This window comes from Emys orbicularis, chromosome 2, assembly GCF_028017835.1.
Source record: "Emys orbicularis isolate rEmyOrb1 chromosome 2, rEmyOrb1.hap1, whole genome shotgun sequence".
Lineage (NCBI taxonomy): Eukaryota > Metazoa > Chordata > Testudines > Emydidae > Emys > Emys orbicularis.
In genome coordinates, this window is record NC_088684.1 from 181,620,559 (window position 1) to 181,764,737 (window position 144,179).

At 41.6% G+C, this 144,179-nt stretch overlaps 1 protein-coding gene across 2 annotated transcripts; it reads right to left on the reverse strand.

Moving 5' to 3' along the window:
- Window positions 1–291: 291 nt before the first annotated feature.
- Window positions 292–73,217, reverse strand: LOC135873627 (poly(rC)-binding protein 3-like). 2 transcript variants are annotated; one of them, XM_065398266.1, is made up of 12 exons: window positions 73,158–73,217; window positions 55,815–55,838; window positions 55,679–55,711; window positions 50,470–50,586; window positions 38,667–38,798; window positions 34,823–34,951; window positions 32,105–32,179; window positions 26,292–26,333; window positions 25,745–25,820; window positions 23,805–23,857; window positions 9,606–9,775; window positions 292–328 (listed from the first exon to the last, which is right to left on the reverse strand). In XM_065398266.1, exons 1-12 carry the CDS (start codon window positions 73,167–73,169, stop codon window positions 292–294), a joined length of 900 nt encoding a protein of 299 aa, XP_065254338.1. In that variant the 5' UTR covers window positions 73,170–73,217. The 2 variants fall into 2 exon arrangements, with proteins under 2 accessions (XP_065254338.1, XP_065254337.1); XM_065398265.1 differs by having other exon boundaries at window positions 32,036–32,179.
- Window positions 73,218–144,179: the final 70,962 nt, after the last annotated feature.

Sequence of the window (144,179 nt, forward strand, 5' to 3'; positions counted from 1 at the left end):
TATACAGACTAGGCAAAGCATGAACATCAACAAAAATTAACTCTCCCAAAATTTGCTCTATGGTATGAGCCACAACAGTGTTAAAGTGGAACAGTAATGAAAGCAACACAAGAGTTAGGAAGCACAGTTGCTTAAAGAGTAAAAGAAGTATTTATTTTGATGTCTCAGAATAATAAGAAAGTTAGAAATGGCAGAAATTCCTCTGTAGATTAGTCCATAGAAATCATTGTCTCATGGGGCTTTGGAAAAGTCCTGTCTGGTGGCTAATGTACTAGGGCATGATGAGATACATTACAGAGCCCCCAGGCCAGTAACTTCTGAAGACAGCCTAAAATGTAGGAACAAAAATGAGGAGAAAAAAAAAAAAAGAAAAAAAAATCTTCTCACCATTAAAAAAATTACACTTGAGTACAACCAGCATAGAACAGCATTTCAATGCAGGCAAGTTTTCTCACATTTTTTTACTTCAGTTATTAAAACAGTTACAATAGTCCAGAACAATTTTACAGCAGTTTTCTAGAGCTGTTAAATATCTGAGGTACCATGACATTTGTTCCAGTTTTTCCTTCATTATATACAAACAGCCCCGCCTCCCCATTTTGATAAGTGAAAACTGTAACAACGACAGTTCTACAAATGGTTACAGTGACAAAACTTAGCGCAAAGGTACGAAGGTGGAGAAAAGCCTATAAAATACAGAAATGACAAAGAATACTGAAATAGTACTTAGCCCTATACAATAACAACACACTTTTAAATACCATGGTTTAAAAAGTATTGCATTTGCATTCTGTGTTTTTAGTTTATATTAAAATGCACTGAATACAGTTCAATTCGTTAAAGCTTTGTGTCCAAGGAGTGCAAAGTGGATGAACATGGCAGGCTAATGGGATTCTGAATTTTGAAGTTGTGAGGAAAACAATATTGCATTACTGAGCCAGTGCTATGCAACGTAAATTAAAAATAAGGTGAATGGACAAACAGAAAATGCAATTAAAAACTAGTTCCAACAGCTAGCAACCAGCTAATACATCTCCCAGCTACTTTCAGTTTGCTTGCAATTATTTTTCCTTTCATAGTAAACTTGTGTGTAATTATGTTTGCTGGCTGGCATCCAATCAACGTGACAACCTTCAAATAACATTTGATATGAAATAGCTTGTACGTGTAGTTAATATTTAAATGCCTGTTTTCTAACCATAACTTACACTGTGAAATGAGTTGCCAAGCTTTTAAACTGGAATGTATTTAGGATTTGTACAGTAACCTTAGTAAACCTTAGCCAATGGATGCTGGCCAAGAAGGCCATATGACCCTGCTCCCATGAAAAAGTCAATGGGTGTTTTATTATTGACTTCAGCGGGAGGATGATCTGGGCCCTAAATTACATGGGGTATATTTTCAGCCAGGCTGATGCCTGGCTGTGGGAGTGTATCTTTGGGCCTGCAAAACAAACTGTGGGCACAAATCTGAGTACTTGGCCCTCTGATTTGTACCCATAATTAGATACTTAGAGGTGCATGTATTTGGAGTTGCACCTCCAGGTCATAAGCAGGAGCAAAATATATGGGGGCAAATTGTGCATACAAAAGGGAGCCTGCCCTCCTGAAAATGTCCTCCTTAAAGTACGTTATCCTTCACTAGTATCCTAAATTAAGATGAACCATTGTGCCCTGTAAATATCCTATAGAAACAGATCGGTTAGGTGAGTACTGAGGCTTGGCTGATACATTAGTATGGCTATAAGGATGGCACATAGAAGATTTAAAAGCTTGTTAAAATTACCTCATGTTACCACTTAATATTTTTCTTCCTTTAATGTTTTTTCTCTATCTTTCCATTCTGTTACGAGTTTCTCAGTGCAGCAAGATTCATACACAAGGGTGATCCATGACTATATGCATGTATGTATTAGAAGAATATTTGGTATTCTTTTTAGCTTCATTATCTAGTAAGATGTAAGTGCTAAGCAGATTAATACAAGTCTCAATGCTTTGTGAAGTTTAGCAGAATGACCGCTGGAGGTCAGGCATGCAAGGGCATTTCCTTTCAGAGACGCATGGTGCTTTCTAGCTGTGGGCCTATCAAAAGGTTCATGAAGACAAATGTCAAATTTGAAGGATACATCAACTGAGAAGTAGTCTCACAGTTGAAGGGATCCCTTCAAACGGATATAAATACTGACGTGCTAGGCAGTAATTAATAACTATTTCTAATGCCAAAGACGTTTGTCGAACAAGCTTTAGTCTTTGGTCTCGTTTCCCCCCCCCCTTTTTGAAGGCCCCAATTCTGTCCTTGCTGACACCCATGCAACCCTACTGAAATGCATCAAGCGTAAATGAGGACAGAACGTAGCCCTGGGAAGGAGTCTTTTCCTATACGCTGGCTAGACTGGGCAGCATTTATTAGTGTCAACACTTAAGCCTACAGCTCTCTATTATTGTTGTCAGAGCAGTGACGCCTCAGAATGAAAATCTGTCTCCACTCTAAGCCTAGTGTTGGACCCTTTATTAATAACTGTGTTAGGCTAAACATTCTAGATTATGTGGGAACCACACCCGTTACATGACAAACTTTAGCTAAGTATGGTTACCAACTAGAGTTTAAAAGAATCAGGGAGGCTGTTGGAACTAGTTGCTATTTTTTGGGTGGGTGTGTGCATGCACACGTGTTAATAGTTATGGAAAGTGGAAGACAATTTGAGGTGGCAACAGTTAACACTAGCAATTTAACAGAAAATAAAAATATGCCATATTGTTTCCTTGATAGCTATTATCTACCACAGAATCTTGGTAGAGCTCGAAAAACCTTGCATTTGTTTCTCATCCCTTCAATATGGAGCAAACTTCTGGCGGTCAGATTTCTTAACCCCACTCGTCGATGGAATTTTGGCAGTGTAAGCGGACAAACTCCCCGTGGCCCCCGCAGCGGCCGCGGCATTTAGTGCCAGGAGTGGGACAGTTTTCATGCCAAGCAGACTGGAGACAGGAACGGCATAGTGGGTGGTTGGTAAAGTTGGTAAAGGGGGAGGGGTACTGACGTTAACCGCGGAGGCAGCTGCTGCTGCCGCCAACACAGCCATAGAGGTGGGGGTGGAGGTAGGGGTGGCAGACTGAGAGAGGTTCATGTTGAGGTCAACAGGGGTCGTGACGGAAGCAGTCTGGGTGCTGACTTTAGCCATCTCTAAGCTGCAAACGAAGAGAGGAACAGGAACAAACAGGTTGGGAGGGTCAAGCAAGGGTCAATGGGGCAGAAAGGAAGGAGGGGGAGAGCAAACACAAAAGGGCAGGGTTAGATTGGTTGACAAAAGGAACAGACAAGTAAGAGGAGGGGGGAGAGAGAGAGAAAAAAAGGGAAAAATGAGGGTCAAAGGAGGAACATGTTATGTGTTAAAGAAGAGAAATAACAAAAGGGTATTTCATGATTCGATGGTGAAAACATCACTGAGACTCGAAACGTTTGTTTTTTAAATAAATGGCTTTTTACATCAATGAAAAATAAATGCAGATAATGGCAAAAAGATGGAAAAGCAAAACTTAAAGCAAAACTTAAAATAATTATGAAGTTTACTCCCCAGCACTGATATGGTGGATTTTGCTTTTCAAAATCTAGGGTATTTTGTGGGAGGGGAGGGTGCGGGAGGTTTGGGTCAATTTTGCACTTGCTCAATTCCATGACACAAAGAGTATCCTTCATGATTGCTAGAATGAGGGGACATTGAGCAATGTTTTGTTGTTCTAATCTAAGGCATAAACTGGTTCTTGGTTTACACCCAAAGCTACAATTTTCAACGTCTGTTATATTCACTGCTAGAGGCAAACGTGCATTTTTCATATAAAACCAATCTGATTAGCCAGAGTGTTCACTTAGCTTTGTACTTTACCAGACTTTGTTTTCTTTTAACTACAAAAAGAGTAAATTTAAACTAAGCCATCTAATTGTACGGAAATTGTAATAATGGAAGACTGACATACACTGCTCTTCCATGACAATGGTATTGTTTCTGAACTTGTATCAGTTATTACAGTTAACATTTAAGAATTCATCAACTGACAGACAAGAAACTACATTGATACAACATGAACATTATCACAGAGACTAACAAAACACAAGGAATTTCAGAACAAAGGTTGAAACCCGAACTGCTGGTCCCAAGAAGAGAAGGGCTCTTCAGAGGATATAAATACTGAGCCAATATTGACCTCGGTGGATCAACACTAAGGATGAATTTGGCCTATATATTTAGGCCTTTAAGTACTTACTTACACAATAGGCTATGAATGATAGCTCCAAATAAATTTTGTTTTAGCAGGTAAATATGTATTAGCTGCTTTTTCAAATGAAGGTATTTACCTGGTTAAATCTATATTTTGATATGTGTTTGCTATTACCTGTGTATTATTGACTGGGTAGACCATCAACTGGGTAAACATGTATTTCAGTACACACTGCTAGCTTTGAAACACAACTGACTGGGCAATGAATACAGTCTGTCATGTAAATATAGATAAGGAGCCGAAAACCCCACTATTCTGGCTCTATTTACAAATGTATTATTAAATCCAGGCAAGTACATATTTCAGCAGGTTATTTATGTAACAGACTGCTGTGCTGTATTACACATTTTCTGAAGGTGGGCTCTAAACCAGAGAGATGGAGTCAGTATGGTCTTTCCTATGTCTCTCTTAGTTTGTGAATAAAAGTAGATTGTCCCCCAGCCCTCCTGGTTCACCTGTGGAGGGGAAGAACCACTTTCCTGCCCAATGCTTCTTTGGCCATGGGTAGAGAGCGGGGGAGAGGAATTCCTCCAGCCGCCTTCCTCTGTGACTCCAGAGGAAGATTTCCCTGCTCCCTTTCCCTATAAAGCTTTCTCCTCATAGTGGCTGGCACCACCCTATTCTTCTGGGCCGATCCATTGGCCAACCCTCCACGGCTTCCTCCCTATGGCCACTTCTGGGAGCAGCACTTTCCCTCTCCCACATATTCTATTTGGGAGTGGGAGCAGGAATGGCAGAGACCCCCAATGACCCTCAATCCACAAAGCAGGGAGAAGGGCCTGTGGCAGAGGCCCATCTATCATCAGCCAGCAGCAGACTGGGGAACACTTCTAGCTCTGCTGCCCTGTTCATTTAAGCACTAAAGGACAGAGACATCCACATTGCATAGAATTAAGGACAAATCATATCCAGGCCTCAGTCAAGAGGAGGGGGAACTTCACCTCTTGGCCAGCTTAACAAGAATGCAAGTAGGGTATTCCCTGAGCCCAGGGCTCCATGCAGCTTCAAGTGACTTGCAGGAATGGCTCCTGCTCACTGTTGTTGAATGGAGATGGGCAACCACCAGAAGCCCCTCCCTTTGGTCTACGTGCTGCCCCCGGACAGCAGATGAAACCATCCCTTGAAGATGACAGAGGTGATGGTGTTTGAGGATGGTACTCCCCAGAACGGCTGCTAAAGGTATGTGTGAGGGAGCTTGGGGCTTGTTTGGCTGTATGGTGGGAAGATATCAGGTTCTTCACTTCCCCTCACAAGGAAGTGGGCTCTTTGGATCTTAACCCCAATACTTTTATCAGGGAGCCAGAAGCCGTCTCAGCTACATTTGTAAAGGTTTGGAGTGCATGAAACAGAAAACTTTGGTTTTCTTAACCTCTGCCTCCACAAGTCTTACCCATTCCCACTGAACAACACTGCTTTCTCTAACCTGGTGTCAAAACTAGTCTTTGTAGAAAGACAATAATAGTGTCTTTATACCGCAAACAATGCCATCTGAAATATTAAACTATATAATTTACATTAAAAATGCCTGTTACCTGACCCTGAAATTTGGAGCCAACTACAGGACGCCTTCTCAGGTTGGTGAGCAGGAGCAGCATGTTTTGTAAAATTATCTGTATATAATTGGATTTTATATTTACAGCTCAGCTTTACTGAGAGGGGTCTGTAAAAATGACATTGTGGGGATTCATTGTGTATTATCGCACAGTGACTCCACATCAAACTGGCTCAGTTGGCAAGTAACGAGATGGGATTTTTCTAGCTGCTAATGCTGAAAGTTCAGCCGGGGTGGGGGTGGAGAGCTGAAAATACCTTCTCATGTATCATCACAGGTGGCAAATATTCTGCAGGCCAAAATCATGGCCTCAGTTACATCTGTGTAACCTCATTGTCTCCAAATGATGTACTGAGCTGCACAGGCATAACTAAGGGTATAATTTGGCCTGCCTTTACCAGATCTTTATTTCTAGTGGTGGTGATGATGATGATGCATAAAATAGAAGGAATCCAACTTGGCTTTCAGAGGCCTTGTTGAGTTTGCGGTTACCAAAATCAACTGTTTACATGTAAACAGACCAAATTTAATTTGGAAGCCAATGATGTGTGACACACCTGGAACTCCATGATGCTAGTTTTACAGAGTCACTTTTCAGAAAAGAGCTTCATTTTATGAATAAATACATTGAAGGCCACATCCTGTGTTCCGTGCAATCAGTGGATTTCTTGAGTAGGTAAGGAATATAGGGGTGGGCCCTTATTAATTATCCTTGAACTAATCAAATGGTTATCAAAATGGAAGTAAAAATATCTTCAAAAAGCTACTCTTCAACAAGAATAAGAAAGCTCCGTTGGCTAAAATTCATTTATAACCCAAAGAAGAAGTCATATATCATACAGTTTAAACTTAAATTGTGGTTCACTTCATTTTTAGTAAGAATTTTAAGATAATAATTTGATAACAAGGATCCAATTATTACAGTGGAACCTTATTTCCCAAGTCCTGTGGTTACATGGTTCAGGCTGAAGACCAATTAAGAGACAAGAGATATACAGGAAATAAAGCATTCCTAACGCACATAACTAAGATGGGGCATATTTCAGGGGTACAAATATCAACAGTTGGCTATATCCATACAGAAACAAAAATAAGGTTAAATCTCTGTCTCTACAGACCATGCTGCCCGTAAATCTAACCTAGTTTATATATTCTCATGCACATATTCAACAAGATACTGCAACAAAATAATCTTTATTTAAAATTGTCTGATAAATGATTTTAAAGAAGACAAAACTGGCTAGAAATAGTTCAGGTACTTCAAAGAACTGGTATTCTTTTAAAACTCAGGCTACTGTCAAACCTTGAATTATGTATTGTAATTCCTAGAAGTAATGCCCCTGGAAACCAAACCAATGGGAATGACATTACAGCACTAGTCAGAGCTGATTGGTCTGCAGGGTGATGTCAGTATCAGAAGTAACGCCCTGAACAGAAAGAAAAGGTAGATCCAGGAATGATGGGAAAACTTGGTGCCCCCTGGCCTCGGTGTACATTGACTATTTTTGCATACCAGTGGGTATCATGGTGAGTTTAGTACTTTGATATTGTACTCAACTCTCTCTGGTAACAATTTATTTCACATCTGCTTTTTATATTTAATAAAAATATTATAAATAAATAAAAAAAATTAAAAAAAAGAAAGAGCACGTAGGACTCATATAAAGTTTTGGATTTACAACCCTTGAAGCTGGCTCCATTTACCCACAGAATAGGTCCCGCACGGGCTGTGGCACTCTATATTTCCCTCCCATGGCCTTGCAAGCTGCGTAAGCCACAGGTTGGGGACGCCGCTTGCTGGACTGAAGTTATTCAATTTCCATGGCCCATTCAATCCTTGACTGCCAACTAGTTCTGCTGCTGTGTTGGCACCTAAGTTAACAGAATTCCTCTCTCCTCATTATATCTTTTAGCAAAAAATTAGTCATATAGCATAGCTTTTTAAAATAAAAAGGCCACCTTAATTACCTATGATACTTGAGAGCTTAATTTATTATACATTGTTTTAAGACTCTTCATTCACAAATGAAGTCATTTTACCTAAATACATTTTCAACATATAGTACATAATATATAATGGTTTATTGTATCTGATGGTAACAAATGCTTTCTAACTAGAAATTCAACAGGAAGAAAGTACTACTTTGTTTCTAGTTTCACAGGGTATATAGTATCCATGGAATATGATTGCTCAGCAGTTTTCTTCATTGCAAAAGTGTGTTAAAAGACCTCTTAAATGTCCCATTCCATGAAAAGAACCATTAGACAGCAATAAACAGAGCTGTGAGAGTTCACAGGCTTTTATAACTGAGTCAAAGAGAGGTTTGTTCACTAGAGTTTCTGTCTCTGGTGAGCAGCTCACTGCAACTCCATTAATAACTTGCATTATTTTATTTGCATGCTTTAGCTGTCTTGAAGATCTTAAATTGTTATCTTCTGCAATCCAGGTGCATGCCATATGGCGTTTGTGCAACTAAAAGTGAAGGGGTCTATTCTCGTCTCGATGTGTGGGGAATCCCTGAACACCAAGAGAAGAACATATCCTTAAGGGTTAAAGGAGGGAACACATTTTTACTTGATTACAGGGCTTAAGGAAGTGACTTATATTTGCTATAAAGAATGTAAAGCACACGAGCTGTATGTTGTCTTTGGATCCTTGGAATGGCTAGTGTTGAAGCTTTGTGGTGCCACAGAACAGTACATTTATCCTTGGCAAGCTAGTTTCAAGTAATGCAAAGGTAATATTTTGTTTGCCATAATGGAAGGCAAATCTCCTTTCCCTTCATTCATGGAATCTACATGCTTTTCTAGTGTTGGTCAAATTATATTGGTGGAGAGGTGATTTGGCTGGTTAGATTTGCTAGGACTGCAATCCACAACATACACAAGCTTATACTATTTTACACACTTTATATTACTTTAAAAGTATCTTTAAGAAAGTAGCTTCATTTGCGAGATGGCACAGTGTTTTTTAAAAATGGTGTAATGTATAGATACTAATCTTCCTCTCTAGTGCCTTGGTACAGCACATTCAAGTAGATTTATGACAGAGCGTTACATTCATTGCACTTTCTCAAAGGGCTAAGAGTGCTACTTGCATATCAACTTTAATCTTTTCCTAAATAATCAAATCCAAATAGTGAGAGGCATAAGCAGTCTCAAAGGGCTAACTAAACAACCAGTGTTTTCATTAACTCTGGAGTTGAAAAGTGGTGAAAAGGAGATTCTCACCCTGTCTGATGAGGGTGGGCTTTTTACAAATGTGTGGGGCTATCTATGAAAAAAATAAATTCCAGGTCTCTTTAGCAACCAAATGTCTGTTTAATATCCCATTAATAACCCTGAGAAGCAATTTCCAGCTAGCAAATTAAATCTGTTTTGCAATCTGTTTCACTATAGTTGCCATTTAAGACAGCAGAATGGGTCTGCATCGCTATCAGTTTGTCCTATGAAAAGTTTTATCTTCCAACGAATTTATGACAGTATCATCTTCTGTATCCAGCTCAGAGGCTAGATGGCTACAAATGTGAATGTTCAGATTTTGAGCTCTTATGCTTCAGTGTAACTGAAATTGCAGCAGATTAAGCCGCTTTCCATATAAACCACCAATAAACACAGGCTCTAACAGTACAGGATTTACAAATAAGTAGGAATAAAATAAGACTATGCAAAATGGACACTGCACAGCAACTTTCTGGCTTTATCCTAGGCAGACATTTGTTGGAAAACAGACAGAGCAATCTTGCAGAAGCATATCACTTACAAAGCTAACTTACCTTGCATTAATGAGGTACTGTGCTAAGCTGATGTTTGCCGGGGAGCCTGTGATTGTAACTTGTCGTTCTGCAGAGCCTTCTGTGGCATTAGCAATCTTGATCTGCGCTCCTGACATCTGCCTGATTTCATTTATCTTACTGCCTTGTCTGCCAATAATGCAGCCTATTAACTGGAGTGGGACAAAGACTGAAATTAGTGCCACAGACACAAGCAAAAACCATTTAACTGCAACTTGTCGTATTGATCGAAATGTGGTTACTAAGGTCTCTCGATATCAAAACAAAAGATTTTTGCTGTGCTGTTTGGAATGAATAGCTAGCAGCGTCTATGGGCTTAATGGTCAAGCTCCTATAGTTAAAGCATTGTCATTTTGTAGGTGGTTATGTATTAACTCAGTATCACAGGCAATTTAACCATCCAATACGTCAGAGAATACTGGCATATTGTAGTGCTACAGAATACAAAGTAGAGCCCAGTTTGAATTTCCAGTGAAAATATCAAGAGATGCAACATAACTGACAAATCAGACAGACTGAAAGCTCTATTATTGTGTCTGTGCCTCAGTCTGAAGAAGAGCTCTGTGTAGTTCGAAAGCTTGTCTCATTCACCAACAGATCCTCACTCACTAGGTCTTTCTAGCTTGCTTGACAGTCCTAAACTTTATTGACCAAATTCTGCCCTCCTTTACAGCGGTTTCTTTCCATTAAAGACAATGGGACATATAACCATGTAGCTGAATGCAGAACTGGGCCTAAGGTGAGATGACACTTTCGTCACAAATTGATCCTTGATTTTATTTGCAAAATGTAAGTCAGGATTCTGCATGTGTTCCTATGCCCCATTTTATCCTTCAGTAAAATTGTACTGGGTCTATTACAGGAGTGGGCAGGTGAGGGTCTGTGGCCTTCAACGTGCAGGAGGTCATACTAAATGCTCACAATGGTCCCTTCTTAGCCTTAAAGTCAACTGGCAAAATACATTGCATATTGTTTTAAAGACTGCTTGAAAGTTCTTGGTGAGCTACAAATATTAATACTAGTATTATTTATTTATATTATGGCAGTGTCTAGGAACCCCAATCCAGGGTTAGGGCCCCATAGTGCTAGGCATTGACCAGATAAATCACAAAGAATACAGTCCCTGCCCCAGAGAGTTCACAGGCTAGATGGCCAGTTAGGCCACAATAGAAGGACAAAACAGATAAATAGGGTTGGGAGGAGTGGGAGGATGAGGCAAATAAATGTAGGAGATTTCCCGTTCCATAGTCTGAGGGTCTGTTTCCACTTTGTGTGTTAATTTTAGGAATTTTTCCTTTTCTAAGGAAGGATCAGTGAGAAAGTTGTGGTGAGGCAACTTTGGCTGACCCTTGAGTCCTCAGATTTCCTTAACCCTGGTTAACCAAGTTGTAGGCCTGAGCATGGTACTGGCTGCTACAGCTGATCGTGTCCTAGCCACAAAGATAAAAAGATTTTTAAATCTGTTAGCGGTAGAGTAGTCAAAACACAATACAAATATGTGTAAAAACTCTGATTTCTGTTAACATTTTAAAAAAATGCAACCAGCTCTAGTCAGCAGGGTTTGTTAAAGTGTCTGTGCCCTGTCAAAGCAGTGGAGTTGTTCTGGAGTGTTCTCAGATGGTAGCTGCCCTGAGGGGGTTCATGCATGGTACCATGAGGTTTATTTGATCACCTCTCTTATTCAATGTGTTCATGAGGCCACTTGGAAGGGGACACCAAAGACACCCAACTATATGCTGTTATCATGCCTGACTCAGCTGGTAGAGTGGAACCAATAGCCTAATACCTAAATGAGTTTGGGGCTTGAATGATTGTGACTCAATCCAGATAAATTGGAGATAATGTTGGTGGAAGCATCCAGAAGCGCTGGTGGCACTTTAATCAAGACCATGACTGAGAAATTGTGACCACCATCTGTGACCCAGATGAACAACTTAAGAGCATTGCTAGACCTGGGCTGCTCCTGGATGCCCAAGAAGTGGTGGGGGCCAAGAACACTTTTTAATTTGTGCTTGGCACGGAGAGGGTCACCTTTCAATTCCTGTGTGGAGCTTTCCATACTTATCCTTTGTCACCTTAACCCTGCCTTGCTGTAATACACTCTGCATGGAGCCACGAGACAAATCAAACACTGAAGCTAGTTCAGAATATGGCTGTCCCCTGGAAGCACATTATGATGGGGCTATGGGATTAATCTAGCTTAGGTATTTATATGGTGCGCATTACCATAGCATTGGAATGTATGATCTGCATGGACTGCCAATACACTACCGGGAATTTTAGGGGTTGGTTTTAATCTATGCACTTTAAATGGTTTGGGATCAGGTGATCTGAGAGACTGCCTCTCCTCCTCAAGTCATTTTGATGGTGTAATACTGGTGTAAAACCAGCATGACGCAATGGTGAGCCAGGCCCTTTGCATTTTGGCTGCCTCACTCTTAGAGTGACCAGATGTCCCGATTTTATAGGGACAGTCCTTCTTTTTGGGTCTTTTTCTTATATAGGCTCCTATTACCCCCCACCCCCATCCCAATTTTTCACACTTGCTGTCTGGTCACCCTGCTCACTCTGAGAAGGAGTCGTATGAAATTATATCCAAACCGATGCTCTTTTTTCAAGACAAATCTTTCTAATACTACTGACTGGCCCACTCAGGAGAAGCCATCTCTCGTTTTGTAGATTGTTGCACAGCAGGATTTGGCAGATCCTATTGGGTCCCTTGTGACAGAGGTGGGTCCATTAAACACTGAAAGTGACAGCACTGTATGAAGTGTTGTATGTTCTACAGTTACAGCTTCTGAAAACTCTCGGCCAATACAATTAGAGGATGAGCAGTACAGGAGTCTAACATTTTTCTTTAGCAGGACCATTGGAACTGTTTTGACACTGACGTTCATGAGGTCTTCCAATGTATCATGGGCCTGATTCTCCTCTGATTTACAATAGTGTAACGCAGGTGTGACTCCACCAAAACCCATGTAGTTATACTGGTGTAAATCAGAGGAGAGTCATGCACCCACTCGTTCTTAATTGTCTGTCCAAGTCCATGGCAAAATTCCTATGACATCAATGGGAGCGGAATCAAGCCAGGACCATAAAATTCTAGCGGATGGGACCATGAGGACTGATTTTTAGCTCACATCAGTTTAACTCTATTGATGACAAGTGGAATTACTCCTGATTTACACCATGTGAGTTCAGATTCAGCCCTGTGGCTTTCTTCGTGTTTGTATAGTGCTGAGCACACAGGCAGTGCTTAATAACAAAGACAATCTATCACAGAGAAAGAGAGAGTATGCCAGTTAGACTTTAAACTATGGCCTTCTAGTGTGAGTTTTCTGCCTGTTTGGCTCTTTATGTCCCTCACTGCTGCATTCTCTCTCTATGGCACTGGGAATAGCCAGATGTTTAGTCTGTAGTTTATTACAAGGCCCCTACTGTAAAGCGTTGGCTCATCATGGTGGTGCGTGGCTTGCGGGTTGTTTGAATATTTCACTTCTAGATAAAACTGGATTCCATTTATAATAGTGCTAGCTAAAGGTACTGAGTAGGCAGCATCTGACACTGAAGTTTTCTGCTTATCCCCAGTACAGGTACTGCCAACTCAAGCTTCCCAATGCTGCCTCATCAGTTTACCTCCACTGGCCTGGTGGGAGTAGCTTCAAGGGTGAAAGAGGAGTGTGGGCTCAGCCCATTGAATCCTTGGCCTCTCTCCTGGGACTGCCAACAAGGCTGGACCCAAGACTGAGACTCATTTAATAATGACCACTGAACAACTGTCAGATGGGAACAACTGTCATCCAATACCAGTCTGAACCACTGACCAAAGGTGAAAAGACATCTCCCATTACCAATACACTGAGCCACTTATTCCCTTCCTTTACATTTAAAGGAAGTTTCAGTCCATGTAAGAATTGATTTATTGTGTATCCATGGAATTGTTTCTGTTACATGTTATATTGGATGTGTCTGACATTCCCAGGATATCACAGGTAGCTGTGGCTTAACATGTTACCCTGATGTAAATCCAGGTATAACTGAGCGTAGAACTTGGTCTATGATGTTCTCTTCAAAGGAGACTCTCTAATTGTTTTTCAGAAATATTTAGTTTATTTCCTTCTCATTATTTTCAATCTCTTTTATTTTTTCTTCTTCTTTCACTATTGCATAAGTACCTTGTTATATGCCTCAGAAGGGCTGCCACAGTGGGATTTATTTATGCATTTTTATTTAGAAAAGGGGCTGCATGAGGGACAGTGTAGTCTAGTGGAAGTCACGATCTCCTGATATCTGATCACAGCTCTCTCACAGACTTATTGTAGGACCTTGGACACGATGCTTGACTACTCTGTGCCTGTTAAAAAGCAGCAGTAATATTTAACATCTCTCCTCTCCCCTCCCAAGGGTAATGCACAATCTGGCTCATAGTGATTTCACAGACTACAGAAACAGACATAAAGAAAATTGGTAGGCCAAATTCTGAGACAACACCACTGTTATTGTCATTTCTGTGCAGATCTAAACTACCAATGAAAAATATAATGTGCACCAGCTTAATTGAAAGTACATAGCTTTATAGAGGGCCCAGTTCTGTCCCACCCTCTTACTAACTTTGAGATTAGCATCTTACTCTGGGGCACATTTTCATATCTTTTCTCATACTGTATAGTTACTTGCTTCACAAGTGGTCCCATTGATTATCCACAGGGAAATAAAAACTTCCCAGTGGCTTTTATGGAGATGGTGTTGAATTTTATTGTAAGACACCCTTATGGTGCTTATGTGATGAGCTTCCCAATTAGTTATTTGAAAGGAAGGAGTCATTATTCCTCTAGAATACAGAAGGCTGGCCCATCAAGTTGTCATTTCCAATTCAGCTGGATTTACAGGCCTATTTATATTTATAGAGAGCATTTATCAGATTTGCGGCATTTTATTTTCAAAGCATTCTGCTGTTTTGGGGGGGTTTGCTTTCTGTTCATTGTTCTCTCTTTTTTTTTTTTTAAAGGGGGGAAGGTGATTTTTATCTCGCTGACCAATGTTTTTTTTGCAGTGTCAGGTGTTTTAAGACTGTGATCCATGTGTGCCAGCTCCATTGTACCCCACTTCCACCACCTTCTCCATCCCCCCACCTAGCTATCACCACTCTACCATTATATGCCAAGATGTACATCACAAGTGGATGGAAGACAGCTGGCTGGCTGAAACTACATGCAAACCAGATGGAGGTAATACAGGTGGGATGAAGGAAATATTTTGAAGAATTACCCATCATCAGAGTATCTCCTGCTATTGGGGGTATCTGCCCTGAGATAATCAAGTCACACTGTAGCCTAGGAGTTCTTTTGGACTCCTTGGTATTTCTGGACACTAAAATAGCTATCACTGCCAAAACATGCTTTCTTTCATCTGTGACTGGAAGAAGGCTGGGTCCCTACTGTTGGACAATGACATGGTCAGAGTGCTCCATGCCTTTGTGACTTCCAGGTCGAATTAATGCAACTCTCCATATTTGGGAATGAGTGCAGCAACCTTAGAATAGGTCCAGATCATCTCAAATGTATCAACCTGCTTCCTGAGCAGCACTGACTGCTGACAGACCTATCACCTGGAGATCTGTTCCCCACACTGCCTCCACGCAAAAGAACTGGTTAGTTTTAAGACAACAGTGCTCATCTTTAATCCCTCCACAGGAGTACACCACGTTACCTAAAGAAGTGCCTCTTGGGCAGGGATCACAACTTTCCTTATGGACAATGACGCTGTCAACCTCAAGGGTCAACTTGTGAGTGCAGAGGACACAGTTTTCTTGACAATTGATTCAGGCTGATTGAATTCCCTTCTGGAGAAGGTGGGAATAACCAGATACCTCACCACCTTCAGAGTGAAATGCGTAACTACCTGAAATGGGGAAGAGGAGACACGCACATACACACATTTAAATGGCCTCCGAGGGAGATGGGAGAAATATAGTCCACTTTATTAGTTTTGTTTCAGAAATGCCCAGATACTACAATGGTGGGCCCCTACTAAAAATCTAGATGGATAGAACTTCCAAATTCACAGTCTGGATAGGGAGTTTGATTTTATGGCATGGTGCCATTTACTTTATTAATTAGTTTTAATTATCATTTGGAGATATGTAAAAAGCTGTGAGGTCTGAGCTATAGTCACCATTAATAACAGAGAAATTATTTTATAACTGCCTCAACTCAATTACTGAAGAAAGAATAAATAGGATTTACTATGACACAAACAAATATGAATTGTAAACAGGTATTAACTTATGCTTAAGCCTACAATTTTTTCACAGAGGTCACGGACGTCATGGAATCTGTGACTTCCAGCTACCTCTGTGAATTCAGCCCTGTCGGCTGGAAGCTGCAGGGTGGGTGGCGGGGGGACCCTGCAGCTCCACATGGCTGTGGGTGCTGGGGGCCCCGGAGCTCCCAGCCGCCACGGGTAGTGGGGTCACCCTGCAGCTCCAATCTGCTGTGGGAGGCGGGGACACAGCTCCCAGCCGCCGTGAGTTGTGGGGACCCCAGAGCTCCCGGCCGTGTGGAGAGCAGGGGACCTGGGAGCTCCCAGCTACTGCGAGTGGCGGGGGCTGCCCGCTCAGGCGGCGGGCCCCACCTCTGCAGCTCCCGGCTGATGCAGGCGGCGAGGCTGCAGCTCCTGGCCGCCTCGGGCAGCGGGGACTCCCCTGCAGCTCTGAGCTGCCATGGACGGCGGGGCCACAGTTCCTGGCCGCCGTGGGGGACAGGGGACCCAGGAGTGCCGAGTTGCCATGTGACTGGGAGTCCTTCAAAGCTCTAGGCCACCATGGTTGGCGGGGGTACCCCGGAACTCCCAGCTGGGGGACTCTGGAGCTCCGAGCCCCCACAGGTGGTGGGGGCCCCCCAGAGCTTGGAGCAGCCCCTGCAGCTTCCCAACCTCTGCTGGCAGTGGGGGGACCCTGCAGCTGGGCTCCCCATTTTGTCAGGAATATTTTTAGTAAAAGTCACGGACAGGTCACCAGCTTCCGTGAATTTTGCTTTATTGCCCATAACCTGTCCATGACTTTTACTAAAAACTATCCCGACAAAATCTTAGCCTTACTTATGCTTTCCTTGGGCCAAACCCTAAGGTCTTTACTTAGTTTGTATTTGGTGTTGGCTTAGGCAAATTCCTACTGTGTTTGAATCAGTGGGAATCTGTCTGATCAAGGACTGAGTAATAACTCAGACTTACCCTTCTGGGTTTATTTTTATTTAAATCATATACTGTTCGTCTTTGGTAATTCAAGAGCATGTGTAAGTACAGTGGTCTCGATTCTCTTCTCATTTCCACTGGTATCTTACATCCACTTTGCAAAGAGGTCAATGACTCCTCAAGGTGCAAAGCAGTAGAGAAAGAGGCCCATTAACATAAAAATAATTATTCCTAGTTTGTACCAGTGCAAGGGGAGAATAACGCCCAGAGTAGGCTGCCCTCACTGATGTACACTCTGCCCTTCCAAGAGCTAACAGTTTACACAGACCTATTTTGCAATACTAGACAAAATAAAGGCAGAGAAGGATAAAGGTGCAACACTGAAAGTGAAGCAGAAAGCCAACTGGATGCATTGCTTAGGAAACTGTTTCAGAACAACCCATGCTGCGGGTATGTAGGTTCTTACACCTTATAAAAAAATCAATTAATTTCCTTGGCTGCTTGTCAAGATGAAAAATATCAACCCTGATTTCCTGTTTGGAGCAATAATCAGTATTGCCAAGCAGCAGCAATAGCAGAAAGTATTGAAGCTGACACTTTATTTTTTTCTTACTGTTACTAGCGCAGCCTCTTGAGGGATATGCTGGTCACCAAATGTATAATGAACTCAGAATAAGTGACTTTTTGCGAGTAATTTAGACAATACCAACAAAAATCAATTTTGATGGATGAGCTAAAAGCAGACAGACTTTAATTACTGAAGGCCAGATCATCACTTCTACTGAGGGGACCTACTGTGGGTGCAATTCCCTCTAGCCACAAGGAAAGGGGGTGAGGAATCAACCCACCTTGGGCCCCTATAGTTGTCCCTCCGTGGGGACAGTGGGGTGTTGGGGCAGGGCCAAGAAGGTTGGAGCCATTTAGAATTTTCATCATCCCTCTTAGTGGGAGGGATTGTGCGGGCAATATTGTGGGGGAGGGGAGGAGCCTCTCGGTCGGGTAGATCCCCTGGATGTTCCAGATGCACACGGGCAGTAGTTGCTCTCCATGCACTGCCACTCCCCTCCCCTCCTCCCCCTACAGGAATTGTGCTGCCATTGGGCGACTCCCCCTCTGGCTGCTCAGCTGCAAACACAACTAGGACTTGGTGGGACTTAAGGCTGTTTTAAGCAGCATTCACTCCCTCCTGGATTATTGCATGCAACCCTAGGGTAGGTCTGTGCTACAGCGGCATGGCTAAGGGGTTGCAGCTACGCCACTGTAGGGTAGATGCATCCTTCCATTGATGTAGATAGTTCACCTCTCCAAAAGGCGGTAGCTAGGTTGACAGAAAAATTCTTCCTTTGACTCAGAGGCATCTACACTGGGGGTCAGGATGACCTAACTACTTCACACAGGGTGTAGACCAGGCCCTAGGATCTACCCAGGAAATGTTGCTGTCGAGAGTTATCCTCCCCTCCCCCCCACTCTATTGCCTTCCCACCCCAAGTAAATTCCCCAGCCACTAGAGAGGATGAAGTCCTCAAATCAACATGAGATGAGTCTCACCGGGTTCTCAGTGCCCTCTGGCAAGTTCCTCTCCAAGAGAGGGTTGTTTGACTATTTATTACATATTAAAAAAAAATCACCCAACCCCAACAGTTGACAAACCAAGCGTCAGAATCCAGCCTAACTCAGGTTTTTGGTCTGTCCGGTTTGTGAGCTCCCCCTGCTCACCCACAATGTGTGTGAGACAATAACAGGTTGAAAACTGAACCGTAACCATGTACAGAGTGTGCACAAACCACATGCAGGGCCTGGGCTCCCCAACTCCCATGCCCCATTGGCCAGAGCTCCCTGGCTCCCACCAACTTCCCCATTCGCTCACTGACCCCCACCAGGCTCCTGCAGCCTCCTCCCTTCCCCCTCCACTCAAAAAGGCTCCCCTGCTTCTCCTTAGTAGGGTCATGAAGGCCCCCCATTCCCATAAACTGCTCAGACAGCCCCTCCCTGTCTCCAGCCTGCAGGGGCGGGGCTTGGTGGTGAGGGAATGAAGCTTTGGCTAGTGAGCTCAGAATGGGTACAGCTCCAGGCCTATCGAGAAAAATTTGGGGCCCTGGTATATCGTGTTCACTGGGGCCCCTCCCAACTCGAGCTCAGCGGGGGCCCGAACAATTGTCCCTCCTTTCCATCAGCCCTAGGTTGCTCTGGTCAGTTGTGCCTGCTCCAGGATTCTGCCCGCTGAGAACATACACCCTTCTGTACTGCAGTCAGCTGCTCTGGCTGCCAGAAACACAAATAGCCCAAATTCCTGAGCTGCCTGTATTTTATCATGAGAATCCCCCCCAAAATTGTACCACTTCTCGGGCTGGCTGCACTACACACACACCTGCACATATGCAGCGTACCGAGTCCATTTAGCACTTCTATTAATATACAGTTGACTTTAATGCTAGGAACCAACCCAAAATATTATTCCATTTTCTTAGCTGTAGCATTCCTGCCGGCTATTTCTATGCCTAAACCCATTTCGTCCTCAGGGATCCCTTTTAAAAAGGTGGCGGTGAGACTGGGCTTGATTTAACTTACAATGGGCTTGATTTTAAACTGACATATGCTGGCTTGTTCTACTAGATCTTGAAAAATCTGCTATTGCAGGAGGATTTTTCAAATAATGCAGTGATGCACATTTGCATGTCAGAGGTTAGTGCTGAGTCAGTGTGTTTTACAGTTGTGAGGCTAGGAACAGATTCTCTCTGTTGCAAAAGGGACACAGGGCCAAAGTCTGCTCTCGCTTTCCTCAGCAGATCTCCAGAGAGACTCCTCTGAAGTAAATGGAGTTACTCTGGATTTACAGTGCTGTGAGCAAGAGTAGAATTTGGCAGTGAGCTTCCCCAAACCTGCACTGTAAGGACAAATATGGTGCTCTCATAAAATTCTGAACAAACAATAAACTAGATGATAAAACATATTAGCAGGGTGTCCTCCTATATGCAAAGCTTGCCAGATCTCAGGCACTTGGGAAAGGAGACGCCTTTTTCCTATTAACTCTGATTTGCTTTCTCCTCTTCTTTCTATAAATCACTGCCATTGAGATTAAGAGAGTTTATGTGATGTTATAAGTATCTGGTAAGTAATGTAATTGTTATTTGTGATCCCATTCATGCTTGAAAGCTTCTTTTACTGGAGGGGATATCTTCAATTTTCTGTGTCATTCATTTATAATGAAAGTTGATAAGACCTAGAGCTGACGGCAAATATTTGAAGGTTTTTTCTATGGCAGGCAAAGAATCAATTGGAAATGTTAAGGGGACGTCTAAAGTTCCAGCACCTTGTAGGGTAGGGGGAGGACTGTTGCAGGTGAGGGCTAGGTAGCCCAATCATATCCCATTTGGAGTTCCCAGAGTGTTGCTCCAGTTTTTAACCTCTCTTTTTAAAAGCAATGTTGTTTACATTGCACGTTTATATAGTTTAAGTACATTTTGTGCTCATGAAAGACACTGAATTGACAGCCTTGGAAACAAAGGTCCTCTGACTAGTCCAGAACGATATGGCACAAGCAAGTTACAGTGCAGTTTCCCCAAACTAGCTGGCCTATGTGTTCTCAGTCCTAACCTGGAGGAACTTCCCCATAGAATATGGAGGTTGTTCATTTTCCAAGTCCATTCAGTTCTTGGTGTTTTTACTGGGACTGTTAATCAGGGTGCCACCTATGATGCAAACACCTATTCCTTAGTTACTAACTCCACTTAGGGCGCCAACCATCCAGTGATTGATAATTAGGGCTCTCGATTAATCACAATTAAAAATTAATCGTGATTAATCGCACTGTTAAACAATAGAATACCAATTGAAATGTATTAAATATTTTGGATGTTTTTCTACATTTTCGAATATATTGATTTCAATTACAACACAGAATACAAAGTGTACAGTGCTCACTTTATATAATTTTTATTACAAATATTTGCACTGTAAAATGATAAAATAAATAGTATTTTTCAATTCACCTCATACAAGTACTGCAGTGCAATCTCTTTATCCTGAAAGTGCAACTTACAAATGTACATTTTTTTGTTACATAACTACACTCAAAAACAAAACAATGTAAAACTTTAAAGCCTACAAGTCCACTCAGTCCTACTTCTTGTCCAGCCAATCACTAAGAGAAACAAGAGCTAATGCTGCCTGCTTCTTATTTACGTCACCTGAAAGCAGGAGCGCCGCCAGCTTTTTTGCTGCCCTAGGCGGCGGAAGGTCCCGCCCCCAAAATACTGCCGATGACCAGGGCGCCCGAAGATCCGGCCGCCGCGGTCACCGCCCCCCAAATGTTAGCGCTAATGGGTTGCGCCGGCCCTGCCTGAAAGTGAGAACAGCTGTTCGCATGTCACTTTTGTAGCTGGCATTGCAAGGTATTTACGTGCCTGATATGCTAAACATTTGTATGCCCCTTCATGCTTTGGCCACCATTCCAGAGAACATGCTTCCATGCTGATGACGCTCATTAAAAAAATGTGTTAATTAAATTTGTGACTGAACTCCTTGGGAGAGAATTGTATGTCTCCCATATATTTAATGTTATAGCAGTCTTGGGTGATGACCCAGCATGTTGTTCATTTTAAGAACACTTTCAGTGCAGATTTAACAAAACACAGAGAAGGTACCAATGTGAGATTTCTAAAGATAGCTATAGCACTCAAGATTTAAGAATCTGAAGTGCCTTCCAAAATCTGATTGGGACGGGATGTGGAGCATGCTTTCAGAAGTCTTAAAAGAGCAATACTCTGATGCGGAAACTACAGAATCCAAACCACCAAAAAAGAAAATCAACCTTCTGCTGGTGGCATTGACTCAGATGATGAAAATGAACATGTGTTGGTCTGCACTGCTTTGGATTGTTATCGAGCAGAACCCGTCATCACCTTGGACGCATGTCCTCTGGAATGGTAGTTGAAGCATGAAGGGACATATGAATCTTTAGCGCATCTGGCACGTAAATATCTTGCAACGCCGGTGTGATGGTGCACTCCATATAATGTTATTAAAATATGCTAATGAGTGTGAATATAATGTAACTGGAATATGCTTCATGCAAAAGGTCTCTTGTAAGGTATCATTACAAAGCTTATAATCTACTGAATATGGTCACCCAATTTGTATAAATGTATCATTCTTGTATCTGAAACTAGAAATATGAAATATAACACTGAGGGCCTATTGTAATTATGCAAAGTGTGGGCCATTAATGGTGGGCAATGATGGCTCCCATTAACCAGGACAATTGGTTGTAAATGGCTCTGTTTACTTGTAAGTCTTCCTGTATACCTGTGTGCTGGCAAGTGGGTAATGAAGTCTTACAGTGACATGTGATCATGTCACCTGAACTGGAATCCATTTTTAACCTGGTGCTTTTCCATTTAGGAGGAGGGGTGGGAACCCAGAAAGGGACAAAGGATTCCCGCCTTGTGCAAAAGATATATAAGGGGGTGGAACAGAACAAAAGGGATTGCAGTCATGAGAAATCCCTTAGTTACCACCTGAGCTGGAACAAGGACTGTACCAGGGGAAAGGATTGGGCCCAGACTAGAAGGAGACCAGTCTGTCGAATAAGCTTATTGGAACATCTCTGAGGGTGAGATTTACCTGCATTGTTTCCTACTGTACTAGGCTTAGACGTGCATGTTTCTGTTTTATTTGGTTTGGTAATTTACTTTGTTCTGTCTGTTATTACTTGGAACCACTTAAATCCTACTTTTTGTGTTTAATAAAATCATTTTTTACTTATTAATTAACCCAGAGTAAGTATTAATACCTGGAGGGGGGGAACAGCTGTGCATAAGCTTTATACAGGGTAAAATGGATTTATTTGGGATTTGGACCCCATTGGGAGTTGGGTATCTGAGTGCTGGAGACAGGAGCACTTCTTAAGCTGTTTTCAGTTAAGCCTGCAGCTTGCGGGGGACATGGTTCAGATTTGGATCTGTGTTTGCAGCAGGCAAATGTGTCTGGCTCAAACAAGGCAAGGCACTGAAGTCCCAAGCTGGCAGGGAAAACAGGCTCAGAGGTAGTCTAGGCACATCAGGCGGCAGTTCCCAAAGGGGTTTCTGTGACCCAACCCATCACAGCCGGCTACAACAGTGCCATACAAATGCCTGTTCTCACTTTCAGGTGACATTGTAAACAAGAAGCGGGCAGCATTATCTCCTGCAAATGTAAACAAACTTGTTTGTCTGAGCGATTGGCTGAACAAGAAATAGGACTGAGTGGACCTGTAGGCTCTAAAGTTTTGCATTGTTTATTTTTGAATGCAGTTATTTTTTGTACCTAATTATACATTTGTAAGTTCAACTTTCATGATAATGAGATTGCACTACAGTACTTGTATATAAGTGAACTGAAAAATGCTATTTATTTTCACAGTGCAAATATTTATTATAAAAATAAAAATAAAGTGAGCACTGTGAACTTTGTATTTGGTGTTGTAATTGAAATCAATATATTTGAAAATGAGGAAAACATCAAAAATATTTATATTTAATATAATAATTATTGTTTAACAGTGCGATTAATCATGATTTTTTTTTAAAACGCATGATTAATCACGATTAATCGCTTGACAGCCCTATTGATAACACTTTCAGTAACAACCAACCTGGCCTTACTGGACCACGTGACCACAGGTGAAATGCTCTGTATCTCAGTCCTTGTCATTCAACAGAGCCATCCAGTCTCACTTTGTCTTCTTTTTTTATACCACTATTCTACTAACTTTCCCTAGATGTATTAATTCCTTAAGTATCCAAAACTCATTTGAGTACTGACACTAGCATAAACCGTAATTCCCCCCCCCCTTTTGCCCTGCACTCTGATACTCTGTAACACAGTTCTGATAACACAGTTTAAATTTATTTTGGTAACAAATTGATGAATTGACACAAAATGAAATATTCCACCTACAGTAGCACAAGTGAGAGAGAGAGAGAGAGAGAGACTGACTATTGGTCCACTTACATCATTTGGAATAGTAAGCTCATGGGAACTGGTTGGAGTAGTGGCATCCAATCCTATATTGAAGGGACAGAGGGGAACACGTTATGCCAATCGTTTTGAAAAAAAGGGAAGACACAACAAATGATATTTAAAAGAAGGAAAATATGAAAAAAAATAGATAAAAGAGAGTAGCAATGAAAAATACAGAACTGCTAGCAAAAGAGAAAAGAAAGCAAGAGATGCAAAAATTAAGAAGGTTGGACTGACTTTAATTTATTCTTATTTTAATTAACCTTTAACCCACCAAAATAACAAATGTCACGGCAGAGTCTACAATGCTATGAAAAGTTTATAGAAAGTGGATGGTTCCACCTATAAATAACTATGAAATGTGTTCCATATACATTAATTGCCAAAAATGAATGGATATCTGAATTTTGACCTGTCTACCAGGAGCGCTGAATTACACAAAATAAAAAGTGGAAATCTACAGTAAACAAAAAGTAAAATGTGAAAAGAAAACTGATAAAATAAAGAAAGATGGGGAAAATAAACTAGGTGAACTTAAATTGTACATGGGATTAGTGATGTTGCAGAAATGTTGGAAAGAACTTTTTTCTTTTTTTTTTTTAGGGAAATGTACAAAATACTGTAAGTTGCATACATTTGTTTTTAAATTGGGTGGACAAAAGGAAAATGCTTAGGAGAAATGCAATTAGTGCTCTAACACTCAGTATAGTTACGGAAACATACAAATCACAAATATAACAAGGAAAAGTTTAAGGAGCAGCATGTTAATGACAAGTAGAAAAACAAGGAAAATATAAAGCCAGGAAAGGTAATTTAATATTATTTGCTGATATTTTATCAGATACACCATGTAGAAGCAAATTATATTGTTTGTGTCATTTTTCTTTCTTCCCTTTCCAATTTTTCTGTGTATAAAGATATATTTTAAAATGTATTTTTCCCACACTAGCAAAGATGGAAAAGGAATTATTTTATTCAGAATACCTTATCTAAATGTTCATTATATTTACATTAATTTATTTACATATTGTGTATGTTTATTTTACACTGTGTATATTTGCTGAATATTGTAGTCCAAAAATCATATAAACAATTAAAATAATGAAATGATTCCGTCTCTCACAAAATTTGATGTATTTGATAAAAATGTTATTACTTGCCATACAAAATATGTACCAGTGTATAATTATTCATGTCTTGGGAAAAATCTTGAATTCCAAGCCCAATATTTACTGAAACAAAATAAAATGTACATTAAACTGATTTAATTGAAAGTTTATCTAATTTCAATCCTCTTTTCCAAACAAACAAATATACCTGACAGGCCTTAACAATTATGACCTTACTTGAGCAAAATTCCATTGCCTTCATTGGGAGTTTTGCACAATTAAGAACAGCAGAATTTGTTCCAAGGACAACAAGAATAATGGAAGCCAAAAGGAATTTTAGCATACAAGGGATGCCTGTTTAGGCCCTCAATTGTATGTTCTAAAAATTTTAATTAATCTGTAATTATACTGTAAATATATTTTCCATTCTTAGATTTTAATTTCTCTTTGGATTTTTTCAATGCACAATACAAAAACGGAGGTCCAACAAAATTAATTTTATCCAGTACTTTAGGTAATACTAACTGGTACGTACTATGTGGTGCATAATAACTTTGCATAGGACTAACTCAAAGAAACTCAGGCTCTTTGGCTGATGGCACAAATTAAGTGGATTGTATTAAAATAAATGGAACAAACAAAGCACAAGAATTTAGTAATGACAAAAACAAACAGAGCCACAGGGAAAAAGAACAAAGATTAAGGTGTGAAAACAAAAGGATCATCGGTCATTGCCCACATTTAGTATTAAAATGATGTAATGACCATGGGAAACAAAGCTGTTAAGAAGAAGGACATCCCCAGGGGGTCATGGGTACGTACCAGGGAAACCAGGGGTGGTCTGCCCAAGGGGAGTAAAGGGGGGATGCTGCATAGCCAACTGGTGAAGCTTGGTCAACTGCAGGGCAGGATGGGAAATTAGAACTAACCAATCAAATGGAATTATTTCAGAGTAGAGAAAACCATCTTACATGTTTTAAAACTGGATTAATTAAAATTAAAATAAAGGTTTAATCATTCATTCTATTCTACTGTATAGAAAAACTGGTTAAAATGACGTCTCTATTGTTATTACATGTAATGGCTATAGTTAATATTAACTACTTTTCTGTAGAATTACATATTAAAAACTCAAATACATAGCATGCATAAAAGACAAAAAACTGTCATTTGTATCTGGGTCATTGTACTTTCTAGCAATTATTACAGAAGTTATCCAGTAACGCTAACACTTGGCTATATGGTACACTGTTAAGTACAGGCATCTACAGGCATGTCTTAATGTTAACTCTAGAAAGTAAATGCTGCCCAGAACAAATAAGAGAAAGAGAGAAAGAAGAAGGGAGTAATTTACATGCGCTGGACTCACGTCTGGATGAGGGATGGCATACTGCCCCTGAATTGTAAACGCCTGAAAATGACAAGCAAAATTAAAGATACGTATCAGTCAGATTAGACAATAAGTACTCCACTCTCATCAGGCTAGAGAGAACCTTGTGCTGTTTTCCAAATCTAATGCAAATCACATTTCATTACATGCTAAGGAAAGCTTAATTTTCTTATGCTGCTTTGACAGCCGCACAGTACAGGAAGGGCTCTGTTGTGCCTTTCAGGTACAGCCCAATGGGGGAGGTGTTGCGAGGGGCACTGCAACAGTGGGTGCTCCTCCAGGTATGGCGCCCCAGGCAGGCACATTTGGCCACATTCCACCCTCAGTGTAAGAGAGGGCAGACTGTGGCCAAATGCCTCCAGGAACTTAGGGGCAGCAAACACTTTCCACCACAAGGGTCAAACTCCATGGGTCTGTGCGGAAGAGGATTTGGGCCAGAACTGGCTGCTGGACTTGCTTGGAGATGTCTTTGTGCTTAGCTTCAGGTGGCCCCACAAAACAATGGTTTTTTCGGCCTCCTCCATCCCTGAGGTAACTGATTCCTGTTTGTCTTTCTCACACAACTCTGCACAAGGCTGGATTAAGGATTTTGAAATGATTCGTGGGGATAGTAAAATTAATTTTCTTCTTTTACATAAAGAGCCAGATTCTCAAGTGAAACACAGCCCTTTGCCGGGCCCGCTCAAGCAGTGCAAAAAGGTTGGATTCTGTCCACAAATGGCCAGCATGGAATTCTGCTGGTACTGGATGGAGGAAGCTCCTGGGCCAACTATCCTTTGCCACTGGCATAAGGGGCATGTCAGGGAAGGGAGGAGCTACATGGTGCTGTGGCTATCCTCGCCTGCTGCCTCTATTAAATTCTACAGGATGGTTTAAAAAAAACCAACCTATACAAAAGGTTGTAATTGTCTATTACATTCTGCACGACTTTTCCAAAAGGGATAGCCCATCAAAACATTTTAATGTGTTTGTGTTTAGACAGGAGGGAAAACAGAAGGACAGATTATAATTTATAAATATTTGTACAGACAGAATCAGAAACAGGACGAGAGCTGATTAGCTTAGGTTGCAAAATGCTTATTTGACAAAAAGGTCTCTGAGAAAGAAATGACTGCTCTGAAAATTATAGAACAATTCATTTAACGGAGTTTAATTAAATGTTCCAGCTACTTATTAGAAATTTGTACACCAGCACTTCTCTCCTTGAGCGGAAACATTTCGTTTATTTTAAAGTTACTTATAAAGTCAGGCCCCAATCCTACAAATACTTATGCCTGTGAGTATCTTTATGCACACGAGTGCTATTGAATACAATGGGACTAGTCATGTGCATAGTCAGTTATGTGGAGATTTTGGCATAAAACCAGGCAGTAACGCTTTGATAAATTGTAAATTAAGGCCCTGAGCCAGAAAAACACAAAAGCACACGCTTAAGTTCCACCAAGAGCAGTGTCATTTAAGGACATGCTTAAAGCTCAGCATATGTTTAAATGCTTTGCTGAATAGGGATAGACATAAGCACATGCTTAAAGCTGAGCACATGCTTAACTGTTTTTCTGGGTCAGGACCTTATGCAGGTGTTTAACTTCAAGCATGAGAGTAGTCCCATTGATATCATGCTTAAATACTCTGCTGGATTGGGGTCTAATTCTGTGAGCAAACCATTTGGACTGAAAAGCACTACACTAAACCTTTGACCTTCTGGGCTACTTCAGCAGTGTTCAATCTGAGCTTAGCTCTATTTCAAATATAGTAGAAAGAGCACACTTCAGCAGAGGTAATGGAACCATTTGTATGGTGGGGGTGCTGAGAGCCATTGAACCAAACTGTAAACCCTGTATATGATGGAAACCATTTCAAGCCAGGGGATGTGGCAGCACCCCCAGCACCTCTAGTTCCAGCACCTTTGCACTTCAGACTGTAAAACGCTTCGGGGCAGGACCGTGTCCTCTCCATTGTTGGAACAAGCCAAGCACATTTTGGGAGTTACTGCAACAGAAATAATACATAAAAATAATTGACCAAATGCATGGAAAGAGGAAATAGTCACTTTAATTTACAAACCAGGTGTGGGATCCTGCTCCCAATAAAGTCAATGGAAATTTTGCCACTGACTTCAATGAAAGTGGGAATGGTTGGTCCCCTGGGTCTAAAATTTGTCCTGATTTACAGCCTGTGAAGTCATTGAGGTTGAATGAAGGGTAAGTCAGGGCAAAGTCTGTCCCTGAAGAGACAGTGTTGGAAGTGTGCATTTTTGGGATAGGGTAATGTACAAAAAATATGGGTAGACAAATGGGACGAAACCTTGTTTCTTTCAGACATGGTGGTGTTTTGGGATTATTTAAAAAACAACAACCCTGCATATGCTGGATTTTAGTACGGATCTGAGCTAAGAGAAAGGCAGCATTGTGTTCACCTTCCTTTCCGTTCTGCTACGTAATACGATACTGAGAAAAGCACAGAAAGGATTAAAAAAATGTTTAAAGCAGCAAAACCCCATCTCATCAAATAATAGTAGGAGTTTGATTTTTCCAGGGTAGCTTGATATGCAGAGTATAGTTAAAATAAGCAAACAAACCCCAAATCTTTCAGCTTACCCATGAAATAATTTGAAACTGAAACTGATCCTACAGGAAGGGAGAGTGACCCCATCCAGCATCTCTTCCCTGCTGATACCATTTTATTTTGTTTTCAATATTAATTTGTACTCAGGATTTCTTATTACACTATCAAAAACATAATGCATATACCGTATTTTGACACTAGAAATAAAATCCATGAGAAATCCTTTCCTTGCTAACTCCCAAGCACACCGCTACCATTTTCTAAGGTACTGAAGAATTTGCCTAATAAGGGAGAGACTACAGGTTCAAAGGTTCACACAAAATATTAGAATCAGCTATTTTTTCTTGATTGAACTAGGCCGTGTTAAGAAAAATATAGAACACCCAGCTGTTTTCTTTGTGATTTATAAAATTAAAGCTGACTAGAATTCAGCAATCTGTTACACTGTATGATAAGACAGAATTTCAATTACTTATTCCAACTGTTGAGAGCATTCTAGTGCCTACTTTTAATATTCTTTTATTTGAGTAATTTGTTATGCACTGAGACAATCTTTGATGGTAATATCATTTACAGCACTGCTACCGTGCATCATTGAATATATATACATCTGCTTTAAAGGAGAACACCACACTATAAACTTAAAATATATGTCTGGAGTAACTTACTCTGTGAACTTTCACAGTCAACTGAGATCAAATTCTGGAAAAGTAATTTCAATTTAAATTCTATCAATTAAGAAAGTAGGTATCTTACTCTGAAGAAAACCAGTCAAAGTAAGAGCAGCAGACCTGGATAGCAGGAATTAATATTTAGTTAGGTTTTTTTTTTTCAAAATGTACCATAAAATACTTCAGCCAACCATGACTGTAACTGGAGAGTCAATATAAAGGACATTAACATGTTTGTAAAGTGGCTAGTTAGTGTTATCGAATAATGACGTTGGGAAAACTTTTAATCCATAATGGCCTGACTTGCTCTTCGATGCACTTATGAGATGTAGCCATCAGCCTTCTTATGAACCAGCAGCTCTACAGAACCCTGAGATGCTCCAAATGGGTGCTTATGGCAGCTACAGATGCCATCTGTTCTCAGATAGTTCCAAGCAAGGGGGTGATTTGACACTCTAGGACATCACTCTGAAAACAGGAAGTGGAAGGCCTCTCATTTGGCCATAACATAAGCGATCGTGGAGAAATGGTGTTCTAGGTGAACTGTTGGCACAACAGCTCACACACCATATCAGTGGCGTGTCTAGATAGTCCACTGGCTGTGTGTATTGTTGGGAGGTCAGTTTATCAACAGCTGCCTTTCTCCACATTAGATGATGATAGGGCAAGCTGCAACGAAGCACCAGGTTAGTATGCCTATTTCAAGGCAATATCCAAAGGGAAGAACAAGACACATTGTATGGAAACACCATAGAAGGGCTAAAAGTGGGTGGGAACCATGGTCACATAGCTTGAAGAGGCAGCAAGATGTGGGGGGAACAGCCATACCTCCACCATGTAAAAAAGCAAACAACAACAAAGCTTTGGATATGGTATAAATCAGGATGTGCAGAACAGGTGGAAACTCTTCAGGACAGGGACTGTCTACTGCTCTGTTACTGTGCCTACCACAACGGGGCCCCATTCATGGTTGGGCCGTAGGCACCACTGTAAGAAATAATCGTAAAAATAAAACAGCATATAATACTTTGTGTGTTCATATTTTACCCAGGAACTCATGACTTGGCCCCATGGAATATTAAAATTATGAAAACTTGAAAAGTAGTAGAGCATTTCTTGAGCAGAAGCTTTGTACTCTGTGATCACATGATGAAAGCTGATCAATACTGTAACTTAGTTATATTGCTTTATAAAATTGATGAAACTGCAACTTAAAAAAATAATAAAAAGATTTGTTCCATTAAAGCATTTCTGATTTTGGATACCAGTTTCTTTACAACAGAACAAATTACCACCTTACTATGGAAGCTAATTTTAAATCTTGATAAACTACCAATTGTCTTATTTTTGTTCCTTTCTATTGTAGAAGATTACAGAGTTATACTCTAATTCAGAGGTTCTCAAACTGTGGTCCGTGGACCACCAGTGGTCCGCGAGCTCCATTCAGGTGCTCCGCAGATAGTTCCCTCTAAGGTGCGCGCCTCGGGGGCCGCACATGAGAGAATGAAGGGCCACTCACCTAATTAGTGGAGCTGTGCAGCTGTGGCTCCACTAATTAGGTGCCTGGACCCTGGAGAAAATGCACATGTAAGGTGAGGTGGTGGCCTTGGGGGGATAGGGAGTAGGTGGAAGGGGGCAGTGAGGTGAGAAGAAGCAGTGGGGGGAATTTGGGATGTGCAGGGCTGTGGCGGCCAGAAAAAGAGGTGACTTTCCCCAGCTCCAGGGCTGCGGCTGCCGAGGAGAGATGGTCCTCCTTCCCAGCCTCAACTCTGTGGCAGGGGAGAGACCCCCCTCCTTCCTAGCCCCAGGTCGGGGGCTGCTGCGGTGGGGGAGAGAGGGAGAGACCCCCCCTCCTTCCCAGCCCCAGCTCGGGGGCTGCCACAACGGGGGGAGAGGGCACATCCATCACATTAGAAAGGTAAGACTACTGATATTAAAATATGAGTTGTGTGCTTTTATGTGTAGAACAAAAAACGTTAATTATTATTAAGGGTTTTTTTATATAGTGCTTTTATCCAAAGTGCTTTACAATAGTTAGATAACGGTACAAACAACATTTGGAAAGATCATTAAGTGGTCCGCCGAGACCCTCAGCAAATTTCAAGTGGTCTGCGAAAAAAAAAAGTTTGAGAACCACTGCTCTAATGTGTTGTCAGCTAGCAAGCAGAATATTCCTGATGCAGCTACTCATGGTAGGTGACAAGTTCTTGGCAACATCAACTACGATGCTGCATTTATTGGAAAAGCCACAGAGAAAAAACAAAACAAAACCCAGTGCCAGGGACATAAACTGAAATGAATAGGGTACAAGTATCAGAGGTTTATTCAATAATGGTACAGAAGACGAGTTAAAAGAAGCCCTTGACTTGTTTTCATTTTAAGTTTATAACACAGTGTTCTCCTTTTCTGCAAGCAATAATGATCCACACTGGATAAAACACATTCATACTATACCAGGCAAAAAAAGTATAAAAGGTGAAAACTAACAGGCGCTGGCTGAGGTTGGGCCAAGACGGTGTGGTTTCCAGCTGAAGCCAAAATGGTGTCTGCTCTTACCTGGCCACCTGCAAAAATGATAGGTGCAGAGGCAGGTTTGGGACGGTAGGGAATGGTGGCACCTTTGGGTGGAGACTGAAAACAAAAACATATCAAGATGTGGAATTAAGTAGCTCACATAAAATCATGTTTTACTTTGTTCATCTCATACAGCAATTGCATGCCTCTGCTCCATTCACCAGCGTATTCTCCCAAGAGCAACAAAGAGTCCTGTGGCACCTTATAGACTAACAGACGTATTGGAGCATAAGCTTTCGTGGGTGAATACCCATGCATGCGTCTGACGAAGTGGGTATTCACCCACGAAAGCTTATGCTCCAATACGTCTGTTAGTCTATAAGGTGCCACAGGACTCTTTGTTGCTTTTTACAGAACCAGACTAACATGGCTACCCCTCTGATACTTGCTCCCAAGAGCCTGGATCCTGCTCCCACTGAATTCAGTGGCAAAATTCACACTCACTTCAGGGCTACGGTCCTTATTACATAGGCAAAAGGAAAATGCAGACAGGTTTGTTTTTGTTTCCACAATAATTTGGTAAAGATTCAAGGGGCCTGGGAATGAATTTAGCTTTTCATGAGATCTAAGGAAGTTAGGTGCCAATTTTGAAACTTGTCAATCTTTTGGGAGACTCTCCCCAGCGTTCTCTCTTTGCACAAACCTGTTAAAAGAGAACAATACATTCAGCTGTGCGCTGTCACACAGCCAAGTGTCCCAGTATAAAAGTGAAATAAGAATTTTCAGTCTGCGCTATAGTCACCACGCTCATTGAACTCCGGGGATAATTAAATGGGCCTGATCCTGCATTCCACCTAACTCGGAGTGAGAAGTGTAGAGGAAAGCCATGGCTAGTGTAGGCCTATTCTCACTGCCTTCAGTGGGAGCAAGATGGGTCCTCTGCAAGTAACAGAAGAAGAAAATTGTTCTGAGAGTCAGTAGATAAAAATGTGATCAGTAAATACTTGACCAAGCATGAATATTTCTTTATAGAGACTAAGACAGAGAAAATGGCCCTGGGAACAATCCTGTAAAACAGGCTTCAAATTATCTACATAGTGCCTGGCACAAGGTGGTCCTGACCTCTAGGCACTACTGCAGTCAACCATCACCACCAACAACAATAAATAACATTTCCACGTCCTAATTCTCTATTATTGGCAATTTGATTTTAATAAAGCAGTGACCATTGCCAAATTAAATACATTGAACAAATTAAACACATTTATTTTATGTATGTTTTAATGTTTGAAGAAGCAAAATGCAGTTACAGCATTGTCTTCTCTAAGGCTTCAAACTGGTGATTTGCTGTCTCTAGTTTATTATCTCTAAAATTAAACAAGTTCTGTTTTCTATACTTTCAGAACTGTTTATCTCAGAAAGAAAATGGCTCTACAGGCAGAAAATGACTCCCTGGCCCTCGTTTGTCTCTTCAAATAACTATGGGGGTAATTAATATAATTTAGACATCAGACTACTGCCTGCATCCACAAAGCAGGTAGTTAAATGACTACGTGCCAGTAATGGGAGATGCAAAATTGCTCCTGCAGTTATTTGCATCTGCAAAGCTCTGAGAACAAGATGGGAAGTGAAAGGACAGATTTAAGCCCTTTTCAAAATCACACCCTTTAAATATATTCTAAATTCTACACACAGAGAAATGGATTTTTTATTTTCCAACAGTTTATCAATTCTTCACAAAGTCAAGCCGAGCTCTCTGTGGCTAATAGACTGAAACTGGTTTTCAGTATTTTCTTTCTGTTTTGCTACATTTTTATGCACATCTGATGCCAACTGAAGCAAGAGCTCCTTATCTGCAAGACAAAGTTTGGTCCTTATAATAATAATAGTTTATAACATTGATATTTATTAGGTTGCACGCTCTTTTGATGTGGAGTGGTCGCTACTAACCAGACAAGAGTTATCAGACTGTAGTATCAGAGACGCCACGCATCCCACTATATTTAGATTAAAGAATAACTGTAGGACGTCAGACATCACAGTGTGGTAATGGTTGACTAGATGTAGTGGAACATTTTTTTGACAGAACGTTTTTCCATTGGAAAACGCCGATCCAACAACATTGAAAAATTTTGGAGGAAATGTATTAATTTTGTTAACATTTTCAACAGTAAATTATTAAAATATTTCATTTTGGTGAGGTTGAAATACTTCGTTTAGACCTTATTGATGCATTTGGTTTCAATAAGGCCAGAACATTTTGTTTTGATAAAGTTATATTATACTATATTAATAAAACAGATGAGAGTAATATAATATAATCAAAGCGACAAAGTAAAAATGAAACACGTTGACCTTACAAAAACAAAATGATGACCTTATTGAAATGTTTCAATGATATCAAAACAAATATTTCAATAAGGTCAGCATGAAATGTTACAGGGTATTCTGTTTCATGAAAATTCCTGAGATTTCTACTTTTTATCCTGATTTGTGTTTTTCCACTAGCTGTTGACTTTTTAATGACAATCAGTGTTGAAGGCTTGTATTCATGGTAAGTAGACCCTGCTCCAATGATGAGGCACTGTGCATTCTAAACACCAGGAGCATTGACAACTAGCCTTGAAATCGCTGGGAGCTGAGGGAGATCAGCATCTTACAGGATCAAGGCTTGAGAGAGGGTGGGGGGATTTGGAGGAAATTAATATAATTTCTGAACATTATCAGTATGAACCTCAATGTTTTTAAGTGCTCTCTTACCTCCAGCATGACCACACAGATTTGTTTTACACACTGAATAATGGCATCCGGAGTGCCTGATATAGTTACAGCACGTTCTGTTGAATTTGGCAACATATCCCCTGCTACTTGAACCTGGGCCCCTGTGGACTTAAGAAAAAAACAAACAAAACAAACATTAGTGTCATAAAAATACAGCTGCACATTAGAAGCCATTTTTTCACCAATAACAAATAATCTGATAAAGCACAGTGATCTCTAAAACGTGCCTGTTCTCTGCTAGCTTTATGCTGTATATATATAAAACTGCCGGCTGGAGATTTGTGTAGGGAAGTCAAGTTTGCAAGCATTCTCAATGGTAGAATATGTAGTTATCAATGGTTGTTAAATGAATAAAGTGGGAAGTCTCCCAACTTCCTGAAACAGAGACTACTGCAGATACAATGGAAAAAATATGAAAACTAAGGACTTTCACAATCATTAAAAAAATAATTGCTGTTGTCTGAAGAGCTTCAGCTTCCCAAATGAATTCCAGTCATGGATTGGTGAGTCCTTAATGAATTGATGATTGAGATAATTTTACTGAATGAAATTTGGTGTTGCTTTATACTCTGGAATATCTCATAATGATGCTGAGCAATACAGGAGCACTTCTAAATTATTATTAGTGTTGATTAAACATATGCACATCATCAGCTTCTAGTTCACTAATGAACCTAACCATGTAATGAGCCAGTGTTTTTTTTTTCCTCCTTGATCTTGACACTAATGGTTCTTAGTCAAAAAAAAAAAAAAAAAAGACCTGAGGCCAAAATCATCCCTGGTATAACCCAGCAAAAATCTTGTAAGCCTTTTTCAATTGATGGAAAAAACATAACAAAAACTGTTTCTATTGAATTAGTATTTTCATACATTATACACCCAATCTATTTCTGGTCCTGATTTGTGGATACAAATGTTTTTGCCTTGCATTGATTTTGTGTCAGTTAGTAAGGAGTTAATTTAGTTTGCTGTTGGCCATGCACAACACATCTTACTCTTTTTCCAGAGACTGATTAAATTACTGATTACATCTTCTGTTCACTAGTGCTGTTTAAACCCAGAATATCAATTATGGGTCCCTTTAATATGCTTTGGAATGTCATCATAATTTGATCAATCTTTCATGTCATTGTGCCTCTTTTTTTTTTAAAATCAAGTCTTGAAAATACTGAGGCAGACAACATTTTGCTGCTGGCTACATGATTGAGCATAAAAGAACATCTATCATACTACTGCTGCTCAGTGTGTTGGGTGATGATGAGATTAGAATGCATCTTGAGAGGAGAGGACGGATGATCCTTTTTCATTTGGGCAGGAGTCACCATTTAAAACAAAGTTTTTAGAGCACCAGCAGGCCTAGTACGAAATACTCTGGGTCAAATACTGCTCTCAGTTACAAGTGTGCCATTCAATCACTCAACATGCTAATCTTTACAATTCTTTGGCTATAGTGGGACGGCATGTGTGAAACCGAGAGCAAAACTTTGCCATTGCCTTTAGGCTTACAGATAGGGAGAGGGAGTTAGTTCACACTAAGGAGTCCGATGGCACCTTAAAGACTAACAGATTTATTTGGGCATAAGCTTTCGTGGGTAAAAAACCCACTTTTTACCCACGAAAGCTTATGCCCAAATAAATCTGTTAGTCTTTAAGGTGCCATCGGACTCCTTGTTGTTTTTGTGGCTACAGACTAACATGGCTACCCCCTGATACTTAGTTCACACTGTTCTTTTGACCTAATACCTTACAATAGGGGGCCAAAAGCACTGAATTTCCCCAGAAATAAGAATCATCCCCAGAATCAACTGTGGTTGCACAATTTGGACAATAATCAAATTTGGTAACAAATGAAGGAATTCAGGGGAAGACTTGAGAGCCAAGGGATTCGGGCACCTAACAGCTCTTTCTACTCTACCTTGACCACTTCCCTACTTACTGTTACACTAATCTAAATAAACATATTCAGAACTAGAGCTGGTCACAAATTTTCAATCAAAGACATTTCCCAACAATGTGATTTCATCAAAACCTTTTGTAAGAAAGTGATTGCAATGAATTTTTTTGACAGAAAAATGCAAAACAAAACAAAACTTTTAATTTCAAATCAACATTTTGATCAAAAATGTCAAACGTTTTTGCTTCAATATTTCCAAACTGAATTTTTTTTAACCTTTCCTTTTGTGAAAATATTGCATATTTCTACACTTTGTCCCCATTCCATGACAAAAACAAATGTAGAAACATTGGAATTTTCCATAGGATGAAAATTCCATTTTTCAAAAAGTTCTGTTTAAAAGTAGGTACAAAATACCCCTAGAGTGTATATGATTATTAATTGTTTATTTGACTGACTTGCAAATAATTCTGCAAAAGTTTTGTCAGCATAGCATACATTTTGATGATGTATTAGGCTTATAAAATTGGTAATTGATATAAAAATATCTTGGTATTTTGTGGCAAGAGGAAAATTGGTAATTGGCATTGTAAATTTAATATTAAAAACTAATCCAAATACTGTCTATCTGATAAGATTTAATCTAAAGGAAACCTCAAATGTATTTGTTATCTAGACCTGATTAGGTGATGTATTTCCTGTACATGAGTACTTAATGTTGCTGAGTAGTCATTATTATGTTGCTGTAGATTTAATCAATTGTTCAGGTGCTTAGTACTTTTTGTATGGGCATTTTTTATTGTGGCTGAAATCTATCTAAACAAACAAACAAACAAATATGAACGTGTACCCATTTGGCTTAGCTCTGCAGTCTGAATGTTAGGAAGTTAAGAAGCATTCTCCTCATGGATAGGTTGTAAGATATAGTTATCAATAACATCTTTTGCTACAATTATTCATTTCTGAGCCTGTGCACTTAATGCCAGATCACTCCTTCTGCCACTAAAACCCAGAGGAGGGTTGGAGGCTGCAAGGGGGAACATATTTCCAAACTCTTCTTGCGGAGTTTCTCTTCACATAGTTCCATGCCCCCCAACTGCCTGCAGCTCCAAAAGCAAAGTCCAGGAAAGTTCTCAAAACAAAAGCAAAACAATAAAATCCACAGACCCTCTGTCACAGGGATGCTTCAGAGACGTTACGACCTCAGTGGATTTTGGGGCGGAGTGGATGTCCTCAGAAATAGCTTGGATTAAAAATTTTTATACGAGTTTCTCAGGATCAGTATATGTGAAATTAGGCCACCTGTGAAGCCATAATATTGGAGGCAGGAGGGGGAGTAAAGGGAGTATGGAATATAGTTAGAAAACCAATTTGACAAATCAAGGTAAGTCAAATATTATGTCTACTAACTTGGACAGTGTCCCTTTAAACTACTTGGCTTTTTCTGGCTTCAGAGGCTGTAATTGAAACACTCAGATTAGACAAGGATTAGCAATACTTCAGACCTAGATTATTTGAGGTACTTATGGATTTTTTTAAAAGTTGAAGAAACAATTCTGTGTTAAACTGTTCCTTTGCTACGTGGCATCTTGTTTTTTCCTCTTCTCAAACGTGTATCCGAATTCCAGCTGTGCACTAAAGATGTTTAAGGTCGGAGTTACTTTTTGAAGGGTTGTGACATGGAAAGACAAATGTCTTCTAAAACTGGTTATGCCACTGTAGATCCTCCACTTTCATGAGTCTATAGATGTCTTTGACACCTTTTACAGCTGGTTTAGCTAAGCATTCCATTCATGAAATATTTACATGAATGCAATGAACCAACTACGGTGGCAGGACTCTGTAAGTCATACTCTTTAAATGGACATATTAGGACATTTAGCTACATAAAGTTACCTAGCATCCCCCTGTTTGAATCCTAGAACCTACCTCCCTGATTTCTTTGATTTTGGAGCCGCCTTTTCCTATAAGGGATCCACACTGACTTGCAGGGACTACAAGTCGCAATGTCACAGGTGGTTTGCTTGTCACTGTGCTGTTTGTCATTGAAGCATTTATGTCCTGTAATAACAATGTCAATAAGAATTAGTTGAGGATTTGTCATTCCTCTTAACACATAAGAGGATCAAAGTAAATACTCAAGCTGTTCTCGGAGAATTGGTAAGCTGGAAGCGAATCGTGTTTTTGTAGCACATAAAGCAGCCAGCTTTGCTGGTGGCACCCCAGAAGCATGAACTGCATGATGACATCATAGCAATGGAACTGTTGATACCAAGTGCTGAAATATGCAGGCACAAAGACAGTCCCTGATCAGCTAACCATCACATTATATTTGTTAGCACTTTTAATACAAAGGAAACAACGGAGAAACAATAAATAACATTAGTCAACAGAAATGGGAAACCAAGAACTATTATTTTGATAAATATTTTGAAGCTTCCCAGATTTAACTTTGCTGCAGATCTCAAAGATTTTTCAACCCTGCTTAACTTTTCCTAAACTCTTTTGTGTGATAGATATGTAATCCAAATATGCAGATATGGCTGTGGGAATCGCATACACAGCAGCAACCGCCTGTTCATCTCATCTCATCTGATCTAATCAACGAGATTCTACTGTACCCTTCAGTGAGCATTTTAGTGTTCTGCCAGTTGCTAGCCTCAGATTTGTGTTAAATGTGCTTTGCTTATTCAAATTCTCCTTTGCAAGCACAAAATAGAACCCCCTAATGTAATATTTTTATTACAAATGAAATTATAATGCTTATCTTCCCACTATAGAATGTGTTACGGCTGAGAGCATTCCAGAATCCTAGATGTCGTTGGAAATAAAAAGCCACAAACACTACTGTGCAATTCTATAGCATCTTTCATAAAAGCATTAGAACATAAGAACATAAGAAAGGCCGTACCGGGTCAGACCAAAGGTCCATCTAGCCCAGTATCCTGTCTACCGACAGTGGCCAATGCCAGGTGCCCCAGAGGGAATGAACCTAACAGGCAATCAAGTGATCTCTCTCCTGCCATCCATCTCCACCCTCTGACAGACAGAGGCTAGGGACACCATTCCTTACCCGTCCTGGCTAATAGCCATTAATGGACTTAACCACCATGAATTTATCCAGTTCTCTTTTAAACTCTGTTATAGTCCTAGCCTTCACAACCTCCTCAGGTAAGGAGTTCCACAAGTTAACTGTGCGCTGCGTGAAGAAGAACTTCCTTTTATTTGTTTTAAACCTGCTGCCTATTAATTTCATTTGATGACCCCTAGTTCTTGTATTATGGGAATAAGTAAATAACTTTTCCTTATCCACTTTCTCCACATCACTCATGATTTTATATACCTCTATCATATCCCCCCTTAGTCTCCTCTTTTCCAAGCTGAAGAGTCCTAGCCTCTTTAATCTCTCCTCATATGGGACCCGTTCCAAACCCGTAATCATTTTAGTTGCCCTTTTCTGAACCTTTTCTAGTGCCAGTATATCTTTTTTGAGATGAGGAGACCACATCTGTACGCAGTATTCGAGATGAGGGCGTACCATCGATTTATATAAGGGCAATAATATATTCTCAGTCTTATTCTCTATCCCCTTTTTAATGATTCCTAACATCCTGTTTGCTTTTTTGACCGCCTCTGCACACTGCGTGGACATTTTCAGAGAACTATCCACGATGACTCCAAGATCTTTTTCCTGACTTGTTGTAGCTAAATTAGCCCCCATCATATTGTATGTATAGTTGGGGTTATTTTTTCCAATGTGCATTACCTTACATTTATCCACATTAAATTTCATTTGCCATTTTGTTGCCCAATCACTTAGTTTTGTGAGATCTTTTTGAAGTTCTTCACAGTCTGCTTTGGACTTAACTATCTTTAGCAGTTTAGTATCATCTGCAAACTTTGCCACCTCACTGTTTACCCCTTTCTCCAGATCATTTATGAATAAGTTGAATAGGATCGGTCCGAGGACTGACCCTTGGGGAACACCACTAGTTACCCCTCTCCATTCTGAGAATTTACAATTAATTCCTACCCTTTGTTCCCTGTCTTTTAACCAGTTCTCAATCCATGAAAGGACCTTCCCTTTTATCCCATGGCAGCTTAATTTACATAAGAGCCTTTGGTGAGGGACCTTGTCAAAGGCTTTCTGGAAATCTAAGTACACTATGTCCACTGGATCCCCCTTGACCACATGTTTGTTGACCCCTTCAAAGAATTCTAATAGATTAGTAAGACACGATTTCCCTTTACAGAAACCATGTTGACTATTGCTCAACAGTTTATGTTTTTCTATGTGTCGGACAATATTATTCTTAACTATTGTTTCGACTAATTTGCCCGGTACAGACGTTAGACTTACCGGTCTGTAATTGCCGGGATCACCTCTAGAGCCCTTTTTAAATATTGGCGTTACATTAGCTAACTTCCAGTCATTGGGTACAGAAGCTGATTTAAAGGACAGGTTACAAACCTTAGTTAACAGTTCCGCAACTTCACATTTGAGTTCTTTCAGAACTCTTGGGTGAATGCCATCTGGTCCCGGTGACTTGTTAATGTTAAGTTTATCAATTAATTCCAAAACCTCCTCTCGTGACACTTCAATCCGTGACAGTTCCTCAGATTTGTCACCTACAAAAGCCAGCTCAGGTTTGGGAATCTCCCTAACATCCTCAGCCGTGAAGACTGAAGCAAGGAATCCATTTAGTTTCTCCGCAATGACTTTATCGTCTTTAAGCGCTCCTTTTGGATCTCGATCATCAAGGGGCCCCACTGGTTGTTTAGCAGGCTTCCTGCTTCTGATGTACTTAAAAAACATTTTAAAACATTGCAACATACTTTTATCAACATTAGCTAATTAAGGCACACCAGCCCTTTGACATAGGTAAGGTAACTTGGCCCATCTCTGAGATGGAGTGCAGCAGCTGTTTAACAGCACACAGGAGCTTAGGACCTAGAGGGAAGGAAAATATTGTAACTAATGGAGGGAGAATGTAGGTTGGCAGAGTTACTGTAATTACCCAAAATATAATTTGTCCAGAACTATCAGGATTGACACTTCTAACCCTGTGAAAAGTGCCATGAGATCTTTAATGACCATGAGTGATCAGGACCTTGGTTCCACCTTTCATGCAAAAGAGAGGACCTCAAGGAGTACAGTGCTGCCTGATGCTACGTTGGTGCATTAGTGCAGTAATGAAAAGTGCTATCCTAATGACCAGGAGCACTTTGGTATTTCTTACATTAGAGGTTTTCCATCTAAGTGTTGGCCCAGTCTGACCCTGTTTTGCTTAAAAAAAGTTGACAGAATCTCAGCACAATGAGGCTTGGCTGCCTGCTGCAGGTTAGTTCTTATGCGATTCCCTTCGTCGACACTGCATCATGTCATATTTACTGTCAGAAAGAGGTTACAATCCAAAACAAAGCAATACAGGTTACAGCAAGTTGTGGCATGCATGCATCTGAAATATATACAGTGTGTATGTAGGTATATGTATTCTATATATTATTTTGTATGTATACATATTATTTTTTATGTGTATGTATCTAATCTATCTATCTATGAATATAAATTTGTATTACCACAGTGTCTAGGAGCCTAGTCATGGACCAGGACCCCACCGTGTTAGGTGCTGTACAAATGCATGCTATGGCTAGGTTTTTAGAAGTGGGATGCCATCAAACTTTGCCAAGTTGCTGTTAGCTGGTGATATGCCAGAGATATATAACATCCCTTTCACTTCAAAGACAGGCAAGCCCTATGTCACAAAAGGTTGCCAAACTCTCTCACATTTTGAATAAGCAATTTCTACCATTTGATCTGGTAATAATAATATTCAGCACCTTCAAACTTTATAAACAATTAATTTAAGGACATAGCACCTCCTCTGTGTATTAACATCACCATTTTTAAAAAAAGGAAAAGCTGCAAAGAGACGATCATAGAGATGCCCAAAGCCACAAGGATGTCAGCAAAGGGCCAGAACTCAGGAACCACTGGCTCCGGGTTAGAGCAGGTCAGAACATTTCCAACAGAACCTTTTTTTCCATTGGAAAATGCCAATTTGTTGACAGTCCACAGGAATATGTCAGTTTCAACAATATTCCAGTGGATGTCAGCAGGGCCGGCTCTAACTATTTGCCGCCCCAAGCAAAAAAAAAGAGCGCCGCCCCGCCATAACACCCCCTCCAGCGCTGCGCTGCCCCGCCGTAACACCCCCCTCCAGCGCTGTGCTGCCCCGCCATAACACCCCCTTCCAGCGCTGCGCCGCCCCGCCGAAACCCCCCCCAAGCGCTGCGTTGCGCTGCCGAACCCCCCCCCCCGAGTGCCGCGCCGCTGAAACAGGCCCCCCCGAGCGCCGCGCCGCCGAAACACCCCCCCGAGCGCCACGCCGCCGAAACACCCCCCCCGAGCGCCACACCGCTGAAACATCCCCCCCGGAGCGCCGCGCTGCCCCGCCGAAACACCCCCCCTCCCGAGTGCCACGCAACGCCGCCGAAACAAAAACAACCTGATGCCCGGCCGAAACAAAAACAACAACAAAAAAACCTTCGAGCGCCGCCCCGCCGAACCAAAAAACAAACAAACAAAAAAAAAAACCCTGAGCGCCCCCCGCCACCCTAAGATTGGCTGCCCCTTACAAGGGGCCGCCCCAAACATGTGCTTGGTCAGCTGGTGCCTGGAGCCGGCCCTGGATGTCAGGCAGGGTTCTGATGGTTTAGGCAGGTTTCAAAATTTTCCTGGTTTCTTGCCATATTATCTGCCTGGCTCATTGGCAGCCAGTCTGGCTATATAAACAACAACATACCATGTCTTCCCAAGATTTAATATTTTCTTGCATGCTGGGAAAAAAACCATGGAAGACTATGTGTGGAATTCCTCTCACTCCTGGTGCCTGGACCTGCAGCAGCACCTGGCAGCCAGGAGCAACAAGCGCAAGGAAATTCCTAAGCACTCCTTGCAGCCCAGGACTGGAACATGAGCAATCAGTCTGTGTGGATAAAGCATGCTCAGTGCAGATGGAATCGTCACCAAATTTAGTTGCCAAACTTAGATGAAACTTTCCCCAGAAAAATGAGTCTTAGGCAGACACCCAGCTGGAAAATTTCAGTCTACATTGTTTAAGTTTGGCAGAGTTATAAGCAACTGAAAACAAGATGTTATAATGGAAAGTGTCAGACAACATTAACTATAGGTGATGCTATCTGTGCCGCCAATAAATTCCTTATATACCGTACTTTATTTTCTCAATTGTCTTGGGTATATAAAGTACAAATTGACAAGGTCAGATTTTAAAGTAACCACATTTTGTATTCACAGTTCTAACCCTTCATTCCACTTTTTCTTTTTTAAACACTGATCCTTATTTTGATCTTTTCCCCCCCCAAGACCGTGGTCCTACAAACACACCTGTGCTTAATTTATGTACATGAGCAGCACTGTTGGCCAAGAGGGCTGCTCCCATGAATAAAATTAAGCATTCGTGTAAGCGCTTGCAGAATTAAGGCCTAAGTTTTAAGTACTTTACTCCATAACTTTGCATTATTATGGTGAACTTTGGAAGCTATTCTTTGTGTAGCAATACATTTTGTTCTAAGCATTCTTAGAAAATCACCACTTAATTTACATGTAGCCATAAAAAGAAAATTTCTAATGTTAAATTATAATGCCATATTCATGAGTGGTTTAGAGCTGATTAGTTCTATAACAACTTCATTAAAGAAATGATGGCAAATGAGTGCTTGGCTTCTATTCTGTTCTATACAGTAATGTAGACCTGTGATTGCTTTATTCTGCAGGGAGTAAAATATTTTCTTAGCATATGGAAAAAAATTCAGCCAAGATTTAGCAATATGTTGCTATGTTAATAGACAATATCAGGCAGCTACATGCAATGTTTTCATTCTGTTTAGGTTTGGAAAGTGACTTTTAAAACAAGACAGCCGTGATAAAATGTTCCTGTTGATGTAACAAGAAAATGTGCGCATCCCTGTCTTTCCTACACAGCTAACTGTCATTAGGAGCTAAGCGGGGCTTTGCCAACAGACTTGTATATGAGGCAGTACATAGCTGTGCTGGGCCAGGAGCAGCCTTGGAAGCTGATTGTGACCGTGATGCCTGGCACACGGACGGACAGAGCCAGCTTCCTGGCTGCCTACTCCCAGCTCATGTTGGGGGGGGGGGGCAAAGGGAGGAAATGGGGGGAACTGTAGCACCTCTGCTGAGGAGGCCTCCTACCTGTACAGAATCTGGCCCAAAAGAGCTGTGGAAGTGTGGAGAACCCCCCTCCACCATCTAACTGAAGTTTTAGTGTTATAGTATTATAGTATTTGAAGATACCACATTCTGTAATATATTTACCTTCACAATGCCCCTGGGAGGTCAGGAAGTGCTATCATCCCCATTTTACAGATGGGGAACTAAGGCACAGACACACTACGTGACTTGTCCCAATTCTACAGGAAGTCTATGGCAGAACAGGGAATTGTACCTGGATCCATAGGCGCTGACTCCGTGGGTGCTCCGGGGCTGGAGCACCCACGGAAAAAAAAAAGTGGGTGCTCAGCACCTCAGGCCCACTGATCAGCTCTTCCCCCTCCCTCCCAGCGTCTCCCACCCACCGCGATCAGCTGTTCAGGAGGCACTGGAAGGGTGGGGGAGGAGCGGGGGCAGGGCACACTTGAGGGATGGGCTGGAATGGGCCGGGAAGAAGCGGAGTGGGTGCTTGGGGGAAGGGGTTTAGAGGGGGTGGGGCCTGAGGCGGAGCAGGGGTCAAGCACCCCTTGCAAATCACAAAGTTGGCACCTCTACCTCGATCTCCTAAATACCAGGATAGCTGCCTAACCACTGAAGCATCCCTCCCATCAGTAGCCAACAAAGTGTCTGAGAGTAAGGGCTTGTCTATATAGGAAACTACTGCATGGCAAGCCGGGATATGAATCTACAGCACCAGCTTGCTGTGCAGTACCGTTGCACAGGGACACTGCCACAGCACACTGAAAGTCTCAGAGCGTGGCTTGGCATATTGCACGCTAAGCTGCACTCCAAGTCATGTGGTGCCCATGTGGAACATTACCGCATGGCAAGCTGCTGCGTGGTAGATTCACACCCTGGCTAGCTGTGCAGTAAATCTGCCATATGTAGAACCATTCTAGCTCAGTGCTCAGCAAACAGCCATGAGACTATTGGGCAGATCCTCAGCTGGTTTATGACAATTTAGGCCGGGGGTAGGCAACCTATTGCACGCGTGCCGAAGGCGGCACGTGAGCTGATTTTCAGTGGCACTCACACTGCCCGGGTCCTGGCCACCGGTCCGGGGGTCTCTGCATTTTAATTTAATTTTAAATGAAGCTTTTAAACATTTTAAAAACCTTATTTACTTTACATACAACAATAGTTTAATTATATATTATAGACTTATAGAAAGAGAGCTTCTAAAAACGTTAAAATGCATTACTGGCACACGAAACCTTAAATCAGAGTGAATAAATGAAGACTCGGCACACCACTTCTGAAAGGTTGCTGACCCCTGATTTAGGCTAACTGAGGATCTGCCTCTGAGTGTAGTATCAGTTTCATATTTGATATGAAAGCTGATCAGATAATTATCTGATTAACTCTTCCAACAGTTTCCCCCCCAATTTTTACCCATCTAATGCAGCTGGGCAAGTATTTTGTGAATATTTGAAAATAAATATGGATTTTCCAACATTTTTCAAACACATTTTGGGAATATTTCTCTGCATTATTCACTGAGCTCTACCTGCTAATTACTGTATCGGGAGATAATCTCATGCGTTTGCAAGGGGATACAGATTTGGTGATCTAAGATGTCTTTGCCAGCTGCAACTTCTATGACCAATGTTGATTTTTGCCATTTTTCATAGGCCTGGTTTTCCTCTAGATAAAAGTGCCTATTTTAATCATCAGTGTGATCCAAACTTGGCTTGTTTAGCAAGCATATGAATTCATTAGCAACCTGCTAGAAAATAACATGCCTGTCGCCCTGAGAGATTGTTAAAGCTTATTGGTAAAAGGCAGGAAACAATACCAGTGCAGAAAAGTCTCTTTTAGGCCTGGCTTCCTTACACTAGGCTGTATGTTTTGATTATTTGCTGGTATTAGAAAGGCTGGGTTGTTTGAGGGCTCTCATGTCCTCCTAGGATGTGTTTCTCCCCAATTAGATACCTGTAGTGTTGAAATTAAGATTTCACATAACTTTATCTTGAAAGCAAAAAAACAGCATTGAGCTGATATTCACTTGAGCGCCAAGAGCATTTTGTTCAACCCCCAGTGCACCTCACTGTGTCAGACGCAATCCACAGAACTTAGTGATGGACAGATAGTACAAAGAGAAAGAAATGTTATAATAGTTTATTCTGCCCAAAAGCATCAGTGAGTGAGGCTATGGGCATTAAGGAAAAGGACTGCCTAGATCCAGAGGGTAACAACTTATGAATGATTTTAGCCAACTTGATAAAGGATGGATTCAGATTTAGAACAAGCTACTGCAACCTCAAAACCATAGAAGGGTGAACAGTTATTAGCTCTTACCAGGAAATGTCTTATGCTAATTTTCTATAGGTTTGGTTTGGGATGATCATTCATCCAGGTGATCATCACAGTCAGGATGAGATTTTTGGCCAACCCAAATCCTGTACAACCCTGCTGAAGATAATGGAGTTGTTCTTTGTGGCAAGGACCATGTTGCTGTTGTTATGGATTTGTACGGTGCCTAGCACAGGAGAGTCCTGGTCCATTATTGTGGCTCCTACGTGCTACTAGAGTAAAAATAACTGAGATAAAAGGTGGTTCACCTCCTCCCCAAAGGTGTTAGCAAACACATTTTAACTCTACTATATACAGGACAAATTGTATTTTAATGTGGGTTAGCTGGCTAAAGAGAATGCTAGGGAGGAGCTCTGGCTACAAACACAAAGAACTAACGGGGTTGTAACAATGTCAAACCTACTACACTATGTGTTAAGGGGCATGTGACGTCACATGAGCTAAATCAAGTTAGCTAGCACAATTTTTTTTTTAAAAAGTACCTCAGTTGAAAAAGGAATACCTCAGTGAGTCAGCAGTTTCTACTGATTTGACGCTGATGAACTGAGAACAGGAAGTGCTTAGAGTATTCTGAGCAGAACTGAGTATCACCTTCTACACCTTTTAAAGCTATTTCCTTTATGCTGAGAGGTCACATGAGAACATGTGGCCATCTTCTGACATAATAAACTGAAGAAAAACAAACCAAAGCAGCTACTGGTGGTATGCCTATCTCCCCGCCCCCTATACACATACCCCTTCTCCAGGTTGGGGGAGGGGAGCCATTGGACAGGGGAGGGTTTCTTCTCACCTCTCTTTCCAAGGTCAGGGTATGCAACAGCAGAGAATAGATGGGTGACCGAATAGCAATTAAACAAAAATGCTACTAAAAATGTTAAGCTATGCTAGCTGAATATTCATGCTATTGGTGAAATGAATGACTCAATTTGCTCACCCTCCGCCAAATGACACTGGGATTACTGTACCATCCTCAACCAGGGCCGGATCCTGGCCCTGCCACTGAATTCTTTAACTATGTGGAATCACCAGCGTGCACACACCTGTGCATATCCTGTTCGGCCCCCTTCCCAAAACGCCACTCTGCAGCAGCTCAGAGGGCTGTGAGGATGACCCATTGGGACACGGACTGGATGTTTACTTAATATTTGGACAACACCTAGTGCAATAGAGACACGATACCTAGTTGGGGCTTCCAGAAATATGTCAATTATTATTATAAACTTTGAAGCAGCAAACATTTAACAAGGTCAACTCTAATTTCTCTCGCTTCTCTCCCACTATACATGAAGTACAATTTTAGCCTGAAAAAGGGTCTTCGCACAAACTCAGACCCAGCATTCCTTAGGGTGCTTTAGAGTTCTGCCAGCTTTTTCTCTAAACAGGATTTATGCTCTGAGAGCGAATTGATAAAGTGTTTTCTTTGGCGAGCATTTTATACCTTCCCGTACAGCCACACTTCTGGGTTGTTACGCCGTAGTTATGCTGTTAGCATAACTGAAAGGGAGAATAAAAGTATTTTATAAAGAAATGCAAGAAAACAATATTCTGATTTATGTTTTAAAAAGATGGCTGAAGAAATGTAAAACAGAAAGACGTGATATGTATCAAAACAGCAGCATATGATATTTCTATAGCTCATTTGCAATTTGTGAGACACAGTACTTTGTTACGCCTCCAAGAGTTATAGTTCTCTGATTGCCCATTTTTATCCATGGGGAACTTTCAAAATAATTATAATAAACAGAACTGGTCGCATGATGCAGACGTCATCCAAGCCCGGCTTTTAAATCTAAACGTGGCAAATTACATTTGAAGCAAATGTGGGTACTTTATAACATATAATGCACAGCTACTGTAGCTGCAATGAATGTAAATGACCTTTTTGACTAAGAACTGCCACATTAAGATACAAACCTATCACCTAAAATACAAGAGAGTCAATAAATAAAATATCTCAAATGCTGAAACCCAAACTTTCTTGCCCTTTGTTAGGTACAGCGCATTTAACGATGTCTTAGTTATTAGGCCTGACTCTGTATGGTGTTCAATGCCTTTGAGGGATGTTTCCACTGATTTCAGTGGGGACTGAGAGTGACTAGCTCCTTGTAGGTATCCCTCGGCACTTTCTAGGATAGGGCCTTTATGGAGCCCTTTCCTCATAAAAGATACCAAAGTGTTTCATAATTCTCTTGGAATATGGCAACTATTTAATAGCATGCAGGAGCTGTACCCAACAGTTTAGGGGAGGAAGTGAAGAAAGCAACCATATATATTGAAACTGACTGGGGAACTTAGGCAGAATGTAATTGTCCGGGTTGAAGTTTAGCAAAAATGCCTCCTTGCTTTCGAGAAAAGTGCTACAAGAATATTATTCACCACATGTGACAAGGCCTCAGTTTTACATCTCATCTGAAAGATGGCACTTTCTAACACCATGGTGGGCTACTGAGATAGTCATACTGATGCAGAGAGAAGAGCACCCTTACTGTATTAGTACCAGCCACCACTTTCTACAGCCCCCTGGGGTCTTTCATGGAGGTTTCCCACCACAATACTGGGCATGTCTAATTCTACTTGGCCTGTGAAAGCTGATGTCCTCCAGCTGTGTATGTACATGTCTGCATACGTTTAACAGTAGAGGGTTATCTTTTGTCTTATTTATTTTCAGTGTATTTATTGTATTTTAAAATCTGAAGTCTAAATACGGTAATTGGCAATGATATATTTTGCTTTTAATAATTTTTAAAAAATCTTCCAGTTGAATGAAATCTATACTCTTTTTGATATAAAAAATTTACATCACTATCAAGCTGATTCACACAGAAACCGAGTTATAAGTTATGCAATTATTCTTTTCAAATCAAAGCCACAATGGGACCAGAAATTTCCAAGACACTTTTTCCACCATTAGAGCACATTACTGGAAGCAATTGCTTTTCCCTAAAGTCTATGAAAAGCAAAATAAATGATCAAACAGCTTGTAAATTGACCCATTATTTCTCTTCCAGTATTACTGCCAAAAGCATTTATAAAAACATAACCACTTTCATTGCCATTAAATAGAGCATTAAACAAATTATATTTAGCGTTAAAGCAAACATGAGAAAATTCAGACAATATTTGTATTGCAACTGGAAGAGAGAAAAATGTATTTTATTTGCTTACCTCTTCAAATTTTAATGCAATCATAGAAAAAGCCTTAAAAATCGCATCTGTTGGGCCTGTTATTGTCACAATTCTTTCTGGACAGGAACCTTCTGAAATATTGATTCGAGCACCACTCTGTCAACAAGAACAAATATTTTTAAAGTACATTTTCTTTTGGGATGCAAAATAGGGAGGATTCTCTAGCTAGGTACTTCTATGGCTTTCTTCACCATAGTAGGTGAGCAGCACCTAAGTAATTAAAAGTAACAACTGCAAAATAAATTCTCTCACTCTCCTTTTCCTACGTACAGGAGTAAACGTGAACAGGACTAAAAACAGAATTCTGGGCATGAGAAATTTTTATTTAGCAAGCATCAACTAAAAATATATATATATATATATATAATTTCATCTCTGGACTGGATCCGAACTATTCACTTGAAAATGGTCTGTCTAGTTGGGGCTCCAGTTTTCTGAACAAACAGGGTAACTAGCACTATGGGCCATATTTGATAGGTCTTTAATTTATATCCTAGACTAAATTATTCTAATGAGTGCTTTGTACAAACTCATACAAAATAGGTAAGCTAATGTGTACTGACCACACTTACTAAAGAATCATCCAGCAGTAACTGTAAGATACCAGTGCAGTAACACAGTCATGTCTCTTTAAGAGGAAGAGCCAGCAAGAAGGAAATAGGAAACCAGACATCTGGGAGTCAGAAAACCTGATTCTCATTTACACCATGGCCCCTTTATATCACTCTGGTGGGACAGATGCCCTTTACAGTGGGGATAAATGTATTACACAGACTCCTTAATGTAATAAGAATCAGACCCAGATGGTTCAGGAAAGACCAAGACCGTGTAGTTTCTTTTTATTCCTGTACTTACTGCTGTTGAACGAGTTTTGTGTATCTTGCCTCTCTACATGATAGCAACCAAATATAACAAGAAGCCGCACTAATGGCAAAATCCTCCTGTCGCTGAATCTCCTGACGGGTATGCTGAATGTCTGCAAAGAGGCAAGGGCAGCAGATACTTAATCTACTTTTGTCTAACAGGTGGACTGGAGAGTTGTGAATCTGCCTTGGGGTGGGGAAGGGTGAGGGGATTTCCAGATACGCACTAATAGGGTTACCATATTTCAACAATCAAAAAAGAGGACACGGGGTGCCGCCCTAGCCCCTCCCACTTCCCGCCCCCATCAGAATCCCCCTACCTGTCCCCCCCCCCCCCAACTGCCCCCAGGACCCCACCCCCATCTAAGTCTCCCTGCTCCCTGTCCCCTGACTGCCCCAACCGCTCTCTACACCCCCTTCTCCTGACAGCTCCCCCCAGAGCCCCCGACCAATCTAACCCCCCCGTTCCCTACCAGGCCGAGGGAGAGCTGCGAGCAACACGTGCAGCCAAACACTGTGGCGCTGCTCTGCGGGGGAGGAGGGAGCGGGGGAGGGGGAGGGACTCTGGCTGCTAGAGGCCCCAGTGGCTGCGAGCGGCTTTCAATCAGGCCCAGCCGTCCAATCAGCCGCGCCGCACTCTGCATGAGGGGAAGGGGGAAATCCCGGACATTTCTACTTTATTAGAAACCCCCCCCCCGGGTGGCCATTTAAAGCTGAAAAAGCCGGACATGTCCGGGGAAACCCGGACGGATGGTAACCCTACGCACTAATCATACATCAGTATTTAGTCAATGGCGAGGCCTAGTTTTAAGCTGGTTCAAAGTGTCTGGCTTCAGTTACCAAACACAAAACAGGCTTCTTAGGGCTGAATCCTGCAATGAGCTCCTCTGCTTCAGTGGGGCTCTGTGTGGGCACAGGAGTCTGCCCATGCAGAGCTGCTCAGAGGATCAGGGCATTCAGGGGTTACTCACCCTGACAATACTTAGAATATACGCCTAACATTAATGGAAGTACTTTTTATGCGAGCAAGGTCCCAACGGTTTATGTGAAAGACTGTCACACAATGCATCATTGTATCCAATGTTTTCCGAAAATCTCACATGGCAAAAGATCATTTAACTCTTGTTAGGCTTTCAGTCAAGTCAAAATGATTGAATCTGAGAGGTTACACTCTAGAGGAAAGCAGTAGGGATGCCAGTATTTTGTGGCAGCCTTATCCATGAAGTGAAAGGAATTTCAATGGACTGTAGTTTTCCGGAGACATATCAATTAGGCTGTGCCAGGCCCCTGGTAGCTTAGAGAATGACACAGACAGGCCAAGTGGTGTGCCACTTCCCAAAAGATGGTGTGTTACTTGCTATCATCACATCTGCCAGAAAAGTCTAGATGAAAATAATTGTGTTCTTTTTCTTTAAAGGAAAGTGCAAAAGAAAGTGGTCAGTTACAGGAATTATATGTAATTTCCTTTTTACTATTTATACAACGTTCACTTCAGAGTTTGAGGACTAAGATGATATGTCTCCATATCATGTTTATCCAGACAATCTTTGCCCTTATTCTTTTTTAAATCAACCTCTTAATACCAACAATTAGAGGGTATGCTTCTAGTGTCCTCAGGAGCATAAGGAGGAAAATTTCCATTTATTGTGAAAAAATGAGACAAATTATTTTTTTTACACCAACAGGTTGGATTGCAGGGACCAGGGAATAAGTTTTCAGAAAAAGAGTTATGGGAGGAGGGGGGGAAGGGAAGGGAGATGGGGCTTCTCTTATGTAGATTCAACATGCACACACAAAATCTGTGCCCACAGTTTTGCACTCATTTGTGGGCACAAATCTGAGTGGGTGGAGCTCTAACTGCCTGTTGGTGGGAACAATAAGATTAGCACCAGCAATTCATTTTGATTAATTGATTATTGTTTGTTTAATGAATATTGGGCATCTGGAGCATCAGAAACACACCACTTACTTCTTTCATAAATCTAAATAAATACCTGTATTTAATGAGTCAACACATGGGTGAAAGTTGTGTCTGCAACAAGAGAGCTCTGACATCAGTCTGGCTGAAAAGAAACTCTTCAGTGCATGTATTTAAAGGGCATATCAGAATATTCTTCTATACCGCATGTTTTAAAATTTCCTTATGGGAGACTTTCTACAAGGGCCTAGCAACATAGCAACCGGCAGAATATGCACTGCAGAAACCCCTAAAACTAAACTGAACATTTCTGGGTACATTCTCTGTATAACTGTATTTTTTACCTTCAAAAAAGTAGATTGCCTCATCCTTTTAACAGACATTGGAACCCTGCAGGGAGCTGCAGGTTAGTTTCTGCTGACTCCCTGGGACAGATGTGACTTTTTAGATTCCATCCTGAATATAAAAAAGGTGGGGTAGCCCTCTGAGGACAGGTAGCTAGAGTCCTAGAATTTAAGGCCAGAAGGGACCACCAGATCATCTAATCCAGGGGTTCTCAAACTGGGGGTCAGGACCTCTCAGGGGGTCACGAGGTTATTACATGGGGGGTCACGAGCTGTCAACCTCCACCCCAAACCCTGCTTGCCTCCAGAATTTACAATGATGTTAAATATATTAAAAAGTGTGTTTAATTTGTTAGGGGGGTCACACTCAGAGGCTTGCTGTGTGAAAGGGGTCGCCAGTAAAAAAGTTTGAGACCCAGTGATCTAATCTGACCTCCTGTATATCACGGACCACCAACACCACTCAGCACCTGCACATTAAAACCAACAACTGAAATTAGACTAATGTGTTACAGCCCTCAGGAGACTAAGCTGTTATGTGCCACAGGCAGAAAACAGGAGGGATCAAAGTGCACTAATACCCAAGGCCCCTGCAATGGCAGAGAACTGACTGAGATATACCCAGATAATCCTGGCACAGAATCTGACTCCAAATTGCAGAGGAAGGCAACTCCCCTCCCCCAGGTCACTGCCAATCTGACCTAGGCAAAATTCCTTCCCAACCCTGCATATGGGATCAGATAGACCCTGAACGTGTGAGCAAGAGCCAGCCAGCCAAGCACCTGAGAGAGAGAACGCTCAGAGCTTCAGCCCACACAGTGCAGTGTCCCAACTCCAGCTGTGGCCATCTTTGATGCCACAAACAAAACAAAACAACAACAAAGAAAAAACCACCATGAAAACAAACAAAACCCAACAGCAAGAATACATGGCAGTGGTGGGGGGAACCCTTCCTGACCCCTGCAAGTGACTGGCTGAAGCCTTGAAGCAGGAGATTTAGGGCCTGGGACAGACCGGCTGATGGGAAAGTAAACCTATGAGCAGCCAAGCCTAGGAGTTGATTTTGAGTGAGATTTATGCGATTTCAGCTTTGAATTAATCTTTTTGTTTATAAATCCAAACTCCAGGAATGGGGGAAAGGTGCCTTTTTTGCATCTTTACAAACGTATGATGTCTCCAGTTTGCAGGTTTATCTTCATATCACCAAGTGTGACAAAGGGAGTGGTTAGAGGTGAGCCTGTACCATATGACCACTCCAGTTCTGAGAGAGATCCAGACTTTTGGGCTGGCCCCCACCCTCCATAATGTGCCAATCCAAATCCCTGAATTCAACACCCACCCCTAATCCTAAACTTTGGAAAATTTAGCTCTGGAGCCAAACTCCTCAATCTGGGCCCAGGCCCAGGAGTTATGAATGTGAGTCAATGGGAGAATAGACCCCTAAGAGTTTCTGTGACACTTAGGCCTGGCCTACACTTGGGGGTGGGGGGGGATCGATCTAAGTTATGCAACTTCAGCTACGTAAATAATGTAGCTGAAGTCGACGTACTTAGATCGATTTACCGTGGTGTCTTCACTGCGGTGAGTCGACTGCTGCTGCTCCCCCGTTGACTCCGCCTGCGCCTCTCACGGCGGTGGAGTACAGGAGTCGACGGGAGAGCGCTTGGGGATCGATTTAGCGCATCTAGACTAGACGCGATAAATCGACCCCCGCTGGATTGATTGCTGCTTGCCGATTAGGCGGGTAGTATAGACATATCCTCAGAACCCTACTGACTAAATAAGCTCTGAGACAATAGGGCTACAGGCACAGTGCTATAGAAATTATCCACTTTTAGTTTCCTTTAAAGGAGACAAAAAACCTGAGACAGCTTTATGGGAAGCTTATATTAAGAAAAACTGTTTAATTTTGGCCTGTACATTTATGTATTAAAACACCACCACATATAATAATAAATAGTTAGTATTAATCTTTCCAGCCACTTGGTGGCACTGTTATTCCATACACCTCTAGCTATACTCTGACACAGAAAGAAATAAAGACATCAAAGTTTATCTCTTACCTCCTCCCTCATCTTCTTAACTGTCTCCCCTTTCTGTTAAATAAATGGGGAAAAATTAGTCCCTATTGCAGTGGTCAATTGATACAGAATATTGAGACATGAATTTAAAAAAAATTTCTTAAAGTAAATTACTGACCTTTCCAATAATGCTCCCAACCTCCTGGAACAGGGAAAAAAACAACACAGTAAGTGAATATTTATGAGTACAAAAAGAAGAAATGTTAATTAAACAATATTTCACTATAAAGTTCATTCTGAAAACACAGGTGGGCAGGACAGACCAGCCACATTTCACTAGCTACATTTTTAGTCCATACAAATATGCACTATAAGAAGGAATGGACTAAGAGCTCCTATTGCAATATATATACATGACACACAGGAGTTTACTGCTGTCATGGGGAAAGCCCCACTGCCTCGAAAGTAGCCCCGAGCTAATGCAGCATTCTGTCACTGTAAATACCGAGATCTTATTTTGGGAAATAAGAGATTCAGAATTGATTGAGCTGAACAATCTTCTGGAAAAATTGGGAAGATACAGCCTTCATGTTCAATGGTGATCTCTTTGAAGGCAAGTATCAAAGGGGTAGCCGTGTTAGTCTGGATCTGTAAAAGCAGCAAAGAGTCCTGTGGCACCTTATAGACTAACAGACGTATTGGAGCATGAGCTTTCGTGGGTGAATACCCACTTCTTCGGATGACATGCATCCGAAGAAGTGGGTATTCACCCACGAAAGCTCATGCTCCAATACGTCTGTTAGTCTATAAGGTGCCACAGGACTCTTTGCTCTTTGAAGGCAGACGCTTCTTCTCTTTTCAGCAAGTAATGGATAGAAATGGATTATGGTGAGATCAGGAGTTATTGTATAAACAACTGCTGGCTTGTCCTTCTCAATCCCTCCAGTGAGAGCTTCCCAAACGAGTGATTGCTAATCAGCTGTTAGACATTGTGATGGTGGCTAACGGGGTTACTAAAATCCTAGGTGGAGTCGTATAAAATGTCCAGAAAAAAACCTTCAAACATGCAATGGGAGAATGATGTGGAAGTTCTGATCACATCAACGTTTTTTAAACTAGGCACACACAAGCAGTAGGGAAGCAAAATGAAAGCTAATAACCATAAAATGAACACCATGGGCATTGTGCTAGTTGCACAGGTTTGATCCAAGAGTGAAAAACAACTGTTGGAGATGAGACCAGCTAAGGGAAAAGCTAACTCATATTCTGTGATTAGTCTCCAAAATCAGCTTCCACTGGTTAAAAAGAGTTAGACATGATTAATCTGATCTGGAGAGCTGATCTGCAGCTAGTATTTTCACCTGACTTGTTCTGAATCACAACCACCAGAGTAGATGTAAGAAATGGCTATCCATTACTTTTTCCCGTGAAAAAGGCTCATTTTATGACAAAAGGCTACTAAAGTCATCTCCACAATTCAAGACTGGTGCAGTGACCTTGTGGAAGTTCTTTCTTTCCAATGAATAATGGAACACATACAAAATGAAGCAGCTAGGGCTTGTGGCTCTTCTAGCCACATCCGCAAAACTGAGGACAGCTGCAGATGTTCTGTGAGTGGAGGAGCTCCAGTTCAGCAAGCTGCTTCAACATATGCTTAAATCCCATTCATGTTGATGGGACATACGCACATGCTTAAAGTTACATACATGCTGAAATGCCTTGATGAACAAGGCCTTGAAGACCCCAGTCTGCCTCCACGCCTACTGCTCTGAACCTGGAACTCCTCAGGCTTATTCTCAAAATTTACCTCTCTTGGTTTTGTTTTCTTCTTTATTACCCCTCCTGTTAGCTGCTTGGAAACTCTACTTCATTCCCATGTAGTGCTGGCCTGTATTCAGATGGGCTTCTTATGTGCTCTGTGGAACTACAATTTTACATGTTGTGTGGAGTGGACTTACATGCTAATATATTTATATAAGTGTTATTTTGCTTGTTATTGTGTTAGCTTAAGTGTTAAGTATCTTGCATGAGTGTATCTAATGATCTGTACATATATATAGACCTTCAGGAGTGTATGAATCTATATCTATGTATACATAAAAATTACTATTTAGTGTTTAGCAGTCCAGTAGCCCATCTTGACAAGGAATATATGAGGCTGATTATGTATGAAAAAAGGGGGGAAATCTGTTTAATAATGAAGTTCCTAAATTCCCAGATATTTTTTGGACCATATAAGCAAGTCAAAAGAAAAAGTTCTTTCTCAGGGATGAATTGACAGCTCTAGGTTTGTCAGCACCAGTCCTCTCTCCAGCAAAGCTAAATTCACATAAAGATCAGAAACAGCATATATTTCTAATTCTGATGGGAAAGCCTTTCTTTTTTCTCAGCTGGAAATCAGAGGGTTCTTTAGCTAATTTGGAGAATGGGTCTCATATTGGGTTTTCTGGTTTGTCAAACTTTTAATGGTTCCTTATATAGCTCAATGTTTGTTTCATATAGATTCTTATGTCACTAAGAATAACGTTTAGTGCTTTCTGGAATATCTAAAATTATTTTTACAGTGCTGAAGTTTCATTATTTTGTTTTCTGCTCAAGGTGATTTTTTATGACTTTTTTTTACCTTAATAGAACATTTCTACAATTTATTTATTGCAGAAACATATTATGCTGTGGTTAGTTGATTATGATACCTAGACTCATGGTGACAAATTCAGCTCTGGTGTAAATGGGTGCAACTCCCATTGATTTCAGTTTGGTGTCTGATTGAGATGTCCTATAATGTACATGTATATTTTTACGTTCTGAAAATTTGATGCATTATATTTTTCAGTGCTCACACATAAACTATACTTAAGTACATATATTTGTTCCATATGGTCAATTTCAGATTGATTTACTTTCCTATTATCTACTCATTAACATATTGGAAAATATAGCACAGCATATATTAAAACTCCTATCAATCAGAAATAACAGGAGCAAATATTCCTAGTGCATGGGAAGACTTTTTGGACGGCATGATGTAGAGTGTTTACCTGTATACTTTTCTCCAATACACTCTATAATGCCTTCAAAAGGCACCCTTTGACTGCCTGTCAGGGACTAAATGCAGTGTAATAGGGGTGTGGAATCAGTGTGCATAGCAGTGTGGCCTGTGTGAGTTATTACTGCTACTCTATGGAGACTATTTCCTATAGAAAGTGGCGTGTCAGGCTGCTACAGGTGATGCACTCCACACAGCCATGCATATTACCTACTAATGGCAGCTCCGGTTTCTGACACCTAAAAAAGTTTGAAAGTGAAAAGATGCCGCCCCCTTGGCCTTCTAAATTTCCCCCCTGAAGTATACATAAACAGTGAGATTCATTTTGCTTTTCTGAAAAATTAGCTAAGGTTTGTAACTACATACCCAGCTCTTTCAGACCAGCATTACATTTGCTTCTCACTGATCAATTGAATCGTTATCTGTGATAAGATCAAATATCCTAAACCACTATTTTTTTCCTTTTTCTTCTATAAATAAGCAAAAGGCTGTCTTGTGGGCCTATGCTCTCTTTGAATCAATCAGTCCCCATGCACTGATTTTCAAAACATATAGCTGAAACAGTGTGTATACGTATGTCTACACTTTCCCAAAGGACCTGTGATTTTTGGTGCCTATCTTGAAAGCCATCAAAGTGGCCTGATTTTTAGAAAGTGTGGAGCACCTGGCCTTTCAAGTTATCTCAGATTGGGCCCCAAAATGCTGAGGCACCCCAAATATCTAGTCACTTTGGAAAATCCCACTCAATTGACCAGAGTGTGTCAACAGTATTTCACATTGTGCCTATGACCACGCTTCTCATCAGTAAGCTATATCTAAGTAGTTAAAAATGTAACAAAAATGACACGATGCAAACCTTGTATAAAGCCATATGTTACTAGAAAATGGAAAATGTTGTCAACCATCGGTTTGTTCTACGAAAAGTATAATGGATAAGTTGTTTTTTACATTTTCAATTACTTAGTCATCATTTCAGTGGGCAACAGAAGGAAAATCAATGTTAAAAATGAGGGATGTTTTACTTAATGCTAAGAGGTAGACACACACTATTATTTTCACACCTAATTCACATGATGGATTAGATATGGGATGAGTTCCATGCCAAATGAGCAATCCAGAGGCACAGGGTCTTAGCACAAAACAGAACACATTACCTATGCCACCCTATTGCTAATGCAACAGAAAATTAAAACAAAAAACAACTCCTTACAATCCAAGTGATTGACAGAAATCTTGACAGTGCAATTGACTAATCTGGGCTTCTGAAACACTCAGTCAAACGGTATGAGAGAGAGAGCTATTTCTCTAATGAGCTAATAGTTATGCCTTCCGCATAGCAAGGAAAACAAATTAGTCATGTTAAAAAAAAACAGGAAGCTTAACAAATGGTAACAAAGCTTGGCATAAAGAGTAACCTTTAGACTGCTAACATGATGTGTGAAGTTCCATCATTTTTCTAAATATTGCCAGTTTAATAATCATTATAGCACCATCAATCTCAGGAGTAAAATCAGCTCTCCCCCAACCTCACAATAAACCAGCGATCATTCTGTTATAAAATCCTGCTACCAACTTTACAGTGTTGTTGAAACACTAATCTGACAGGAGCCTTAATCTAAATTCATTTATGGACGTGAAAACCATTTTAAAAGTCACAATAATATCATACATTTATGCTTTCATCCCAAAGCATTTGACAAACGACAAGCAACATCCTAAAGCCTTTATTCCCTTATTACGCAAGTGAAGCTACTGTTGCACTTTGATATTAATTTTGCACCAGCAAAACCATCAGGATTAAGCCATGTATAAAGCCAACTATTAATGTACCTGAAAAAAACACACAGTAAATTACATGTGCCATAACTCAGTTCATCTACCTTGAAAGAACGAATGACTAGCCAGTCAGGGTAACTGGTGATCCATGTTTATGTATTCAACATCTGATGCTTAAGACCCCAATTCAACAAGGTCTTTAGTGGGACTGCTCCTGTGCTAAAAGTGAGGCATATGCTTGAGCACCTTCATCAGTTTCTACAGCTCACTGGCACTTACGTTATGGCCATTCTGAAAGAGAAGACACTACGTATTCCATCCTTTTGCGTTGCAGAAGCTTTTATAACACATCCTACTTCTATTTGGCTAGCAGGCTAGTAATTTGTATAAAATTTCACCACAATTATCTACAGCAACCTTCTACTATCTTCCTTCCAGTGCTGGTGGTACTAGTGATGACAGTCCCTGTGCCCACCCACTGTACGAAATCAGTAGCAATGGAAACAGTGCCTTCTGCTTATATCAATTCATTGTATCTGTGGACTGATCAGAATACCATGCTTGCCAGATACAAGAAATTTTTGTCATGTGGTTTATTTTTTGGAAGGTGCAGCACCCACTGACAATAAGAAAATGTCTTGATTGCTAACACTCTTCCAATGAATCACTCCCTTTTGTCAGACTGGCAAAGTAGTAAGGGACTCTGGGCTGTCACTGAAATTAAGTGCACTATCAATCAATCATAAATACCTTGCCAGTGTTCACAAGAAATAGAAAGTACAAAACGAACATTGGCATTTTTCCTCCTTGGATTAACTTGCTGAGAAGTCAACTCTCAAAGACGCTTTCTTTTACATTATATATTAACGTGAAATGGATAAAAATTAGAGGAGGTTATTTATTTCATGATAGCAGAGGAGCTGGTGATATTTTGTTTTACAGACCTGTCAGGGACGGATTATATAGACACGTGTGGAAAAAGAGGCTCCAGATTATTCTGTTGTTAAAAAAAAAAAGTCCATGAAGGCAAGACTGTGCGGTGTATAATGAATGAAAGTGAGATGTTCTCTCTGTTTTTTATCTTGCCAGTATTAGTGTCTTTAAGTGTGGGTGAGTAGTACAGTAATGAAAAAAAATCAACTGTAGAAAATTTTGTTGTGAAGAATGACGGCCACTGATGTTAGGTGTGCCCTGCTGGGACACGGTAGGTCTCTTTTTTCAGAGGCGCTGAGCACCCACAACTCTAGCTGACATCAATGCTGTTGCAGGTGCTTAGCACCACTAAAAAGGTCCAGGATATCTAAATGGGGGCACCCAAAAACTGAGACACAGTTGAAAATGTGGCTGCTAAGTACACTTGTCTAATTTACTGATACTGTGACTATGAGGATAGAGTTGGAATGTTTCACCCCATCAAAAAGGCAGAGATCAAAAAGCCCTGTTAGATCATCAGATATTTCCCCCTGCTAATGGAGGATTGTTCCCTATAGTACATTTGCTTGTATTTTATCCAGCTTTGTTTTAAATATTCCAAGCAATGGTGCTTCCAACACTTCCCTTAGGAGACTGTTTATTTCTAGTTCTAATTCCTTGTACCACTCAAAATAAATTACATTCCCTTCTTGGTGTTTATTTTCTTCATAGATTTGCAAACTTATTTTCTCCCTCATCATAACTTAACAAAGCTATTCGCTCTTTACATTTCTCTTCCCAATCTCTTCAGCCACCTATTTTTTTTCTTGCTTTTCTTTGAGCTCCCTCCCATTTTCCAACATCTTGCCCATGATCTAGTACCTAGAACTGAGTACAATATTCCAGGTATGTTTTTGCCAGAGCCATAGAGAGAGGTACCTATTGCCTCCCTGTCCATTGACCAGATGACTCTGTAGATTCAGCCCAAAACTGCACTCATATTTTTGACTACAATGTCACCGTGTTGCAATCAAACTCATTTCTGTTGTTCTAATCTTTCCCCAACTATACATACAATATGATGGGGACTAATTTAGCTACAACTAATCAGGAAAGAGATCTTGGAGTCATTGTGGATAGTTCTCTGAAGACGTCCACGCAGTGTGCAGCGGCAGTAAAAAAACCAAACAGGATGTTAGGAATCATTAAAAAAGGAATAGGACAGAGAATATCTTATTGCCCTTATATAAATCCATGGTACGCCTACATCTTGAATACTGCGTACAGATGTGGTCTCCTCATCTCAAAAAAGATATACTGGCATTAGAAAAGGTTCAGAGAAAGGCAACTAAAATGACTAGGGGTTTGGAACGGGTCCCATATGAGGAGAGATTAAAGAGGCTAGGACTTTTCAGCGTGGAAAAGAGGAGACTAAGGGGGAATATGATAGAGGTATATAAAATCATGAGTGGTGTGGAGAAATTGAATAAGGAAAAGTTATTTACTTGTTCCCATAATATAAGGACTAGAGGCCACCAAATGAAATTAATGGGCAGCAGGTTTAAAATGAATAAAAGGAAGTTCTTCTTCACACAGCGCACAGTCAACGCGTGGAACTCCTTGCCTGAGGAGGTTGTGAAGGCTAAGACTGTAACAGGGTTTAAAAGAGAACTAGATAAATTCATGGAGGTTAAGTCCATTAATGGCTATTAGCCAGGATGGGTAAGGAATAGTGTCCCTAGCCTCTGTTTGTCAGAGGGTGGAGATGGATGGCAGGAGAGAGATCACTTGATCATTGCCTGTTAGGTTCACTCCCTCTGGGGCACCTGGCATGGTCACTGTCGGCAGACAGGATGCTGGGCTGGATGGACCCTTGGTCTGACCCAGTATGGCCATTCTTATGTTCTACTTTCTCTCCAATTTTTCTTTCCCGCCTGTACCCCCTCTCTATTGGTAAATGCTCTTCTTGTTCTCCTCACACCATCTGGCTTGTATTAATTCATTTCTGGTTTTTATTTTTGCAATCTTTAACTTTTCCCTGCAGGCTTTAACTGACTCCCTGTATGCTTGTTTGGTTTCCTGCACACTTTGCTATTCCCAGTATAGCTTGGTTTCTTTTTCACCTCAGATCTTTGTGCAATCCCTTATGAAATCACACAAGTCTCTTCTTGTTTCTTACATTCTTCTTTTACAGAAGAATTGAAGCCTGCTGGGCCTTATTTAAAGTGTCTTTTAGGCTGCCTTAGCCCTGTTCCGGACTGGCAGATTTGAATATTTCCTCCTATTCCACATTATACACTTGATTTTTAAACCTCTCCTAAATTGCTTTCCTGAAATCCAACACCCTTCTGCTGATGCCATACAGATCTGAATTCAGCCCTTCATGGCGAATCTTCAGGGTTTCAGACAGCCTGTTAACACTGGCTGTGTACAAGTCCAAACCATTTTAAAGTCATGTAATAATTCTCCAGTACAGTGTAAATGCTTCCTTGGAGTCCTTTTAGTTTGGGCACATGATGCTCAGAATTGGAACAGAGCTAGTTCTGCGGGGTATTGGCAGAGCTGCATGGGAAAGCCTTTACAACACTGCACAGTGCTTGACCTCATTACTGTTGGCATTAGGCAAGAAAATCAGCCTTCCAAAATTCATGAGAATACAAATTTTCCAAAATGTGAACAGGAAAATGAAAGCGAAATATCAAAAGCTCCAAGAACCTACCCTAATCTATTTTACGGGCAATTATGAAAAGTTGATTTTTGACACACACAAAAAGGAACAGCTCTTTTGGCACTTTAACAATGTATCCAGTTGATGCCTACTGAGGCCTCTGACAGCTGGGGATGGCACACGCACATGCACTCTATATTTGCATACTATAAGTCCTTTCCAAAAATGTTAATGTAATGCTGGTGATAGGTGCTATCTTGACAGTAATGGAAACTGATGTCCTCTCTTTATCTACAAAACAGGAACGGGTAATAGCAGTGCAACAATAACACTGCCATCCTACCCCAGCCCTGGCCTGAAAGTTCCACCTTTAGGAGGGGAAAGGTGATTTAATTTCTGGGCCCATTCAAACTTTAGTCTCCGTGCTGAGACGGCCAGCAAGGATACTAATAAGTAGGGCTGCAGAACCCTACTCTCTCCTGATTATTCATTTTAGGCATGAATATAAACCAAATCCCAAGCTCAGCCTGGCAGAGAGTAATTTTTTACAATGTAATGTGGTGCATAAACCCCACCCTAGGGCCTGGTCTACACTGGGGGCTGGGTGGGAGGGAGAGGAATCGACCTAAGTTACGCAACTTTAGCTACAAGAATAGCATAGCTGAAGTCGACGTATCTTAGGTCGACTTACCTCATGTCCTCACGGCGCGGGGTCGACTGCCGCCGCTCCCCCGTCGACTCCGCTTCCGCCTCTCTCTGCGGTGGACTACAGGAGTCGACGGCAGAGCGATCGGGGATCGCTTTATCGCTTTATCGTGATAAATTGATCCCTGATAGATCGATCACTACCTGCCGATCCGGCGGGTAGTGTAGACGTACCCTAGGACTGAAGAGGCTAAGAAGCAGTTCTGGGCCCAGGTGACTGCCCCACTGCACCTACAAAGTATGTTCCAGCTAGAGGAAGGAGCTTAAAAGGGAGCCAGATAGCTCAGGCAGGGTAGGAGGACAGACCTATTTTGAGAGCTCCTGAACAAGGGTGTTGCAGAAACCCTCATTACAAGGAAGGGGCTTCCAGCTGAGCCCCGAAGGTTCAAATTACTCTTTATTTTTGCTGTCTTATGTTAGACTTTGAGGATAGGTGAACGGTGGAAGTGACCCAGGGAGGCAGTTTCAAGGCATTGCTGGGTGCTTGATATTGTTACCTCTCATAGGGCCCAGGGCCAGAGCTGGGTGGAATGGGAAGATCTGGACACTCCTACCAACTCCCTGTGCCCATTGTTATGGAAAGGAGCATGTTCCTCCTTTCCCACCCCTCCTTGCAGGAGTGAGGAGAGGGTAAAGATGCTGAGAGCCCTGAGGTGAGGCTGAACCCTGCACAAGGGTCCGGAGGTGGGCTGAAGACCCTTTCTTTTGTGAGGATATGGGATTCTTCCTACCTCTTTAGATTTTGTTACTCTGAAAGGGGGGGAATCAAACCAGTGACTCTGCTGGAGAGTCGAGTCGTCATCCCCAAAAGGCGGGCTTTCACATTATTGGAGGAGTTGCCGATGGGAGGCACTGGAGATGGGGGGAAAGTAGAGGCACTGCAACCTAACCACTAGGTGATGTTATCAGTAAGCCCAGCCCCCCATCACATGCAAACACATTATCAAGGCTTCCCAGCTAGTCATGAATCCCAGGAAATAACCTGTGCCTTAATCAATACTGCTTATCATTATAAACATGGCTGCATTTCAACCTGGCAGAAATGCAGTGTGGAAGACTCACATTCAGCTCCTTCATTTATTCCCTTGCTCCCCACTAGCACTGCTATCTAGTGGGCCCCTGTGGTTGATACAGCAATGACAACAGGCTCCAGAAGGAATTACATGAACATATAAGGGAGAGTAAAACATGGTATGTGAGTTGAATGAGTCAACTCTCTCTGTAGGGGGTGGGGATGGAGGGAATGTGCTTCATATAAATAGGAGCATGAGGAAAAATGGAATAAAAGAGATGCAACAGGGAGAAATTTAACTTGTGCTAACAGTACTTGAAAGAATAGTGGCAGTTATTATAATATATATATATAACCTGGGAATTTATTGTCGCTCCATAAAAGACTTGTTAGATACAATTAATGTCTGTCTATGGGTCTGATTTCTCTCACACTGTTTAAGATCAGAAATAAATCCACTGATTTCAATTGAATTACACTTCGTAAAACTGGACAAAGTGAGATCAGACTCAGGCCCAAAGAGTCCTCCCTTGCTATCTCTTTTCCACTCTTCCTACCTCTCTGGCCTACACAAAGCTGCATTCTGCACTGACCTACACGCTGCGAAACCCCATTGGATTTCTCCTTCTCTCCTCTCTCTCATCCCCGTAACAATGTCTGTTGTCAAGTTCAGGTTTCTTTACACATCAGATAATGTAATTCTACTCTGTGAGAATGACTGACATAGCTGCCAGATTTGTGTAGCTCCATGTGTCGCATTTATACTAATTATTTGTGAATATGCAACTATTTGGCATAGTTGCAAGTAATTTGTATATGACCATAAACTTCCGCTTAAGGTCAATATACCCAGCCCCAAGCAATGGCAAGGGCAGGAGATGGAGCTGCACAAAATTTGGCAGCCCTGGCAGATGGGCGGGAGGTAAAAGATATCTGGGGAATAGGAAGGTGCTGGGTTGGGGAACTTCAGTACCCGGAAAGATAATGGAGCAAATAATTAAGCAATCAGTTTGCAAACACCTAGAAGATAATAAGGTGATAAACAGCAGTCAGTCTGGATTTGTCAAGAACAAATCGTGTCAAGCAAACCTGATCACTTTCTTTTAAAGGGTAACAAGCCTTGTGGCTAGGGGGGAAGTGGTAGATATGGTACAGCTTGATTTTAGTAAGGCTTTTGATACTGTCTTGTGTGAACTTCTCATAAACAAACTAGGGAAATACAACCTAGATGGAGCTACTATAAGGTGGGCGCATAACTGGTTGGAAAACCATTCCTACAGAGTAGTTATCAGTGGTTCACGGTAAAGCTGGAAGGGCATATTGAATGGGGTCCTGCAGTGATCAGTTCTGGGTCCAGTTCTGTTCAATATCTTCATCAATGATTTAGATAATACATAGCAAATACACTTACAAAGTTTGCAGATGATAACAAGCTGGAGGGCTTGCAAGTGCTTTGGAGGATAGGATTAAAATTCAAAATGATTTGGACAAACTGGAGAAATGGTCTGAAGAAAATAGGATAAAATTCAATAAGGAAAATGCAAAGTACTCCATTTAGGAAGGAATAATCAGTTGCATACATACAAAATGGGAAGTAACTGCCTAGGAAGGAGTACTGCAGAAAGGGATCTGGGGGTCATAGTGGATCACAAGCTAAGTATGAGTGAAGAGTGTAACACTGTTGCAAAGAAAGCAAACATCATTCTGGGATGTATTACCAGGAGTGTTGTAAGCAAGACACAAGAAGTAATTTTTCCGCTCTACTCCGCACTGATTAGGCCTCCACCGGAGTTTTATGTCCAGTTTTGGGTGCCATATTTAAGGAAAGATGTGGACAAATTGGAGAAAGTCCAGAGAAGAGTAACAAAAATGATTAAAGGTCTAGAAAACATGACCTATGAGGGAAGATTGAAAAAATTGGGCATCCAAGTATGGCAGAGCCCCAAGAAGTGGAGTAGTTAGCAACTGGCATAGCTGGTGCTGCTGGGATATTTTATAAACAGGCTGGGGATTCTGGCACAGCTTGTGAGCTGGGGAAGGACTCCAGCGAGGGCTCACACCACATCAATACTGCACAAAAGTGGAAACAAAAAACATTTTTTAAAAAACTAAGGAAATTCCCAGACACAAAATGTAGGTAAGATAAAATTATAGTTGTGAATACACAGGCTCCTTATTGGGGGAGGAACTTGAAAGAACATCATAGTTTTATAGAACAAATGTTGAAAACTATATACAATTCAAACATTCGAAATAGGGAAATGGAGCGTTAGGGTATTCTAAACCACCTTAATTCTGTCCCCATTTTCCCTGCCCCATCTCTGCTGAACTTTATGGAACATGAGCCTTATGCCTGAATACAGAAAATCTTTCTCACTGACAATATAAGCTGTATACGCCTCTACTTTGTATCATCCTTAATATATGGCACATACAACCACCTCCATGAAAGACCAGAGACTGTCCTCTGATTCACCATCCCTTGATAAGACAGCAGTAGAAACATCTTGGTCCTGATCTTGCTCAGAGGGGTTTCACTGACTTCAATGGAGTTTTTTCTGATTTAATCTAGTGATGAGATGAAAATCAGGCCTCCCCTATCTCTTACATGTCATATACATACACTGAAGATGTAACCAGCTCTCTGTACAGCATTACTTCCCTCATGCCAGCCAGTGGAATTTGTTTTTACAATATTAACCTTCTATGCTGCAAAATGGTTAGCCTCCTGGTGTCTGTGGACATCTTCCCTTTGGAGTTCAGCAGTGTGTATTATGCTACATAATGTGCAGTGGACATGGTTAAAGAAGTCATCCTCCACTTAAAGTCCATATGCAAACTACCCAAGTATATGTGTTTAAAATGTCCAAAGCCACCAGGGTTTACAGCTGAGCTAATTAATCTTACATAGCCTTGGTCTACACTACAAATGTATATTAGTATAACTACGTCGCTCAGGGGTGTGTAAACAGCACTATGTTGACTGGAGGGCTTCTCCTGTCAACATAGCTACTGCCTCTTGGGGAGGTGGAATACCTATGCTGACTGGAGAAGGTCTTCTGTCGGTACAGGTAGCGTCTTAACTGCACTGCTGTAGTGCTTAGTGAAGTGTAGACAAGTGTAATGTAAGATGTCTATTTGTGAAATACAATGCAGACGTCACAAGCATATTAACCTCCTAATGTAGGAGTTCAGAAGGTAACACAATTATAGGGACAGAGTTAAAGATGGATTTCCATACATTTCAACTTTAAAAAATATATTTATTTTACTCAGTAATAAAATTGGAAAACCAGGACATTCTATGATTTTTAACAATGTCCTTTAATTCTCCCCCTTTGCCTGTAAGTTATGAATCCTTATTTACAACTTGAATGCATAACAAAAATGTTAAGTGTTTTGTCTGGGAATGCTAATTAGAGTGCAGCAATTTTCAGTGATGCCATTACCGCAGCAAATCTTAAGAAACCGTGTGGAAGCATATTTCTTGCTCTATTTCAGAGCCACTCACAGCTCTCAGAATGATAACTCTGACATTGATATTTGCATTTTTAAATCACAAAGATGACATCAAAGTAAATGTGAGGGCCTGAGTTTAATATACAAAAATAAATTCTAATTTAATACATTATTTGCAATACTCAGGTGCAATAGGGCACATTATTAGAGCATACTGTAGTAAAGGGTACACCCATTGTGCCTTGTTAACTGAGGATGTATGGTATATTTCCACTTTAACTTTGAATTTCCTTGCTTTTATGGGTTTAATTTAAACTCTCAGGGCTACATGTTAATTGAAGATTAGATACATAACACCCATTTACTGTTAACTGTAGTTGTGCACCCAATTCACTACGTTCAACACAGAAAATTAACTTCTTCTAATTTCCTTTCTGATTGCTTTATGCTAGTTTAAAAAAACAGTTTAACTAAAATGTCCTGAAAATGACTGATACTTATTGAGTTACATAAACGGCTTGATTCTGAGAGCAGTGTAGCTTTCTGGCGTGATGCAGAAATGCACGTAAGCCAAAAGTAGTTTAACTGAAGCCAATAGGACTAATCACAGGCGTGAAGTTAAACATGTGTTTAAGTGCTGTGCTGGATCACACACATCGTTCATTTGCCTCGTACTTCCCATTATAAGACCCTATTTTCAGTTGCTTATAACTTTGCCAATCGTAAACCATTTGGGCTGAAATTTTACATGCCAGGTGCAAGTTTGGCTGAAACTTCCTGAAAAATTTCAGCCAAAATGGTTCTGCGACTTCTAAGGAAAAAGGCTAGGGAAAAATAGGTAGTTTTGTTCATTACTAAAAAATGCTGGTGACCCTTTCTTTGATGAGATCTAGGGCCCACATGCTTTGGAGAAGGGAAATGAAATTTGGCAGGTGGTGGCATTTGTGTCAGGGATATGCCTTTTACTGCCCCTGTGAAAAATCTGCCCACATTTGGCCGAGTTTTAAATCTCTCTGAAAAATCAGTTAGCACATGCTCAGTAAAGAGTTTGATTTTTAACAGCTAAGATTTCTGAAGACACTGTCCTCACTGAGGATGCTCCAGCCTGTCACAGGTCCAGACTGTGCATTGCATCTTTCTCAGAGAGCTACTGAGCATTCTCCTTCCAGTCCAGGGCTTCATGGCTGAATCTGGACTTTCCCTATCATGGCTGCTCCAGGCCACAGTTGGGCCAGACACTGGAGCTAAGAGCAGGGAGCCTGTCTCTCATGGACCCTCAATGACCCCTTCTTGTCACCCAGGCAGCATAGAGGAGGAAGCCATCTGATTTGAATGCGCTTGACCGGGAGGGAGGGAAAGAAGTAGATTTGGATAAGGACTTTGGTCAGACTAGAGCTAGAGGGCAGGAGATGAGAAACTGACTGGGATTGGCTGGACAAAGAGACTGGATATAGGAACCAGTGTGGTGTTGGGGTGGAATGGGGGCAGGGAGGAGGTGAATGAATCTGAGGGGAGTTAATAGAAGAGTCTGTGCCCACTAGAGCACACTCCCCTCCAGAGCTTGGGATGGAAACCAAGTTTCCTGAGTCTCACCATTTTTCTGCTGTCAGCAAAGATCTCTGAAACCCACCGGCAATCTGTCTCATACCCCTCTTGTGCTGGTCCAAAGAGAGAATAACATCCTACTATTGCTGCCAGTTACGCTGATAACTCAAGTGTCAGAGGTCTGTGTGGTAGATCTAAAGGTTCCAGCCCTGCTGATGATCCATGTGGGTATATGATATCACATGACAGAACGTCTGTTCTTCCGTTTTCTTATTTTAAAAGCCTAGAAAATTACACAAACAAACTAACTAAAAAGAAAATTATTAAGGTTGTAAATTCAAGCACTTAGAAGTGTGGAAATGCCAGAACTAAGGTTGTCCATGTAACCTTAATTTGGCCCCCTTCTGCATATGCATCATGATACAGTCTTTAATTACATAACCACATGCTATTTTTTCCACAGGACCCCTGTATCATGTAGTACATAGAGTGGACCACAGTTACTTAATATTTTAATAGAATCATAGAATCGCAGGACTGGAAAGGACTTTGAAAGGTCTTCTAGTCCATTCCCTTGCACTCAAGGCAGGACTAAGTATTATCTAGACCATCCCTGACAGCCTGCTCTTAAAAACCTCCAATGACGGAGATTCCACAACCTCCCTAGGCAATTGATTCTTCTTGTCTTCACCTTGTTTTTTAATGTGTGGCCCTGCGCTTTATTCATTGCACACTATTCAAACCCTGATTTGAAGACATAATTATTACTTTCCTACTGGGCTTTTCTATGCTGCTCATCGCTACAGTATCTGATTGCTTCACATACACTAATTAATTTATTTCACCAACAGCTCAGTGAGAGGAGATATCATTATCCCCATTGTACAGATGGGGAACTGAAGCACAGAGATGAAAGCCAAAAGTATCCACTAATTTTGGGTAATTTTCAGAGTACCTAGCATTATAAGCATTTTACAGAATTTATATGTTCAAAGCATTGCTCTCATTGACTTCAGTTACAGCTGTGAGTGCTCTGCACTGCTGCAAATTAGGCCCCAGGTTCTTAAGTCAGGCACCCAGAAAATGATTAGTGATTGCCTGTGAAAAGTTTGGTTCAAGTTACTTGTCCAGCATCACATAGGAACTCTGTGGCAGGGGTAGGGATAGGATCCAATTTTCCACTGCAGCATTCAACTGCCTTAACCATGAGACCATCTTTTCCCTTCCTGCAATCCCTTACCTAAGTTCCTACATGTCTTCCAACTTCCTCAACATATGAGCCAGGGATCCTACAGATAACAGCCTCCTTCACTGTGCAACCCTGATTCATCCCCAGAGCAGGTCTATCCTTTGCACTGAAGGAGGCAGGGATCCTGTGGAAAAAATAGGATGTGATCATGTAACTAAAACCTGTATCGTAATGCATATGCACAAAGGGGCTGAGTTAAGATTGCACGGGCAACCTTAATTCTCCCATCTTCTAACTTTTGAGTGCTTGACTTTGCAATCTTAACATTCTTTTAATATAGTTTGTGTGTGTTGTACACAAATCCAGACCTGCACATACATAAATCCAGTTTATATGGGGGCATAAGAGAGTCTGGTATTTGTGTTAGGAGGATATTTTATGGGTTTTGAATGTCTCTATCAGTTATTTTCTGATATAGGGGGTGGTGAGAAGTAACTGCTGTTTTTTGTTTTAATGTAATTGTATTTTTAATGTATAACACAGCTGCCTAGAGCCCAAGAAAGTATTTTTATGCATTATAAATCAAAAGAAACGTTATATATAAGAGCGAGATATTTCCAAAAAATATTTAATCTATATCTATTTTCACTGTTTCCTTGCTAAAGGAGAGCAAACGTCTGCCTGAGGCCAGCACTGTACAGATGCTCCCCAAACATGAAAACACACAAGCTGGTTTTGCCAAATGTTGCCAATAAACATGATCTCAGGGTGAGAACCTGAGAAACAAGTTTTAATTTATAGCAGCACACTTCTGTATTAAGAGACTAACAAAGTATTGGAAACTGGGGTTTGATACGTAACTGCTCTCAGTCCCTGAGCTATAGAACTGTGAAGCTGTCACAACACTGATATTGGCACTCTGGCCCCGAATTGGCCTGTTAGAGGCCCTGATTTATACACTTAACCCTGTGCGTAAGTGCTGTGCTGAACAGGAATGGAATTAAATATCTGCTTAAGTTCAGCATGAGCGGTATCACATTGCTGAATCAGGGACAGGTCTTTGGGCCTTGAGTCAATGGGAATTTTGCTCTTGACTTAAATTCGAGCAGGACCAGGGCCTCTGTAAATGTAACTATCAGACTTTAATGCAACCAGAGACACCTAGATAAATAAAAAAGACAACCGCTGTTACAGTGTTAAGTGCATCACCTTGCCGTGCATGAGAAGACGTATGGTAAGTGTGACATTGAGACCTCCTTCAGTCACTTTTGTGTCCTTCGTGTTCATCCTGGCCTGGTATCTTCAATGCTTGAAAGCAGTTTCTTAGTTTTTTCACTTCGTCAACCTGCAGAAAGAAAGAAAGAATCACTGAATGGCTGAATTTTTTCAAAGCTGAAAATATCACGCTGCACAAACCAATTAACGTCCCCCCTTTGATTTTCCCTAGAGTGGCTTAGCTCGTGAAAAGCTCCTTTGATTGTTTTTATTTTTTAAGCGTCTGAGTACTTCATCCTTCATCAAGTAGGTGATAAACTTGCCTTTTGAGCCTTCAAGATTCTGTTGGCTTCGTGTGCTCTGAAGTTGAGAGCGACTCAGTGCAACAGAACCACAATGACAAATTGAAATATAATATTTCCTTGAACACATTTGTGTGTGTGTGTGTGAAAAAAATTCCAATTTTACTTTTAAACGCTGTTATTTTTGTTTGAACTGGGAAATGGAAACACTTACATTCCTCTCCCTTCTCCTCCCAGTCTCCACCCTATTCTTTCTTGCTCCTGCACAACAGAGGATTTTATGGTCCCTACAGATAGTTCAGTTCTAAACATTGAACCCTACCAGCAACAGCAGATGACACATTAGCAAAGACATCTGAGTAGCGAAGAGCCACTTGCTGCAGTAAATCTGGGCACTGTCTGGCTTTGTTTTTGTCTAAGAAGCCCAGAGGTGGTTCCGTCTCTCCAAGGCCAAAGCTCAGCTTCTGCCCCAAGTGAGAGAAGGATGTTTCTTAATCCCTGATGACAAATTGCAGATTTTCAGTCATTCACAAAGTCATAAATATCCTGAAATGCTAATGAAAGCAGCAAGGACAGGCCTTGAAGGGATAAACAAGCATCTATTATGAGTTTATTATTGCAAGGACATTTATCATTACAAATTAAAATAGGGAGGGATAAATGTTACCAGGGACAGACAATCCTCAAAGTAAAGAAGGCTTAAAGCTTTCTTGGAGACTGTTTAGTGATTTTTGTCCATTTTAGGCCTGTCTTAAAGAAAATTGAATCCTTAGAGTCACATTCAGAGCAGAACATTAGTTTCAGAACAAGGACCAAAAAAAGACAAATTGTCGCTTCTCTCAAAGATCTGTTAAGGTTCATGTTCATTACTTTGGTATCACTATAATAGGTGGGGGCTCTAGTGGCTAAAGAACCAGCCCCACCCAGTGTGTTGACATCTCATAGTTTGGCCCAGCTTTGTGGTCCGGCTGGACTTTGCAGTGGCTAACACATTCTGAAGGACACCACTTCACAGGTAGTGGCCCAGTAGCTCAGTCTGAGTCCCACCAGGTGCAGAGTCTATGGCTAATGACTGCTTATATATGACCATTGTGGCTCTGGGGACTGAGGTCAGGAGATTCGGTCCTTTCCTTCATGCCTCAGCAGGAGTAGCAGAGGTGTTACGAGGCTATCACAGGGCTGTAGAAAAGTCTGCAACCCAACTACGTGGAAGGGAATGAGAGAGTGTGAATGTGCATGTGAGGATCTATGGAGGGATGCTTCGGGAGCTACAGAAACACCTCGTTCCTACAACTAGTTCTGTGAGACCTAGACACATAGAATAAATGGGTCCCCTCTGTTCTGGGGGCCAACGGTTCCCAGGATCAATTAGCCCAGAATGGAACCAGCACATTTCGGTAAAAGACTTGCACGTCCCTTCCTGCCATTTAACTTGGACTTGTGACTAGGCCCTGGGAGAGTTCACACTGACCAACAGGAGTATAGTCGAAAATCTGATCATGTCTTTGATACTCTATCAGCCCCTCGTCTAGATTATTATTTTTATTAACACTGCTCATCTCATTACTATGGCATCTCCCAACCTGAAGAAAAATGGAAGAGAGTCCACTAGAACAAGCTGCCTAAGGGGAGGGGATGGAAACCAGAAACTCCTGTTTGTGCCATTGACACACTGTGTAGCCTTGAGTAAGTCAGTTTGGCCCAGATCCTCAAAAGGTATTTCAATAGGAGTAAGGTGCCTCGACATCCTTGAGGATCTGAGCCTTTGCGATAGCATATCACTGCAAGCCTCTAATGAATAGAAGCAAGCTTCTAATACTGCCGTTTGGCAAAAAGTACCAAAGAAATGCAGAGGTGGACTTTTGCAGAGAGGTGTTGCTATACAGGCGAGTTCAGCAATGTTCTGACTATGGCTGGGTGAAAATGTGCCATCAAAATGTGGAGGGGTTTTGGTCAGAAAACAGAAAACCTGAAAATTTTTGTTTTTGGCCGACTTTTTGTTTTCTGGATTTTAGCAGAAAAGTCAAAAAATTTTGCTGAAAATGCTGACAAACTTGTCCCCTGGCTATTTTTGGCAGGAAAAAAAAATTCCAACCAGCTCTAGTTCTGACACCCAGTACTTAATCTTGTGGAAGCAGAAGAGACATTTGGGTGAGGGCCAGGTGTGAGGAGGAAGGAGCTAGGTAGTGGGAAGAGAGCGGCACGACGAGAGAATGAGTTAAAAAAGGAAATGTCCTTTCCAAGTAGTAAATATATGAAAACATGAATATACTGACACACAGATATGAAGATAGAATGGTACTTGCATTATTAGGTCATTAACAACGCCTCAGGTGTAGTGAGTCCAGTGACCCAGTAAAGCATATTAACAGCTGACTAAAATAAGCCCAGGAGGTTTTTTTTAATTATATGGATCATTCAGTTTGAAAGAGACATTTAAAATGAAACTTATTTTATAATTATTATTCTGTAAAAATAACATTTTTTGTAAGTAACACCATAAATACACCTGAGATTGGGCTTTATGGGTGTGGAGAGGTGAGACACTGGCTGGGCTGGGAGGACAGCTGTTCTACATATCACCCCAATCTATCCACCTTTCCAGGTGATTATATGGCCCAACTGCTGTAGTATCAGAGCACATCCCAAGTATTTAAATATAAAAACTATTTTTCTCTGTCTCTTCTGTCCAAACTCACATGATAAACAGCTTGCTTATTTTATAGGGTTTTTGGCTTGTGTACGTGCATGTCAAGCTAAGTCAAATAAATGAGTTTGCATTTATTTACTTGTACGTGGTGAAGTCCAGGGTTATGCTGCAATCTTGCGGAAGTGAGTTTCATAGTCTAGGCCTAGCTCCTGTGAAAGTTCTGTCTGCCGCACTTTAGAGCCTCTTCCCATTGGTCAATAGTTTCTCATTTCCAGTGGAATTTAGCTGTCATAAGTTCCAGGGTTGTGGAGGTACATGTCAGGTCTCAAGTAGCTAAGGCCAGTTGCATGGATGATTGAATATCAAGACAGATACATTGAATTGTTCCCTGTATGCTATGGGGAGCCAGTGGGTGATGTGCCCACAGTGACCTTTGCTGCTACGCAGCCTGATTTCTGAGTTTTGTATTCTCTAGAACTTTTGCAGGGTGTGTGGCTTCACTATTAGATATAATGAGTGGCAATAATAAATCCCAGAGATGATAAATACATGGTTAACCATGGGCAGGCCTGCATGTGAGACTCCAGCAGGACTCCTGAGATGTGTTTATTTTGCGTAGAACACTTCCATTACCGCATGGTAAGAAGTGGAAATTCATCCTCTGAGATAGAAACCTGAGCTCCTATTCCCTATACAGTTTATTCTTACATAGGGGACATTTGGCCCAATAAAAAGGGTCTTTTCTATATATTTTATTCAATATGTGTTTTCTAATTTTACATACAAATGTTATGTGTAGTACACTTCAACCACTATTTACCATAAATGAGGCGTCTGTTTTTCAACGTGGAATTTCAGTAATTGTTGCTAGACCAATTTGTTAACATTTAAAAATAGATTGACAACAAACAATAAGCCACCAAAATACTACAAAAAGACAAAATAATTCCTGATGTATTCCACTGAATTACTCTAGGCCACAGAATTAACTACATGCTGAAAAGGCAGCACAAGCCAACAAATGTAGAGAGGTTAGAAATTCATGCAGCATCCAATCCAGTGAGGAAGGCAAGATCCTACCACAAGGGAACTGATGGCAATCTGTCAAAGGCCCTCTTTCTGGGGCATAATGGTCACGCTTGCTTGAAGCAAGGATGTATAGGGAATTCTCTGAGAGAAAAGAAAGGACAGGATATCGCCCACAGCAGTACAATCGTACCAGCTGCAAATATGGCTGTTTCCTGTAAAGACTTCATCACTCACAGGAATAAAAAATACCCACTGTGTTTCAGTGCCATTTCAGATCATCATAACAGCTGCTTTAAAATAACACTTACAGGATTAATATTTCAGTTCTCACTCACCAGCTCTCTTGTAATAAGTGAAATCTTTGGTATTGTAAGAACATTTTAGTCAACCAGAGGACTATGCAGTGAACAAGTTCCCAGAGCTTTGTTTCAAACCAGATTTTAAAAAAAAGCATGATAGATGACTTTTTTATGGACAGTCAATACTCAAAGTAAAGAGCCAAATGCTTGCCAAGATTTTAGCCACTCTAATCAATATCTCCAGGACTGATTTAAACCAGCAGAATCTTTAAAATTCAAAAGCATGTTTGTCACCTAATTGATGAAGTGCTCAAAAGCTCAGAAAAATCAAATATTATATTTATTAATGACTTCAAAGTCAAGCTCTAAAACAAAAACAATTTATCTCGTTTTACTGCTGAGAAGCTAGTGCTAGATGTAAAGTTGCCCGTTTGCTAATTATGTGTAGCTGGGATACTCAAGGAAAAGCACTACAGAATTCTTAAATAAAAACTGTTGATTGCTTTTACACAGCTGTTGACTGAAATACCATCTGGTGCCAAATTCTATTCACCTTATCCACTTGATAGATCCAGTGAAGTAAGGAATTGATCCCTGAACCACCCTACCAGTTCCATGGCACCCTGCTTTGTTTAGTATATAACATCACAACTCACATAACAGAAAAACGTGGCATCTGATAGTGACTTTACTCCAGTATGATCGATTTCTGAAATCACTGGGGCAGATTCTCTGCTGCATCCAACTTGCTAAGCATAACAACCCTTACTATAGTGCTGCAAAAACTACATTTGGTTTTCCCTGCACATCTATTATACATCCTCTGTTTTAAAGGGGTTGCTGTAAAAATGCAGAAGCTTGGCACTAAAAGATTAATACATGGGAGTGAATTTCCTGTACCAGATTAAAAACACAATCCATTTAAAGGTATTTAAATTCTGCAGGCCAAATTGTGACCTCTGCTGCCCCTGTGTAACCCCACTGACTTTAATAGCATTCCATATGGGTGACCAAAAGCAGAATTTGGTCCTATAACCAAGGGCAAGATGGGGATAGTGGGAAGTAGAAAGCAGAGTTAGAGGAGCCTGCCCTCACCTATCATTCCCTGCTCAGGACTAACGACAGCATGATCCTTTGGCTCCTCTGAAGACTTCTGAAGAGTGGGTAACTAATGATATTTTGCAATGAGGAAATATCTAGTGACTACTGCAGAGATCAGCATTACTCTGGTGTTAGTTAACATCTTCATCAGTGATCTGGAAAAGGGTGTTAGCAGCACATTAGCGAAATTTGCTGATTATACTAAATTAGAAGGTTTTGCAAACCTGAGCAAAGGCAAGGCAATAATATAAAAGGAGACACGGAGATGAGAAATATGGGCAGAAATCAACAGTAAGAGATTCATCCTGAAGAAATGCAGGCTAATACATGAGGGGGGAAATTATTTGTACCAGTGGGACAGAGAAACCTGGAAAGCGGTCATGCCATAAGAGACCTAGGTATGGTACGTGGACAGCAAATTAGGGATTGAGATGTCATATCATGAAGCAGAGATAATAATAGGTCCTCTCTATAGGGCTCTGATGCACCTGTTCCTGGAATACTATGTTTAGTTCTGGGCACCCCATTACCAGACAGACTGAAACACTGGAGTGAGTTCACAGGAGAGCAATAAAATATAATCCGGGGGAGACTGATGTATGTGAAAAATTATGAAGCCAAATATGCTTAGCTTGGTTAAGGAACAAAATAAGGAGACACATAACAGACTCCAAATGTTGAAAAACAAATACCTGGGATGGAGAGGAATTCATTGGGGTCGTACAACAGGGTTGGTTGACGTGGGAAGAGGTAATAACTAGGAGTTATAGGAAGCAGTTAAAGGGAAAGTTTAGGCTGAATTTCTGGAAAAAACTTCGGACACTGAAATCTCCTAAGGTGAATAATATTCTCCAAAAAGCGACAGAGAGTCCTGTGCCACCTTATAGACTAACAGACGTATTGGAGCATAAGCTTTTGTGGGTGAATACCCACTTCGTCACATGCCACATGCCACTACATGCATCTGACGAAGTGGGTATTCACCCACGAAAGCTTATGCTCCAGTACATCTTTTAGTCTATAAGGTGCCACAGGACTCTTTGTCGCTTTTTACAGATCCAGACTAACACGGCTACCCCTCTGATACTTAATATTCTCCAAGGTGAAGTGGTAAAAGCCCCATCACTTGGGAATGAACTGTATCCAGCGCTGTAGGGGCCGGATCCAATGCCCAGTGAAGTCAACATTAGCCTTTGACTTCAAGAACATTGGTTCAGGCTCTAAATGGGATGAGAGCTGGTCAGGAACCAGAATTTCCGTTTCATTAAGAAATCTATGTTTTGTTCCGTATTGGTATGAAATGTCAAATTTCAAAATATCCCACAAGATAAAACTTTGGAACATTTTTGAACATTTTTTTGTTTTGGGTCAATTCAAGTGCTTTTGTTTTGACAATGTTGAAATGTTCTATTTTGATTTTGTCTTATCATAAAATATAAAATAATATTTCAAAACAAAAAATCATTACAAAATGAAAATGAAACATTACAATAAGGTCGGACCATATCAAAAATGCTTTGTTTTGAGTTTTTAAAAGGAAATATTATCAAAATTTACACATTCCCGCAGAACATTTTTATTTTGACAAATTGGCATTTTCTAATGGGAAAAGGTTCCATTGGAAAATTTTCAACCAGCTCTAATAGGGACTAATCTTGTGTTGGCAGGGAAATGGATTTAGATGAGCTAATGAGGTTTTTTTCATCTTTATTTTCTAGGCCTTTTTAGATTTCCTGGCTTTTTTCCATTTTTGTCAGAACCTTAACATTATCTTTACTTAGGAGGGGGTTTTTTTTGGTCAGTGAATAAGTTAACTTGGTAGGGGAAAAAAGGTCATACAGTATTCAAGAAGACACAATACTTGTTTTCTTTTTATTTTTTGTAGTACTCTGTATTGAAATCTGAAAAGCCCCATTTCACATTCTGCACTCTGCAATTGCACATGTAATAATAGGACACACTGGCCTTTGATACAATTCTCTTCAGGGAACAAAAGCTTCCTTTGGCAAAACTACAGCCACTGCTTGTTGTAGGTTACACATGTCTTTCCAGTCAAGCATGATTAATAACTGTTTAAAAAAAATGCTCATGACCCATGGCAAGTATTCTTTCAACTATAATACCAGCATTATAGGCTCTGAATCTCAGTAATTTTAAAATGTGCTTCTACAATGGAACTATAATTTAATTACTTTTTCTGCAGCCTGTTCCATTTTGTTTCATCACTTTGATTGCACCATGTGCCTGGCAGCTTATGGAAGGCTGCATCTGCCTCCAGGATTATTTCACTGGCTGATTTAGACATCTGTTTCTGAAAATGACTTTATTTGCGATGGCATAAAGAATAATCAGACTTGTTTAATCCAGATAAATTGGGGGAGAGAGAGAGAAAGAGTTGGAGGGAAAAAAGGGACAGAGAGAAGAGAGAGAAAACAAATCTCTACCAAACACTGCAGAGGATGTCAAAATAATCTGAGCTGCTCCTGTGGTTCTGAAAAAGAGGTTATCTGATGGATATGACACATGAAAATATGAGTCACTAAGTTACTGTTTGGGTGGAGCTTGCAGATGGGATACATAATACATTGTAGCACAAGCTGCATCCGTTTAATGTAATTTTCATCCCGAAGAACTACATTTGCAACACCATCCTCTGAGACCATAAAGCAATTTGCAACGATCAGTAACACTAGATAAAAATTTCTATATTACATCAGCTAAATTCAAGAACCACTGTGGCTGATATTTCTCAAAATGCTGCTGTAATAATGTCTATTGCAAACAGCATTATGTTGTACACTGCAGAGCAGAAAGTTTAATAATAATTTTAAAGGGCAGTTACCAAGCATGCGCCAGAGCACCTGTAGATTAGAAAGGCAGGCGCAGGACATGCATGGTACAACTTTTCACAAGCCAATCTGCAACCTAAGTAATATGAATCACCATTTGGGGATTTCAGTTTATAACATTGCTGTAGAATTTGCCAGTTAACATTCCATGCAAATTATAATTCATATTTTTCAAAGTTCTTCAAAAAGACAAATATTGTAACTGCTCCCAGTCAGTGCACATATTAATTTTGCAACTCTCCATTAGATGAGAAGAAGGAAATATACATTGGTTAAGTATGAAAAGGCCCTAGGAATGCAGTTTCCATGCAATGAAAGGAGAATATGTGTCAAACATGCCACTGAACTGCTTTCAGAGGACAGGGTCATTGAGATTCAAAGTCGTGGACTTGGTAGTCAACAAAGATAACATTACAAAAAAAAATCCTCTCAGTTTCACAGCTGAACCGCTTTTTAACCCTCTCTTTCAACTGCTTAAAGTTTATCTATCATTGTAGCTCCTTCCCTCTCTAGACCCCTTGTCTTCACTCTTTTAAGCTGCGACCATGCTGCAGTTGAAGCTGTGTCTGCAATGGCCAGGCTGCAATGGTCATCACCAGCCAGTTTGGACAGGAGTATTTTTCTGGGAATTGTTACTGTCTGTCCTCCCGGGCAGTTAGATGAACTATTTTTACACCAGGATGTAGCACCGCTCTCAGGAAATAAAATATCCCTTTCCCCAAAGGCAACGGAAAGGGTGCTTACAAGCAATAACTGTGTATAAAGACAGTTGTTGATACAATGGTTTCCACTGTAGCATGGGCAGGGGCTTGACTGGCTGTCTTGAGCGTGAGGCGTTTTCTCCCTCACTGTACATAGTCAAGGATAAATCCTGCTCACCTGACTCATGCAAGCAGTCCCAACAAATTCAGTGGAACTTTGCTCAGGAATCCCAAGGGTCTTCCCAGCACTTAGGTCTTCCAGGTGCGATTACAATATGCTGTTTCCCCAGTAGAAGTGAAGAGCAAAGGGGTGGCAGCAAAATTCTTTCAACTCTTCTATTTCACTGCATTGCCTTTCCTGAGCAAAACTACTGCAGGTGTGTACAGAACCGTGCATACACCTCTACCCCGATATAACGCCACCCCATATAACACGAATTCGGATATAACGCGGTAAAGCAGCGCTCCGGGGGGGGCGGGGCTGCGCACTCCGGTGGATCAAAGCAAGTTCAATATAACGCGGTATCACCTATAACGCGATAAGATTTTTTGGCTCCTGAGGACAGCGTTATATCGAGGTAGAGGTGTACTTCCAAGGCTTAAAGATTCCACGTTACTAATCTACTTATAGGCAGGAAAAGATGCTAAACTCCTCTGGCAGCCTGCGTCTTTAGTACTTCGGCAAGCATAACAGCCTACATTTGGAAGAGTCAAACAGAAAGGTAGCTGCTGCATTTGTAGCTAAGGAAAGGGAAAATAATCCTGCTGTGTTGGTCCTATTGAGGAACTATTCAAAATATGGGGATGAAGGGTCATATCTCTCCTCCACATATATCTGCAATAACACTTTAAATTAAATGTATGAAATATGCACATAAGATTTAGTAAGAAATATTGTATATTAAGTAAATACAAACTGAGGAACTGTTTCAGGAAAGCACTTATTCACACGCTTACTGCTTGCATCCCATTATTATTAATATAATAATAATAATAATAATTAATAATTAGTAGTAGTAGTAGTATTACCATTGCACTTAGGAGCTCCAGTCATGGACTAAGACCCCATTGTGCTACAATGTGTGTACAAACACATAACAAAAAAGACGGCCCCTACCCCAAGGAGCTTCCAATCTAGTATAAGACAAGAGAGAACAGATGGATACAGACAGAGCGACTGTGGAGTACAATGAAATAGTGAGACAATATTGGTCAGCATGATAGACGGTGGTTACAGCACACCAGCAGCTTAACCACTGTCAACAGGACTTAAGCATGTGCTTTAAATTCTGCCCTGGAGAGGGATGCTTTTCAGAATCGGGGTCTGGTTGCGAAAAATGTTAATTATTCATAATGATATTTTATTATTTATTTCTAATAGCACCCACTGTGGTCCAGTGATACAATTTCTAAACATAAATGAAGGCACAGTCCCTGCTTCAAGGAGTCTATAATGTAGGGTAGGGGTAATGGTTGTATAAATAAAGTTAATCAAAGCTACTGAGGTGAGTAGTACTGTGCTCTATGGCTTGAGTATAAACTAAAGCAAAGAGATTTATAACAGTTTGGTTAACTAGCTTTTATCCCCTTATTTTCATTTGCCTCTGCATGATTTGCCTGAGACTGGTGGCAGAGGTGCTTAATTATGTGTCACAGCTACTTTTGTTATATTTTGGACTCATCCACAACCACCATAGGAAGCAAAAGAAAAGTAATAAAAGGGATACAGAATCCTACCTACCCTCTCTCAAGTAGTACGAAGGGAAGAAAAGGCGGGGAGGGACGCTGAATGATATTATAAGGCAACCGATGAAAGGAAATACTTGAATACACAACCTAATTAACCTGTGCAAATCACTGTAATCTCCATCACAAGATATTATTGAGGCAAAGAATTTAGCAGGATTAAAAAATAATTATCTATTTCTATGGAGAAGAATACCATTCACATTTAGATTTCAAATAGCTAAGATAACCATTTATATGGGATATCAACTCTCAGATATTAGGACTTGGGGCTTGATTCAGCAAGGTAATTAATGGGACTGCTTGGGTATTTAAAGTTAGACATACGCTTAAGTACCTTGCTATATCAGGGACGGAATCACTAACCACCTAGCAGAAACGGCCCCATAGGCATGTTATTGCATAACTGTTCAATATATGAGGATTTCACACATGCCTCTGAAGTATCTGGTACTGGCTGTCTAGATGGACTATTGGTCTGATGTGGTATGGCAATTCCTATGTCCCTAGGATATAGTTTGAGAAAGCCTGTTTGGAGAAGCAATCAAACGTTTAGATCTTATTTTAGTTGAATCTCATGAACCTGGGATGAAGATCTGAGGCTTTCCATAGCAGAGAAAGAAGGGATGATGTAGAGTCTCAAGCAGAATGATAAAGGAATGGTGAGTGAGATATGAGTCAAACCAGGCCAGGAGAGTACTGGAGAAAATGGCTTTTTTCCTAAAGCATTCAGGGAGGATAAAGGCTCTGACTGAGCAAGGTACCTCAGCGCGTGTCTAACTTGTAGCAAGTAAGTAGCCTCACTGATTTCAATTTTCAGGCCAATTGACTTCAATGTGACCACTCATATGCTTAAACGTTAGGCACATGTGAGGTTGGTTTTGTGTCTGGGCTGTTTGTGGCCGTGGGTTCAAGACTGGTCCCTGGAATTCTTCTCTTCTGAAAGCACTGTTTAGGTGGTTACTTCCCTCCCACCCTTCATCTCAGGATGAGGGCCCCAGTGCCCTAATGGATAAGGCAATGGCTTTCTAAGTCAAAGATTGTGGGTTCATGTCCCATCTGGGGTGGAAAAACTCCTTTTTGGGAGAGGAGGGATAGCTCAGTGGTTTGAGCATTGGCCTGCTAAACCCAAGGTTGTGAGCTCAATCCTTGAGGGGGTCATTTAGGGATCTACGGCAAAAATCTGTCTGGGGATTGGCCCTGCTTTGAGCAGGGGGTTGGACTAGATGACCTACTGAGGTCCCTTCTAACTCTGATATTCTATGATTCTATGCTTAGATAACTTGCTGAACAGGTGTCAGTTTCTTTGATAACTGACGAAGAGAGATAAAGCAGAATAAGAAAAGAGAGAGCCATGGTCAAAGAGACAAGGAATGAGTCATTAAGTACATGGAGCTGGGTAGTTTCAGAGTGAGTGAAAAAGCCAAATTGGAAATAGTTAAGGTGTTACGCGTGGAGATCTAGCCAGAGAAAATCACTTTTTCCAGAAGCTTTCTGAGTACAGGGGAAACTATCATGTAGCAGAGGGACAGTAGCTAGCTAACCACATGTCAAGGCAAGGTTTTTCCTACAGGAGGTGATAAAAGAAACACTGAGCGAAATAGGGAAAGATCCAGTGGCTATGGAATGATTGATATAAGAGGAAAGTGCAGAGAGCCAGGAGATGATCATTCAAGTTATTGATGATAAGAATCTGGGATTGTATAGGTCATACATCAATATTAAAAATAAAGCATGCTCAGTTTTTCACCACAAAACCACTATTTTCGAAGTGTTTAGAATTCTGGAGACAGCATATGAACATGTACACATTTGATTTATTTATGCTTGATTTAGCCATCTTGTACTATACTGGGTCTTTGATTCGAGGAAGGGAATTGGTTTGAAATGTCAAATAACAGGTTTGGATAAATTAGGACTAACCAGTTGGGTTCCAATGGTTATTTACAATGAATGCTGAATGTAATGGATAGATCCATGCCTGGATATAGCTACTGTTCACTTCAAGCAGGGAAACACAGATATAGAAAGAAAATGATCAGTGTGGGAAGTTGCATTGTGCTCTGTTGAAGTAATTTAAATATTCTGTTCTTTATTATTGTAAATGTGTGAAAACCATGTTAGCATGCATGTTTACACATAAACACATACAAAATCACAACATGGTAGTGATAGGTGGAGTAATGCTATTTATTTTTACAAGTTTGGGATGACACCAAAATAGTGCAAACAGGATTAAAGCTATGTGTTTATGTTAAAAAACAAATGAGTCAGTGATTCCACACTTCCCCTGTTTATTTTTATATTTGTACCACAAAGGAAGAGGATCTTCCCTACCAGACTGTAATAACTTTGAAGAAGAGTATTTTAGGAGCTTGAGCTATTGGGTAGCATCCTTTTCATTTCCTTCATTCTTTAAAGGACTAGTATATAAAAGATGCAGCTATCACATAGGACATCACAGTAGCTTTATGATTCTTATCTACAGCTATCAAGTATCTTCCAATACGGCATTGTTAATACAGTGGCATGCTAGTCACAACATATCAGAATACACTTACATACTGTTCTTGCTAATGCAAATTCCATGTGTAATTATTCATGGACTACTCACCTGCTTAAAGTTAACCACATGCTTATCAGTTTCGGAGACTGAAGCCAGAGTGCTCAGCACCCCGCAGGATTAAGCCCATAGCACAATGACAGGCAGAACTGCAAGAACACAAACTGTGAAGTATCTTTTCAGCTGGACTCAGGCCTGGCCTCCCTGTTTGTGGGTGGAATTTACCCTTGTAAAGTTTGCTCCTGCATTTTTGCACCCACAAAATGGACTTTGGGGGCACATCTGAACGGTCCTACTTCTGATTACATGGGTAGTTAGAAATCCAGCTGCTCAGATCTGTAACTGCAATTGAATGGAGGACAACCGAGTGTGGCACAGATTTGGTAGGTGCAAACTGCACCTGTAAATGGGAGACCAGCCTTCCAAAAATCTAGGGGTGAGCCAGCAATTTCATAATCGTTTTTTAGTATTCTAAATGTAAACATTCTTTCTTATGTTCCTTAACTACATGTTGGCGTGTAGGGCTGCTAGTGAATTTCTGTAGGATGAGAAGGTGAGAAAGAGGCCTTGATACAGGAAAGGAATTATAGAGATACCCCCAAATTTGCACGTTAAATGCTTCCTTGCTATTTCCCTCATTTTCCAGTGCTGTAGAGCAGAAAGGAGGAGGAGTAAACTATTTTCAAGAATTTTCTGGGTTTTGACAGTAGTTTGGAAGAGGCTTCAAGTCCTTTACAATTTCACATTGCAACAGATTTGGAGTCACTTGGTGGCTAATGGCAAAATCTAGGAAAAAAGACAGATGGATTGAAAGTGCTGAACCTAATCTAGGGTTTATTTTGTTTACCAGTGGAATATAAATCCTGTGGGAGTGTGAGGATCTTGGGCAAGAACTATCTAGGTAATTTGTTATTGTGGTTAGTCCAATAAAAAATATATCATTGCTTTTCAGAATATTTCTTTAGGGGTGAAGTTCTTGAATGCAGCATAATACCCAAGTACACCGCTACCTCGATATAACGCGATCCGATATAACACGAATTCGGATATAACACGGTAAAGCAGTGCTCTGGGGGCGGGGGGGGGGCTGCGCACTCTGGTGGATCAAAGCAAGTTCAATATAACGCAGTTTCACCAATAACGCGGTAAGATTTTTTGGCTCCCGAGGACTGTGTTATATCGAGGTAGAGGTGTATTCATGCTTGTCCTGCAAAGAGAGAGAGAGAGTGAGTGAGTGTGTGCGCATGCAATAGAGAGTGTGTGTGTGTAAGTAAACCTGGGGAAAAGCTTAATGGCTGCTGAACTTCCTCTTCCCCCTAGCCACATCCCCATATTCCCTTCACTCTCAGCCATGTGGAGAGAAGAGGAGAGGCCACTCTTTGGATTTGGAAGAGGAGTTGTATACCAGCAAGCTCACGTGAACCAAGTGTGATGACACAGCAGACGTGTCTGAAGTATTTAGACCTGTTTTATTACAATGTAAACCAAAATAAATTGAAATCCAGTTCTCTGAGGCAATGAGGCTTGCTAAACCATATATGACAAATTCAGTGTCTGAAATCAGTCAAGCAGAGTGAATAGCAGGAAAATATTTACCTTGCTATAAGACCTGGATGAATAATTGATTTTTTTTGGTTCAGTGGCAGAAAAAAAAAAAAGATTCAGGTTGAACCAAATCTGAAATTTTTCAGAATTGTCAGTGAATTGACAACATCTGTCTTGGTCTGTTCTAGAGCAGGGTTCAAACCCAGGTCTTCCCATATGCCAGGTGAGTGCCCTACTTGCTGGGCTAATAGTTATAAAGGGATGGGGCTCTTCTTCCCATTTTGTGAAGGGCTGAAACTGTGTGTGTCAAATTCACAAATAGTTTTGGGTCTATGGAAACGTCATATTTTGGTGAATAAACTGTCTGAACATTTTCACCCAGCTCTAGCTGCTGTGTTTGAAACCTAATGTGAATTTAGAGTCAGCCTTGTTTGCAACCCTTTCATACTCCATGGACGTTTGAGCACACCAGCTTTATTAGACTTGCTCCCAGGGAATCTTACACTTGAATAGTCACTGAGGTAGGAGTTTGGGCTGAGTAAGATCTTCAAAACTGGGCCGATTAATCATCATCTCTTTCGTCCTAAGACATATGCACAGTCAAAAAAGGTACTGCAAATTATAAAGTTATTTATTACATTATTGTCATATGGATAAGCCTGATCCTGCAAAACTTCATTCAGCAGAGTAGTCCTTCCTAATTTGAGATCAGGTCTACACTACAGACTTCTGCCAGTATAGCCGTGTCAGTCAGGGATATGCCAAAGTGTGATCCCTGACCAATGCAGCTGTGCTCGTGGAAGCCCGTAGAGGAGATGTAGCTATATCAGCAAAACTCTCTTTTTGCTGGTATAAGTTACATCCACAATAGGAGCGCTTTGACGGTATAATACAGTATTTGCTAGTGTAGACATGCCTGAGTAGTCCTCTTAATTTTAGTTGACTATTCATGTGATTAAAGGTTTGCAGGACTGGGCCATAATACAGTTTTACCATGTAGTTTGAGATAATACCTTGGGCTACAGAAGGTGAGCAGCCATTTACATCCTTACTAGAGGAGAACAGTTGGTTTTATGCAAGTCAGTATTTCAAATAAATTAAATTAGGAGGTTTCTGTGGGCCTTTTGTTCTTCATATGGAAAATGTTAATCCATTTATTTTGGCACATTTCCTTCACTTTGCGATACTTTATTGCAACACATGGTTTGAAAGAAATGTACAACTCACCATATGTTGACACTTAACCATATTAAATGCAACATCTTAAAATAATGAATATAAACTCTAGAGCTGGTCGAACCATTAGTTTTGAATGGCCCATTTGACATAGATAGCCTTTTTTCCTGTTTGTGAATTGTGAACAGAGCATGCTACTTTTTTAATTTGTCATTCTAAACTGATCAAGAAATAGATTTTACAAACATACCTGGCTATGGATTGACACTAAATTGTTCATAGTGAGTATGACTAGACACCATACTGATTAGACTATATACTGAATTTTTTAATTCAGGCTTTATCACATGGTATTGTTTTTGTTCCCTGATTGTATAACTTAATATTCTTCCCAGAACAATTGTCACAACATCAATTGCATTTCTTCATTACATTAATTTCTGCTACAAGCCTGAAATTCACTGTTTGAGAACCTTTCCATGAATAAAATTATGGTTCATGAGCAGCAACTAATAAAGGGATATGACAGGCCCAATCAAAACTGATTTACTAATTCAACAAAACTGTGAACAGGTGGGTTGTTTAAAAAAAAACCAATTTACCAGCTCTACTTAACACTAATATTGAAATTCATCATTGGTGTAACTCCGCTGCTGGGCTGTAAGCCACAGCGGGGCTAGTGGGACAGCCACCCAGGGCACAAAGCTGTGGGGGCAGAAAAATGGGTGGAAAAATGATGAAAAAAATGGTAGGGGGCGCAAATATGCTTGCTTGCCCCCGGCGCTAAAATGCCTAGTTATGGCTCTAAGAACATAAGAACATAAGAAAGGCCGTACTGGGTCAGACCAAAGGTCTATCTAGCCCAGTATCTGTCTACCGACAGTGGCCAATGCCAGGTGCCCCAGAGGGAGTGAACCTAACAGGCAATGATCAAGTGATCTCTCTCCTGCCATCCATCTCCATCCTCTGACGAACAGAGGCTAGGGACACCATTCTTACCCATCCTGGCTAATAGCCATTTATGGACTTAGCCACCATGAATTTATCCAGTCCCCTTTTAAACATTGTTATAGTCCTAGCCTTCACAACCTCCTCAGGTAAGGAGTTCCACAAGTTGACTGTGCGCTGCGTGAAGAAGAACTTCCTTTTATTTGTTTTAAACCTGCTGCCTATTAATTTCATTTGGTGACCCCTAGTTCTTGTATTATGGGAATAAGTAAATAACTTTTCCTTATCCACTTTCTCAACATCACTCATGATTTTATATACCTCTATCATGTCCCCCCTTAGTCTTCTCTTTTCCAAACTGAAGAGTCCTAGCCTCTTTAATCTTTCCTCATATGGGACCCTCTCTAAACCCTTAATCATTTTAGTTGCTCTTTTCTGAACCTTTTCTAGTGCTAGAATATCTTTTTTGAGGTGAGGAGACCACATCTGTACACAGTATTCGAGATGTGGGCGTACCATGGATTTATATAAGGGCAATAATATATTCTCAGTCTTATTCTCTATCCCCTTTTTAATGATTCCTAACATCCTGTTTGCTTTTTTGACCGCCTCTGCACACTGCGTGGACATCTTTAGAGAACTATCCACGATGACGCCAAGATCTTTTTCCTGACTCGTTGTAGCTAAATTAGCCCCCATCATGTTGTATGTATAGTTGGGGTTATTTTTTCCAATGTGCATTACTTTACATTTATCCACATTAAATTTCATTTGCCATTTTGCTGCCCAATCACTTAGTTTTGTGAGATCTTTTTGAAGTTCTTCACAATCTGCTTTGGTCTTAACTATCTTGAGTAGTTTAGTATCATCTGCAAACTTTGCCACCTCACTGTTTACCCCTTTCTCCAGATCATTTATGAATAAATTGAATAGGATTGGTCCTAGGACTGACCCTTGGGGAACACCACTAGTTACCCCTCTCCATTCTGAGAATTTACCATTAATTCCTACCCTTTGTTCCCTGTCCTTTAACCAGTTCTCAATCCATGAAAGGACCTTCCCTTTTATCCCATGACAGCTTAATTTACGTAAGAGCCTTTGGTGAGGGACCTTGTCAAAGGCTTTCTGGAAATCTAAGTACACTATGTCCACCAGATCCCCCTTGTCCACATGTTTGTTGACCCCTTCAAAGAACTCTAATAGATTAGTAAGACACGATTTCCCTTTACAGAAACCATGTTGACTATTGCTCAAGAGTTTATGTTTTTCTATGTGTCTGACAATTTTGTTCTTTACTATTGTTTCAACTAATTTGCCCGGTACCGACGTTAGACTTACCGGTCTGTAATTGCCAGGATCACCCCTAGAGCCCTTTTTAAATATTGGCGTTACATTAGCTAACTTCCAGTCATTGGGTACCGAAGCCGATTTAAAGGACAGGTTACAAACCTTAGTTAATAGTTCCGCAACTTCACATTTGAGTTCTTTCAGAACTCTTGGGTGAATGCCATCTGGTCCCGGTGACTTGTTAATGTTGAGTTTATCAATTAATTCCAAAACCTCCTCTAGTGATACTTCAATCTGTGACAGTTCCTCAGATTTGTCACCTACAAAAGCCAGCTCAGGTTTGGGAATCTCCCTAACATCCTCAGCCGTGAAGACTGAAGCAAAGAATCCATTTAGTTTCTCCGCAATGACTTTATCATCTTTAAGCGCTCCTTTTGTATTTTCATCGTCAAGGGGCCCCACTGGTTGTTTAGCAGGCTTCCTGCTTCTGATGTACTTAAAAAACATTTTGTTATTACCTTTGGAGTTTTTGGCTAGCCGTTCTTCAAACTCCTCTTTGGCTTTTCTTATTACACTCTTGCACTTAAGTTGGCAGTGTTTGTGCTCCTTTCTATTTGCCTCACTAGGATTTGACTTCCACTTTTTAAAGGAAGTCTTTTTATCTCTCACTGCTTCTTTTACATGGTTGTTAAGCCACGGTGGCTCTTTTTTAGTTCTTTTACTGTTTTTCTTAATTTGGGGTATACATTGAAGTTGAGCCTCTATTATGGTGTCTTTAAAAAGGGCCCACGCAACTTGCAGGGATTTCACTTTAGTCACTGTACCTTTTAACTTCTGTCTAACTAACCCCCTCATTTTTGTATAGTTCCCCCTTTTGAAATTAAAGGCCACAGTGTTGGGCAGTTGAGGTGTTCTTCCCACCACAGGGATGTTGAATGCTATTGTATTATGGTCACTATTTCCAAGCGGTCCCGCTATAGTTACCCCTTGGACCAGCTCCTGCGCTCCACTCAGGATTAAATCTGCTCCGTTGAAGTCAGTTCCATTGATATCAACTTCTCTGATCATCAGGAAATGCAAATGTCAAGGTTCTCATAATGGACTTTGACAAGCAAACTGCATATATGTAGTATATTAAGTTATTACTTAAGCTGTTAAATGTATACTTTAATATATACTGTGATGTTATTGACATGGATTGTGACCGTATAAATCATTGTTGCAACCAGGGTCCTATGGTTGCACCAGGTCTTGTACAGAGGAGGTCAAGTGGGGTGTCTATGGAAAGGTTGTATTTTGCTGGTTATGATTATGCTGTCTATATGTGTGTATCATTTTTGTATTTGAAGTTATGAATATTGGCTATGTACTTGTATCTCAATGTGTTTGATTCTAAGTAGCCTCAGTGAAGCATTTGGTCAGCTTCTTGAGAAAGGACTATTCTCAGTAAGAGCCCAGTCAAGAAACACTTAACTGACAATGGACTTTGGGAGATGCCAATCTACATCTGAGCTTTCCTGGGAACATTCAAACTAACATGTAAACAATGGTGTCGGCCTGCAAAGAGCGGAATCATTTGTGGTCATGTGACTTGCCCAGGTGGCTACAAACTCCATCTTGTTGCTGTGATTTCGCACAGAAGAACAAAGGGGTTTCCACCCACAAGAGAGAGAATATAAAAGGCCCTGGAAACCCCTCCATTTTGTCTTCAGATGGCTTAAGAGATGGCCTCTCCATCCCCAAGAGATGCTTGAAAGAAACTGGAACAAAGGACAGTAACTACGGGGGTGTGAATGATTGCTGGACCCAGACTAGGAAGGAGTCCAGTCTGTGAAAGAAGCTTATTGGAACATCTCTGGGGGCAAGATTTTATCTGTAATCAGTTTCTTACTGTATTAAACTTAGACTTGTGTGTTTTATTTTGCTTGGTAACTTACTTTTTTCTGTCTGTTATTACTTGGAACCACTTAAATCCTACTTTTTATACTTAATAAAATCACCTTTTGCTTATTAATTAACCCAGAGTAAGTAATTAATACCTGGGGGAGCAAAAAGCTGTGCATATCTCTCTATCAGCGTTATAGAGGGCGGACAATTTATGAGTTTACCCTCTATAAGCTTTATACAGAGTAAAATGGATTTATTTGGGGTTTGGATCCCATTGGGAGCTGGGTGTCTGGGTGCTGGAGATAAGGTAATCTGCTAAGTGGTTTTCAGTTAAGTCTGGCATGTCTGGCTCAACAAGGCAGGGTTCTGGAGGCCCAAACTGGCAGAGAAAATGGGCTCAGAGGTAGTCTCAGCACATCAGGTGACAGTCCCAAGGGGATCTCTGTGACCGAACCCATCACATATACAAAGAGCTCAAATACTTTCTTGCTTGTATTGGGGTCAATGGATTTTGTCCTCTTCAATGGGAAGTGCACCCCAGCAGCTGGTGGCTGAATTAGATCATTATTTGGGCTCAAGAATTTGCATCATTAGTATTTGCAATTTTGCTGAGTTAACATTGCCATATAAGCCTCAATACTTATATTTACCAACTTAGTCCTGCTCCCAACTGAAGTCAAAGGGAGCTTTGACTATCCAAGGAATGAATAATCAGACTCAACAAATTAACGAGGCATATTCTGGCTGTCCCTCTTGAGAGGGACAGAAGACTCAGCCCAAGGGGAAAGAGGAGGTGAAGGCAGTTTTAAGTCACCTTTCTGGTACTCGGATTGTGGGCTGCTGCAGGAGCTGGAATGGTGGATGTTACAGCAGCTCCAGGGCCTGTTCTAATTTATGGCAGCCTCCCTGTGGCTGCTTAGGGGCATCACCATAGCCCAGATTCTCTACAGTATTGAGTGTTACAGGCACATACCATCTTCCAGGTCTGCAAAGGGTGGAGAGGCAGGATAGGGCCTATGTTGCTCCTGTGCCCAAGGAATTCTCCAGGGCCTGTTGTTCTCCACCATGGCCCTTATGCATTGCTGTGGCAGCACAAAGAGCCCTGGAGGAGCCAGCATCAGCCCCAATCTCCCTACTCCCCTAACTAAAACGCAGAGTGCGTTCAGCGTGGGGAACAGAGTACTTGCCTTACAGTTAACTTTCTGCACATTAAAACAAACATTGGTGTTCCCTTAAAGTTTCAGACATTTGCTTTCCAGCTTCCTAAAAGCTCTTTAAAAATAAGAGAGCAGCCAACATTCCTGTGAACTGAAAAGTTGGGATACGCCAGTGATGGATGTGACTCAATGCCTTTGTCTATGCAGGACCCAGTCCTTTACTATTGAAGTCAGTGGGTATTTTGCCATTGCTTTCAGTAGGAGCAGGATTAGACTATATCCCAATACAGCAAGGATCATATAACAAGGGCTTCAGTAGTACAAGTTCCCAACCGGGCTCTGTCCTGCCCTCACTCCTACCGTGAAGGAACCACTTCTAGGCATAAGAGGGTCATTAACTCTCCATGACCATTTAGTTCTCAGTCTCTCTGCTGAGAGCAAGGTTGCTAATTTATATCACTTGTGGCAATGTAACTGTGAAAAGGACCCTTTCCCACTAGAATCCAGATTGAGATGTGTTTCATATAGTGCATCAAACAGTCATCAAAAGGTAAGAAAATTTTTGACTGCCAAACAGTCTTAATTCCAGCTCTGTATCCTCTTAACAATCCCAGGAGCCAGCCAAATGCTCATTTCACAATGTTAACAAATAAATTAGAATTGAAGGGTCACAGTCATGTATTTGACAAATAATTTTAATTTTGGTTGCAATACTCTCTGAGAAGCCTGAAGACCTCGGGCCTGATTCTGCAGGGCCATACCCCCTGTGAAGTCACTTCCACCTGGGCAAAATGGTTGTAAACCACTTCCAAATCAGAATAGCAGCATTTCACACTCACTGGTGTAAATGACTGCACAAAATGGAAGGCTGTAAAGAAACTGGTCTTTTGTCCTTCTCCATTTGGCAAGGCTTAAATGTTTCCCTTCTGTTTCTTATGGAGCACAAGCCAAATTGGTATCTCCTTGCTGTCTATGATGCCAGCTCAGTCCTGGGAATGAACAGTTCATTTGAACTCCATCTGCTGGATGGATGGCTGAATGTGCAGCAACAAAACAAGAATAGTGGCGACTCATTACTATTGCTGTCTTTGCCAATCTCAGAGATAGCATAGTAGTATTTATCACTGGGAAGAGATTCCTTACCAAACACCAACATTTGTAAGGAATGTCAAATTTGGGAGCTAAATTACCTGACATTTTTTCCTTAATAATCTCTTTATCAAGTTTTTTTAATTGGGTGCATGCAATGTTTGTTAACATTTTTCAGGGATCTACTTTAACAGCATAGATTTAAAAGGCCAACAGGCAGTATTGTATGCATAGTGCTTTCTTATAACATTATTTATTACTTATCAAAAAGACAAAGAGCTGGACATAAAACAGTTTGTATGTCACAACCACAAATATTTATACAACTGTGATTAAAGTGTCCTCTCGTCAGCTGATGTTGTGAAGTGCTTCCAGATCCACAGATGGAAGACGTTATGTAAGTACTCAATATTATTATTTTCATTTCCTCCTCTTCACCCCTTAGAGACCCAGTGTCAAAATGCTTGAGATGAATTTTAATTTTGCAGAAATGCAGAAGATAAACCTCCACAATAATCCTTCTCTTTGTTCTCCATTTTAGGGAAACATTTGGGCCCATATTCTGCTTTCTCTTGCACCACTATAAATTCTCAGCAACACTATGAACTTCGATGAAGTTACCCTAGATTCACCTTGGTGTAAAGGACAGCAAAACGTGGCCGAGGAGGCCAGATTCTGATGTCAGTTACTCAGGCATAAACTGGGACTGACTTCACTGAATTCAGTGGATTCTCACCAGTATAAAACCAGCTTAAAGAGCTGTCCCAGTCTGATTAAGGGCGAACTTGAATGCTGGTTTCTAAAAATAGCACTTGCACTTTCCAAGGATCAAAAAGTACTTTATGAACATTAATTATACTTCATAATACTCCGGTGTGATAGATAAGTGTATGTAAACTGCATTGCTGAAGGGGAAACTGAAATACCCAAAGATTAAGAGCCAAACCCCATCCGGTTACCCTGCTGTAAACTCATGAATAAAATTTGGACCAGTGATGAGTGATTTAACGCCACACAGCAAGTCAGCGGCAGACATAGAACAGAACTTGTGAGTGCTTCTTACCAGTTCCCTGCACTAACTACAGGATGCCATCGCCTCCCTTGAAGAAGGCAGGCCCTATTGAAAGCAGTTGTAGTCTATTGAAGGACAAACCTATTGACTATTCTTTCTTGTTTCCCCCCCCCACAATATACAGACTCATGTGTGGACCTCTACATATGGGAGGCAATGTTGTACTCCTCCAAAATAGTGATGGCTGGGCCCTGCATATCATTCCCAGAAATCTCTTTCCTTTTCCTCCGTAGCACCCTGAATCTGGTTCTAAAATTTCTTTTAGCAATGATGTGACAGTATCAGAAATGCTGACTCACACCATGGTGGGAAGTCTATATATGGAGATATACCTAACTCATAGAACTGGAAGGGACCCTGAAAGGTCATTAAGTCCAGCCCCCTGCCTTCAATAGCAGGACCAAGTACTGATTTTGCCCCAGATCCCTAGGTGGCCCCCTCCAGGATTGAATTCACAACCGTGGGTTTAGCAGGCCAATGCTCAAACCACTGAGCTATCCCTCCCCCCTGATTGTCTCTGCTATATTTTATAAGGATAGTTAAGCACTGGAATAGGCTTCCAAGGGAAGTTGTGGAATCTCCATTGTTGGAGATTTTTAAGACCAGGTTAGACAAACACCTGTCAGGAATGGTGTGCGTAAACCAGATCCTGCCTCAGTGCAGGCGGCTGGACTAGATGACCTCTTGAGGTCCCTTTCAGCCCTATATTTCTATGATTCTCCTAGTTGTGAGCACTGAGAATTGGAAGCACGCTGGTCAATTACATGAGATAGGACCTTGAGGCTTTATTCTAAAATTTGATTCTAAACCAGCCTTTAAGCTGGTTGGCGGAGTTGCGGGGAGGGCATGGCACACTGGATGGGGTGTGAAGAGGGAAGCAGAAGAGGCATAGGGAAGACAGGCAGGGAGGGGAGAAAGGGGAAAAGAAGGAGAAAGGAAAGAATCAGACATTTGATTTGATCAAATACTCTAAATCAACTGGTTGACAGCATATGAGCTGCAAATGTAAATGATTAAGTTGTGGAAACCAAGCACTGAAAGCTAGCAGGAGACACTAAGCAATAGATGTCCTGTTAATGGTGGTGCCAAGCAACCAGAATTTCATTTTAGTGATATTTTGGCATTCAACCTCTAAGAGGTTCACTATTGTTAATTAAATTATCCTTACTCACCTAAAGTGGATTTCAACTCATTTTGTTTTGCAAGAGCACAAATCTGATTAGTTTAGAAGCTGCAAAAATTATTAAAGAAGGTTTTCTCAACTGAAATATGTGGTAAGGAAAAATAGTGTTAGCGTTACGGAGGCCCTTACTTTTTTCTCCAAAGACTCAAAAGCAAGCTTAAATATTCTATTTCTACGTTTGCATAATAAAATCTTTCTATATAATAATTTCTGTCTTTTGACAACTTCACCAATGTTCTTCTTGGAGATGAGCTCAAACCAAAAGCACCAAGACAAACTTACAACTGGGATCTCTCTATACTGGGACAGATGACAACTGCACATCTGAATATCCCCTCCAAACTCTGGGACAGTCAGGATTTGGTTTCAAACTTTGCAGTCACAGCTCATCTCTAAATAGGGAAAGAACAGGTTACAGAATATTTAGATAAATTAGATGTAGTCAAGTCTGCAAGGCCTGATGAAATTCACCATAGGATACATAAGGAACTAGCTGAAGGAATCTTGGAACTGTTAGAGATTATCTTTGAGAACTCACAGAGGAGGGGTGAATTCCCAGAGGGTTGGAGAAGGACAAGCATAGTACCTATTTTTAAAAAAGGGAACAAAGAACACCTGGGAAATTATAGACCAATCAGCCCAACTTCAATACCTGGACAGATTCTGGAACAAATTATTAAACAATCAATTTGTAAGCACCTAAAGGATCATAGAGTTATAAATAATAACCAACTTGGATTTATCAATCATGCAAAACCAAACTTATTTCCTTCTTTGCCAAGGTTATTGGGCTAGTGGATAAGAGGGAAGCTGTAGCTGTTATGTAACTTGATTTTAATAAGGCTTTTGACAGTCCCACATGCCATTCTCATAAGCAAACTAGGGAAATGTGGTCTAGATGAAATTACAATGAGGAGGGTGCACACCTGGTTGAAAAACTGTACTCAAAGAGTAGTCAGCAATGGTTTGCTGTCCAACTGGGGGGATGTATGTAGTGGAGTCCTGCAGGGTCTGTTCTGGATCTGGTACTAGTCAATATTTTCATTAATGATGGATAATGGAGGGGAGAGTATGCTTATAAAATCAGCAGAAGACACTAAGCTGGTGGGAGCTGGCAGTGACCCCTACATTTAGGTTGCATAACCCTAAAATATTCTTGTGAGTTTTGTTGAGAAGCTCTAACACTTCCACTGTTTGTTTGCAGCAGAACTTTAATTTTTGGCAAGGGAAAGACCAGGGTGGGTTGGGGAGGGTGGTCAGGGAGATACATGCTGCACTTCCCATGGAATTCCATTAAGATATGGTGGAGTTAGACTCTGGTGAAAACTGCTATTTCCCATCTCTGGCTTGCATTGTACAGATTCATTCTGCTGGCCTGCCAAAAAACTCTGACCATTCTGAAGCTGGGCCCTTGCGTAGCAGAACCACTCAGTGCTCTACTGACCTCTGGGAGAAGAGATTCAGTCAGGTTGCTACCAGAGCAGCTGTAGCAGCAGGGGAGAGAGAGCCAGGATGGGCTCCTGTCTGGGCCTAGCGGCTCACCCCCACCATGGGGCAATGGCAGTAGTAGAGACAGAACCACGTTCTCCTGTGTGGCTTTCACCTGCCTTAACCACAAGACCATCCTTTCCCTTTCTGCAGTCCCCAACCTTGGTCCATACACACCGGCCAACTTCTAGAGCAGGGGTAGGCAACCTATGGCATGTGTGTTGAAGGCGGCACGCGAACTGATTTTCAGTGGCACTCACACTGCCTGAGTCCTGGCCACCGGTCCGGGGGCTCTGCATTTTAATTTAATTTTAAATGAAGCTTCTTAAACATTTAAAAAACCTTATTTACTTTACATACAACAATAGTTTAGTTATATATTAGAGACTTATAGAAAGAGACCTTCTAATATTTTACTGGCACGCGAAACCTTAAATTTAAATGAAGATTCGGCACACCACTTATGAAAGGTTGCCGACCCCTGTTCTAGAGTAAATAAGTCAGGGGTCCTACAGACAATAGTCACATTCACTGTACATTCCTGACATCCTCAGAGCAAGTCCATCATGTGCACTGAAGGAGGCAGAGGCCCTGTGCAAAAAGTAATATGCAATCATGTAATTAAAGAGTGTATCATAATACACAAGCACAACGGGGATGAATTAAAGTTGCAAGGGCAACTGTAAAACTGGCATCTCCTAACTTTCAAGGACTTGACTTTGCAACCTTAACATTCTTTGTTAGGTAGGTTTTAAAAAGGTAGTTATATACCATTTGTTAAGCACTGACAGTGTACTTGGTGCTGTACAAGAGACATATATAAAGAGTCTCTGTCCTGAAGAACTTTCAGTCTAAGAAGGGTCTGTGAGAGAAACAGCTTGATGCCCCTTGACTCCAAAGAACTCCATAATCTCCTGCTCCCACTGTCAGCAAAACTAGACTCATGGCAGAAGATTATGGGGCATCCTAGCTACTGTGCGGTTACTAGGGAACTCAAGGGATTTCTTCAAGAGGGCTGAATTTCCTGTAGTGGAAATGAAGCCAAACGTCCTCTAAGTCTATATAATTGCCAATCTAAAATATAACAACAGCAGTATCCTGCAGACCCTTACTTGTATGAATAGTCCAATTGTTGTCAAGGGAACTACTTGCTTCAGTAGTGACTACTACTTTTAAGGATATATCTTAAAATTACTTGATTATTTTGTATTTTTCAAATTGAAGTTACTCTGCTCTGTTTAAAAGTTTCATCACCCTATATAATATACAGTTCAGCACAGCACATTTTTATAAGAACCATAACTGTCCTTACAACTATGCTACAAAAAACAAAGAAAGAAGGAAAACTGCCTTTACATTTGTCCTTTGTAGGGTTTGTCCACTTTTTGCCTCTCTGCTCTTAGTGTTTTGTTGTCTAGAAATTGTAATTTTTTATGTGCTGAGAATTTTAGGCTTCCCGACAATTTTTAAAACACTTTTGAATTTTTGAATATAAAGGGCCTCTTTATGCTAAATGTAAATGAAATGAAATATCATCCATTTTCAACAGAGGCCCTTTTGTTTCATGTCGTTGTTGCTATGCACATTAATGCAGCACTATAACTTGATCACTGGGAACAAATACGCTTTGTAGTTAATATTTTTTGCTTATAAATGCAGTTCTGTTCTCAGCGGTCACAAAGGCATCACTTGATTTTCACCATTATAAAACTGAATTAATCTTTTCTTGCTAACACTTAGCGCTGCACAATTAATAAGCTACTGTTATGCAATATGCATGCCTTTATGAGTGTCAGCAACGCTAAGGCTGATTTTGAGCAGAGTGTTATTTCAGACATTCGTTAAACAGTAACAGAGGTTTGACAATGCGTTACAGCTTACAGTGTACAGTTCAGCACTCCTCAGTGTCTCTGCATATCCATTGTACACACTGTGGGCCAAATCCTGAGCCCTGTTTATGCTGGCCACAAGACATTTGGCTTACCTTTTAGTGCTCATTGGCAGGTTCTCCAGAGCACAAGGCAGGTATGCCCCCAGATGGCTACAGAAATAGGCTTTACCTGGGGCTGACTAGTCCTGGGAATGATTTGGGAAACTGCAGAAAGAGGGCTGAGGGGATTCACATATCTGCTGTGCTGGCAGGTGTCATGGGCTAACCAGGACAGCATGGAGCTAATCCTTGAATCTTGGTCCCAGTCTCTCCCTCATCTACAGTAACCTCCCTGCTGCTGTGGCCATGGTTGATGCCAGTGGTGGGTTGGTAAGGAGTGGGACTAAAGCAGCTCTCCAATATCAAACATACCAGTGTTGGGGAAGTTACTTCAGATCCATGGGACACCAGTGGCCACTCCTGCTCTCTGCTTCATTCTGGATACGGTGCACCCACTTTGTATATGACAACACACACAAACACTAGGGCCACCCAGCCTTGAGGTGAGGTTGCCATGCAGAGGAGAGGCTGTGGGAGCCGAGGCTGTAGAAGTGACGCAGGCTGTTGTTCTGAGAGGGAGACTCAGAAGGCAACGGAACAATTGTCCCTTTTTCCTGGCACCATCAGCTGAATCAGCACTGGCTCTGGCCTCATAAAAAACCAGCAGCTGCTCCCCTCTCCCAGCTGGAGTTAAGTCATCCTTTCAGAACCCTGGCTGTGCAAGAGGGCGGGAATGCAGAACAGGGAAGAGTAACAAGTGCAAGAGTAGCAAGATAATCTCTCCTCCCACCTTTGAAAATAATGAGCTGTACTAAAAGTCCCCTTTAGATTGCAGTGGATGTAAAGGCATCCTCCCATCCCTGCTGAAGCATGTGCGTATGTGAGATGAGGGGCAAGGGAACAGGAAAATGCTGGAGAACCTGCCAAATGAGCAATGCAAGATAAACAAAAGGTCATTTGGCTTCTATATAGTATGTCATTGGCTGATTGGAGCAACAGTTTTTCATTGTCATTGTTTTGTAATTCAGCTTGACGTTGCCGTACTGGAGGAGTCCTACTGCAGCACAGCTCTGGAAATTGGCCATTTATCACGAATGCAATTGTCCTGATCTGACAAAGAGGGTTTTCTCGGTATTTCTGCACTTTACGTGAAAGAAAACAGGATATTAAAAACCACACATATACGAACAGCCTACCAGCCCTTGCTTCTCTTCTAGCACAACTGTACAAAGCTGAACGAGTCTGAGGAGCTTTACAGGGTTTGCCAAGCTTCATTTCCACTCAACAACTCCTTAGGGATCTGCTCTCTGGGATGTACATCAGTCATTCACACTATTGCCCTCAAATCTTCTTGCCTTCACTCGCACAGGCATGGGCATCCAGACCACAATGATCTCATCGCTTCAGTGACAAAATAGTGTTTGTTCAGCTTAATTTGAAACACACTTCTAGATGTTTCTCCTTGTATACTAGGTAAACTTTCCCCTCTTCTCCTCCTACGTAAACAAAATCTAGCAGTCCAGAATCTGTATAAACTAAGACCTAAGTACTGCTAAGGTTTCAGAAACATAAGCTCAGTTCTATTCATTTTCATACTTTTACCCATCAATGAGAGAGATCCTCAAACAAACTCAAGGAAGGGAACACCCCAAATCTGGGGAAGTTTGAATCTGGATTTACATTTTGTGACTCAGGATCACCTCTAGCTCCAGCTGAACTGCACGTCGAGGGACCTGGAAGAGGCACCGTTCAGTTTATAAACCCAAATGCTCAGTATTCCCAAAAACCACATCAGGGCACTTGCTGAGCTGCTTCTTTGCTCTGGCTTTTTGGTTCTACTCTGAAATCACAACCACCACAACAGTCATTCGTTCGTAATGAACAACGTGCTTCACACCTGCACTTGTCACTCCCACAAAAAGCACCACATTTTTACAAAATAAAACGTATAGTAAAGCTCTCTGACATGCTAATCGTGGCCCTATCTCCCAGGGAGATCTACAGGATTACCTTGTAACATTTCAAAGGCTTCCGGTTAGAGATTGTTATTTATTTTTTTTTAATTTAGGGTGTTCATTTTTTTTTGCAAACTTTTATAAATCCAGCCTGAGCCTGGATAAGATGCCTCCCTAGCACATCAAGAGGCTTTACAAATAGAAACATAACCCAGCCAGAATTCCCTGTCCTGGACCAATATCCATGGGAGGGAGCCTGGGTAGGAAAGCTCTGTGAATAGAGACTTCCCCCAAACTATTCTAGAAGGATGGGGCAGAGGAGGGTTAGCCCACTTTTTGGAATCAGCCACTATTTTTTAAAATTGATTTTTCTAGTGAGGGCTGTTCCATCCACACATCAAGCAGAGAAGCGGCACCATCAAGGCGGAGGCCTTGTATCCATACACTGGCTCTCCCATGAGGAAAACTCAGGGAGGGGAACACCACAATTTTCCTTTCCTCTTAACCCACCCACAGGTTTTCCTCCAGAATGGCTGATCTGCCCCTGAGTTTGGAAGCACAGAGCACTGTTATCACACGGTTTCCATGCAAAAATGGACAGTTATGGTTCTTATAAAAATGTGCTGTGCTGAACGGTATATTATATAGGGTGATGAAACTTTTAAACAGAGCAGAGTAACTTCCAGTACCAGCCAGCACTTGGTTACTGAGAGTTGCTGTTTACCTCAAACTCAGATACATAGGAATAAAGAATCTGGGTCATAAAAGCAACTGGAGAATGTTACCTGTCTTTGTGTTGAATAGCAGGCAGCCTGGAAATTGGCAAGTTTTAGCTTCAAACAGTAGGAGCCTGCTTCAATAAGATGATTCATTTCTTTTAGAAAGAGATTTTAGGATTTTAGCCTCAGTGAGAAATGTGGGTATTTTCTTTGGAATTAATTCTGCACTGTCCTGAAAACTGCACTCTGGTAAATCTAGTAGTCCATAGCCAGATGTTTTTGTTCCAATGTGGAAATAAGATTTGTTCAGAGTGATCAGCCTGGCAGCTTTGAACATACATTCAAATAGTGGACAGCACTGAGCTCATTGTTATTTTTATATTAATATTATGTTATATTATTATAGTATGTGTGGAGGGCTTTTTGTGTGCTGTGTGCACAAAGAGCTGATTTTCACGTTTATGGAAGCACCGGGGAGTCACTTTTCAGAATAGCTGTCCATTGCTAGACAGTAAAAGAGAGGGAAGAGACCCCTCAGAGAATGGGTTATTAGAGGGTCACCTTGGGAGGACAAACTCCAGGGATCTCACTGTATTCCAAAAGTAGAAGCTACCATGGGCAACATCAATAAGATATGGTTGGAAAATGCTGGGAATAATGCTACGGCCAGAAGTATCAAAAGATTAAAATTGATATTCTGAATTTTTAGGGAATAAAAGAGAGAGTATCATGCAAAAAACAAAAAACCCACAATGCATGATGAGAACATCTGGCATTGTATCAGGCAATAACATAAGAAGACAAGTACAAATGAAAGCACTGGAGTCAGAAAGGGTCCAGACCTATTTATAGTGAATGAGTCATGACTCTTTCCCAAGCAGCAAAATCAACATAAACAATATACTAAGTCCCTGTCCAATCATTATGGCAGTGTCTGATTTGGAAGAGAAAAGTAATGATATGACCTCCAAACGTGAGTACGTGTGTAAAATTTTTCTCCGTGAAATATATGTAATAATACATAAAAGATGATTTTATTAATTCAATAGACAAACACAATTTACAGTATATATCTAATTTATTAGAGATGTGAAGCAGCCACTCTTCAAAATATCTCATCTCAGCCATTTAAAATTCTCCGAAATGATACATATAAAAAAACAACACAAGCAAGTAGGGACAAAATTAGAAAGGCCAATGCAAAAAATGAGTTTAAACTAGCTAGGGACATAAAGGGTCACAAGAAAACATTTTACAAATGCATGAGAAGCAAGAGGAAGACCAAGGACGGCGTAAGCCTATTACTCAATGAGGAAGGAGAGACAATAACAGAAAATGCCTCATCGGCCAAAGTGTTAAATGCCCTTTTTGTTTCAGTTTTTAGGTTAGCAGTGATTGCCCGACCAGCATAGTGAACATCAGTGTACATGAGGTAGGATCTGAGGTTAAAATAGGAAAAGAACAATTTATGGATTACTTAGATAAGTTAGATGTCTTCAACTCGGCAGGACTGCACAAAATACGTCCTAGAATACTTAAGGAGCTGGCTGCAGAGGTCTCTGAGCTATTAATGATTACCTTTGAGAAGTAATGGAGGACAAGAGAGATCCCAGAGGACTGGAAAAGGGCAAATATAATACTTAGCTATCAAAGGAGGAATAAGGACAACCCAGGGAATTATAGACCAGTACCTAGAGAGATAATTTGTAAGCACCTAGCAGAAAATAAGGTGCTAAGTAACAGGAAACATGGATTTGTCAAGAACAAATATGCCAAACCAACCTAATATCCTTCTGGACAGGGTAACATGCCTTGTGGATAGGGGGAAGCAGTAGATGTGATATATCTGTTGCAAAAAAAGCAAACACCATTCTGGATGTATTAGCAGGAATGTTTTAAGCAAGACACGAGAAGTCATTTTTCTGCTCTACTCCATGCTAATTAGGTCTCAACTGGAGTATTGTGTCCAGTTCTGGGCACCATACTTTGGGAAAGATGTGGACAAACTGTAAAGTCCAGAGCATGGGTGGTGGATTAACCAGCGGTTGGGGAACCTAGCCCCCAGCCCCTCCCCTTTTGCCTGAGGCCTCTCCCCCACCTCATCTGTCCCCACTCCCCTGCAGGAGCCCAGAGCTCCCCCATCGTGGCCACTGCCCCCCCCCCCCAAATCTGGGCCGCCTGAACGCTTCCAGCCCCGAAGCGCCAGGTGAGCGGCTTGGCCTCAGCGCCCCCAGCCCTGGAGTGCTGAGTGGATGGTCAGCACAGTGCCAGAGCCCAGAGCACCGGGCGGGCAGCGCGGTGTGGCCTGGTCCCAGGGCCCCCAGCCTCTGCCTTGCAAGCACCAGCTCCACCCGCCCCCAGTCCTGGATGCAGGCTGGCCCGCCCCAGCCGGAAGAGCTGGGAACTGCAGGAAAGGGCCTGGGGGTGGAGCATGGGCAGGTCCATGCCAGGCTGTTTGGGGAGGCTCAGCCTCTCCCGCCCTATCATACCTGCCACCCATGGTTCAGAGAACAAGAAAAATTATTAAGAGTCTAGAAAATATGACCTATGAGGAAAGACTGACAAAATTGGGTTTGTTTCATCTGGAGAAGAGAAGACTTGGGGGAGGGGGGGAGACATGGTAACAGTCTTCAAAGGTGTAAAAGGCTGTTATAGAGAAAGGGGTGATAAATTGTTCTCCATCTCCACTAAGGACAGGACAAGAAGTAATGGGCTTAAATTGCAGCACGGGAAATTTAGGTTACACATCAGGCAAAACTTCCTAACTATCAGGGTACTTAAGCACTGTAATAAATTACCTAGGGAAATTATGGAATCTCCATCATTGGAGATTTTTAAGAACAGGTCTGACAAACACATATCAGGGATGGTCTAGATCAGAGGTGGGCAAACTACGGCCCGCGGGACCGTCCTGCCCGGACCCTGAACTCCTGGCCGGGGAGGCTAGCCCCCAGCTCCTCCCCCGCTGTTCCTCCTCTCCCGCAGCCTCAGCTCGCCCCGTCGCCGGTGCAATGCTCTGGGTGACGGGGCTGCTAGCTCTTGCCGGGCAGCGCAGCTGCAAAGCCCGGCCTGACCTGGTGCTCTGTGCTGCGCGGTGGCGTGGCTGGCTCCAGCTGGGCAGCGCGGCTGCATATCCTGGTGCTCTGGGAGGCTCGGCTGTAGTGCCGCCAGCCACCAGTGCTCCAGGCAGCGCGGAAAGGGGGCAGGGAGCAGGGGGGTTGGATAGAGGGCAGTGGAGTTTGGGGTGGTGGTCAGGGGGCAGGGGTGTGGATAGGGGTCGGGGTGGTCAGAGGGCGGGGAATAGGGGGGTTGAATGGGGGCAGGGATCCTGGGGGGGGCAGTCAGGAAGGAGAGGGGGGGTTGGATGGGACGGCGGGGGCAGGCAGGGGCAGGAGTTCCAGGGGCGGTCAGGGAACAGGGTGGGGGCATGGATGGGACAGGAGTTCCAGGGGGGCCGTCAGGGGGTGAGAAGCAGGGGGGGTTGGATAGGGGGCAGAGGCTGGGCCATGCCTGGCTGTTTGGTGAAGCACAGCCTCCCCTAACCGGCCCTCCATACAATTTCGGAAACCCAATGCGGCCCTCAGGCCAAAACATTTGCCCACCCCTGGTCTAGATAATCTTTAGTCCTGCTTCAGTGCAGAGGACTGGACTAGATGACGTACTGAGATCCCTCCAGTCCTACATTTCTATGATTCTATAATTCTGTTTTAAATAGGTGACCACATTTTTGGAAAATGTATTGAAACCAATTTTCTGGGGTTAAAAACTTCTCTGACAAGTGTCCTCCAGGCCCCATTTTTTTATATCCAAATTATAAATGTCTGGAAGCTGGAACCTCGGTCCCAATATTTCTCCCAGTGAAATCAATAGGAATTCTGCCATTACCTTTAATGGGAGAGTCAGCTGCTTAGACTGCCATGTTAGAAATGGCTTGAGAAGGTTTCTGAAAATTCTGCTATGTCGTCACCAGTATTCAGTCACGAATAAATGGACTTTGCTACTACTACTTAAGTGGGAGCTGGATCAGACCCTTTCAACAGAAATGCTGCTTGAATGCCTGGGCTTAGATAAATTGAAGATCTATGAGTACATCCTCATTTCAAAAACCCATAAGCAGAAGATTAATTTGGTATGAGATAGATGTTCAATGTTATACAGTCAATTAGTGAAATGAAAAGTCAGTGTAAATCCATCACAGCCAATTAAGACTTATTACAGATAATATTGTCTCTTCAGTGTTCTTACAAACCTAAAGTCATTTGCCTTTAGGCAGCTGATGTTCATCTTGTGATTGTGAACATTAGGTTGTTTCTCAATGGCTCTTGATATATGTATGCGTAAGTGGGCTGTTTCAGACCCTTAAGCAGGGCCGGCTTCAGGCACCAGCAAAGGAAGCAGGTGCCTGGGGCGGCCAATAGAAAGGGGCGGCAGTCCGTCAGTCGTTGGGGCGGCATGTCCGGGTCTGCGGCAGCAATTCGGTGGCGGGTCCTTCAGTGCCTTGCTTCCTCTTCGGTGGCACTTTGGTGGCAGCTCAATCGCTCCGCTCAATCGGGCTTTTCTTTTTTTTTTTTCTTCGCCGCTTGGGGCCGCAAAAAAGCTGGAGCTGGCCCTGCCCTTAAGGGTGAACTGCAAAGTGAAAACGTTGTGTGTCTTGCTATTTCTTTAAGGTGTATAAAAACTGCATTAATTGAGGGTTTTTTTAATGTTCTGATGTGTTTATTTATTTTATGTTAGCTGGAATTCCCCTTGACAAGATTTTAAACAGTGGTGATGTCGCATGAGATTGTAACTTGAGCTGCAATTCTTCCATCTCTTGCCACAACTGATGATAATTCTGAGACAATCAAGGGCTTGTCTGCACAGGGAAACTAATCTGGATTAAGGAAAGGTGTGAATTTAAACCAGTATAGTTTAAATTGATTATGCCTCTGCCTAGACACACTCATTTGGAATAAAGGTGGCCTTAACTCAGTTTAGCTTAATTCATTTCCAAAGTGGAATGATTATTTTGGAATAAAGCATTTTTATTTCAGAATAGAATGTCTACATGGGGAGATATTCCAGTATATTTATTCTGCTCAATTTCCCCATGGAGAAAACCCCTCAGATTCTGGTTTAGGAACTGATTCTGTGATTTAGATTGTCTAAAAATTAACACCTGCTCCTCCCATAGCTGGGGAGGATAGTTATAGCTCAGCGTAAAGATTGGTGTGACATCACAGCTCAGATTCTCCAACCCTTGCTAAGAACTTCCAGGAAAGTGAGGGATCTGATATTCCAAAGGAAGAAAAAAAAAAAAAAAAGCAGCAAAATGCTTTATATATATTTAAAAAAAAAAAAACAGTTTATTCAGCCATCATCATACCTCACAAAGGAGTAGTGCAGGGCAAATTAAATTGTTTCTTCTTCACAATTTACCTTTGATATTATAATCATGGCAAACAGGAAGGAGAAAGTGTACACACTTAACTCAGCCTGGATGTCACCATTGAACATAATGATGCTGCATCTGCAAAAGGGGAACCGGGACCAGAAAATTGTATATACAGTGTCAAATGCTTGGAAAATCTATGTTTGGTAATGGATGAAATTCCTTTACTCTCTTCATTACTTTTAAGAATTCTATTCAGATTGTTTACTGTGATAGGTTAGCACAACTTCCTATACATGACCAAATGGACATGAAACTAGAATCTAAAGCTAAAAACAAGAGTCTGTCTCTAAACTAACAAAATTGGGACTCATAATCCTCTATCAGTTACAGCAATGGTGGAGCTTTAGTGTAGACAGGACTCTGGCAATTTTTATCACCTTGTTGTGTAGCCCTATAACACGATGGTAAAAATGCCTTCCCCCTACCTACGTTAGAGTTCATTCCACCACTGCTACCACCAGGGGAGCCTTACCAGTGGTGAATTATGGGTAATAATAAGTCCCCATTGCTGACAGGGTAATGTTCCTAATGCAGACAAAGCCTTAGGTCTAAGCCCTGCCATGAATGGTACAGTGAGGCTGCCTTTTGCATTCTCTTCTCCAAGAACTCTGCTGGCCAAGGCAGGATTCTTCTTGGTGGGGCGGGGTGGAGGGAAACACAATCTGGAGTGCCCTTTGCTTCCCCTCTGAATGCAGGGAGGAGCTGGACACTCACTGTAAGCTGCAGACTGTGCTCTTTGGGGACATGGCCTAAGGGCTAACCTGTTGGCTCTCCATGGGTATGTCCATACTGCAATTAGACACCCGTGGCTGGCCCATGCCAGCTGATTTGGGCTTGCAGAGCTCAGGCTGCAAGGCTGTTTAATTGCAGTGTATATTTCTGGGCTCAGGCTGCAGGGTCCTCCCACCTCGCAGTGTCCTAGAGACCGGGCTCCAGCCAGAGCCTGGAAGCCTACACTGCAGTGAAACAGCTCCGCAACCCAAGCCCCATGAGCCTGAGTCAGATAGCATGGGCCAGTTGCAGGTGTCTAACTGCAGTATAGACATACCCCATGTCTCCTAGAATGCTCATGAGTACCAGAGAGAGCACCTACTCCTGTGGGTTGTGTCTGTACTGGGAAAAGGCACTGTGTGAGAAAATGTGTTAATTAACACAACGTTAAACACAACTATGCCTATAACATGAGCAAGAGTTGACCCACTACCAGCTCAGACATTTTTAAACACACCTGTCTTTGTCCACACTAAGGGCAAAATTGTGTTTATCATCATGTTAGTTAAACACATTTTCCAGCACGATGTATTTTTCCTGTGTAGACCTAACCTGGCTTACATTGGAGGAGGGCTGGCAGTGGAAAGAGACAGACATGGTTCCCTATATGGCTCCTGCCCCCGCACACCAGTATTGCAGAGGGCAGGATATAACCCTTAGTAGATTCACTTGGCACAGTTTCAACCATCTAAATGAATGACTCAAAAGGTAAGAACCCAAGAATCCTAACATTTTGTTCTACACACTGTACCTCAAAGGTCTTGATCTTGAAATGTCACCGGTGAGACATGTCCAAGACAATATGCTTCAGGAAGCATGGTAACCTTTAATAAACTGATATAAAGTACCTTCTATGTTGTCTTGAGTACATATAAAATGTATTCAAATAAAAACAAATCCAGCACCACAGCTGGGCTTTAATGACACTTAATTTACATACGAAAAGACTAAATTGAATGTTTATGGAACTAACAGAGGATTGAGAAGAAGAGGATTGTTCTACCTTCAAACATTGACACTAAAAAAGCCCCCATTTCTATAGATGCTTCCTGACGCACTACCTTTTCAGTAACAAGGGCTAAGGAGGAAGATAATTAGAGATGGGTACTTACTGAAATACAAACCCACTCACAGTTACTGCGTCAGACACAGTGCAATTCACCTCAGTTGAAATTCTCCTTGGGAGGAGGCCCAGCAAAAGCCTTAAGTCCCTCTTATACTTTCAAAATAAAGGCGTAAATGGGACTTGTGCTGGCTGGCTGCACAGTGGTGACAGTTCACCCTACATGTTTGAATTGAGTAAGGAGCTGCATTGCAGGTGAAACAACAAAACCTCGTGACCAAGGGTGTCAAAGAATAGCAATACATCTACTAAAAGCAGCACAGACACCTTTCCAGCATCTGATGCTAGGAGGAGATCATCCGCCACAGATGCACCATCACTTTCATTTCTGTGCCATAGCCAGCCATACAAAACCAAGCGGTAAGGGCCAATTTAAATGCCCAATTTCTTGGTGGCTAATGTTCACTTATTTTTATGTTGTAGAAATGTTCTAATTTTATTGTTGTGCTCCCTGGATCAGATGCAAAATTGTGGCCTCAGTGCACAATGTTTCATCAAGTCTTATTTTAATGTAAGTATTCAAATTGACAAATAACCATATCTACCATTCACAGAGTTAAAAACTACTTGGGACTTGTCAGTTTTATTTAGGTTTTGTAACAATTCCACTCTTTGTACACCTTGTGAAAATGGGACTTCTGACCAGCATTTTCCTCAATCACTTCAAACTATGAGACACCAGTGACAAACTCACTGCTAAACTTCTTGCTTTCAAAAGTTCAGGCTGTGGGATTCTTGCATCACTATTAGGCAGGTGACGATTTCAGGAAAATTCTGCACCAGCATAGCTTGTGTGCTCCAGAACTGGAACATTGTCATTGGAAAGATTAACGAAGCTATGCAGCAAGTAGCAGCAGGGAATCTAAGAAACACATCCCAGCGGGCTTTCTGCCTGGTGTTGATGTCACACAACCCTTGTCTATATTCTTATTCTGACATAAAATAACATTATATTTCTCTGATGTATTTCTCGTCACCGATCTATATCATAAAACTACCCTTTACTGACTCTTTGCTTTGACCTATTTACAACTGATTTGCTGTTTTACATTAGGGAACGACACCACCATCTAGCAAATATACACAGTTATAATGCTGTGAAGCTTTAATGCTTCTGTGATTATAGGAAATACCCTACCAGAAATGAACCACTTTCTAAAAAGAAAATTATGCTTGCATTTATAGTCTTTCCCATGCAAAGGCCAATTTTCTGCTAGCCTGTTTTATTTATTTAGCAGAAAACAATCCCCTTCCCAAGAAGTGCTTAAGAAAAACACACACTTGTTTTATTAGCTATTAGAATTCTTAATTCAATTTTGTGTGATCTGTGTAACATTTTTTTCAGACTACAGAAATGTATCTGTTCATACGGGCTACCATAGCTCTTCCTTTCACGCCGAACAAGAACATTACCGCAACACCACATTACTGCTATGGTAAGTTTTCCCTACTGATAATGTGCTGTTGCAATATTAATTCTGCTTAGTGTATGGAGAATTGACAGTTCAGATGTTTGGTGTAAATAACTAAGGTAGTGGCGTGAAGGGAACATGTCATTAGGGTGACCAGATCACAGAGGTGAAATATCGGGACGCGGGGGGAAGGTGGAGGGGGGCAAAAAAAAAAAAAAAAGCCGACGGAGCATAGGAAAAATTGGTGGGGCTCCATTGTCATTTTAGCATGTGGTCAACATGTTGCTATGTTCTCCATGCCAAAATGTACTTCTGCAAAACTTCCCGCGGCCACATTGGCCCCGTCTCTGCCCGTTCAAGGACTGACCTAAAGCCCATTAAAGCCCCTAGGACACTTTATTTACTTCAGTGGGTTTTAGCGGACGGCGCTCCGACCAGTGGGGCGCTGCGGACCTCTCAGCCTGCCCAGCCCAGCCCAGACACAGCCCGCCCCCGGCCCGGCCAGCCTGTCCTCGTACCAGGCGGGCGATTTTCAGCACCCCCGGCAGGGAGTGGGGGTAGCCGGTGTTCACCTCCACCATGGTGCGCAGGGGTGCGGGACCGTGCTGCTGTGGCAGCCTTTGTCGCGGGGCGATGCCGGAACCAATGGAAGCGGCCGTTGGACACACGCACGTCTGAGAGGCCAGCGCGGGAGGCGGCAGGGCTCGCTCTGGCCCGCGCGCACAGAAGGGGCTGGGCAGGGAAGGCCAGGGTCGCTCGTGCAGCGTGTCTCGTGCCCGCCCCACTCCTTGTGCATCCAGCTCCACCTAAACCCAGCCCTGAGGCACAGCCAGCCTGCTGCCGCCCAACTCTCCAGCCCCCCCTCTGTATGCCAACTTCATTCAGGCCTCCTGCCCCTGTATACCTAACCCCCTCCCACTCTCCATCCCCACCACGCAGAGCGAGCTTCCCACCACCCTCCACGTGGCTGAGAACCCACCGGAAGCTCCACGGCCCGCCCAGCTTGCCTCCGCTCTGTCTCCACCTCCCCCCTCCCTCCAGCGCTTGCGGAAGAGGCGGGGCCAGGGCGGGGATTTGGGAAGGGATCCAATGGGGGAAGGAGGGGGCGGAGTCGGGGCGAGGGGGGGCGCGAGCCCCCTCTGGGCTCCGCCTGTGCGCCGGAGCGGAGGCAAAATATCTGGACAATTTGCATCCCCACCGAATGTCGGTCGGGACGTGGGACAAACAAGTAAATATCAGGACAGTCCCGATAAAATCGGGACATCTGGTCACCCTACATATCATACTGGATTATGAATGAATGCCTCTAAATGAGAACCCCTGCAACTATCTTTGCATTGATTCACATGTTGCAATGGCCCCAGGAAAGGAAAAACTGACTTTTGTTTAACATGATGAAAGATTAAACAGAATTAACACAAGCCACAGAGATTAAAAGTAGTGCTGCTTCTTTGGTTTGATGGCAGTTTCAGGGAAAAAAAACTGTTTGGTTTGGGTTGAACCAAACCAGAAATTTTTTAGAATTTTCATCGAATTGAAAAGTTGGAAAATTTTCATTTCATTTTAGGCATTTTTTAACAAAAGTAAATGAAATGAAGGGCTAGATTCACAAAACTGAGGCAAAGGCGAACTTGTGCCCAGCAGTTAGAACACTCATTCCAGATGTGGTAGACCAGGGTTCAAATCCCTGCTCAGCCTGCTGTGAAGCAGAGACCTAAACCCAGGTCACTCCCTTCTCAGGAGAGTACTCCAACCATTGGACTATGGAGGGTTTTTCTCAGCCTCTCCTGTTGAAGCTGTTCTACTTTGTATAGAATACTTGAAATAGTCACGGGGGCAGAGAGAATGTGAGAGTGACTCTATTGCTGGGTAGTTAGGGCGCCCAGCTGTGATCTAGTCACCTGTTCCAATGAATACTTAATTACTTATATTGAAACAATTCATTTTGGCATTTTTGATTTCCCCCCCTTTTTTCATTTTGATTGAAACAACTTGCTGAAATCGACTCAAATTCGTTAAATATTTTGGTCAACCTAAATCTGAATTTTTTGGCCAAAAAAGTCCAAATTTTTTTTGCCCAGCTCTCTCTGTATAAAATATGTGAGAAAGTCCAGTGTGATACATTTTATAGGGTGCTGGATTGGGAGCTAGGGGAATTGGTTCCATTTCCAGCTGTGCCACTGACCTGCAGGGTGACCGTGGGCAAGTCACTGCACTGCCGTGCCTCAGTTTCCCCATCTGTAAAATAAGGATGATGATCCTGATCTTGTTCTGTAAAGTGCTCTGAGATCTCTGGATGACAAGCACCATTGCAGCTGGGTATTCTAAATGTCTAAACCTTTTGGGAATCCTTCAAAGCTCTTGACCTCAATGATATTTTGTGGCAATGAGGCCCGCACGTTTTGCGCTGAGTAAAAAATGTATTTCCTTTTATCGGTTTTATATTTGTCATCTTTTGATTTAATGGAGTGACTCCTTGCTCTTGTATGCTATAAACGGATAAATTGCAGTGCCCAATTTACCTTCTTTTAATTATTTTGTACAATATATTTAATTACTCTTGTCTGAAATAGGCATGTCAGGGGCACATTTCATGGCAGCTACTGTAATAAACAATGTACATGAGTCTGCTCAGATGCATAGTCACTAGGGAACTGACGCTACAAGTGATTTAAAACATATTTCAACTACTGAAATAGAGAAATAAAAATAATACTGTAACTCAAAGTTCCCAGTGCTAAAATCCATCACTTGGTATGTGGATTTGTAGTCTTCTTGAGGGCCGGAGATTGAATCCAATGAATGGATTAAAGCCACACCCAGTTCTGACCTCCATTACACAGGGACAACCCCTCTGCTGTGCCCTCGTGTAACAGGAAAGTATTTGGCTCATCCCTTTTACGTTTGTGACAGAGATATTAACTGTGATATATTATTCATTATGCAATTGAAGTACAATTGTATACAAAATACTAACATAAGGTACTAGGCTCTTCTCAGTTTTACAAATGTAAATCCGGAGTGACTCCACTGAAGTTGCAGTGGAGACCACAGAGTCACTCCACATTTACACTGGTATAACTGACAACAGAATCTGGATTGCTCATTTTATGTAATTGTTTCAGAGCATCACATCTGAAAGAACACAACAGACCGGAAATTGTAAAAACGTAAAAGGGGAATGCAACGTGTTGTGACGTATGGCAGAGCCACTCAGTAAAATGAATGGCATGTCATGCTCTGTATTTATTACAGAGGCAGGCCATAGTCTATGTGGCATATTATTGAAAGTGACATCTTGTGAAATGCTGCTAACTGCAAAATGTTGCCATGTTTCAAAGTGAAGGTTATTTATTTTTCACTTTATAATGTGTCCAGTGAAGAAGTGGCTTGGACATCTATCTGGATTGGGTAGCCAGCATAAGGCAGATGGCAGACAGAAATTATGTAACTGGAGATTCACATGGGACGAGAGATACATGAGCTAAAAGCTGATCCATACCTATGAGAACCAGGGACATGGAGACTCAAATCTGCATGCCCGGATCTGGCAAAACTGAATTGGATGCAGCGTAAATGGTGTTACGCTTTTGGCCATCGGACCCAAGTCTGCCCTTAGTTTCAAAGGAGTGACTCCTACTTGCCTCGATGAGGAGGTAATTGTGCTGATAGTGGTTGCATCTTCCCTGATACAATCCAAGCAAGCCCACTGAAGGCAATGGGTTTGCACAGGGTGTAAGTCAGAGCAGGATTTAGCATCTATATTATAAAGTTACAACTCTGAGATATTTGGGGTTCTTTTCCCCCAAAGAAAGGGTAGGACTGAGCCTTAAACAGGGTTCCTCTTAACTCCAGCATCTGCACATTTTTTTAAAAACACATGTAATTAAGTAAGTCATACCAGAAAACAGTGAGAAAATGAAGCTCTAACAGACACTGGGAGGCTTCACATGAGAACTCATTTTAGAGAATGCACAGCAGGCCCGAGCATCCACAGAAAACAATATTAGAAAAATCTGACCTAGATAATGGTGTTTCCCAGTGACTGGAATTCATTAAAAATGCTGTGTTAAAAATGTACTGTACAGGAGTCTTTGAAGCTTGAGTGTCATTTTCATTTTGAATAACCCAGCGCTACTTAACTAGCTGAGAATAAAAAGATGCTTTTTACAACTACAACAACAACAACAAAAGACATTTGGAAGAAAGTGATGCTGTTAAGAAGAGGCTAATAATAAAACTGTGAAAGGGAATGCTTTCACTTTGCAGGGGTTTGTAGGAGGGAATGTTTTCTTTGGTTCTGATCAATCGGAGCTCACAGTGCCTGAGTTTCGGTTCAAAGGGATCCCAAATCTGAAAGCAAAAGTCAGCAGAAACTCCCAACTTTTTAAGCTGAAACTCACAAATTTCAGATCGTTTTAACTGAAAACTGAAATGATCAGATTGTACCTTCTCCCTGCAGTCACTGCAAGACAGGACAGGGCATAACAAGCCTTCCCATTTCCCCCTTTCCCCCCCACCTACGCCTCATGTAACAATTGAGCACAATGGCAATCTTTGTGGCAGTAAGATATGGGTACAATCTAGCCCATGTGGAGCAATCAAGACAGTACAGTAAGGCCTTCCCACCCGCTGCTTGTCCAAAAGCTACTGGATCTTGGGTCTGATGTGGAATGCAGCCCAAGCTCATCTCCTTACCACAAAGGGATGGCTCACGTGCTTAAGTGCTCAAGTGCTTTTCTGTACTGGGACCAGAGTGTGTCTCACAGGATCGCGCCCTTGTTCATGGATATAGAGTAGATTTCAGCTCCGAGAATTCCGTGGGAGGTCCTATGACCATCTCCAGGCGCAGAGGAAGCGTTTAGTTTAAAAAAAGAAAAGAGTTCCAGTATCGAATATAAAGAATCGCACAAGTCCGACAGCATAAGCACATCATTATGTGCACTGCACTCAGCTGAGCTTTACAATTTCATAAAAATAAGTACATAAATAAATCCTCGAGGGACTGCAAAAATGTCTTCAATTTGTACAACTGTTTAACATGTAATTTCTACTGCAACTGGCTGCGTGGTTAGTAATTTGTCACGTAGTAACATTTGTTTTTGCTACTGAAACTGCTACAGGAGGCAAATTAAGCTCATGTCTCTGAGAAAAGCCCATAGTAATGCAAGAAGGATAAATTATGGCTCTGTTCTGATTCAAGTACGTGTAGTAACGAAAATAATACTTTCTCTTTCCCCCACCAAAGATTTGCTATGTGGCAGGACCAGATCTTTAAAATATTTTCAGAGGACTAAACTTATTAACAAGGCTGTGGGCTCATCTCCATATATCCATCCCTGTATTTCAGGCAGGAATACATCCCTGTATTTCCCCTACAGGAAAAGGAAGATTTACTGAGACTCACACAAGGTGGAAGACCAAATTCAACCCTGTTCCCTGAGCACAATTCCATTGAAGCTGTTCAGTGAAGGACACTTTTGGACACATTATGGTCTGCTGGAACTGGTGTTTCAATGCCACTTATACCAATAAGTGTCGGAAATGAAACAAGCTGTAAATGGCTTTATGCAACAAATGGATGTTTATTCTTAACACACAATGTGCAGGCAGCTCTGCCTGCTACAAAGCAGAGATCCCGGCCTTGCCCAGTCCACATCCTGAGCTGCTCACAGGAACCCCTGTCACAAGAGGACCAGTCTTGTCTCTTAAGGATCCCTATATTATAACACCCATCTGGGGAAAATGATAGTTGAGCGGGGAAACTTAAATCTTTTCCTCTGTCAGAGTATGGACCCATTAAAAAAATTACTGCAGTTTCTCACTCAGAGAAGAAGTCTTCCAGCAGTCAGGCCCATCAGATCTGTGGCCCTTTGGTAATTATTAAACTGTAGCATCAAGCAACTGAACAGGAACTATTACCAATTAAATGAATCAGATAACTTGCACATGCCTCTAGACCAGGGGTAGGCAACCTATGGCACGCGTGCCGAAGGCAGCACGCGAACTGATTTTCAGTGGCACTCACGCTGCCCGGGTCCTGGCCACCAGTCCAGGGGGCTCTGCATTTTAATTTAATTTTAATTGAAGTTTCTTAAACATTTTAAAAACCTTATTTACTTTACATACAACAATAGTTTAGTTATATATTATAGACTTATAGAAAGAGACCTTCTCAAAACATTAAAATGTATTACTGGCACGCGAAACCTTAAATTAGAGTGAATAAATGAAGACTCGGAACACCACTTCTTAAAGGTTGCCAACCCCTGCTCTAGACAGTGAGTTACAAACAAACACAGAGCCAAATCCTGAGGGCACTTACTCAATTCTTACTCAGGCAATCTCCCACTGGGACTTTGTCAGAATAAAACCCGAGTAAGGAACTCAGGATCCGGCCCACAGACATGGAAGCCATAGAACAAACCACCATATTCTTATATTACAGGATTGGTGTATTAAAACTGTGCAGCCCAGGGGACCTAACCTGAAAATAAACAGTGTGTATGGGATGCAGAAAAGCACTTACAGCCCAGTGCTTCCCCTGCCACCTGGGATTTTGGCCACTGGATAATGAAGGGACCCACTAGTTCTCATCCAGTTTGTGGAGAACACCCCCTGTAGCATCCCTCTGGGGCAACATAATACAAATACGACATCTGCAGGATGCAGATGTTGGGGAGTCCTCTATGTGAACTCTCTGCTGTTTTTCCTCCCCCTCTCAAGGGAAACAACATTCTTTCCATTGTATTAGATGCATAGGCAGATGCATAACATGGGCCCAAATCAATAGAAGATTCCCCTGCTGCTCCTGAAACCTTTACCACAATCTTTTGCCAGATGGTGACTTACACAGCAGTAGATAGACCTTCCCTTCATTGCTGTATCCTTGTGTTCAGTAACTAAGGGAGCAATGCCTCTGCAGCAGCTACCACAGACTAAGAAAAAATTCAAACCTCTTAGTATAGGTTGCGGGACTCATATATGCAAATACACTCTCTTGCTTTCAGTGCATATTCTGTCTTCACCCAAATGCCCGAGAATTGAAAAATAAGGCTTTTATCCTGGTTGTCATCTCTTCTTCCTATTTGAAGAATCCTAACAAAGGGCTCCAAATTTAGTGCTTACTATTTTGGACCAAAACATTGATACACTTTCCCTTTAATTAGGGTGGATGTTTCCCTTGTCGAGGGCACCATTTCATCTGTATTGCATATAGTCCTCGAATCCCTCTTGGTTAGCTACTGTTACAAACCATCAACTCTAGATTCAAGATTATTAACCTTGCAGTTAAATTGTCTCATTTTGGATTTAATGTGCCCTAAATCTGGTTATATTCAGACTATTTGTTTGTTAAACAGATCAAAGAGTATCTGTAAGATCACAAATTACAATTTTGTGGGTGTAGAGCAAGATGGCTAAATTATTCTTGAATACATGAATTGCTGGAACCCAGCCTCAATCTCTGGAACCTAAAGAAACTGTTTCCTGCTCTTTAATTTTTTTCCTTTATAGGCTCATTTCACTACCAGTTTAACCCTGGAATTTTAAAAATTAAAAGCCTGCGAACTCCAGGGTACGACAAGAGAAAAGCAAAAGAAATGATGGGCCAGATCATCAAAAGCTAAAGTGACTTACAACAGCTGAGGATCTGGTCCACAATCTGTGTGTCAGAGTTTGATCACTGGGGACAAGTTTCTGATCTCACTTAGGCCATGTTTACACTTGGATGCCACTGAAGCTCCACAGTGCAGATGCTTCATACAGCGAGGGAAGGTTTTTTCCCATTGGTGAGGGTCATCCACTTCCCCAAGCAACAGTAGCTAGGTTGATGGAAAAATTCTTCCCTTGACCTACCCAAGTCTACAATGCGGCTTAGGTGGGCTTAACTACAGTGCTCAGAGGTGTGAATTTTTCATGCCCCTCAGCACTGTAGCTATGCCAGCCTAATTTAAGTGAAGACAAGGCCTCCCACAAGTGTAAATCAGGAGTAACTCCAGAGAGGTCATGGAGTTACATCAGTGCTGGAGAAGAATCAGGCTATATGTTTTTCTTTTTTTGAGATGGGGTGACCAGAACAGCATGCAAGATGTGGATCTACCATGGCTTTTCGCAGTGGCATTATATCTTCTGTTTTATTTATTATCCCTTTCCTAATGGTTCCTAACATAGTTTTAGCTTTTTTGGCTGCCGCTACACATTGAGCAGATGTTTTCAAAGAACTGCCTGCAATGACTGCAAGATCTCTTTCTTGGGTGGTAACAGCTAATTTAGACTTAACATTTTGTATGTATAATTAGGATTATTTTTTCCAATGTGCACTGCTTTGCATTTCTCAAGATTGAATTTCATCTCCGAGTTTGTTGCCCAGTCACCCAGTTTTGTGAAATCCCTTTGTAACTCTTCGCAGTCTGCTTTGGACTTAACTTTCTTGAGTAATTCTGTATCATCTGCAAACTTCACCACTTCATTGTTTACCTCTTTTTCCAGATCATTTATGAATATGTTGAACAGCTTTGGTCCCAGTACTGATCATTGGGGACCCCACAATTTAACCTCTCTCCAATGTGAAAACTGACCATTAATTCCTATCCTTTGTTTCCTATCTTTTAACCAGTTACTGATCCATGAGAGGACCTTCCATCTTATCCCAGGACTGCTTAGTTTGCTTAATAGCTTTTTGGTGAGGGACCTTGTCAAAGGCTTTCTGAAAATCCAAGTACACTAAATCCACTGGATCACCCTTGTCCACATGCTTTTTAACCCTTTCACAGCACTCTAATAGATTGGTGAGGCATGATTTCCCTTTACAGAAGTCATGCTGACTCTTGCTCAACATATCATATTTATCTGTATCTGATTTGTCTGTTCTTTACTACGGTTTCAACCAATTTGCCTATTACTGAAGTTAGTCTTACCAGTCTCTCTTTGCCAGGATTGCCACTGGAGCCTTTTTGAAAAAATCAGCATTACATTAGTTACCCTCCAGTTATCTGGTACAGAGGCTGATTTAAGTAATAGGTTACATACCACAGTTTGTAGTTCTGCAATTTCATATTTGAGTTCCTTCAGAACTTTTGGGTGAATGACATCTGACACCTCAATTCCTCAGATTTGTCACCTAAAAAGAATGGCTCAGATGTGGGAATCTCCCACACATCCTCTACAGTTAAGACCAATACACAGAATTCATGTTGCTTTGCTGCACTGGTCTTGCCTTCCTTGAGTGCTCCTTTAGCACCTCGCTTGTCCAGTAGCCCCACTGACTGGTAGGCTTCCTGATTCTGATCTACTTTTTTTTTTATTTTTTTTGCTGCTAGTTTTTGTGTCCTTAGCTAATGGCTCTTCAAATTCTTTTTTGCCCTGCTTTATACTTTTACACTTGACTTGCTAGAGTTTATGCTCCTCTCTATTTTTCTCACTAAGATTTGACTTCCAATTTTGAACAGATGCCTTTTTGCCTCTAACTGCCTCTTTTACGCTGCTGTTTAGCCATGGTGGCATTTTTTGGTCCTCTTACTTTTTAATTTGGGGCATACATTTAGTTTGAGCCTGTATTATGGTGTTTTTAAATAGTCTCCATGCAGTTTGTAGGCATTTCAGCTTTGTGACTGTTCCTTTTAATTTCCATATAACTAGCTTCTTCATTTTTGTGTACTTCCCCTTTTAGAAGTTAAATGCTACAGTGGTGGGTTTCTTTAGCTTTTTTCCCCTACAAGGATGTTACATTTAATTATATTATGATTGCTATTACTGAGTGGTTCAGCTATGTTCACCTCCTACCTGTACTTTACCGACTTCTTTCCTATCCTCTTTATTAGGATATAGCATTTCCCCTTTTAATAAATTTGTCCCTAAGAGATGTTTCTTCCCAAGCCTTATTGTCCTCTGCACCTGTCAGCCTACACCAGGCACCTGTCAGCCTACACCAGGATTTTTAGTTTAAAAAATCCTCTACCTTTTTAATTTTACATGCCTGTATAGGCTCCTTCTTTCCCAAAAAGTTCCTCAGTTCCTAATAATCCTAAATCCCTGCTCCCAGCACCATCGTCTCATCCATGCATTGAGACTCTCCAGTTCTTCCTGTCTTTCTGGCCCTGCACGTGGAGCTAGAAGCATTTCAGAGATGCTACCATGGATATCCTCGACTATAATCTCTTACCTAGCAGCCTAAATTTGGCCTCCACAACCTCTTTCCCACTTCTAGCTATGTCACTGGTACCTACACATACCATGACCACGGGCTCCTCGCCAGCACTGGGCACAAGTCTGTCTAGATGTCTTGAGATATCCGCAACCTTCACATTCAGCAGGCAATTCGCCACGTAGTTCTCCCAGTCATCACAAACCCAACTACCTATATTTCTAATAATCAAATCCCCCTTTACTTGGCTCTTCCTACTAACTGGAGTTCCCTTCCCAGGAGAGGTAGCCTCTGTGCAAGAGGATACAATTACATCATCTGGAAATCAATATTAACTTGGATTGTCTTGTGGAAAGGGACACTCTTCACTAACACACCCAATTTATTTTAAAGTCTTGTGTATGAATTAGCATGACGTGCTCGTTTTAGACAGAATCTTGCTTCCTCCTACTCTCTCCCCCCTCCTTTTGGAATTACTGAACTACCTAGGAGTTTTATACCACTAAAAATAGGACATTCCCAGTTTTTCAGTGACGAATACGGTACTAGCTTCTATCCTTGGGAGGACCCTAGACAGCATGTTCCATGTTCCAACAGTTCCAAACTCATGGCAATAATGCCTTTATTCCAAACAACAACTTCATGAATTTTGTAAAGGCTATTTATGCTAGAGAAATTATTTTAGAAAGTTAACTTGTGTCGCTCCACCTGGTCTGGGCTCTGCAGAAGGGAAAATTTAAAGCTCAGAAATATAATCCACCTCCCAAAATGACCTAAAATAGCATTTTTGTGTCTTTAAATGTCATGAATTTTAAGTCCAATATCTCAGGTTTGGAGTGTTCGAGTAGAAGCCAAAGGAAGTGGACTAGTGGGCAGAAGGCATATGAGAATGATAAACACATTTATCACAGAACACTGCAATATGATTAACTTCTCCTCATAAATGGTATCTACCCAGCTATGGCTATAAAGTATGTAACTACATAGATATTAAAGTGTATACATAGGTATTACATATACAATATATTATTTTATGCATATTACTATTATTTATATCATATTATATTAATGGCATCTCTAGTCATATAAACCTTACCATTTCTCAATAAAGAAAAAAGACAGACAAATCATCTTTCATTTAACATCTAATTTTAAAACAAAAGATACTGTACCACACATTAATAAAATACAAGAAAACATCTGTTTCACTGCAGATTTTACAAAAATGTTATTCTCTGCTTTGCTTGTGGTTCTGCTCCTCAGACTTATTACTGCAATTCTCTTACAGTTTGGTTAAATGTCAATGCTCCAATTACTTTAATAGTCAAACTGTGTGCTATTTTCACCACACAGTCATTCAGGCTTGTCATGTTTGACAAATCCAGTAATTGAGATGAACTCTTGGAGAATACTGACATGTAACCAGTCATTTCCTACTGCAGAATGTTGACCTTTCTAGCATACACCCACAGAGGAGTTATACAGCAGCATGTAAAAAAAACAAACAAATAGGCTTGTTAAATTAAAAAAAAAATAAAAAACACCAAAGCAAGCCAAAACCAACAACGTTTTATATATTTCCACTCATGTCCTCATCCATTCACTATATGTTCCATTTGAGGCTAAACTAAAATCCACAAACACTCTGCATGTTTTTGAACACAGGCTAGAGAAGCCAAAATGTGAATGACTCTTTTAAAAGAGACCTTTAAAAACGATCTAACTAGGATAACAGACGCTGAGGTCATTTAATGCTGGTCTAAAATCAAATTCTATTTTTGCTCATAATAACAAAAGCACAATTTACACAATCTGCACACAGTGTTTATTACATGGATGTTGCCCCAATCAATCAATACAGTACATTAACCCTCTTTCTTAACAAGGCTACCCTATTCACCATGATGTCCTGTAGCCAAAATGTAGCCAGAGCACTGAAAGCTCAGGGCTAACCTCATTTACTTCAGAAAGATTCACTGACTCAAGCACAAACCCTGTCAAGCCTACCAGGAGTGTGTGCTGCGGGGCTGGGGGATCCCTGATTGCTGCCTTTGGGACAATATCAGTATTTAACAATTTTGGGTGACTATGGGCCTACCAAACTTATCTAACAAAATAGGCTTTTCTGTGCCATTTTTTACAACACCCTGAACATTATTTAAGAGGAAAGCTCAATGCAAAGGGAGATATTATGAAGGTTTGGGGTGGTAAGAGGGGAAGAGTAGTTCTGAAATGCTCCTGTGATTTGCATGGAGCAGATTCCTTTGGGTTGACCCTGCTTCCTGCTTCTGCTGAAGTCACTGGCAAGACCCCCATTGATGTTACTGGGAGCCAGCCCTTTCTCTGCCTGTGAGGAAATGCTAAGTTGTGATACATAGGACAAAGTTGATTAAAATTTAAAAGAACTATTAATTCACAGCGATAAATACCAATTGTGACACTACACGTTTTGAAAAATAAGGGAATGAAAGAAGGTGATTTGTGAATGGTGCTCAAACTGGTGGTGTGCAGTGGTTCTTCTATCACCAGAGTAAAACATCCATCAAGTCATGACATTTGCTGCTAGCTGTAGTCCACTCTAGGGCACTTGGGACAACTAATCTAAAAATCAAGCACCTCTCTGCACAGCTGCTTTCATAAGAGAAGAAGGATGGTCTGGTGGTTAGTACATCAACCTGAGGCTTGAGAGACCTGTGTTCAAATGCTGGCTCTGCCACACACTTACTGTGTGACCTTAGATGAGTCACTTACTTTATGCCTCAGTTTCCCATTGGTAAATAGTCCTTCACAGAGATGTTGTGAGGATAAATACATTACAGATTACAAGGCACTGAGATACCATGGTGATGTGAGCTAAATAAGTACCTAAGAGAGATAGTCAGTGGTGAATAGTTAGAAAGAAGTAGGTGAGACTATGAAGTCTATAAAGACAGCCCAGCTTATACCTCACTCTGCCCCACTTGTTCTGTATGCGGATCTGGCTGTTGGTGGAGTTTCAGGCAGCAGCGCCTAGCACAATGGGGTCCTGGTTCCTGGGTGCTACCTCAATAAATAGAATAATAATAAACATGTTCAAGGCTCAATTATACCTCATCCCGGGGCCTTAAGTCTCCTGAGTGCTGTGGGGAATGGCAGTCCAGATCAAAAATATTAGATGGGTCACAGCACACACACAAATTTGTTGCAAGGATTCTCTCCCGTCCTGTCCCCAGCACAAGCATTCTCTCTCCACCTCCACCTCCAGAAACACCCCCTCTGGCATCAGTAGCCAGATCTTCTGCCTTGAGCTCCCCACTGGTGGGATATGATTGTGCCAGCTCTCTTCCAGGTGTTCTATGGAGGGCTCCCTGGAACTGAATTAACTCATGATCAGCCACACCAAGATTGCCCTCTACAACCAGTTTTTCTATGAGGTCTTTGCTTTGTACCAATACTAAATCTAAAATGGCATCACTTCTTGTTGGTTCAGTGACTATTTGATGAAGAAATCTGTTGACTATCTCATCCAAGAGTATCTGGGCCCTACCATTAAGAGCGGCATTTGTCCTCCAATCTATATCTGAGAAATTAAAGACTCCAATAATCACACAATTCTAGTAATATTTATTTCATTAAAAATATTAAAGAGGTTTCTATCCACATCCAAATCAGATCCTGGGCATCTGTAGCAAACCCCAAACACTATTCCAATGGAGCCTCTGTTACCATGGGTTTTTTACCCACGAAAGCTTATGCCCAAATAAATCTGTTAGTTTTTAAGGTGCCACCGGACTCCTCGTTGTTTTTGTGGATACAGACTAACATGGCTACCCCTCTGATATTCTGTTACCATTCTTCCCCAAAGTGATTTTGACCCAAACAGAATCTGTTTTATTCATTCCATCATTTCTAATGTCTTTATAGTCTACCTCATCATTAATATACAATGCTACTCCACCACCGATACCTTTATTCCTCTTTCCTGAACAGTGCATACCCTTCAATACCTGTGCAATACCCTTCAATACCTGTACTCCAGTCTTGACTAATATTCCACCATGTTCCAGTTATTCTTATAATATCTGGTTTCACTTCCTGCACCGTAGTTCTATTTCCTCCATTTTGTTACCCAGGCTCCTTGCATTGGTGTACAGACATTTTAGTTGTTTCTACTTGGCTTCACCCAGATTCCTTGCCTGATTAGGTACAGTCATTTTACTGCCAGTATTGCCTACCTGACAGTGCCAATACCACTGACAGTAACAATCTTTCCTCTTGATGTCCATTCTCCTACCCTCTGTGGTTCCCTTCTCCATTGCTGTGTCCTCTTTTACTCCTGCTCAATATTAGAATCAGGTGTAGAGATTACATGAGCATCTCCCAACCAACTCCCCCGAATTCCTAGTATAAAGCTCTTTCAATCAGTTGTGCCAATCTCCATCCCAGAAGTCTATTACCTTCCTTACTCAAGTGGAATCCATCCCATGAGAACAGTCCTCTGTCCAGGAATGCCTCCCAGTGGTTGAATACCTCAAAGCTCTCCTTATAGCATTATTGCCTGAGCCATTTGTTGATCGTTATAATTTTGTCTTGCCTTCGCTCTCCTCCTCTAGGGAGGGGTAGAATCCCACTGAAGATCACCTGAGCCTCCACATGACACTGGTGCGTCGGTATCTGCACTGCTCACTTAGTAGCAGTGGTAGCGGTAAATGGAAGCGGTAAATGGCCCAGGGAATGGCCTATTTGGGGGGCTGCCTCTCCTCCCATGTCGTACTGCCACAGCTGGAGTCAGCAGAGGCACTTGAGCTGGATTCCCCTCAGTTAAGAGAGGACGCTGCCAGCAAAGCACTCTCAGTGAAGGCCCCAGCACTTGGAAATTTGCTCCCTTCCCTTGGTCTAAGAGCCTGAACTTGAGGACCCTCTGGACAAGCTGAAAAAAGCCATTTATCTGACAGAATTTTGGGGAAAGTTGAGGGTGTGTTCCTAGGTGCGAAGGGGGCTTTCTCTCACTTCCATTTATTGGCTGGTTGAGCTAATTTGTTACTTGCATGTGATTATTTATTGCAGCTGTGTAGTCATTATTATAGGATTGTAAATCTGATTGTTAGTGCACCCAGAGCTATCTGTATGGGGTTGATTGTTAAAACTAAATATTAGTATTAAAGGTCATGCTCTGGCAGTACAATCTAGAAAACACTTCCTAGTTCTTTTCTTACAGGATATCATAAACTAGAATTAACATGTCAGGTGAAATTCCAGGCTCCAAATAGCAGATTTCCAACTACTGTCTATTCCAGAAAAGCTCTTGAATAATTAACCATGAAGAACTGTATTTCTGATATATTTCTTCTGATGCCAAACCCAAATTAAACAAGCCTTCCATATCTGAACCATTTTTAATAATAAATCTTGAACATTTCCTGGGGGAACATTCCCTCAGGCCTCTTGAGTTGTGGGTGTCAAGTTTGCCTACCCTCTTTCAGAGCTTTCACTCTTCTGAGTACAGGGAGTAGTGAAAAGTGGTTCCTACTATGGAAGCTGGGTTCTGAATTGTGCGCATGTTTTTTTTAAAGTCTTTATAAACCATGAGTATTGGCAGAAAGTGATAAGTCCTGTGAATCTCATGTCACCAGGGCTTGTATCTATCGTAACCACACAGACTTTGCTAGTAGGGCTTGGGGGTGAGAGTTTCAAAAGAACTCAGCATTGGCCTAACTCTACTCTATTTAAGTGCAAAATGCTAAGCACTTTTGAAAATCCTATCCTAGAACCCAGTACAGCCTGAAATGTGAGGCTTGGAATGGTTACAAGCTCCTCAGGTTATGTTGGCAAAGCTTACAACTACTGAAAAACCTCAATATGCTCCTGTTCAGGACAGATACAAGTTTCTAAGCCTCTTCCCTGAAGAAAAGTATTTGGGGCTGGATGGAGTAGCACAGCTGGTGAAGTGGGAGCTCTTAATCAGCACAAGAACCACTTCTGAGGCTTCAAAGAAGGTAGTGCTTCCAGCACCACAACAGAACGTGTAACTCTTGTGAGAATCGCTTACAAAATACAGATTTCACTGACGTTACAAGCAAGTTCCATTAAGCCAGTCATGAGTTACACGAGCATGGGAAAATATTTTGTAACTTCAATATTTTTGTTTGGGAAATGCCTTCATTTTCTCCAAGAATGTCTCTTTTAAAAACAATATTAATAGAATACTACTGTTAAATTAATGATATTTGTGGAAATCTAACTGATATTTTCCTGAATTTCTAGCATATTTTGTTTTGTTTTTAACAATATTTTAAAAATATTGTTTTAAAGGCCATTGTATGCTCAATGTTAACACAGATTTTTATCTGTAAATGAATGTAAAGGTTTAGCTATCATCAATAAAACTATTATTTGTTTACTTTAATAGTATTAATAGGAATGACAGATTTTGTCAATATTTTAAATTAAAATATCCATCCAGAATTTGGAATAACCCATGCAGCCATAATTGATTTTAATCCACAGTAGATTGCAATGATTACAATGGGAAATCTGTGCTTGCAGATCAAAAAATTTATAATGGGACACAGAATAAAGTCCAGTACTTTTAAAAGCTATATTACCTTAAACCATAAGGTATTTATGTGGTAGTGATTTAGCCTTAGTTACAAAACCAATAAACAAGCTTGTCTTTAAAGATGAATTTCCCTCAAAGTTCACAATGAAATGTTCCATGCTACATTTCTGAATGCTTGAGTAAGTGGGCTCACTGGTAGTTCAGATTATGTCAATTTATAAAGCAAAATCCAAATTATTATCTTCTGCATTTTACCTGGCATCATCTTTGATTAAGAAGAGAGAAAACCTGACTGCCAAGATGAGCTCAATTCATATTCCTCCAAGGTCCTGTATTACTTAAGTCAGTCAGCAGTGCACCCTGCCTAATGGGTCTTTAATGGGATGGGTAACACCTATTAAAATGTCATCATTTGATGTTAATAATGTCTAATAAAGAACTTATTAACACGTCTGGAAAGGACAGTAGCCAGAGGGCCTGGAGCGGTGTCTCAGCAATAGTCATACACTTCTTTCTTATTCATAGCAAAGATTTCAATCTCATAAACAATTACCCTTGGTTATTTTTTTTGCAGTGAACATGCTCCTCATACTAACAAGAACATTCTTTATTATTATTCATTATTTTTAGATTGCCAAAAACTGTGCTAGGTTCTTTACAGAACAAAGAGGAAGACATTGTCTTTGTCCTCAAGAACTTATGATCCTGTTTTATATATGACGAAAGTGAGCATAACAACACTGTAGGGGTTGGGGTAAGGCGGATGTAATTTTAAATTACACCAACTAGAAGGGTCCTTACACTATATGTGTTTAAGATAGTTTTAGCATGCTTACAAGTACAGCGGATGTATTCTTGGAATTTTACTAAAAACGCAGTAAAAATAGAAAGTTCTATTAGTATCAATAGTGCACCGCATGTAATACATGGAAAAAAGCAGGAGCTGAAGTTAGGAAGATTCTAACAGAACAAAACAGGTCTCTGCAGTAGTTAATCCCTAACATGAGACACAGAGATAGAACATACTCATTTTGTTACAAAGCTGCTGCCTATAAACTTACTTACCTAGTAGCAAAAAACTATGCAAAAAGAGGAAAGGAAGGGAAGTTAGGGCTTTGAACGATGCAAAATGAGGATCCCTATAATCAAGTTTGTTTCAATAGAAATATCTGGGCTAAAGCATCTTTGGCAAAATCTAGCTGAGCAGCTTTGCTTAGCCTAAGTAATTTAAAGCTTTTATTTTGGTGCTTCCAATCCCATTCATTTTGTATCAATTGTAGGGTATGCCATGGGATAATGCAACATTTAAGCAGCATGTACAGTACACTAACAACATGGTATAATGCTATTTATTTCTGTCTCTGTTTTTGTTTTAATTGACGCAACTTTTCTAACATGCTGTTTGCAAATGTAATAATCATTTTTTCTTAATTTGATCTATGACCCCTTTTATTACCTAAATAGCAAACAAATATCCAGACAGTTTAGTACATATCCTGGATATACAAAGCATTTTCCTGTTTTATGAAGGTTTAGTTCAATGCCAATGAAATCAAAGGAGTTACACTATTACAAATCTGGAGTAACTCAATGGGGAATCAGGCCCATTGTATCAAGTTTCTCTCTCAATAGGGCTAGACCCTACACTGCAATCTTAAAAGCATGTCAAAGATCTATCCTGTATATGAATCAATTTTTGTTTGGTGAAAGCTGTACTGTGTATTTGGGGAGGGGAGGGCGGGAAGGTTATTTCATAAGTGGCCACAGAATATTTGTTGTAGAATCCTTTGAGAAAATATCAAGGGGATATTTGTAACAACTGTATTGTGTGTATTTCATTTTTGATAAAAACCCTGGGGTGAAATGCTGGCTCCGTTCAAATCAACAGCAAAATTCCCATTGACTTCAGTGAAGTCAGGATTGCATCACTGCATTTCTAACAAGTAGCCCTTTGCAATGGGGTTTCTCTGAAGAAGGGTTTGCAGGATCAGACCACTGTTGTATTGGTTTTTGAACATTAAAATGCCAGTGAAGAGACAATGTAACACTTCATTTAAAAAAGTGTGTCAAATAGGAAGATTTTAGCCTTAAATTAAAAACAAACAACAATATGCAACAATAAAATACAAGTAAAGTCTATCTTGGAGCTCTAGTAAAAAAAAATCATTTTAACTCTGCTTCTGGTTGTTTCATATCTTACCAGAACCTTCTCAATACACATGCATTACACATTATAGCCATGCATTACACATTACACTTATTCTTAACATGTACTTAATCCCGCCAAAGCCAGTCTTACAGCATTATCAGTTTGCAACCATAAATGAACAAAATTACCAACTGTATTCGAAAGAACAGAATTGGAACCATAATTATATCTATTATATGTTGTTTTAAATTTGGACTTCTAACCTGTTTTTCAAACAACAGCTTCAGGCTGCTTCCAAGTCAGCAGGGTAATGGATATAATGAGTAGCTATAACTATACCTCCTAATCATAAAATGTCACAATGAGTGTGGTACATACAGCTATCTAATTTTTTTGGGGCCATGTTATTATGGTTTATGAGCAGTTTTACAACCCATATGTCATGCTGTCATATTCTTCCAAAAGCTGGTTATTTGGACTGACTGGGGAAAGTGAAATATGAATGACTACCAGTTGCAGGGCTGACTGCTGCTAAGTAGCAAGGTCTCAGAGGTCAGAGTGAGATCTTTCATGAATTACAGGGTGTGCCATTTATTTCAATGGGAAACCCATAGAACTCATTTTGGTTCCTGAGACTTTGTTATTTGTTACAGCAGTTGGCTTTATACAGTATATTACAGGACATTCTCATTAATTTCCACTTCACTACTAGGCACACCTTATGAATATACACAAAAAATAGTGGCTTCACCTCACTTCTCAGTAGTGATTTAATAGCAGATGCTGTAATCAATTCTCATATTAGTAAGACATCACTACTCCTAAAAAGTATTCTATCGCACATTTGCAAGTGTGATATCTATCTGGCAAAGACATTTCTAGGACACCCATCACTGGACTGATTGCCAATTACAGTAATTATAGTTCATAAAGAGGTCTCCATGGTGGGTTTGTCTCTTTACCAAAGTTCAACAGCTTTTCTTACTGCTCCCCTTAGTTTGCAATTTCCTCTTCTCCGTTATTGCACAAAGAGATGGGCAAAAAGGTTATTGCAACATGCTCTATAAATGGCTAGTCTGGGGCTCAGTCTTATCTCTTCTGGTAGCTTGCTCTGAAACCAGGGCCGGCTCCAGCATTTCTGCCACCCCAAGCAAAAAAAAAAAAAAAAAAAAAAAGCCGCGATCGCGATCGGCAGCTACAATTGAAAAAAAAAAAAAAAAAGCCGCGATCGGCGGCGGCAGTTCAGCGGCAGGTCCTTCGCTCCTAAAGGGAGTGAGGGACCTGCCGCCCCCGAATTGCTGCAGGTGCCGCCCCTCTCCCTTGGCCGCCCCAAGCACCTGCTTGTTAAGCTGGTGCCTGGAGCCGGCCCTGTCTGAAACACAGGCAAGGGTCTTTGGCCAAAATCACCTTATTCCCAGCTCTCACAAGCTTTGTCCTGGATCTTATCAGCAAAATTATCACAGAAGTGCAAAGCTGTCTTAGTGGGCCATGAACAGTAAAGTGATCTCTAATGTAGCCTTTGAGAGCCTTAAAAACTAAACCTAAGCCTTGAATTGCCTCCAGAAGTAAACTGGAAGCCAACAGATGATACAAAATGCTCACGTTACCTATTCTGCAAAAGCTGGAGTTTCTATGGAGTCCTTAGCTTCAGCCTTAGCTTCAGGGCTTGTCTTTACTACCAGGGTAAATCGACCTAAGTTATGCTACTCCAGCTATGTGAATAATGTAGCTGGAGCTGACATAGCTTAGGTCGACTTACCCTGGTGTCTTCACTGTGCTGTGTCGACGGGAGACATTACCAGGCGACTTACCTTACTCTTCTCGGAGAGCTGGAGTACTGGAGTCGGCTGGAGAGTGCTCTGCCATCAATTTGGCGGGTCTTCATTAGACCCGCTAAATCAACACCCGCTACATCGATTGCAGCAGCATCGATCTCTGTGGTAGAGAAGACCAGCCCTAAGTGAGAGTCCAGCGTGGTGATGAGGAATGTATGGATCACTCTTACTACATCTAGGCAAAGAGGAAGGGGTACAGTTTCCTGGCAAGCTGGAAGTGGAAGAATGTATTTCTGACCGCCCCTTGGTATCCAGGATTAGCACTGAATCTAGGAGAACCCCAAGGCTTTGCATTACCTTGGTAAATGGAGGCCAGACACCTTCTATGGAAGGAGAGGTGGTTGTCTTTGCTACCTCCTTGAAACATTTCCCCTTGCCAGCTTCATCACTTCATTATAGCGAGGGGGTGCTCTGAGCCAGTTGCTCTTTTAAGTGGCTCAACAGCACCGTGTGGTCTGTTCTGTCAAAGGCCACAGGAAGGTCAAGTATGAAGTTGTGTTATCTTTAGTGTGAAAGATTTACAATGCAGTAGCAAGTAAAAGCCACAACTAGGCTGACTCCTATTGTGCTAGGCACTGTACAAACATTGATGCATTAGAAAATATTAGTAAAAGTCATAAAAACTAGATTACAATGATCAAAGTAAAAAGAATAAAGTAGATTTTATGATTTGTTATTGTTTGCTCACTTGTCAGTTTGCAAAATTCAGTATTTCACAGCCAGTCTCCCAGCCATTAGTGTGAATCACTGGGTTTGTGCTGTTAGCATTGTATGTAAATTATATAAAAGAATAACAGCATGGAAATCTGGCAAGCAGTAAATTCTGGAATGAGCATTTCTCTATTATGCAGAATAACTAGATGTTACAGTGGAGATACACAGTGCTAGTAATGAGTAAAGTTTATAATGCTTCCACGGACAGCACAGTTGTATGTGTTCATAGAACGAGAAGCAGGTGGTAAGCTTTCAAAAAGGTCAGAGAGTGCTTAAAATTTTTATACTGGGTTGAATACAAATGATCCCAGCAGGAAAAAAATCAAGTTAATCCCTAAGGAGGTCAGTGTAACAGGTTGCCAGTGTTTATCTGAAACACCCTACCTTGTTAGCTGGTGTCGATCCTATCTGCTGACTCACAAAAGCAGCTGGCTTCTTACCCCCACCAGATATAAAGAGGAAGGAGGAAGTGGCTTTTTAAAACAGAGAGGATCTAGGTGTGGGCTGAACAGTTTGGAGGGCATCTGCTCGCAGTCAAATGATACAACAGCGCTGATGATAAATAAGGATTACTAGAGTGGTTTCCTCTCTAAGATAATATGATGAAAGAGATATAGTTGCTCATTAAATATTTTTAAATATATGAGTTTGTGACTACTAACTGGTATGTCTGGAGTTTTCTACCCCTCTATATGTTGGTATAGATCCATATAGCTAGCTTTATGGTACACCTCTACCTCGATATAACGCTGTCCTCGGGACCCAAAAAATCTTACCGCGTTATAGGTGAAACCGTGTTATATCGAACTTGATTTGATCCACCGGAGTGCGCAGCCCCCCCCCCCCCCCGAGCACTGCTTTACTGCATTATATCCGAATTCGTGTTATATCAGGTCGCGTTATATCGGGGTTGTCAAGGCTGTATCCCTACTTTGAACTTTAGGGTACAAATGTAGGGGCCTGCATGAAAACTGCTAAGCTTATCTACCAGCTTAGCTCTGGTCCCGCTGCCACCATTCTCGATGGATTCCCTCCCTGGGAAGCCTTGAGAAACCTTTCACCAATTCCCTGGTGAATACAGATCCAAACTGCTTGGATCTTAAACAAGGAGAGATTGACCCTTCCCCCCTCCTTCCTTTCACCAACTCCTGGTGAATACAGATCCAAACCCCCTTTGGATCTTAAAACAAGGAGAAATCAATCAGGTTCTTAAAAAGAAGGCTTTTAATTAAAGAAAAAGGTAAAAATCATCTCTGTAAAATCAGTATGGAAAATAACTTTACAGGGTAATCAAACTTAAAGAGCTCAGAGGAATCCCCTCTGTCTTAGGTTCAAAGTATAGCAAACAAGATAAGCACTTTAGTAAAAGGTACATTTACAAGCTGAGAAAACAAAGTAAATCTAAGACGCCTTGCCTGGCTTTTACTTACAATTTTGAAATAAGAGAAACTTGTTTAGAAAGATGGGGAGAACCTGGATTGATGTCTGGTCCCTCTCAGTCCCAAGAGCGAACAACCCCTTAAACAAAGGACACACACAAAAGCCTTTCCCCCCCCAAGATTTGAAAGTATCTTGTCCCCTTATTGGTCCTCTGGGTCAGGTGTCAGCCAGGTTACCCGAGCTTCTTAACCCTTTACAGGTAAAAGGATTTTAGAGTCTCTGACCAGGAGGGACTTTAGTACTGTACACAGTATGGCTGTCACCCTTCCCTTTATAGTTATGACACGCCCCCCAAATCACAGATAGTGTTGGACGTTCGGTTCCACACTGGCTGTGATTTCTTCCTGGAGTTCTAGGAGAAAACAGAGTTAACAAGACACGTACCTTTAGACATACTACTGATTATATAAAAACTAACAATATGTTTCATTACAAGAACAATTGTTAACCAGTTAACTCTGGGAAACTTTCCCGGAGAGTGCATCAGCCACTTTGTTAGAAGCTCCCGAAATGTGTTGTATTTCAAAATCAAAATCTTGGAGAGCTAAACTCCACCGAAGAAGTTTTTTGTTATTCCCCTTGGCGGTATGAAGCCACTGTAGCGCAGCATGGTCTGTTTGTAGTTGGAAGCGCCGTCCCCAAACATATGGGCGTAGCTTTTCCAGCGCGTACACAATGGCGTAGCATTCCTTTTCGCTGATTGACCAGTGGCTTTCCCTCTCAGACAGTTTCTTGCTGAGAAACACGACAGGATGGAATTCTTGATCCGGTCCTTCCTGCATTAAAACTGCTCCCACGCCTCGCTCGGAAGCATCTGTGGTTACTAGGAACGGTTTGTCAAAGTCTGGGGCCCTTAGCACAGGGTCAGACATGAGTGTTGCCTTAAGCTGGTTAAAGGCCTTTTGACACTTATCAGTCCACTGAACTGCATTTGGCTGTTTCTTTCTGGTTAGGTCTGTCAGCGGGGCGGCGATTTGGCTGTAGTGTGGTACAAATCGCCTATAATATCCGGCCAAGCCTAAGAAGGATTGGACCTGTTTCTTTGACTTTGGAACCGGCCACTTTTGGATAGCATCCACTTTGGCCTGTAGGGGAGTTATAGTTCCTTGACCCACCTGGTGCCCCAGGTACGTCACTCTGTTTTGGCCTATTTGACACTTTTTAGCCTTAACAGTTAGTCCTGCCTGCCGGATGCGCTCGAAGACTTTTTTCAGGTGCTCCAGGTGTTCTGTCCATGAATCAGAAAAAATGGCCACATCATCGAGATAGGCAACGGCAGATTCTCCCAATCCCGCTAAGAGACCATCTACAAGTCTTTGGAAGGTGGCGGGTGCATTTCGCAACCCGAAAGGGAGTACATTGAATTCATACACCCCTGCCTGGGTGACGAAGGCGGACCTTTCCTTAGCGGGTTCATCTAAGGGTACTTGCCAGTACCCCTTGGTTAAGTCTAAAGTAGAGATGAATTGGGCATGTCCCAATTTTTCCAATAGCTCATCTGTGCGTGGCATTGGATAGTTGTCAGGACGAGTTACAGCATTTAGCTTACGGTAGTCCACGCAAAAGCGTATTTCCCCATCTGGTTTGGGAACTAGAACCACTGGAGATGCCCATGCACTGGTAGAGGGGCGGATTATACCCATCTGTAGCATGTCCTGGATCTCCCTTTGTATAGCCGCTTGGGCATGAGGTGACTCCCGGTAGGGTGGGGTTCTAATTGGGTGAGCATTACCTGTGTCAATGGAGTGGTATGCCCGTTCGGTCCGTCCTGGAGTGGCTGAGAAAATCGGTGCAAAGCTTGTGCACAGCTCCTTTATCTGCTGTCGCTGCAGACGTCCCAGGGTCGTGGAGAGGTTCACCTCTTCCACGCCACCATTCCTTTTTCCTTCATAGTAGACACCTGCAGGCCACTCCGCGTCATCAGTTTCCTGGGCTGTAAACTGGCAAACGTTTAATTCTCTAGAATAAAAGGGCTTAAGAGAATTAACATGGTATACCTTAGGCTTTATGTTGGAGGTGGGGGAGGCTATGAGATAGTTAACAGCTCCTAGGCGCTCCTGGACCGTGAATGGTCCTTCCCACGACGCTTCCATTTTATGGGCCTGGAGCGCCTTTAAGACCATGACTTGGTCTCCTACTTTGAAGGACCGTTCTCTGGAATGTTTATCATACCAGGCCTTTTGCTCTTTCTGAGCATCCTTTAGGTTTTCTTTAGCAAGGGCTAAAGAGTGTCGGAGGGTGTTTTGTAGGTTGCTTACAAAGTCTAGAATGTTAGTTCCTGGAGAAGGCGTAAACCCCTCCCATTGCTGCTTCACCAACTGTAATGGCCCCTTAACCTCGCGGCCATACACAAGTTCAAATGGTGAAAACCCTAAACTGGGATGTGGTACAGCCCTGTAGGCAAAAAGCAACTGCTGCAACACTAGGTCCCAATCATTGGAGTGTTCATTTACGAATTTACGTATCATGGCCCCCAAAGTTCCATTAAACCTCTCCACCAGACCATTGGTTTGATGGTGATGAGGGGTGGCAACCAAGTGATTCACCCCATGAGCTTTCCACAGGTTTTTCATGTTCCCTGCCAGGAAATTAGTTCCCGAATCTGTAAGTATGTCGGAGGGCCAACCTACCCTGGCAAAAATGTCTGCTAATGCCTGGCACACACTTTTAGCCTTGGTGTTGCTTAAGGGTACAGCTTCCGGCCATCGGGTAGCAAAATCCATGAAAGTCAGTACGTACTGCTTTCCTCTGGGTGTCTTCTTTGGGAAAGGACCCAGAATATCCACAGCTACTCGCTGAAATGGGACCTCAATTATGGGTAGTGGCTGGAGAGGGGCTTTAACCTGGTCTTGGGGCTTTCCCACTCGTTGGCACACCTCACAAGACCGGACATAATTAGCAACGTCCTTGCCCATTCCCTCCCAGTGGAAGGACTTCCCCAACCGGTCTTTGGTTCTGTTCACCCCAGAATGGCCACTGGGATGATCATGGGCTAAGCTCAAGAGTTTTACCCGATACTTAGTGGGAACTACCAGCTGTCTTTGAGGATGCCAGTCTTCCTGGTGCCCACCAGAAAGAGTCTCCTTGTATAAAAGTCCTTTTTCTACAACAAACCGGGATCGGTTAGAAGAGCTGAGAGGCGGTGGGGTGCTCCGTGCCGCCGCCCAAGCTTTCTGAAGGCTGTCATCTGCTTCCTGCTCGGCCTGGAACTGTTCCCTTGATGCTGGAGACATCAGTTCCTCCTTGGACTGTGGACTGGGGCTTGGTCCCTCTGGAAGCGATGCAGGTGCTGGGGCTTTTTCCATTGACTGTGAACCGCTGTCCGCTGGTGCACTATGTGGTATTTCAGGCTTTGGCTGAGCCTCTTGGGTAGGGTTATCTGCTGCTTCCGCCAGTTTAGGCTCGCTGGTGCCCTCTGGCATTGGAGTTGTAGACGGGGTTGCAAGCGCTGGACTCAGTGCTGGCAATGGTTCTGGTGCTGGTTGCGTTGCCAGTTCCGGTTCTGGGACTGGCTTTGGCTGGGTCTCTGGGATTGGATCCACTACGGCTGTTGCAGTCGTTGGCAGGGGATCCGGTTCCACCACCTGGTTTTGGGTCTCCGGTAACACAGACGGGGCCCTGGTGAACGGCTTAGGAACAGGGATGGGGGTGAAAGCTTGCTTAGCCTGGCTGCGGGTGACTATTCCCACCCTCTTGGCTAGCTTCACATGGTTGGCCAAGTCTTCCCCCAGCAGCATGGGAATGGGATAATTGTCATAGACTGCAAAAGTCCACATTCCTGACCAGCCCTTGTACTGGACATGCAACTGGGCTGTAGGCAAGGTTACAGACTGTGACACGAAGGGTTGAATTGTCACTGTAGCCTCCGGGTTGATGAGTTTGGGGTCCACTAGGGATTGGTGAATAGTTGACACTTGTGCCCCAGTGTCCCTCCAAGCGATAACCTTCTTTCCGCCCACTCTCAAGGTTTCCCTTCGCTCCGAGGGTATGAGAGAGGCATCTGGGTCTGGGGATCTTTGGTGTGATTGGGGTGTAATGAACTGTAATCGGTTGGGGTTCTTGGGGCAGTGAGCCTTTATGTGCCCCAGTTCATTACATTTAAAACATCGCCCTGCTAAGGTATCACCGGGGCGATGTTGGTTGCTGGAGACTGGTGTGGTGGGGTGAGAAGGCGTCTGGGGTTTCCCTTGGGATGTGGGTGGGGTCTTGGGTTGTCCCCGGTGATAAGGTCTTGTTTCGGCTTGCCCCTTCTGATATTCGCTCCAACTGCTACTAGCTTTTTTCTTTTCTGTCACCTCCACCCATTTGGCTCCAATCTCCCCCGCCTCGGTTACAGTTTTGGGCTTCCCATCTAGGATGTACCTTTCTATTTCCTCAGGAACACCCTCTAAAAACTGCTCCATTTTTACTAGGGAAAGCAGATCTTCCAGAGATTTAACATTTGCTCCTGATACCCAGGCATCACAATTTTTGTCAATGTGGTAGGCATGCCGGGTAAATGACACATCTGGTTTCCACCTTAGGGCTCTGAACCGCCGACGGGCATGCTCGGGTGTTAGCCCCATTCTGAGTCTGGCCTTGTTTTTAAAAAGTTCATAACTGTTCATGTGTTCCTTAGGCATTTCAGCCGCCACTTCTGCTAAGGGTCCACTGAGCTGCGGCCTCAGCTCTACCATGTACTGGGTTGGAGGGATGTCGTATCCAAGGCAGGCCCTTTCAAAATTTTCTAAGAAGGCCTCAGTATCATCGCCTGCCTTGTAGGTGGGGAATTTCCTGGGATGGGAAGTGGTACCTGGAGAGGAGTTGTTAGGATGGTCTGATGCACCCTGCCTAGTCCTTGCTGCTTCCAGTTCCATCTCTTTTTCTTTCAGCTCCATCTCTCTTTTATGGGCCTCCTGTTTGGCTTTCTCTTCTCTTTCATGGGCCTCCTGTTTGGCTTTTTCCAGCTCCATTTCTCTCTTGTGGGCCTCCTCTTTGGCTTTCTCTTCTCTGTCTCTCAGCTCCATCTCTCTCTTGTGGGCCCCCTCTTTGGCTTTCTCTTCTCTGTCTCTCAGCTCTATCTCTTTTTCTTTCAGCTCCATAGCTCTCTTGTGGGCCTCCTCTTTAGCTTTTTCTTCTTTGGTAGTCATTTTCCTGGTTTTCTTGTGCTGGGTCACACCCCTCTGCAGTTGACTGAAACTGGGATGTACTTAGCTCAGGCAACTGCTGAGTGCTGCTGAGTTAACAGAGACTTTCTAACAAGCTACTCCCGAGGATGTAAAAAGAAAAAAAAAAAACACAATTCAGCTTGTAAATTATCTTTACCAGTTGTTTGCTCATTAATTGAACCCTTCTCTTAACAAAGGACCTTGTTAAAAAAACTTAACACCTCTGCCTTCAGGCAAGGAGAGATAAGATATGCATCTACCTTCAGCTCTGCTCTCCAAGCAGCTAGAAGGAAAAAAAAATCTCTTACTGGCTTTTGGGTTTAAAACGATCCCACCGCTGTGCCACCATGTCAAGGCTGTATCCCTACTTTGAACTTTAGGGTACAAATGTAGGGGCCTGCATGAAAACTGCTAAGCTTATCTACCAGCTTAGCTCTGGTCCCGCTGCCACCATTCTCGATGGATTCCCTCCCTGGGAAGCCTTGAGAAACCTTTCACCAATTCCCTGGTGAATACAGATCCAAACTGCTTGGATCTTAAACAAGGAGAGATTGACCCTTCCCCCCTCCTTCCTTTCACCAACTCCTGGTGAATACAGATCCAAACCCCCTTTGGATCTTAAAACAAGGAGAAATCAATCAGGTTCTTAAAAAGAAGGCTTTTAATTAAAGAAAAAGGTAAAAATCATCTCTGTAAAATCAGTATGGAAAATAACTTTACAGGGTAATCAAACTTAAAGAGCTCAGAGGAATCCCCTCTGTCTTAGGTTCAAAGTATAGCAAACAAGATAAGCACTTTAGTAAAAGGTACATTTACAAGCTGAGAAAACAAAGTAAATCTAAGACGCCTTGCCTGGCTTTTACTTACAATTTTGAAATAAGAGAAACTTGTTTAGAAAGATGGGGAGAACCTGGATTGATGTCTGGTCCCTCTCAGTCCCAAGAGCGAACAACCCCTTAAACAAAGGACACACACAAAAGCCTTTCCCCCCCCAAGATTTGAAAGTATCTTGTCCCCTTATTGGTCCTCTGGGTCAGGTGTCAGCCAGGTTACCCGAGCTTCTTAACCCTTTACAGGTAAAAGGATTTTAGAGTCTCTGACCAGGAGGGACTTTAGTACTGTACACAGTATGGCTGTCACCCTTCCCTTTATAGTTATGACAGGGGTAGAGGTGTATATTTAACTTTCTATGCTGGTATTTTGGTGCCAAGGGACCTCTAGCATCATGGCCCCTCTCTCACTTTACCTTCATCCAGTTTGGATAATAGGGACTTCAATAATGTCGTGGTTGGACATCTTGGCTACTCCGAAATAAAGTTGTGATTCTTTCACCTCTCTCTCTCTCTCTCTCTCTCACACACCTTCATTCTTGGATCTTTGTTTTCCTGCCTCTGTAGCTGTGGCTTACAATGCATGCCAAGAACTGCACACTCATTACAGAAAGCCACAATCATGCAACCTCTCGGGGAAGCTGTAATGCCAATTGACAGAGCATGAGAGTGTTAAAGGGCCCACCCTGCTTGCACTTCAGGGAGGGCTCAGTTGTGATTTTTAGCCACTGCCCACAGGTAGCAGGCAGTGCAGAACACAGGGATTGTGCTTTGGACATCCCAGGGATGCAGGGTGAGAATGACTGTTTCTGCATCCCTTCACCCTCCAGGGGATACAGCCTTCTCCTCACTGTGTTTCCCTGCTCCTGGGGGAATTCGAGAATCCTCCTCCCTATTATGCACTTGCACAGCAGTCAAGCAGTCTGGTGTTATATATTAGGGTGAAAAATCAGGACACTTCCCCCCTCTCCTCCCCCACCCCAGTAGGGTTGGGTGATAGTAGTATAGGTGCGTATATAAGACAAAGCGACTAAAATTGGGACGTCTGGTCACCCTACCTATATATGATCTTCGATTTAAATGGTACTCCAAGATTCTGCCAATCTGAATGAAGATCATGAAGCCTCAGACTGCTCCCTGAGCCCGTGACTCTAGTGGAGCAATGGAGGGTGCTAGCCAGCAAATCACCAGTGGCTGCTATAAAATGAAAGTATATGACCAATAAGTACATTTTATAATACAAAACATATTATTCAATATGCTCCATCATTTCTCTAAGGGAGAGCTGTCTCATTACTTGCATTCTGTCTCCCTGAATATTTAACGAGACAACTTGCCATGCTACTCAAGTAGGAAAATAACTGCTCCGCCAGCAATCACAGCAAGATGTGTTGTAAGGGTTGCCTGTTAGAGATGCATCTTTCTAAAGGACCATACAGTATAATGGGAGTTTTGGTAATAGCTGCACCAATTAAGGGAAACATTTGCTTTACAACTAGTAAGACATTCTTACTTAAATCTTAATGCTCCAGCTTAAAAACTCTTATCCACACATGCCCAGTATGTGCCCATATTTGTTCTGGTCTACTCTTTTACCATTATGCTTGAGGGAGGAAAGCCATTTTGTAAGAGACTGATACTTCAGTAGTTTCATCTGTCACATCTATTTTGTTGCTACTTGGGGAATAATGATATGTACAGTAGTGAGATACATTTTACTGAATAATGACAGCAGGTATCATTTAGTTCTGACCATGTGATCAACACTGACATAAAACTATATCTAAATTCAGTGTTGATAAATACAAAGTAATGCACATTGGAAATCATAATCCCAACTATGCTTACAAAATGATGGGGTCTAAATTAGCTGTTACCACTCAAGAAAGAGATCTCGGAGTCATTGTGGATAGTTCTCTGAAAACATTCATTCACTGTGCAGCAGCAGTCAAAAAAGCAAACAGAATGTTGGGAACCATGAGGAAAGGAATAGATAATAAGACAGAAAATATCATAATGCCACTATATAAATCCTTTGTATGCCCACACCTTGAATACTGCATGTAGTTCTGCTCGCCCCATCTCAAAAAAGACATATTAGAATTGGAAAAGGTACAGAGAAGGGCAACAAAAATGATTAAGGGTATGGAACAGCTTCCATATGAGGAGAGATTAAAAAGACTTGGACTTTTCAGGTTGGAAAAGAGACAATTAAGAGGGGATACCATAGAAATTTATGAAATTGTGAATGGTGTGGAACAAGTTAATAAGAAAGTGTTATTTACTCCTTCACATAACACAGGAACCAGGGGGTCATCCAATGAAATTAATAGGCAGCAGGTTTGAAACAAACAAAAGAATAATAGAATCATAGAAGATTAGGGTTGGAAGAAACCTCAGGAGGTCATCTAGTCCAACCTCCTGCTCAAAGCAGGACCAACCCCACTAAATCATCCCAGCCAGGGCTTTGTCAAGCCGGGCCTTAAAAACCGCTAAGGATGGAGATTCCACTACCTCCCTAGGTAACCCATTCCAGTGCTTCACCACCCTCCTAGTGAAATAGTGTTTCCTAATATCCAATCTAGACCTCCCCCACTGCAACTTGAGACCATTGTTCCTTGTTCTGTCATCTGCCACCACTGAGAACAGCCTAGCTCCATCCTCTCTGGAACCCCCCTTCAGATAGTTGAAGGCTGCTATCAAATGCCCCCTCATTCTTCTCTTCTGCAGACTAAATAAGCCCAGTTCCCTCAGCCTCTCCTCATATGTCATGTGCTCCATCCCCCTAATCATTTTTGTTGCC

What these genes read in the sequence shown, in the direction of transcription:
- LOC135873627 (XM_065398265.1), bottom strand. An exon ending in TTGGGAGCATTATTGGAAAG is followed by an intron (nt 55,712 to 55,814) that starts GTCAGTAATTTA and finishes TTTATTTAACAG; the next exon opens with AAAGGGGAGACAGTTAAGAA. An exon ending in TCTGTGTGGTCATGCTGGAG is followed by an intron (nt 32,180 to 34,822) that starts GTAAGAGAGCAC and finishes TTTTGTTTTCAG; the next exon opens with TCTCCACCCAAAGGTGCCAC.